The following is a 105154-nucleotide window of genomic DNA, read 5'->3' on the forward strand; positions in this document are numbered from 1 at the left end:
GGGACAAAGTCATGGTGAAAATAATGGGGGTAAACCAAAAGGGCGATTGAGCAGAGACGAGGCAAAGAAAAAGTTTCCCTGTCATGGGTGCTGAAACTTGGGGCATTGGAAAAACGAGTGTAAAAGTATACAGGATAATAATGGCCCAAATCAAAATTTAAATCCACAGACGCAGAAGGAGGTGAGGAGTCAACCGCAGCAGGTTGTAAACCTACAGAGTCAATTGCCACCTGCCCCTATGCCAAATTTTGTAAGTCAAACCAAGTACAGTACGGACACCGGATTTCAAGAAGGAAGTGGCAAGAAAATGTTTGCAACATCGCAGTTTCTTTTGCAGGACTCTTATTTTGATGACAATACCCAATGACTGAGGGGGGGGGGGCGCGGAGGAGGAAGAGGAGTGCGTACTTGGCGCATCCTTGTCTGTAGATCAGTCAGATCCATATATAGAAGGAAATGACATTACCTTCTTGTTGGGCACTGGTGCTACCCGTTCTACTGTGAGAACAGCAGACATTCCGAACCTACCCCTCTCGGTAGAAGCGATCCAAGTAGTGGGCGTTTCTAATAAACAAATTAGAACCCCTATTACAAAACCAATGGAGGTACGCATTGGCAAATTCAAAGAGATGCATACGTGTGTAGTGTGTGACTCCAGTCCTGTGAATTTATTAGGTAGAGATCTATTGTGCAAGATGAATTGCACCATATTTTGCACACCGGATGGTGTTGCAATTCAGACCCCAGACGAAGACTGAGTATACAAAATCATGCTAGCCAAACAAGGAACAGAAGTAGATGAATTATTTTCCAAAACAAGGGATGAGTTACCAAATGAGGTCAAAACAGTAGATCCTGAAGTGTGAGATTTTACAGGAAAAGAAGTGGGATTAATGAAAAATATAGATCCTGTGAAAGAAGGTGCGGTTTATCCAAATTCTCAAAAATACAAAATGAGTCCTGAACTAAAAGCTGGTGTTGCAGCAGAAATTGATTGAATGGTCGAGCAAGGCATTTTAAAAGAAATAATGAGTAGTCCCTGTAGTTCACCTATAATTGGAATTTAGAAATTAAAGGAAACTATAGGGTAGTTCAAGATTTAAGGAAGACAAACAAGATCGTCGTGCCATGTTGCCCAATAGTACCCAACCCTGCAGTGATTTTGTACCAGATACCATGGCAGGCAGGATGGTTTACCATAATTGATTTATGCCATGCCTTTTTCTCCGTTCTATTGCATCCTGATAGTCAGTTTTTATTTTCCTTCAAATTTGAGGATCGTATTTATGTTTGGAATCGCATGCCTCAAGGTTATACTGAAAGTCCTTCGATTTTTAACCAAATTTTGAAAAAGTGTCTTGAAACATTAGTCCTGGTACAGTATATTGACGACCTATTGGTCGCATCAAAAACAAGGGATGACGGTTACTGATTCCATTGCTTTATTGAACCAACTAGCCAAAGGTGGACATAAAGTGTCCCCAGAGAAATTACAGTTTTGAAGAACAGTAGTTAAATATTTGGGACATCAGATAGAACGAGGAATAAGAAGAGTGACCTCTGAAAGAATAAAAATAATGAGACAAATGCAATTACTACAAAACCAAAAGGAAATAAGGATGTTTCTTGGTGTCGTAAGACAGCGTTTCCCAAACTGGGCCGCGGACCCCCGGGGGTCCGTGACACATTCCCAGGGGGGCTGCGGACTGGATCGTATTAAATATTGAAGCGCCCATGCGCTACTACGGCTACAAGCACTGAATGACAGCGCAGGGGCGGCAGGAACAAAAAAAAAAAAAAAATCGGGCCAATCACCATTTCAGCTTTAGGGTGGAAGCTGAAGGGTGATTGGCTTATTATTTTATAGGCGCGCACGCTCGCACGGCAGTGCGTCTTCCCTCGCGTTTGCGGCCAGCCCAGGAGCATTTTGCCGCCCAACGCCCGCTTTCGGCTAAGAACGCCAGCATTCCGGCATCTCGGACCACTTGAGGAGCACGTGAGTGTTTATTTTTAATTAATTTACAATTTACAGCTAGTGGGCAAGGCCTGGGGAATTAGGACGCCGTGTTTATTGAGGCCGGGTGCCAACATTTCAGGAGAGCAAAGTGGGAGATTCTGTAAAAGAAATCGGGAGAATGGAGCCTTGAATCGGGTTACTGTCATGTATGGGCCCTGGAAGTGTGCTGCTGCAGGATCGGACATTTAAAACGCAAATGCACGTGTTTTTCTTACCTTTCAGAAGCATGGAGCGCCAGGACCGGCTTTAGGGCATTGCGACCGGTGCCACCGCACCGGGTGCTGGCTTCCTGGGGGCGCCGTGCTTGAACTAGGCCCTGGGCGTTGTGACCGGTGCCACCGCACCGGGTGCTGGCTTCCTGGGGGCGCCGTGCTTGAACGTTTATTACGCTTTTGAAGCACCTGCTGCAGCGTTTCTTTCCACCGGCAATTACCAGGCCTCACATAAATGTCACAATAACTCCTGTGATTAATTATCGTCCGAGAGAGATCAGCATTTTGCATAGTTGAGGTTTTGACTTATGTGAAGTTAGTGCAGAGGGTTAATATGCCTGCTGCAAAGAACGTGTACCAAGTGATTACAGACTGCGTATGATGTACAGATCAGCAGGTTACTGCTTTCAAAAGAAACCTCCTTTTGTTACTTGCAATTTATAACTTAAAGTCCTAATACACAATAGTGAGCTATTAACTTTCATCCCAGAACTGCATACACACTGCAAATAATACATTATTAAAACATTGATTAATGTTGCAAAAAAGATAAATTTGGCTAGAAATTGATTCTTATTATTAAGGAGAACTCCCAACTATGCTGTTTCTTTTTCGACTCTGAGTTTGTGCTTCTCCACACCAAGCACTCTTAAACTATACTGCCTACCAGTATGGATGACACTCCTACACTTTTAGTCTTTTGGCTTATGTAACATTTCCTATACACTGATTTACACACGTATGATTGATTGTCTCTGTGTAATGTGTGTGTGATGCAAAGTGCCCGAACACCCTGCACTGGTATGAGTGGCGCTATATAACTAATTCAATGCATCTGAGAGAGTGTGGTTATGGAGATTTCGTCACTGTTAAAGGGTGCTAGTGAGAGACTCCCTGGTGGAGGTGGTCATTGGGGGGGGGCGCCAACAAACATTGTCGCACAGGGCGCCGCCAGCACTAAAGCCGGCCCTGTGGAGCGCAATGGCAGGCAGAGAGAGGGTGATGCAAGTGTTCTGCACTCACTGGCCTGGCAGGTTGCTGGCAGTGCATATACCAAACCGCCCCCTCCCCCACCTGTGTGGCAGCCCAGGCACACACACACAGCTGCCCCGAGTACTTCACAGGTCTTTTAAAGACCATTTGCACGTTAATGAGGCCTTACTGTTGTTTCACCCCTTCTAAGAGCCCCTGCAGCTCCACTCTGCCTATTGCTTAAAGATTCAGGCCCCCGAAATTGTAAAAATTGCTTGGGGGTCCCCGGACTCTAGTAGTGATTCAGTGGGGGTCCTCAGGAGTCAAGAGTTTGGGAACCACTGGATTAGAGTGTTATACGTTATTTGAGAGGATTGCATCCGAGCAAGTCTCTTTTATACGAGTCCTTGCTCCATCAGCGTCACCAGTGCTTTGTGAGTTAACCATCTTGCGTGCGTTAGACACTACAAGAGAATGTAGAGGGACCTGACCTCTGATGTAGATTGGGTCATTGGGAGCTGTCTTACATTTTTTTGTCCACCCTGGTGTTGAGGATCCTGGCTCTGACTGGGTCTTTAAACACTTCTGGTGCATTTTTGAGGATGCCTTTTATCATTGGCAGGGGTGTGTAGTGTTTTGTGAGGGTGCAAATGTTTCTAATAAGAAGTCTTCTAATGGATCAGAGTGTATTTGCACCCCATGGTATTGTGCAGCCCTAATAATTAGTTGTGCAAACTCAATATAATCGTCAGGCGGTGATGGCCTAGAGCATGGGTACTCACAAACTTTCTCTCGGGGGCCAAATTTACAGTGTGGTTTCTGGCTGAGGGCCGCACCGGTGGGGGTGGGGCCAGTGGGGGAGGAGGCGGGGCTAGAGCAAAAAAAAACTATGACCATGAAGTTGATCACAGGCCCCTGCAGCGGATGCCTTCATCCACTGAGCCACCAGACCCGGTATGCACACCTATCTATCTATCTATCTATCTATCTATCTATCTATCTATCTATCTATCTATCTATCTATCTATCTATCTATCTCTCTGTTTCCCTCTCTCTCTCTCCCTCTCTCTATTACTCTCCCTCTCTCTCGCTCCGTCTCCCTCCCTCTCTCTATCTCTCTCTCCCTCCATCACTCTCTCTGTCTCCCTTTCTCTCTGTCTCCCTCCCTCTCTGTCTCACTCACTCTGTCTCACTCATTGTGTGTCTCCCTCTCGCTCCCTCTGTCTCACTCACTGTTTGTCTCCCTTTCGCTCTGTCCCCTCCCTCTCTCTCTCCGTCTCCCTCCCTCTCCCTCTGTCTCCCTCCCTCCCTATCCCTCCCTCTGTCTCCGTCTCCCTCCCTCTGTCTCCCTCCCTCCCTTTGTCCCCCCTTCCTCCCTCTGTCTCCCTGCCTCTCTCTCCCTCCCTCTCTGTCTCCCTCCCTCTCTCTCCCTCCCTCTGTCTCAGTCACTGTTTGTCTCCCTTTCTTTCTGTCCCCCTCCCTCTCTCCCTCTCTCCGTCTCCCTCCCTCTCTCTATTGCTCTCTCCCTCTGTCTCTCTCCCTCTGTCTCCCTCCCTCTGTCTGTCTCCCTCCCTCCCCCGTTCTCCCTCTGTCTCCCTCCCTCTCCCTCCCTCTGTCTCCCTCTCTCTCTCTCTCCCTCTCTCTGTCTTCCCCCCTTTCCCTGTCTTCCCCCCTTTCCCTGTCTTCCCCCCTTTCCCTGTCTTCCCCCCTTTGCCTGTCTTCCCCCCTTTGCCTGTCTTCCCCCCTTTGCCTGTCTTCCCCCCTTTGCCTGTCTTCCCCCCTTTGCCTGTCTTCCCCCCTTTCCCTGTCTTCCTCCTCTCCCTCCCTCTTCCTCCCTCTGTCGCACTCTGTCTTCCTCCCGCTGTCACCTCACCCCCTGCTCTCACTCCCTGCTGCCCTCCATCACCTCACCCTGCTGTCCTCTGTCACCTCACCCCGCGCTGAGACTGCTTCCATGGAACGGCCGCCGCACCCAAGTACTTCACAGGTCTTTTAAAGACCATTCACTTGTTAATGAGACTTTGTTGTATTTCACCTCTTCCTAGCGCCCCTGCATCTCCACTCAATCAGAGGGGAGATGCAGGGGCGCTAAGAAGAGGTGAAATACAACAAAGCCTCGTTAACAAGTAAATGGCCTTTAAAAGAATCGCCCGGCCTCACAGCTCCGTGCTGCTGTAACCGGCGGTGTTCGCTGACAAGCACAGGCACTATGTCTGCAAGGTCCGCGGGCCGCCAAGGAAGGCTTGCCGGGCCGCTGGCGGGCCGCACTATGAGTACCCGTGGCCTAGAGGAATAGATGTCCGGGTCATTGTGTGGATCTGGATCGGCATTATAGTCATCCCATGGATCTGTATCTTGTGGGATTGTATGTGTGTCATCATCCCGATCTGTGATCCCATCCCCACCTATGTCATCATCTTCAGCCCCCTGTGGTTGAGGTGAAAATGTATGTAGAGGGGAGAGTGCTGGAGAAATTAGCATATTTGGATCAGGTGAAGGAGGAGAGGAAGGTGGAGAAGTTAGTGCCTATCTCCTTCCGTTTAGTGGGTATCACAGAGTCTTCTGAATAGTCTTGTTTCCTCTTTTTAGGAGGTTTGGTGGTAACCTGACCAGTTACTGGGTCAATGTGTAAAGTATTTTTTGTTTCGGATCCGAAGAATCTGGCACAGACTGTTGTTTGGGAACACTGCCCTCCTTCGGTGCCGAAGATTTAGGGTCAGAATGTTCTTTTGGCTTGGTGTCAGAAGCTTTCTGTGGGTTCTTGGTCTCTATAACTTTGGGTGTAGGAGCTTCCGGTTCCAAGACCTTTTTTGGCTCCAAAGTCTTTGATATGTGTTTCGGCTCCGAAGGTTTGTCCTTTGACTGTTTCGATGCCGAAGACTTTGGCGCCGAGGCTGTTTTCGGTGCAGACGAAGAAGGGTGTGGCACAGGTTTGGTTTTGGGCTTCGGTGCCGAAGGTGACTTCTCGGCACCGGAATGGGGTTGGCTCGAGCCTGAGCCGGAAGGCTTCTCTTTCGGTTTCATAGCCGGACTCGAGGGCGGGGCATCTGATATGTGTTGCTGGTGCCGACCTGAGCCCGAGGGCGAAGGTGTTACCGGAGCCTTTTGTTTGGGGGTTGGTTGGGAGAGGGGTCTTGGTACTCAGACCGTTGAGCCGGGGTGACTGCCTCGTCTTCGATGTCAGAGTCGTCGGCTTCGGAGGCCTCTCCTTCACCAGCTTCCTGTTCTGTATGGACATCGGGATTTGCTTCGAAGATGTTCGGAACCAAGCTGCATCCGCGGGACATTTTGTGATGCTGAGCCCGACGGTCACGGATGGTTTTCTTCGACCTGAAAGATGAGGCGGCCTCGCAGTTCTTGTCTTCGTGCTCCGGGGAGAGGCAGAGGTTACAAACCTCATGTAAGTCCGTGTGTGGGAACTTAGCACCATACCTGTGGCATTTTTTTGAAAGGTGTCCTTTCCATTGACTGCTGGCGTAGTCGGCCTGGATATGCCCAACGGCCCGCGTTTAAGTTCGAGGTCAAGGATATTATAGTTTTTGAAGATGCGTGTCGAAAGGGAAATGCGATCGAGACAATACCGTCGAGTGGTGATGAACTGTGTGCCGAAAGGGGTTCAAAGACGACACCGACCCTGAGTGCAGCAAATCACATCCGAACCCGATGGCGGAAAAAAACAATCTGAAGATGGAGTCGATGCCCATGCACACTATCACCCAACGGAGGAGTCGCCTATCTCGTGACTACAAAGACTTCTTCCAAAGACAAAAACAAAGTGCAAACATCCGAGCCCAACACCAGATGGCGATCTATGCACAAGTATATGTTTGAGGCATATGAGCTGCAGATCATAATGTTATTGCTCCTCCTTACGCCACCCTGGGGAGGCATACAGTTTTTAATGCATTCCCAGATTTATGTTATTTATCTGGGAATGTGTCAAAACCTATAGGCGTTGTGTGGGAACACCCATTCCAACGCCCATGGCACGTCTCCCTGACTCAGTGTACGCAACGCAGCGCAAGTCGCTGCTTTGCCTCACTATATATCTACAAGGTCATGAAAAGCCACGCAGGGTGGCTTTACGTGGCCTTGCAGATATGGCTAAGCCCTGTGCACCACCGGAACGTCACAAAAAGGGGTGTTTCAGTGGTGCTCGGGGCTTGTAAATAAGCCCATACATTGTTTTTAATGCTGCTAATCAACGGTTCTACAGCTGGGGTAATGTAGGGCACAGAGGTATAACTCTGGACTTGTTCACTCTTAAGTAGGGAATGCATTGACCGCACTTTGGGTGCTGTGAACATTTTTATTACTAGTTGTACATTCTTTCAGGGTGCAAATGTTTCTTATCCAGTTCTCTGCTCCCCCCACACACCTTTTATGTATGTCCCAGACATAATGAAGACCGAACCAAAGTTATGGAGATTTAGTCGAACTGTATTTGATACAGCTGGTAGACAGTATCCCCCACAGGGTATAGGTTTGAAAAAAAACATGTCTGTGAATTAGAACAGCTCTGCCACCACATCATGTACTCTGATAAGGAGGCCATACCTACTCACTCAAAAAAAAGAGGGGAAACAACAAAGCACCATCAATGCTGTTGCACAACTGCTGAGCTCATTTAACTGAGGAAGAAAATCAGGTAGTCCAGGAAAACATTGCAGTGCGTAAGGTCAAAGCTTTAATAAATGATGCACGGGATCTATGACCTCTGGAAGTTTAGTGAAGGCTGAATTAGTAGGGCCTGATATTGGTCACTTCTGCTTCCTACCACAGACAAGATGTGTTGTGGCAGCCAAATACATGGGAGAAACCAGGCGCCCCAAAGTCAAACTGGAGACATGTCTAAATACGAGTCAGAATAACAATTTTAAAATCTTCTACATGTATTGAACTGGAAGACTTCAGAGCCTAGTGGTCGCCCCTTTGCTTCAGAAAATCTTATTTGTCTTAGCCATTGTCTTTAAAACATTTATTTTTTTATCATCTTCACTTTAGTAGGTTCTTGCCTTCCAATTTCGAATCAGCAGACTATGATGCAACAGAAGATTGGAGACTTTGGACTTGCAACAAAAAAAACATTTTAGCTGTTTGTCTTGTAATCCACAAGGGAACCAATACAAACTATTGCACATAATGTAACTATTTGGGTCTACTAATAGCCTAACCACGGCCAAAATAAGTTACAATTAGTTTATAGCATGCTGCTGTAGATGCACATGCGCCTGCCATCTTGTTTTAGGTTCTGACGTTTGCAAATTGTTTTTCTTCCAAGAAGTCTTTAGTATCACAAGGAATATGGTGACTCCTCCCTTAGTTGTCAAAGTGCATAGGCACCAAACACCATGTTAGTATTTTTTTTTCCTCTTTTCATCATCGGGTTTGAACGTGTATGGCCAGAGCTGATTTTCAATGCAATTTTCTAGCTATTGCCAGTCCCAAACAGTTTATTCAACACTGATATTTAGAAAAAACAGGCCGAGTTACTTACCTTCTCTTCTGAATCATATCTCCCAGAGACTGTTTTGCAATAGACTCCCAAACCACTTGGCTTTGTATCACTGGTCTTAAAATTGCCAGTGAAGAATATACGCAGGTTTATAGAACGGAAGCTCTTTCAGAACGGTCCTCAGTCTCGCACAAAGTTTCTGTGGACCAACCACCACCAGATGTTTACCCTTTTGCCTGCCCCTGGACCACACGCGAGGCCCATCTGACTTCCATTCAAAGAAACCGCTTCGAAATAGATGGGAGTGATGGTGGACACACAACAAAATGAAGTGACAGTCTTCCAACGACATTCAATATCTTTGGGAACGTTCTTCTACCGACACTGGAGAAGGGCAGCCCTTCAGGAAAACTGCTCCATCAGCTGTCCACTAGCATTGAGGCCATCGTATCTAACTGAGCCTGAATATCTATAGGCTTCCATTGACCCAAAACCCTCTGGACCTTGGTGAAGGAGCGCGAGTATAGTTGATGCAGAAACACATCACGCCTCCTAAAAGGAGTCGAGGTAGAGCACCGCCCGTAGGGCTGGGGGTCGAGCCCCTGAACAAAGACCCAGCCCTCTGGGGCCCTGCCACCTTCTGGCAACAGTTTGCATCAATCAAAAACCTTTGGCACCTGTACCACTCGCATCTAGGCCATTGAGCCTGAAGGTACTCCACACGCCTCTAGTCCACTTGAGGCCGAAGATCCTCTCGATGCTGAAGCCAGCCTCAACATTGAAACCACCATTGGTGCCCCAGACAGCATCTGATCCAAAAATCCCCAAGCCAGCAAAAACATTGTTGGATCCGAAGCCTCCATAGGTGCCGATGATGCTTTCCATTTACGGCTTTGACAAACTGAGCAACCAATCAATCCACAGCCTCAGGAACTGGACAGGAGACAAAAACATCTCTTCATCTATCCCCCATACAGGCAGGATTGCCATAAGATCTACTCTTGAATCTTCAGAAACTACCCTGAAAGCGGAAGCCCACCTTTGAGGAGAGTACTTACCTCAGAAACTCCCCTGTATCTCACATGCAAGGAGAGGGGCACTAGCCCTATCCCCTATGTGCATCCACCACATTTCACCACCTCCACATTTGCCAGAGGGTTTCCCCTTCCTATTGACAATGCAGTCCCCTTCACCCAGATGATACAATTTGAGCCTGTGCCTAACCGTAACCTGAGGACGTCTACAATTTCAATCCCCCAGGGTATACAGATCTGGATCATTATCCAGTTAAGTCGTCACCCCCAGACAACACACTTCCATATCACAAGGGCAGCTGCTTTTCACAAAGTGGACGCATGCCATCCATGAGGAGGATGATTTCCTCCGGGACCAGTCTAGGCCAGGGTGGTAACACCTGCGTGCATAATTACAGGGAGTTAATGCCATCAAAACATCATTTTTTGTGACATTCTGGTGGCGTTAAGTTCTTATTTGCAGAGCGGTGCTAAGCCACTTAACGTGGATTAACGCCACCTTGTAAATAATGCCCTTATTCACGCAGTATTTAGCGTGATAGGGGTGTGCAATGGGTGCTGCAGTGGGCGTTCTGCTGCATCACCCATTGCTTTTTGAAGCTGCCCCATATTTACAAGGTATGGGGCAGCGCCAAAAAGAAGACCAGGAAATACTGTGTCTTAAACAGTAGATATGAAGAGAAATGTTTTATTTCTCCTCATATATTGCTCTCTCCACTTGTGCTGCATTCTGCAGCACACATGGTTAGAGCAAATCGCCCGTCAAGATTGTTTATGTACAGGAAAGGACACCTTCCTGTACATAAACAATCTCCCCTGAAGCACAGGGGAGATTGACAAAATGACATTATGCAGCTTTTTTTTTTAGCACCAGCGGAAATGCAGGGATGTGCCGAACTTTTGTAAATACAGAGCATCCTTGCATTTTAAAACTGTCAGAGCGTGCTGTTACCAATTATGGACTAACACTGTGCTCTGCCAGTTTATCGTAAATATGCTCCGTAGAGTGCACAAAAAGTAAGCCCACCCCAATTATCCCACGAACATCGGACTCAGATTATCACAGAATCCATTGTGCGTAAAAGTAGACCAACTCTCAGGGCGTGGGTAAGGCTTCCCTGCCAGATAAGCAGAGCAACAAAAAAAATGGACATCGCTAATAAGAGTAGCAGTGGGAGCCACTACCCACTGGAAAATAGCAAACTCAGCTGGCCTGCTCTCTAGATGACAGGGCACAGTGGGATTAAATGAAGGAACTAGTGAAACACTTGCCTGAGGAGTTCAAACAGAGGTGTAACTAGAGACAGAAGGAAAGACCATCTCAAACACCACTATCGGATGTATGCTAGATGCTGCCTGAGGCGTCAACACGAGTGTCCTGATACGGTGCCACGCTCGGCATTTTAGGTTTTGAACCCTAAATCCAGTTGCATCTTCCCCACCTGCCCTTCAATATTAGGTGCACAGGATGACCCGATGCTGGGGAAAATAAACCGCGAACACTGCCAAAGCCATGGTTGCCCTCTAGACCTCAACCCATAGAGGCTCCTTTCTGAGACACCAGTACCGGCCCAGTTCCAATATCACCTACCCTGAGCCTATAGGATTTCCTTCCTGTCTGGGAGGAATTCACATCTGATCAGTGTGTCTTAGTGGAGGTCCCATGTGGCTACTGCCTAGAACTTCTCACAATCCCTTCCCAACATCTCACAAAACATCTCCACCTTCTGGAGGAAGAAGTCCAAGTCCTCCTTCAAAACAGGGCCATAGAACCAGTGCTGCTCAAACACCTGGGCAAAGGGGTTTACTTTCTTTACTTCTTCATCCCAAAGGACGGCTCCCTCTGGTCCCTCAACCGGTACATCCTCTTCGAAGTCTTCCACAGGTTAACATTAAAAGATGTCATCCCTCTGCTCCAACAAGGCGACTAATGCAACGTTGGACTTCGATGCCTACTTTCACATCCCCATGAACACTATCACTACATGTTCTTTCTGGTAAATGGCTACCATTATCTGTTCAAAATGTTACCATTTGGTGTCATCACTGTCCCAAAGGTTTTCACCAAGTGTCTGGCAGTGGTTGCCACTTAGAGAGGGGAGGCATCCACTTCTTCCCCAACTTAGAAAACTGTACAATCGTGCACACAAGCAAGTGCCAGTGCTTAGTGTATAACTAGGCTCCCTCCATCACAACCTCTGGTTCACCATCTGTACCACAAAATCCTACCTGCTACCTGTGCAGATACAACCCTTCCTAGGGGCAAAACTGAATTTAGCCCCAGGCAAGGACTACCCCCGCCCCACAGTGTTCTGGCCTAATCGCAGCTTGTGCCTCTATTTCAGCCAAACCGTCACCTCACAGTAAAACTCATGTTTCTGTTGGGCATGAAGGTCTCATGCATCACCATAGTACCCCAGGCACACTTCATATGTGCCTGCTGCAACAGTGCCTCTCAGTCTAATGGTCACAAGCAGATCTAGTGTTGGTAAAGACCAGGGTACATCGTTGTCTGCAGTGGTGGAATAGCACTAATCTGTTACAGGGCAGGCCTTTCTTAGACCCCGTTCTGCAAGTTACTATTACAACAGATGCCGCTCAAACCAGGTAGGGGAGCACTTCTGCTATTCCATAGTCCCGGGTTTGTGGGGCTTTCACCAATAGGGGCACCACAGCAACTATCTCGAGGTCTTGGCCCTAAGCATGAAACTTAAAGCCTTTCTTCCCCATATTCTGGGCAAAGTAGTCCTCATCAGAACAAAGGGACCATGGTGCATGTTTTACCTACAGAAACTGCAGCATTCACCCCCTCTTGGCACAGAACACCTAGCACTGAGCTCACAGCTACCAACATCAACCTCATGGTAGAGTATCTTCCTGGGATGGTCATCGACCTTACAGGCCTGCTCAGCAGGACACATCAAGTCCATGAGTAGGAACGCCACCCAAAAAGACCTCCATCAATACTTCAGGCATTCCTCAAATTGACCCCTTTGCTTAAACTTTGCCTCCAGATAGCCGCAGGCAATGTACTATGGATTACTGGTCAGGTATATTTGCCTATGCTTTTCTGCCTCTCCTGCCTATGTGGTTTGGGAGATGCAGCAAACATCTCAGACTCTCTTCCTCCTGGCCCTCCACCTGGCACTCCACCCCCCCCCCCCCGGCCCTCCACCCGGCCCTCCACCCCCCAAGCTTCTAGAGGTCATTCCACCCCAGCAAGATGCTCCCTAACGGGGCAAACCTCACCATGAGCCAATGTCAGATCAGGTATCCTGACCCGAAATAGCTCAATGTAGAAGTTTGGCAACTTGTGTTTTCCAAAGGAATGCATCAACATTCCTAAAGAATCTCTATGGCACACCACAAGAGCATGCTATGCAGCAATATGGAAGATAAGGAAAATGCTACTTACCAGTATGCATCTGTTCTTGGCATGTAGAGCTGCAGAGTTGTACGCTTTTGCATAGATAGCCATCTGGTATTGGGATCGGATGTTTGCATGTTGTTTTTTTCTTCAAAGAAGTCTTGTAGTCACAGGGTTGGTGACTCCTCCTTCAGTCGACAGTGCGCCTGGGCATCGGCTCCAGCCTTAGATTGTTTTTGCCATGTAGGGTTAGATGGAGTAGGTAGAAATAGAAAGATGTACATGTGTAATATATCTAAGTAAGATAATACTGGAAATGATAGAGGTATCCGGGGAGGCAGGTGGGCATGTACAACTCTGCAGCTCTACATGCCAAGAACAGATGTATACTAGTAAGTAGCATTTTCCGTTTGAGGCATATGAGCTGCAGATTGTACACTTTTGCATAGACTATACAACAGTTACCTCATTAGCAGTGGCTTCCTGTATCTGTTGCAGTAGTTTGAAATAGTGCTCTTAATAGCGCCTGGCCCACACTAGCTTGTTGTTTTGCCTGCACATCTACACAGTAGTGTTTTGTTAAGGTGTGTGGTGTAGCCCAAGTTGCTGCTTTGCATATGTCATCTAAGGGAATGTTGCCTAAGAATGCCATTGAAGCCCCTAGTTTACGTGTAGAGCGAGCTCTAGGGGGAATGGTTAATGTGCGTTTGGCTTTGATGTAGCATATTTGTATACATTTCACAATCCATCTTGCAATTGATGTTTTGGATATATGATAACCTTTATGATGTGGGGAGAAAGCCACAAAAAGTGGTTTGGTTTTTCTAAAGAATTGTGTCATTTCAATGTAGTAGAGCGTTGCTCTTTTAACATCTAAGGTGCGTAGAGCTTGTTCTGCCACGGAGTCTGGTTGAGGAAAAAACACTGGGCGTTCAACAGACTGGTTGAGATGGAAGGCAGATACTACTCTGGGTAAAAAATGTGGGTTAGTCCTAAGAAACTTTATGATGGATTTGTAAAAATGGTTCTTGTATAGTTAATGACTGGAGTTCACCAACTGGTGTGGCTCACTGGTTAGAGGCGGCAGATCCGCAAGCAGAGAATCGGCCAGGGGCCAGGGACCAGGGTTCAATTCCCGACGCGGCAGGGTCGTGGACCAGGGTCAAAACTGACTCGATAATTCTCGCCTCGGTACCTACTCTAACCAGGAACACACTCGGCAACTCTGGGCATTAGCTTGCCTCATCTCCACAACGGCCCCCCACATTCGCCGGGGATGCCTGGTTTCACCTTGGAGATACCCAGGAGGGACCATCTCACAGGGATAGCCAGGACGGGTTCCCCAGCGGTCTACAGCGCTACGAGGCCTCAGGGTAGCAGTGCGCTTTACAAGACACATACATACATACATACATACATACATTCATTCTGAGAGATGTGATAGCAATTAAAAAGGCTACTTTCCAAGCGAGGAACTGTAGTTCGCACTTGTGGAGAGGTTCAAAAGCAGGACCCATTAGTCTGGTAAGGACTAGATTAAGGTTCCACACCGGAGAGGATGGACCTCTTGGTGGAATTATTCTTTTAAGTCCTTCCATAAAAGCTTTGATAGCGGGAACTCAAAACAAAGACAAGTGTTGTCTGTTTTGTAGGTAGGCTGCTATGGCGGCTAGATGGAACCGAATAGATGTATATGCTAGGTTACATTGTTGTAGATGCAAGAGGTAACAGATGATATTCTGGATGGAAGCATCTAGTGGGTTGTGCGTGCAATAAATGGCGAATCGCTTCCATTTTGCAGCATAGCATGCCCTTGTTGTAGGGCATCTAGCTTCTTTAATAACATTCATACATTCTGTTGGGAGGTTGAGGTAGCCGAACTTCAAGATTTTAGGTGCCAGATTGTAAGGTTGAGTTGATTGGGATCTGGGTGGCTTATCTCTCCATGGTTCTGAGTAAGAAGTGGGCCAGAGGTGTAGCTTTTGATGTGGTGCTACTGATAGTTCCAATAGAGTTGATAACCATGGTTGCCTTGCCCATGTTGGAGCAACTAGGATCATTGTGAGGGGAATGTTGTTTGAGTCTCCGAACCACAACCGAATGAGTGAGAGAGGTGGAAAAACGTAGGCAAATTTGCCTGACCAATTCATCCAGATCACATTGCCTTTGGACAATGGGTGTGGATACCTGGATGCGAAGTTTGGGCATTTTGTGTTTTGATGTGTGGCAAACAGATCTATTTCTGGGTGTCCCCACATGCGAAAGAATGGAAGAAGAACTGGAGGATGAAGTTCCCATTCGTGGACCTGCTGTGCTTGACGACTGAGCAGATCTGCAATCTGATTGTGTAACCCTGGGAGATGTTCTGCAAGGAGGGACATCTTTTGCGGAATGGCCCATCTCCATATGCTTTGAGCTAGGTGTGAAAGCTGTAGGGAGTGTCCCCCCCCCTTTGCTTCTGTATGTAATACATCCACCATTGTGGAGAGTGATGGTGCAGTCGTCCACCAACACCAGATCTGTTAGCTGACCGTGAGCCTGGTTCCACTGATGTACCAAACACTCTCGTAATGGACGCATTTGTAGTCTTGCATGAGGAACAAAAAAATGCAAGAGGCCATCATCCCTATTAATTGCATGAACACTCGTGCTGGTAGCGAGTGCTGTGCCTGAAATTTTTGGACTAGCACTTGTATAGCACTTATCCTGACTGGGTTGGGCTAGGCTATGGCTGTAGAAGTGTTTATTGTAGCTCCTAGATATTGTTGTATTCTGGATGGTTGGAGGTGGGATTTTCCCAAATTTACTGTGAAGCAGTTGTATTGTGCCGCACACAGCTTTGTGGGATTTTGCTTTTATGAGCCAGTCGTCCAGATAAAGGAAGACATGAATGTGCTGTCTTAAATGGGCTGTAACCACTGCGAGGCACTTGGTGAAAACTCTGGGTGCCATGGTGACCCCCGAATGGCAGAACTTTGAATTGGTAGTGTTGACCATCTACCACAAACCTGAGATATTTCCTGTGAGCGGGATGAATGGGAATGTGGAAGTAGGCGTCCTTTAGATCTAGGGTGGAGAGAAAGTCTCCTTGCTGAAGTAGTGGAAGCACTTGTTGTAAAGTGACCATGTGGAAGTGGTCTGATTGGATGTAGAAGTTGAGTGGTCTGAGGTCCAGTATTGGCCTGAGAGAGCCGTCCTTTTTTGGAATTAGAAAATAGAGGGAATAGAGCCCTGTGCCTTGATGAGGCAAGGGAACTGGCTCTATAGCATGTTTTTGTAATAGTGCACGAACCTCTTGTTTGAGAAGCATCAGGTGTTCTGATGACATTGGACGCTGTTTAGGAGGAATGTTGGGAGGGCTAGAAGTTAGTTCCAGGCAATCACCATAGTCGATAATTTGTCTTACCCACTTGTCTGTTGTGATGGAATTCCAGACAGGCAGAAACTGTGAGAGGCGTCCCCCAACAGGAGTGGGATGATCGGGGGGGGGGGGGAAGACAGGGAATTCACTGTTTAGTGTGTGTTATTACCCCTGCCTCTCTCCTTGTTGTTGTTTCCCCTGTAACCTCCTCTAGAGTATCCTCTGGAAAAAGAGCCCTGGTTGGGACTTTTGTATGATGAGGACGTGTGTTCTGGTGTATTTGTTTTTGAGCCTGTTCTATGAAAGGAATGTCGAAAGGAGCCTCTAGTAGAGGTTGACTGCAGAACTCCCATAGACTTGGCAGTCTGTGTCCTTTTTGATCTTTTCTAAAGCTGTGTCCACTGCAGGGCCAAAGAGGTGCTCATGGTCAAAAGGTTGATTAAGGATACGGTTTTGCACTTCTTGTTAAAGCCAGATATCCTGAGCCAGGCATGTCTGCGTAGTAAAACACTAGTATTTACTGCGCGGGACGCAGAGTCTGCTGCGTCGAGCGCACATTTGATGGGTGTGTTAGTGATCAGTTTGCCTTCCTGTACAAGGTCATTGGCTTTGTCTTTATATTGTTGAAGTAGGTTTTGACTGAGCTTGTCCAGCTCATTATTGTGCGCCCTGTCATACCTTGCCACGAGGGCTTGTGTGTTGGCTATTTTCCAATAGTTTGCAGCTTGAGGCGCCATACATTTGCCTGATGTGTCTAATAATTTAGATTCTTTGTCAGGAGATGGGGTGTCGTCTAACCCCTGAGACTTTGCCCTTTTGCGTGCACTGGCTACAACCAGGGAATCTAAAAGGAAGTTGACCCTTAACGTATATGGGTCAGTGGGAGCTGCCTTGTATTTTTTACCTACTCTGGGGTTAAGCAACCGAGCTCTAACCGGGTTCTTGAACACTTCAGGAGCGTGTCTAAGAAGACCTTTTAGCATTGACAAGACATGAAATGTTTTTTGTGGCTGCTCAAACGTTTCTAAAAGAAAATACTCTTCTACAGAGTCTGAGTGTAGTTTGACTCCATGGAATGTTGCTGCCCTATTTATTAGTTGGGCAAAGCCCACATTGTCATCTGGTGGAGATGGTTTTGAGGGGTAGAAATCCGGATCATTACGTAATTCAGGATCGGTATTATAGTCATGCCATGGGTCTGGATCCTGTGGTGGCTCATCGGTATCCTCAGTGTCTGATGGGATTATATCATCATCATCTCCTTGCCCATCCCCATGTGCATCATCACTAGCCTCTGGTTGTGGGAAAATATGTTCTAGAGAACGTACTGGAGAAATCAGTAGATTAGAGTCAATTGGTGAAGGAGGTAATGAAGTATTAGAGGCCATGTGTATTTTCTTTAGAGGAACAGGTGCATGTGGTAAATGTTCTGGTTTCCTCTTTGTAGGTAGCGTAATAGCTATATGACCAGTCTTTGGATGAATAAAGATGGTGGTTTGCTTCGGATCCAGGAGAAAAAGTTCTTCGGAATCGATAGTTATCATTGGCGTGGAAAATCTATTTAGAAACTGGTTTTCACTGTTTAGCAACAGTGTCCGGTTTAGAAACCTTCCCTGGCTCTGAGTCTTTTGGTGCGGGTTGTTTCGGCTCAGAGGTCTTCGGTGCCAAAGTCTTCTCTGGCTGCTCCGGTGCCAAAGGGTCTTTTGGTGGCTTCGGCACCAACTGTTTTTTCGGTGCCGACGGAAGGGGGGCGCAGCATCTCAGGAGACTTACTTTTCAGTGTTGAAGGTGTTTTTTTGGGACCGCGTGGCTGGCTCGAGTCGGAAGGCTTGTCTTGGTCTTTCGGAGGCGGGGCGCTCGAAATGTTTCTACGATGTGGAACTGGGCCCGGAGGCTAAGGTGTCACCGGAGCCTTTGGTATGGGCTTGGGTGGGGCAGGGGTCTCGATACTCACGTCCCGTTGAGCTGGGGGTGACATCTTCAGCATCGGAGTCTTCTGCTTCAGGGACCGAGACCTCTTCCTGTTCTTGTTCTGGAAGGCTGTCGGGCCTGGATGGAAGATGTCCTGAATGGAACCGGTGCCTCTGGACATCTCGTGACGTCGAGCCAGACGATCCCAGATGTTTTTCTTGGACTTGAAGGACAGACAAGCCTCACAGTTGTCCTCTCGATGAACGGATGGGAGAAGCACAGATTACAGACGGAGTGAAGGTCCGAGAGTGGGAATTTAGCACCACACTGGGGACATTTCTTAAAGGGAGTCCGTTCCATCGACGGCTGTTGTTACCTGCACAGGCAGGCCCAGCGGCCCACGTCGAAGTAGTCAAAGGTGCGCGCCAAAGGGTACGCGAGCGAGACAATGCCGTCGGTTAGTAGTGATTGCGTGTAGAAAGGGGGTTCGATAGCAACACCGACCTGGAGCGCAGCAAGTCACATCCGAACCAGATAGCGGATAAAAACAATCTAAGGATGGAGCCGATGCCAATGTGCACTGTCGACCGAAGGAGGAGTCACCAACTTCGCGACTACAAAGACTTCTTCGAAGACAAAAACAACATACAAAAATCTGAGCCCAACACCAGATGGCGATCTATGCAAAAGTGTACAATCTGCAGCTCATATGCCTATGTAATAGTCTATTACTACAGTTCCAAACATCTGGATCTTCCCCTTAAACCAGCAGTCTAGGATACTAAATGCTACTTTCTTAAACTCTAAAAGTCTGGCCTTATGTACACTGCAATAAGTCTACACTTGTCAGCCATAGCTGCTTATAGGTGAAACAGCAGTTCTGCTGAACAGGGAAGCATATTCCCTAAGCCTTTCATGGTAGGCCTCAAAAAGGTCATCTTGCTCAGGGTTCCCCCCTGCTCCAGCATGAAACCATGACGTAGTCCTCACCAGGCTTCTGGGACCTCCCTTTGAGCCCTTAAACTCTTGATCTCCCCAGTACCTTACCTGGACAGTAACATTCCTTGAGTATAACCTCTTTTAGGAGCACTAGAGTGAATTATAGGCCCTCAGACTTCAAGAAACCTTCATTCAAGTTCACAAAGATAGGGGGTAGTACTCCGGCCTAACTCCAAGTTCCTCCTTCAGGTAACTTCTTCTCAACCATACCATAGAGCGCCAAGTCCTCTTCCCTCAACCAGACTTGGTAGCAGAAAGCACCTTACACACCTTAGACATCAAACGCGGTCTTATGTACTACACTGATCAAAAAAGATTTTTGCAAATATGACCAACTCTTCATTGCCTTTGCTAAACACAATGGTCACCCTACTTCCAAAGCCGGCATTGCCAGATGGATAGTCAGGTGTACCCAGACCTATTATCACAAAGCTTAAAGAGCCCTCTCTGTCACACCCAGGGCACAACCATGGCTTTCTTGGGAAGTATTTCCCTAGCTGACACTTTGTCAACCACACACACACCTTCACTAAACATTGTTGTGTTGACATAGTAGCCAGGCAACAGGCTATGAATGGCCAGTCTTTCCTGTGTACCCTTTTTCTGACATCTGCACCATCCACCACTTGCAGGGTGGTATTGCTTTACAGTCAATACAGAGTATGTGTATCTACAGCAACACCTACTATAAACAGAAAATGTTATTTAAGCTGTAAGCATCGGTTTGTAGCACTGTGAATTCACTTGTGCCCAGCCTCCTCCCTGAAAGCAAGTGGAGGCTCTGATTTTTTGGGAAATCCTTATGTGCACAAGACTACTCTCACCTGTTGTGGGGAAAACCATCTAACATGGAGGACTGTGCCTACTGCGCATTGCCAGCTAAGGGCGGAGTCACCATGCACACCTTGAGGCTTAAAAGACGTCTTTGAAGAAAAACTCACACCCATCCAAACCCAGCACCAGATTGCAGGAATATGCAGAGCATGTGAATCTACAGAACTATACACTATGAATAGATGCGTACAAGTAGCATTTTTTTTCTTTATACTGTACCAGAACTGATACTCCATTCTGTCCAACACTTGCTTTGCCACAAACTATGCCTGCCAACCAGAATAATTTATCACCATTAATTTTAATTGAACAGACCACCAACTGAACACGGATAATGGTTTCGGTGCTACATAAAGTCCTCTGAATGGCTTTGAAAAGTTCTTTTCTAGCGTGTGCCCCATTCTCTATTTTTTATACCCACGCTAACCCCATGCGCCTTTTGAATAAGACTGGCTACATCATCTCCGCTCTAGCTATGTTATAGCTGCCTGCAAGATTCTAATCTAGAGGCACCACTCTTTATAGCTGTACCACTGTGGTAAGGCTGCCTAGCAGCTCTCAGTTAATAAAAAAAAAAAAAAAAAGTTGTTCACCGCATAGTTGTTTTCAGACCACCCCCCGCCCCCCCCCCCCTCCCCTCCTCCTTCATCAAATCTGGCATATGTAAGAAGGTTGCCTGCTGTGCATGACTCACAAGTGGACTGGTGGATCGAAGGGCGTATTTGATCCAATATATGGGCACTGCACAAGCTGGATTATTCCTATGGGTAAAACTATGCATGTCTGCCTTGGACATCCCAGCTTCCATCTTCAGCCAATCAGTCTTCCCTGCCACTCATTTGGTGGGTGGGAAAAGAATTCCAGTTCATTGCTTTTGCTTGGCCTACGTTTTCAAGGGAGAAGCTGATCTTGTTCACATTCTTAGGATCAAGGCAGATGAGCTTGAAGATTTAATACAGAGACTCTGCAAAGCAACAAAGACTTCTCCTTGGCAACTATTAAGAGCAGCAGTATGTATAAAACGCCTCGAGGCATTTATTTCAGTCCATTATCACACAAAAATATATATAAAAAATAAAATGTCAGGAGAGTGATGGAACCACATAAGCAGTATGTGCTTTGCGAGTGGGAATATGTCCACTGCTACAAGATAGTTCAGAGTCAGAGCAAAGTCCTCCGGCTGCACAAGAGATGAAGGTGTTCAGATTCCATGTTCACAAAGGCATAGGAAGGTCACGCACCTCCTCCACACACTCGTCAAATGCCTCTTGATAATCTTCATGCGCTTTCACCAGTAACACGCATGTGGGGCGCTTGGACCCTGCAGCCATACCCAGATCCTGCAAGCAAGGAAAACTGTGTTACAATGGTGAATTAAAGTGGTGATCGTCAACAAGGTGAAAAGGGGGCTGAGCAGTCTGTGCCCCCATAGGCTGCACGAGCCACGAGGGCCTTGTGAGGTTATGCTGCCCGAGTACCGAACTTAATACTCAAAGGGGCCAATGACACTTATTTTAGCATTACTGCTACACACAAACCCACCCAAAGAGGTTCAACATCACATCCAGAGTAGCGACTTAAGGAGCAAAAAGGTGAGACACAAGAACACGGGTCAACAGCAGACATCACTGGAAAGGAATATACAGGCGGTCATGTCACATCCTAAATTATAAGGAGCACATCTCTCGGGCTGTAGGTTAACAACCAAAGAGCACTATGATCTCAGCCCAGGTTACTTCCAGGATTCGATTTTGTGTGACAGCTAAGACATACACAATCTCACAGGAATGTGTTTCGAGTCCCAAGAGCTATGCACACTAAAATTAAATAACCAACTCTCCCTTTTCTGCACAGTACTCGTGATTTTACCTCATTGGTCCATACTTGGAAGGACCTGTTTGTATCCTCAACAGCCTACATTAATTTCTTCAAGTGAAGGCAATTTAATGATTTTCACTTTTGTGAACTACATGAAAAAACTTCTGATCAACAGTCCATGTCACATTCAGAAGTCCCTTTCAGATGATCACTTTACATATAATAACCCAGAAAGTGACAAACCATTGGTGCCACTTCTTTCTGGGTACAAATGTATACAGTGATTCTATTGCTTGAGAAGTTGCCATCGAAAGACCCTCATCACCAGTAACTTAACATCTGAAGTGAGCTCCAGGATGTCTTACAACAGACCTAAACAAGCATTTGCAATGCAATAGGTCTCGCATTTGCGAGAGTTTAAGCTATTGGCATTGTAAATGACAATGCCTTTTATTTATATGTTTTGATCATTAACATAAAAGGCATTTTCATGTACAATGCCAATAGCTCATACTCTTGTAAATGCAAAACGTATGCAAAGAAGCGGCTGCCATTGTCCCGTGCTGCTTAGAAAGTGAAAGCACACATGGCGAGCTGAATGTTGCAGGAAAGCATGTCGTGCCTGCAGTAGGAGAAACTACTTAAAGAAAAGTGCTTACAGACTAAACTAGACACAAAACAAGATTAAATGAAAGCAATAAAACATTTTTTTAAAAAGCACCTACTCTTTGTAATGAATGATGTTGGAATGGCAGATACCTGGCTTTACACCCAACAGCCTCGTTGTAACCTGGTTCCATAAATGTTTTTAACAAAACATTGTGTCCATCAAGAGGGGACGGGGGAGATCAAAGAGATAAACATAGATTACAGCAAATAAAGACGACGACGCACCTGCGTGCCTGTGCGGGCACTGAGGCCCTTGACTGTTGCTTGGCAGCCCTCTCTTCCACCCCCAACTATTTTCTCTACTGAGGAGAGAAGATATCCCAAAACCCGAGCCATGTCTCGGGCGATATTTTAAAACCCGGGACATGTATCGGGTCTAGAGATTATCCGTTTAACAAGTACTTACTTGCACCCACTGGGGTGAACCACTCAAGAACTTCATGTACCAGCTTCCCATGGGGCAACCCGGAGGAGGAGCTAGCGGTGTGCCCTCCATTGCAGTTTACAGCAAATAAAGAGCCCAGAGCTAAAAGCAAAAAAAAAAAAAAAAGCCCAGTTGAACATCAGCACCGGTTCATTGGGCTAAAATGGAATGTTCACTATTATGCATTCACCTCAACTCCCGATCAATAATACGAAGGCTCCTTAGGTCCTGTGTGCCTGACAAGTCAGCTTTATCTTTTACCTGCCCTCCTAATATTGTTAATATAGCGTCTGCTATCATCGTCTTGTACCTTTACAGCGCAGCTGCTGTAACTGTGCCTGTTTTTATCTCCCAAAGAGGGTGCGAGGCAGAGTTGTCCATCCCCACATTCAAACATGTGACCATGAGGTTGCCGAGCTAGCTACAGCAGTTACCTTAACACACCCCGAGCTGCCTTCCTGCAAGGTGATGTTCCTTTCTTGCCATGCAGGTGCTCTCTGTGTACATTTCTGCAGCACCTTTCAGCCTTGCCATCTTCCTGATTAACTGGGGAAGGAGGGAAAGGAACCAGGATGTTTTCGCTGCCACCACCGGAGTATCCGACCAATGTCTACCACGGAAGGAGACAGAGCTGGGCACCAAAATGGAGCCTTGGCTTCAAAAAGCAATGAACGGATAGACAAAGACATGTGAGACTATCTCGCGAGAACACATCACCGGTGTTCTAGTAAATTACTGTGGCGAGACCCAACTCTAGAATGATTTCTAAATACTTGTAATTCCTAACACTTTCTAACTTCATATTTTCACAGTAGTAAAATTAGTGAAGTGTACTGCAGTGGTCTGGTAAATCACTGTGGAAAGAAGTAAGCAAACCTATGTGAACTGTTTAAAAGCAAAAAATATACCTACACAAGATAGTCACTTTAGAAGTGGCTACAAAGGCGTTTGTTCCAATTATAACCTAGAATGCTATAGTCTCATGGGAGGGTTGCCTCTTCAGGCATTTCGTGACTGGGATGCGGAAAACCAGAATTCGGAGTAATATTTCTGGTAATTAATCTGGACATTTCTCGTTCTCTACTTAGCCTAAACAAGCAGATCTCAAAGTTCATAATTAATCTGCACTGAATCCATCATTCTCTTCAACTAGGGGAAGGAGAGATGAGGTAAGGAAGTTCGCCCCCCCTAAAGAACAAGACCACCGGAAGTTGGTCAAGAAAAAGAGGAGGATTTAAATAAGTTAACAAGCATGAACTGGATCGAGCATCGAGTGGTAATGCAGCGAGAAAAGAACTTGGCCAGGATTACAAAAAAACATGCTTTTTGTTAGGAAAAGGAAAACGTGATACAACAATAACTGAAGTTCAAATGGCAAAAGAAAAGTTGACAGATCAGAAACAATGTCCACAAGAAAGGAAGGTGCACTCTGATAGAAGTCAGTCAGGCAACACACTTGTAGGCCAAAAAAGTTCTTCTTTTTATTTCAAGTTGTTTGTTTTAAAACCGGCACACAGCCAACTAATTTCGTTCCCTAGTGCTACGGGAACTTCGTCAGGGCTGTAACAATTATAACATGTAATGCATATAAATGAAGAATAGACAAAATTAATAATACAAAACATTGAAAATAAAAACGGCCCAAGACAAATACAAAAATGATAACAGGCAAGAGACAACAGTAATACACCAAAATACACATAATACATCAAAAAATAAAGACTTGTCACCATACAATTAGCCCAAAGAGGGAGGAGTGGTGATAATATAGCTGTTCAAAAGGTGGGAAAACCTGAAGTCAGCACAGGAATGGTTTGACATTAGCAACACTAGAATATTGGCTCCACTCAGTAGCCTTTGGCAAGGTCATTAATCTATGTTCGGTCTCTATTTTTCCTACCTCACTCTTTAAGGGGGTGTAAGAAGCAGGGTACATTGGTCTCTTGTGTCTAGACTTTGTTACTGTATCATATATACCTTTTTCTAAACTTTTTTTCTGACTTCATTTTTCCCCACATTTGAACCCTATATTATCACCACTCCTCCCTCTTTGAGCTTATTGTATGGTGACAGGTCTTCATTTTTTGATGGATTGTGTATTTTGCTGTATTACTGCTGTCTCTTGCCAACTTGCCTGTTTTAATTTTTGTATTGGTCTTGGGCCGTTTCATTTTCAATGTTTTCTATTGTTTACAATTTTGTCCATAGTATATTCTTTATTTATATGCATTACAAGTATATTTGTTATTTTTTGTTATAATTGTTACAGCCCTGACGAAGTTCCAGTGGCACTAGGGAACGAAACACGTTGGCTGTGTGCCGGTTGTAAAACAAACAACTTCAAATAAAAAAGAAGAAGAACTTTTTTGGACTACAATTGTGTTGCCTGACTTCCATCAGAGTGCACCTTCCTTTCTTGTGGACTTTCTTACTAAATTGGTATTTAACGGCGGATGCCGGGAGTCGTTGCACTCATTTGTTGATATACGAAACTAGTGGAATTGAAGTGCTTGACCTTGGTCAGCTGTTGTGTGCTTTGTCTTATGTAAATCAGAAACAATGTAAATGGATTCTAAATAAGTTTCCGAATATAAACAGATCTTGTGAGCCACAAGTGAGTGCTGTTATCAAGTGTTGTTTAAGTCATGGTGCAGTACGTTTTTTAATCTATTATTTCCTATTCTCTGGGGAGTGCTCCATTAGAAACGGGTGCTGTCACAGAGCCAGTCAGAAAGGAAGAGAAGGCTCCTTGGCATTTTGTTTAAGCAACGGAAACCACCGCAATCCTTGGCCTTTTTAATTTTTACAGGTGGTCATGTTTGAAGAGGTATTTATTTCATTTCATTTGTGTAATAGAATGAATATAGCGCCAACCCGCCATGTAGCTGCGGGGCGCTTTCCACACTCGCCAAGATGGAAGAATGTATCCTCCAGGACAGCACACGAACAAACAACCGACAGACAAGTCCGCGCCTTTTCTAACAGATGCGGCGGATTAGGCGATGAGGACATTCTTCGCTTCTTCTGAAAACACTGAAAATGTTTTCCCTTTTGTGTGTTTACAGTTTCAACAATGGTTTTAAATGTGTTTCCATGCTTTTACTGCACCCTGGGGCCATGCTTCTATGCACTTCACCTTTGAATTTTCTTACCTTACCGCATAAAGCAGAACCATTATACTCTTGGAAGAGTATTTGATGGAAAAAAAAAAAAAAAAAAAAAAGTGATTATCGCGCGCCCCCTCGCTGTTATGTTTGCTACAAACCTGGCATGCTAACCTCAGCCAGAGAGAACTCTTTAAAGGGACGCTCCATTGCAAAAACAGGCTCTGTAACAGGAACGGGAATCAAGACAAATCACACCCTGTTCTGTGCAATTGCAATTGAAACCAGGGTTAACCTTACACAACTAATAGATGGCAAATAGTTTTTAGATGTTCAAGTGACATGCTACGGTGACCAATGTGGTTTAACTACTGGGAAAACAAGCGCTCGCCATTGTGGAAAGGCAGCCGCTTGTTAATATTTACATTGCTCTTTCACTTTAAGTGAAAGCGCGATGCAAAAATAAACACGCGGTTGTCTTTAACAAAGACGAGTGAAAGAGAAAAAAACAAAAAAAAAAAAGTGCCCACCAGATAAAGCCCACCGTGTTGTTTCCGCGAGTACATAAAAAGCCTCACTTTCAATCGGAGGCCAGCATTTACCATAAAGTAGGACGCCAGCCAATGAAAGCATCTCGATTACAATAAGCCTCGCAGAGCGAGGAGCGCATGCGCGATCCAGCGCTAGGTCTGCAAGACCTAAAAAAAAAAAAGTCTTGTATTCAGTAATTTGTATATATTTTTGCTCCATCAGCGGTATTATTTAATCAAAAGTGACTGCAAATATTGCCACTCTAAATAAACTGAGGCTGATCCTCCTTTTATAGGCTCTTCGCTGTACTGAGCCAATAAAATTAGGTTAGGCAACATGTTAGCAGGTGGCAGAGGTGGTAAGTACTACTGTCGCCTGCCTTTAAAATGCACAGGGCCCTCCTCCAGTGCAGACAGCCCTCCCCCATGGTTTCCTGGGACCTGCTGCACGGAAACCATTGTTTGTTGTTATAGTTCTGTGTATCTTGGAGCGCTTTACATGTGCTCCAGTTACATTACAAAAGTCGTTTTTCGGAGGTGGTGCGGATTCCTAATTTGCCCAGAATCACAGGATTTTGAGCCAGCGCCGGGACTAAAACCTTGGTTTCGTAGTTGAAAAGTCAATCGCTTTGTCCCAAACACAACATCCTCTCCTCTAAAATGCCCCACCCAAACGATCCCAGGCCTCTCATGGGCCCCCGCTGCTCACCCTCATAGCTCTCCCATTCTCAAGTCACCAGTATACCCGACACTCCATTTGCCCCCTTGCTGCACCTGTCAGAGGCCAGAGAGCGCAGTTTTCAAAGCAGACACCCTCTTTTTGCTCAGAGGTGGAGCGCGCTCTTGGGCACTCTGCCAGGTCACAGATAGGGACTCAGAATCTCCAGCTATTGCCGAGCGGTATTTTTGTGACAAGAACTTTAGTGAACGCCAAAATACCGCAAATTTTGCAGTTTGGGATCGCGAAATGTGCCTGTGTGCCACAAAACTTGCCCTCCCAGGACACAAAATCCTGGGGGGATGGGGTCTTTATTATAATCACAAACCAGCTATGATGTGCCTTATAGAGTTTATGAAGGCAGCCCCGGGTATTCTAACTTCTAAAAAGGAAGACCATTTTAGTTTTCTTTAAAAGTGAGCTCTGAGAACTGGACCCCACAATGAGAAACTGTAGGGGGCAAGAATGATAGAGTATCCTCTTATAAAAGTACTGAAAATACAAAGCAAAATCCATAACAAACAAGGAAGATGAAAAATAGTAACAATTCAAAATGGTCTGAACTAAGCACATTAAGACTCTGTACAATGAAATAAAGGGTAAACATGGAGACTGCGCCAACAGCCTCTGTGCTTTGGGTGAATACAGCAACTCTTCACATCAACCCAAAATTAATGTAATATGAACACTAGTAATACATACCAATTTGGATGGTATGTAGACATATGGAATACTCCGGTCCTCGCACATCACAGGGAAGTGGCAGTAAACTTCAATGGGCTGAGTGTCGCCAGCAAGGATCACAATCCTGAAATGGACAGATGAAGAGGGAGGAATGTTTTGGTTTTCCCTTTAACCCCAACAACAATAAATGCTTTCCGAAAGGGCACCCAAGAGGCAATACAAACTGGAAGGCTTCATGATCGCATTAAAGGTACGAAAAGCTATACAACGCTGGCAATACTGCAATATTGAGGAGTTCAACATACACAGAACTACTGCACTTATTAATCCACACAATGCAGTGCTTGAAATCAGGGCCATGACAGTTTGAAGGCAAGGAGGGAATGGTATGCCTTTGAAATGTAGCCCTGTGCTGTCTTTACAGGCACGAGCCATACTTTGCATACCAAAGATTCATTCCTGCCCAAGACACAATGATGCAGTTACTCACCAACCACTCCCCCCCGCACCTTTTTTTTTAAGCAGTCCCAGATCCTGTAAACGTTTCACAGACCAATTCACACACACTCTATGATACTCTCTTGGATAATACACAGAATTCTCAATGGATAACACAAAAAACAGACATTAAAACAAAAATAATGCTTACATCACCCATAGACACTCCCATGACACTAGTCAATCAACCTCGCTCTCCTAGATACAGTGTACATATTAAATAACTCACTTTACCACCCACAGCAGTCTCTCCTAATACCAGCAAAGTCCCATATAAAGAACCAGCATCACAGTCCATCTGTCTTGCCCCGTTTTGCTTGGTCCACCATACTGCCCTCTTCTAGCCGCCTGACTATCAACAGCAGATGAAGTTATATAGACAGAACCAACTATGCAAAGGTGCCATGTGTAATTTGGCAGATTTCATAGTGATGGCAGATTGTGCACAGATGGTCTGCAACTTGCCCATCATTTTGCTATGCGACTGACGAACAAGTTACTTACCTTCGGTAACGCTTTTTCGGGTAGAAACTCCATCTAGTTACTGACTCCTCACCTTAGAATATCCCCAGGCATCAGAGTGGATCCGGAAGATTTATCAGCAGTTTGCGTCATCAGCACCGGAAAAGAAGTGTGCACTACCTATATAAGCACCACCTCTGCGTGCTGACATCAGGTACTTTTACGACTTTCCACACCAGGAGAGCGGAGCCACGATAAGCACGGACCACTGGTTTGACAAACTAAGTCCCTGAAAAGGGTCTTAAGTACTGCATAATCTGTTTGCAGAGTAGGAAGGATTGGTGAGGAATCTGTGGCTAGAGTCTACCAGATAAAGCGTTACTGAAGTAACTTATCTGATAAGAGACTCCTAGCCACCGATTCCTTACCATTGAATAAATATCCAAGAAATACCTCCCCCAGAGGTGAGACTGCAATTCCAATTAAATAAGAATCCCCCGCAGGACCGAGCGGGGAAGCGCCAGTCACGACACACTAACTTTCCAGGAAGTAGTGTTTAGTGAATATGAGCAGCGTAGTCCATGTTGCTGCTTGACAGATGTCCAGGTGCAATAGGTCAATAAACAACGAAGCCAGTGTATAATAAGGGGGCACTCAAATCAATGTGGTACATCAATCAATCGAGCCACAAGCCTCAGATTCCCTGTGAACCGTTATGTTCATTTGGAATATGCTTGGCAACAACAGAATAATACCCAGTGGGTATGAAAAGCCCTCACTCACCAACCTGGTCGGTGACATGCTTCATCATCGGGCTTCCACTGGGACGACCGAATGTCATCCCAGTGTGCTGCGACGCCAGGTTACTGCGGAGCTGGGTTGGTTGTGTGGGGAAAGTGAATTTAAAATAACCAATTAAGTCAAAAAGGAAACTTTATTAATTTTGCTTAAAAGGCAAGGAATAAAAAGGAGTGAGGGTCAAAAAAATTAAATAAAGGACCTGGTTCACTCCGTGGCGGTCAACATGTTTCTGCCTCAGAGATTGTTAATCGGGCATTCGTCAGGACCAGGGGGGGATGTGCGTAGACCCGGTGGTGTGCACGCTCTAAGGTACACCCAACCGTGGGCTAATGTGTGAAAAATCAAAAAAAGCACACTAAATAGTGTGACCTCCGCCAGATAAGTTAATATGGGGAGAGGAACGAGTTTACTCTGATGGTTACAATTGACAAACAAACACAAAGACAAAACATAAAAGAATTATTAATGTCTGTCACACAAAACGGGCTCAATGGATCAGCACAATAAAACTGATGTGCTCAAAGGACAAGTGAGTGCCTTTAGGTCTACCACAGGTGCAGTAAATTGTGAGAAATTGTGCACCTAGGTATAGTAGAATATCGGTGTAAGGACAACGGTTCGTCGTCCTCTCAGTAGTGACTAGTAGTCAATGATCGGAACGCAGGTGAAATGTAGTGGTGACACTCAATGCGTAAAATCGCGCTAGGGATAGAGTTGACTGCACGCGATGCTTATATGCAGAAGAAAAGGGGACGGGTCTTACAACGAGGCCTGTCCGTTGGAAGCCTCATGGGTCCCGGTAGGGGGGTAGGAGCAAAATGGCACACCCTGCATCAAAGAGGAGAAGGAAGAAAGACAGAGTTCGTGTCAGTATCACGAACGAGTGAGAAAGCGGAAAATCGCTTACCTTGTTGGTTGAGGAGCGGTTTAGTATTACTTACGCCCTTGCTGCTCTCAACCCGCGTTATGCCTAAACAGCCTCTTGCTGCCGGGCCCGGAGAGTAATGCACCCTGAGCGGGCGTGTTCTTAAAAGGGACCTCGAGGTGAATCCCCGGTGAAGTGGAGAGATGAGAGCTTGACCCTGATAGGGTGAATAGCTCAGGCTCGCTAGCTGATTGGCCCATAGGGAGCCAATCAGAGCGGCGAAAACGAAAAAGGCAAGAGAGTTCGTTGCGCTTAGTAGCGATGGCAACGAAGGGATCGGAGTGTGAAGTACCGTCAAACTTTATTGACACCAGCGCTATGGGGGTCTGAACAGACCGAGAGCAAAACCCCGTGCGTGTGCAGCTTAGCTTAAGTAAAGAAACGGATACCATAGACCGTTATTGGCACAGGAACTGGGGAGTCTAAACGGACCAGAAACAAAGCCCCGTGTGTGTGCAACTCAGCTAAAGTACAGAAACGGAGGTGAAATTGACTGGAGTGATGTTATGGGCACGCGCAGGAATTCAGAGATATCTAGTAATGCGTGCATGGACAACCAGTGGTGAATCATATTTAGCAATGGAACAAAAAGATTACCAATTCGTAATCAATTAAGAAGTCATCAATTAAGACGACATATACCCCTAGGCCAAATGGTGTTGGCAGATGGTGGAGAAAGTTGGTAAAAATAGGGGGTATTTTTTATAGTGAGTGGTGATAAACAAGAAAGTGGGGGACATTAAAGGATATTACCCCAAGGGACATTGTCATTGAGTCCGTGGAGGCTAGTCCCCAAACGGTACACCCACCTCTGTTCCCTTTCAAACAGCACTTTGGGGATATTATAACCGCTTGATATCTCTTCTATCACTGTCCATCTCAGATCGTTGGTAGTGTGGTTTGCAGAGAGAAAATGTTCGCTCATTCTGGTTGTGGTGCGTTTGCAAACGCACCACAACCAGAATGAGCGAACATTTTCTCTCTGCAAACCACACTACCAACGATCTGAGATGGACAGTGATAGAAGAGATATCAAGCGGTTATAATATCCCCAAAGTGCTGTTTGAAAGGGAACAGAGGTGGGTGTACCGTTTGGGGACTAGCCTCCACGGACTCAATGACAATGTCCCTTGGGGTAATATCCTTTAATGTCCCCCACTTTCTTGTTTATCACCACTCACTATAAAAAATACCCCCTATTTTTACCAACTTTCTCCACCATCTGCCAACACCATTTGGCCTAGGGGTATATGTCGTCTTAATTGATGACTTCTTAATTGATTACGAATTGGTAATCTTTTTGTTCCATTGCTAAATATGATTCACCACTGGTTGTCCATGCACGCATTACTAGATATCTCTGAATTCCTGCGCGTGCCCATAACATCACTCCAGTCAATTTCACCTCCGTTTCTGTACTTTAGCTGAGTTGCACACACACGGGGCTTTGTTTCTGGTCCGTTTAGACTCCCCAGTTCCTGTGCCAATAACGGTCTATGGTATCCGTTTCTTTACTTAAGCTAAGCTGCACACGCACGGGGTTTTGCTCTCGGTCTGTTCAGACCCCCATAGCGCTGGTGTCAATAAAGTTTGACGGTACTTCACACTCCGATCCCTTCGTTGCCATCGCTACTAAGCGCAACGAACTCTCTTGCCTTTTTCGTTTTCGCCGCTCTGATTGGCTCCCTATGGGCCAATCAGCTAGCGAGCCTGAGCTATTCACCCTATCAGGGTCAAGCTCTCATCTCTCCACTTCACCGGGGATTCACCTCGAGGTCCCTTTTAAGAACACGCCCGCTCAGGGTGCATTACTCTCCGGGCCCGGCAGCAAGAGGCTGTTTAGGCATAACGCGGGTTGAGAGCAGCAAGGGCGTAAGTAATACTAAACCGCTCCTCAACCAACAAGGTAAGCGATTTTCCGCTTTCTCACTCGTTCGTGATACTGACACGAACTCTGTCTTTCTTCCTTCTCCTCTTTGATGCAGGGTGTGCCATTTTGCTCCTACCCCCCTACCGGGACCCATGAGGCTTCCAACGGACAGGCCTCGTTGTAAGACCCGTCCCCTTTTCTTCTGCATATAAGCATCGCGTGCAGTCAACTCTATCCCTAGCGCGATTTTACGCATTGAGTGTCACCACTACATTTCACCTGCGTTCCGATCATTGACTACTAGTCACTACTGAGAGGACGACGAACCGTTGTCCTTACACCGATATTCTACTATACCTAGGTGCACAATTTCTCACAATTTACTGCACCTGTGGTAGACCTAAAGGCACTCACTTGTCCTTTGAGCACATCAGTTTTATTGTGCTGATCCATTGAGCCCGTTTTGTGTGACAGACATTAATAATTCTTTTATGTTTTGTCTTTGTGTTTGTTTGTCAATTGTAACCATCAGAGTAAACTCGTTCCTCTCCCCATATTAACTTATCTGGCGGAGGTCACACTATTTAGTGTGCTTTTTTTGATTTTTCACACATTAGCCCACGGTTGGGTGTACCTTAGAGCGTGCACACCACCGGGTCTACGCACATCCCCCCCTGGTCCTGACGAATGCCCGATTAACAATCTCTGAGGCAGAAACATGTTGACCGCCACGGAGTGAACCAGGTCCTTTATTTTTTTGACCCTCACTCCTTTTTATTCCTTGCCTTTTAAGCAAAATTAATAAAGTTTCCTTTTTGACTTAATTGGTTATTTTAAATTCACTTTCCCCACACAACCAACCCAGCTCCGCAGTAACCTGGCGTCGCAGCACACTGGGATGACATTCGGTCGTCCCAGTGGAAGCCCGATGATGAAGCATGTCACCGACCAGGTTGGTGAGTGAGGGCTTTTCATACCCACTGGGTATTATTCTGTTGTTGCCAAGCATATTCCAAATGAACATAACGGTTCACAGGGAATCTGAGGCTTGTGGCTCGATTGATTGATGTACCACATTGATTTGAGTGCCCCCTTATTATACACTGGCTTCGTTGTTTATTGATATTTAACCGAGGGGACTAGCCGTGTTGATCCCTTCCTCTCCTGTTGTTTTTGATTGACAGGTGCAATAGGTCTCACATTTACCCAAGTTTGAGTAATTGTCATTGTAAAAGGCAACGCCTTTAATTTATGTTTTGGTTTTTAAAACATAAATAAAAGACATTGCCATTTACAATGCCAATAGCTTCAACTCGCGTAAATGAGAGACCTATTGCAAGATGACAACTTACATACGTGATGCCACTGATTTTCTCAATAAAATCAGTACTATCGAACTGAGTGATGAAGATCCAATTACCTTATGCACCATTGATGTGTGCGCTCTATTACACATCCATTCCACATTTGCAAGGAATTGAAGCAGTTGAATCATTTTTTTTTTTTTTTTGAAACCGTTTATTACAAGTCTTAAAAGTAAACAAGTATGGGCCCACAACCTTCCGGCCGGCCGCTAGCAATGGTAGGAACATACGACATACATTTATGGAGCACGTGGTATTGCAGGAGGAGCATTTCTCAGTAGGTAATGTCAAAAGCCACATCATCCAGGCCCCATTATGCGGTTTCATTTTAAATTAAGAACAACAAAAATAAAAACCACACCCACAAGGCAACCCACAATCAAAAATAGCAGCACGTGCTCCCCTAGAGGGGGGATCCCAACTATACACAGAAGTATAAAGAGGGGGAAGAGAACAGAGCGAGGACTGGGGGAACCCAATGCCCGGCAGCGGGGGAATGAGTCGGCTAAGGGGACGGGGCTGGCGAGGCATCAGGCAGCAGCGGAGGTGCACAGATACCCCCTCGGTAGGCGTTCCAGGGGCCCCATACTTTCACCCACGTCCCAGGCTTACCCCTAGCCACATACACCACCTTTTCTCGAAACATGCACCAGTCCATGTGTTCTTTCCAGGCCGAGACCGTCGGGGGCCTCTGGGACCCCCACAGTTGAGCAATATCACGCTTGGCTATCATGTATCCCAGAGTCACCCACCACGTCTGCGGCGCCGAGTAATCAGTCGGTTCCCACACATTCAACAGGCATCTTCTCGCTTCAGGCAACAGCGCCACATGCGTAACCAGTCGCAGCACCTCATGTACACCACGCCAGAACCCTTCCACCTCCGGGCACTCCCACAAAATATGCAGAAAGGTCCCCAAAGCACCACACCCACGCTTACACAACCCATCTCCAGCATAGCCCATACGCAGAAGCTTTGGCCCCGTCATGTAGACCCGGTGGAGTATCTTGAGCTGGACGAAGCGAAGGCGAGCCGGTATGGCCACCTCCTTCGGGGAGGCCACCGCGGAGGTCCAGTCCTCGTCGTCCAACTCCAGCCCGTCGGCAACCCAAGCCGCACGAAGGGCAGTCAACAGGCCCGAGCGGTCGTTTATGAGCTTTTTGTATATAAGTGAGATCGTGCTGTCCGGGACGTGCCCATCCAGCATTCTATCCTCCAGGGGGGAATATTCCGGGATGGAGGCAACGTCCGAGAAGACGGAGCCCAGCGCATGACGGACCTGCAAATACCGAAAGTATTCACTGCCCTGCAACTGAAATTCCGTCTGCAGCATATCGAACGTTTTAAATCCTCCCCTCGTCCAAAGATCCCCCACTTTACTGATACCTATTATGTCCCACTTCTCGAAGCCCTTAGAGGTCCACAGGGAACCTAACCGCTCAGACGCGTATAGTGGTGATGCCCGGGTCAAACGATCCTTCCACCCCATAGCTGCATTGGCCGCGTGCCAGACTTGCACCATGACACGCGTGGGGCCCGTCAGACGAGCGTCTGGCGCGCTAGAGTAGAGCGCTCGATTGTAGTCGCCACCTGGCAGGAGCATCTTGTCCATTTCAAATGCCGGGTTTAAGGCGGGCCCGTAGAGGCCATGGTTAATGGCAGCGAGCTGGGAGGCCCAATAGTACCGTTTAATATCCGGGAGGGCAATCCCCCCGTCAAACCATGGGAGCGTCAGCTTAGCCAGAGCAATGCGCGGCCTCCCGTCCCAGAACAGGCGGCGTTGCAGACTCTCCACCTCACGGAAGTAGCGCGCCGGGACCAAGTCCATAGTGTTCTGCAAAGCGTACAGAAAACGCGGCAGAGACATCATCTTGAACAATGCCGCCCGGCCGAGCGGCGAAAGCGGCAGGCGCCGCCAGCGTGCGACATCTACCCGCAGACGCTGGAGGGGGGGGGAAGCAGATTCCGTTCATACCGGGCCTCCGGGTCCAGAGTAATGAAGACACCCAGGTACAGAAATCCCTGCGGGGCGATCTGGATCGGACAGCCCCGCGGGAGAATAGGAGCCTCCCCAGAGAGAACATACACACACGATTTAGCCCAGTTGATGACGAGACCGGAGTTACGACCAAACGAGTGTAAAACATCAACTAGCACTATAAGTGATTTACGTGGGGAGGCTAGGTACAGAAGGATGTCATCAGCGTATAGGGATACGCGGTCCTCATACTCGGGGGTCCAACGGAGACCACGGATGGAAGGCTCCCACCGCAGCCACTCCGCCAGGGGCTCCAAGGCAAGCGCAAAAAGGAGCGGCGACAAGGGACAGCCCTGTCGCGTGCCCCGGCCCAGCTCAAACGGGGCCGATACTCTTCCGTTCACGACCACCTGCGCCAATGGGCCCACATACAACAATTTGACCCAACTGATGAATCCTGGGCCAAATCCGAACTTCGCAAGCATCGCCCAGATGTATGGCCACTCAAGCGTGTCAAACGCCATGGTGGCGTCTAAGGACGCCAAAATGGCCGGTTCCCGTATAAATGGGACGCGCGCAAGCACCCCATGCAAACGCCGCAGATCAAGGGCTGTATTGCGATGGGGAATAAAGCCAGACTGGTCCTGATGAACCAGATCTCCCACCACACCGACCAGCCGATTGGCGAGTACCTTAGCGAGAATTTTAGGCTCCGCATTCAGTAATGAGATAGGCCGATAAGAAGTAACCCGATCCAGAGGTCTCCCCTCCTTGTGGATCACCACGATTGTAGCCAGACGCTGGTCAAGCGGGAGGGAGCCCAGCGAGTGGGCCGCAAGGAACATTGCGCGGAGGTGAGGCGCCAATGTATCCGGTCGCAGCTTATACAGCTCGATAGGGATACCGTTCGGGCCCATGGCCTTGCCAGAAGCGACCGAGCGTATGGCGAGGGCGATTTCGTCGGAGGTGGGAGCGGCGTCCAGCGACGCCCTGTCCTCCCCGGACAGGGAAGGCAGCGCGATATCCCTGAGCAGGGCACGGGAATCCTCTTCCGAGCAAGAAGAGACCGGGGAATACACCTCGCGGAAATACTCCGCGAAACAGGAGACAATTTCTTCTGGCTCAGTTACACACACACCATTCGTTTTCTCAATCAGCGGGACCACACGATTCGCTCTCTCCTTTTTATCCAACCACGCTATCAGTTTACCAGCCTTATCACCCACATCATACAGTCGCCCCTGTTGCTCTCTACTAAGGCCCCTGGCCGCCTCCGTAACGAGGGCCCTATAAGCCGCCTGTTTGAGCTGGAGGACATGTAGTGCAGCATCCGTCACCCCGTCTTCTAGATTACCCTCCAGAGCTCCGCTATTTCAGCCTCCACCCGGGTCACCTCCTCCCGCTCGCGCCTCCGGGCGTGGGAAATAAGGGATAGGGCCTCCCCTCTAAGTACTGTTTTGAAGGCCTCCCACAGGGAGATAGCTGAAGGCACTGACCCCACATTCTCCTCAAAATAGCGCTGGAGGGATTTAATCAAGTCAGCGCGAATGGTGGGGTCGCGCAGGTACCAGGAATTGATTGGGACCACCCTGCTCTCAGCCCTCGGAAAGACATCAAAATGCAACAATAGCGGGGAGTGGTCCGAGATACCCCGTGCCAAATGGCGCACCTCCCCCACCCTCCCGACATGGGCCGCCGGGACAAGGACATAATCAAGCCGTGAGAGACTACCATGGGCCCCCGAGTGGAAAGTGTATTGCAGCTGCGTGGGATGTTTTAAGCGCCAGCAGTCCACCAATCCCAGTGTATCCAAGAGGCCGGATAGCCACGCCTGTGCCCGGGGGAGGTCCCTAGGGGGGGTGACGATCCACAGTCCCAGAAACCACCGCGTTGAAATCCCCCCCCACCACCAGAAGCCCCCCCGGAAGGCCAAGGAGGAGGCGCCCCAGATCTGCAAAGGTGGTCGACTGCAACCCCGGTGGGACGTACACTGACACAAAGACAACCACTTTGCCCTCCATTCTCCCCACCAAGACAGTGTAACGTCCCCTGTCATCGTGGAGCACCTCATCAATTTCTAACGGGAGCGAGTTCTTCACCATGATACCCACACCCCTCGAGCCTGACGTGAAGCCCGAGTGGGCCACGAGGCGGTAGCCACGCCGATTCATGGCGCGGAAGGAATTGCCAATAAGGTGTGTCTCCTGCAGGAAGACCACATCAGGCGAGAGTCGCTTCAGATACTGTAGGACCACACCTCGTTTGATCCTGTCCCCCAGTCCATTGACGTTCCAAGACAACAAAGTTAATTCCCTACCCCCCATCATACACAGAAACCATCATTCGTCCCCCCGAGAGCACAGTAGAACCAACACAAAAAAAGGGTTGCCTTGTGATAATAACGAACAACACCCCATCCCTGCCCACCCACCCCAACAAAACTCCCCCCTCCCTGCACCCCTGCATGAGCCCAGACAGCCCCCCCAACGTGCAGTGTGCCTGTCGCCCCAGAGATAGTTAAACTAACTAGACCCCCAGAGGAGGAGGGAGAACCCCCAAGAGACCCCACACAACCTCCATAGGAGGGGAACTTAAGCAATCCGACGTATAGTCAAAAGTGGCATCATTTTTGTCCCGAGCGAGGCCTAATATTAGTCCCTCAGTCTTGATCCGGCGAGCCCTCTCCCCCGGCCGCTCCCCCCCCGCCACCCCGATCCCGATCTCCAGACAGAGTATCCAGCCAGTCTCCGGCCGCTTCGGGACGATCAAAAAAGTGTGTGCGACCTTCCACCTCCACTCGCAGCTTAGCTGGGAAAAGCATGGCGTATTTGAGATTTAGGTCCCGAAGACGGCGCTTGACACCAAGGAAGCTCAGTCTCTGCTTCTGGACCGCAGGGGTGAAATCAGGATAGAAATTAATGTCCATATTGTCAAGTCTAATCGGTCCCTGTATGAATAATTATAGCTATTACAGCACAACCATAAATAGTATAAATGAAGTAGAACTGAATAACCAATAATATACTCATGCGTTACTCAGAAATTGAAACAGATATACATATATATCTCGGAAAGTTCATATGTAGAAATCATCTGATGTGAAAAATTAGGATGAAAGGTCCAAGTTCTTTATGATGCAAAACTTGCTTTTATTTGATAGTAGTGTTAGAATAAAAACTCCAAAGGCGAAAACAGCCAACACGTGTTTCGTCAGTACAATGTAAGTACCAAAGACTTTCTCAAGGCTGTAAACAAACAGATAAAAAGAAAGCAAGGGAGTCGAATTAATAAAATACCGGCTCCTGGAGAGATATATGTATAAGTCACATACCTATGAAGGAATACAGTATGCAATGAAGTCCAGATGTAATCATTCTCGCATTTGAGACGTTTGAACATCGTATCAGCACGTCTTGGGGGTACTCCGTCCGCAGTATACTTTTGGTGAGTTACTGTCAAGTATTTAATGGTACTGACAGCATTATTAATAGTATTATTGGGAATTCCCGTCCTTTTGTTTACTTACCACTCATTTCTACTCAGTTCTACTTCATTTATACTATTTATGGTTGTGCTGTAATAGCTATAATTATTCATATTATATAGGTTGATTTTCTATCTACCTTACTGGCACTTTTGGGTAGTGAGTGCCCATAGCTAGCCAAGCACCCAAATCCATTTTCATATTATCAAACGTTATACGCCTTTTTGACTGTTTTAAATATATTTGTGTGTTCTTTGATGTGCAGGTTTTTTTCTTTTAGGAACACCACTACCCTCCCTAGTTTGTAATCGGTCCCTGTAGTCTGGAGGATTGCAGGATAGCGTCTCTGTCCCGAAAATTAAAAATCCGGGCGATGAGAGGTCTCGGAGCGGCTCCGACCTTAGGCCTTCCCCCGGGAACCCTGTGGGCCCTCTCCACAGCAAAGAATTAACTCAGCCCCCGTGGCTGGAGATGGGTAACAATCAGGTCTTCCACGAAAAGGTCCGCCGCCGCTTCCTCACGTCCCTCAGGCACCCCGATGATACGGATGTTGTTCCTCCGGGCCCGACTCTCGGAGTCCTCCAGGCGACGATCCATCAGCGCACTCGCCCGAGCAAGCCGGCGCACTTCCGTTTGCAGGGCCGCCACATCTGTCGTAAGGCCCGATGCGGTGTGGGCCAAAGAATCGACTCGGTCGTTGGTCTTGGAGAGATCGGCCCTTATCAGGCCAACATCTACTAGGACCGAGTCGATCATCTGCGCCAGTGTGTCAAAACGCTGGCCCACAGAGGCCTTCATCTCGGCGATGGCGCCGTGGGCAGATCGGGGGCATCAGCAGGGCCCTCAGGGGACCTGCGTGGCACCTCAGGAGATCCCTTCTGGAGGGTATAGCGATCCATGCTGTTGGACTGATGGGCTGCGCCACGCCGGGTCGATTTTACCTTTGCCCGATCGCCATCTTGTTTCGTGGCCATGGTCCCAGTCTCCCGATCGCACCAGTCACGTCGTGAAAGGCGGGCAAGCCGGTCCACGGGCTCCGGGGGGGTGCCACCCCAGATCAGCGGGGCGGATCACAGCCGGCGGGCAGGCAGGGTCCCCCAGCGAGGCCACACCAACACACGAAGCCCCGCGACCCAACCTCGCATAGACAGCAAGGAGGGTGCGAAAGCGAAAGTGTGGGTTACGCGAGCCACCAAGCCTTGTCCGCTGCTGTTATTCACTTCGTCACTGGATCGCCCCACAACGCAAATCCGGGGTTCGGCTAGGAGAAGGCCGCAAACCTCAATCGGTGCTAAAGTCGGTGTCCGAGGTCAGATTTGAAAGCGGAAAACAGGCGCCACCTCAGCTCGGGCTCACCAACACAGTCCCCTCATCTGGGACAGGATATGTGCAGGATGGTCATAGGAGGTCGCGGAGGTCCTCGGGAGCCTCGCACCTACGCGGCCATCTTGGTTGCGCGCTAGGCTCCTCCCCTCCAGTTGAATCATTTTTAATCGAGCAACCTCTTGAAGAAATCTTTAAAGTGTTCATACTTGAATTGCTACAATTCACCTTACACCATGGCTATTTCCGATGGAATACTTAATTTTTCCAACAACTATCTGGCACTTCAATGGGCAATTGTGCATCTCCATGCTATGCTAATCTCTATATGCACAAACTAGAACGTGATCACATCTTATCCAACTCAGAGTGGAGCGATAAGATCTTACAGTTCTGGAGATATATAGACGATATTTTTTAGATATGGCAGGGAGAAATTGCGGATCATCAATTCCTAGAATATTTGAATACCATCTATGATAGAATTCAGTTTACTCACAACATCAACTCCAATCAGATACCGTTTCTGGATGTACTGGTTATGAAACAAGGTAAAAAAAATTGACGACAAGACCTTTATAAGAAAGATACGGACAGAAACAAAACCCTACATTACAACAGTTGCCATCAGACCTCAGTGAAAAAACATTACCTTACTCACAAATCTTAAGGATTAAACAAATTTCATTGAACAAAGAAATTTTCGGGAAAAAAAAACAGAATTCTTAATTACCAAATTCAAGGAAAGAAAATATCCTACCCCAGTCAGACACAATGCCATTGAGAAAGCGGAGGCTATTGAACGAACACAACTCAAACAGCCAAAAGAAATCGGATACCATTAACAGACCAGTTTTCATGTCCAAATACTCAAAGTCTACAAATCAAAAAAGTTATGTTGAAATATTGGCCTATGATCCTAAATGAAAGTGACTTCAATGGGATTTTCAACTCACAACCACTATTCGCATACCAACGCACAAAAAATCTGAAGGAACTTCTATCTCAATCTTCTAAACCGACAATTACCATTCACAGAGGAACAATCCCTTGCTTAAATTGTAGTCATTGTAATATCATTAAAGGTACCAGCATTCCACATCTCACTAAAGGAACACCAATTCGGCTACACACCACTGCTACATGTGATTCAACTGATTTAATCTATTTATTAAAATGTCCCTGTGGACTATCATATGTGGGAAAGACCGAACGAAAAATTAAGGTGAGACCAACAGAACATAAGAGTAATATCAGAACCAAATCTGAAAAATCACCGATTGCGGTACATTTCAACAAGGAGAGACATAACATCAGTCAACTGAGATTTCTGGTACTTGAAGTCGTGAACATGATACAAGGAGTTGACAACAAAAAAAGACTTACAAAAAGAACTAATCTGGATAAAAAAAAATTAAAAAAAATTGATTCTTGCCACCCTAAAGGGCTCAATGACCGTTTAGAATACAGCTGCTTTTTGTGAGCCATGTATCTGGGTACTGCACATCACTGTACTATGTCTCTGGTAACATTTGTCTTTATATTTTCTTCATGTTGAACTTTACCCAGCCTTTACTTTCTCTTTCATTTCTCATCGTCCTCTTCCCCCCCCCCCATTTCATTCGTCTTTTCACCATCTCAACATGGCACCCATTCAACTTCTTCTATATAGAATTGTCCGTCTTCCCTTTCCGCACATCTTCGCACCGTATCCGTCCTGTGTTCTCTTTTCCTATTTCACTCGGTTTTACACCATCTCAATATGGCACCCATTCTACTTCATTTATTCAGTCTTGTCAGTTTTTCCTTTTTACACTCCTTCGCATCGTATCCTTTGAAGTATCTTTGGACGCGCCCGTAACTTCATAGTTACTGAGAATCACCAGTCTAACATGGCGCGCACTTCACATTTTTCCCTTTTATAAGTACTTTTTCTTTGTCATACCACCTAGACGGATTTAAAAATCGGCGCGTTTACAAACCTTCCGATACTTCCTTGTGCTGTGGATTAAATATTGGGAGATCCCAATCTATAGGTAAGCGTTCTCTTTTGACGCTCTGTTTCTCTGAGCGATTTGCTTGTAGTGCAGCATGCTCTTCACTTTTCTGCATTTATTTGTAGATTCAACGCTACGTTAAAACCCCGATTACTGTTATGTATTCGCAGTACTGTGTCTGACTTTCAATAACGTAATCTCACTGTCCTTTCAGCCGCAGAGTGGTTTGTACTCTCTGGTATGATGCACTATGATTTGCTCTGTTTTCTGAACTCCTATGGTGTTCTCGTTCATCGTTCTGTATCTAGTTCATTCTCTCACTATGAACTATCGGTGTACACCACTTTCTCCATTTCACCTTTTTCGCCACGAACTCCGTGCACCCTCCACCACTCTCCTTATTCTCGCAATTTTTTATAATGTTTATACTTGTACCTCATGCACCCTTTCTATCACGTAACATTTCACCACCCCCTGCACTCTTGTAATGGTATCCAGTTGCCCATTTAATACGTTTTCCATTTGCTTTCCATGAGTTTAATATTACGTCATGACATTGTGAAGTATGGTATTATTTTTTAATTGCTCTTAACCTTAGGTCCTGTGTCTTGAAAGTGACCGTAACTCATTTATTCATTAACAGGATTACCATCCCCTGATGAAGAGTCTTTCGACTCGAAATGCATTGGTATTATTTAAAGGACATTCGCATACAACCTTGTTATTCAATATGCATTGAATCTCATTTATCTGTATACATGAAGAGCATCATGATTTTCAATTACGATGATTAATTAAAACGTTTTGGGAGATCAAACATTACACAAAGATTGTGGAACTGATTTAACATTCGTTAGGTCCTTTGCGGACCACTGACGGAGGGCATCTGAGGGACACCAAGTACTTTATCTTGGTGCTATATACCAGTTTGGATTTACTCCCCTCAGGTCAGAGGGAGATACCTCACGTGCACCCAAGCTACATTATTGTTTGAAAATGTGTTACTTACCTAATTTACTAGTGTGCCTCACTATTGATTTTTCTTAGCAGCTCAGGATACTAGGCTCTCTGTGCCCAATCTGGAGCCACAAGAATGACTTGGGCCAGATGGTTCATGATCTTTGAGAACTCTGGGCAGCAGTGGTATCGGCAGACAAGTATATAGGAGGCCAGAGCTCCATTCAAGACAAAACGGGTCTTTAAGCAAGAGTAGCCCTGGCTTCCCCAGCAGGCAAAACTGCTGACATTTCGAGTTCTTGGCCGTGGCGAACAGATCTAACCAAGGCTCTCCCTATTGCTGAAAGAGACCTAGCACCACTTCCAGATGGAGGCGACATTTGTAAAGCACTAGGCATCTACGGTGGAGTTTGTCCGCTCTAGCGTTCAGAGAGCCCACCAGGTGTTGAACTACCAGGGTAATGTCTTGCTGTCCCAGCCATGTCCAGAGACCAGGCTTAGGTTCTGCCTACTTCGACGGATGCAGCAAACAGCAAAACTTCTTGTGCTTTACCCGACGACTAAGAGGGCGACCACGACTGCCGCAAAGGGCTCCACAAAGGGTCCTGGGACCTTTTGCACGAATGGGCCTTAGAGCGTCGCCAAATCTACTGACGCTGAGACGAGGAGCATGAGAGTGCGCTCCCTCAGCACCTTGGGATTCATGGTGAAGCAGCCCACGCAAGTCTTGGAGTTGTGATCTCACTCCAAGTACCACAAATGCACCGGGAAGGAGGGCGGTGGGCTGTCACTGACATTTGCCTAAGACAGGCCCCACATGGTTTGAAAACGAAAAGTTTCTTACCTGTCGGTGTAGTTTTGCAGCTTGAAGATCTTTCTGGATTCACTATGCTGTGCATTATTCCGCGATCTTGTGGTTGGGTCCGGATTCGTAGTCTTTCCTTTGTTTTTTTTTTTGTTTTTTTGTAGCCCAGGTGGGCGTCGACGTCCACCATTTGGTGCACCTCCCGTGACGTCGTCGTGCTTCCTGCGGAAGTCCCACCTTTGGGGCGCCATCTTCGGGTTCTTTTTTCCCTGTTTTTTCCTTTTTTTTTTTTAACCCTAGGCGGTTGATTAATCCTTTTGTCCATATTTCTGTACGTTTCCACTTCTTTGATCCTATCCATTTCACCCCCTCTTCCTCCAGCCTCATCTTCCTGGCGGAGGTGGGTGGGTTCGCTAGTGAATCCAGAAAGATCTTCAAGCTGCAAAACTACACCGACAGGTAAGAAACTTTTCGTTTTGCAGCGTGAATCTTTCTGGATTCACTATGCTGTGCATAGATTTTGTAGCGGTTTTCCTATTTCTGTGGTGGCTGGGTGGAAGATGATCGCTGGTCGTTGAAAATGTGTTGTAGCACCTTCTGTCCGACCTGTGCTTCCTTATTCATTGAATGTCCACGCAGTAGTGCTTCGTGAACGTGTGCACAGATGCCCAAGTTGCTGCGAGACAAATGTCTTGGATGGGCGTGTTTGCCAGGAAGGCAACTGTGGCCCCCTTCTTCCTTGTGGAGTGGGCTTGGGCCCCCTCCGTTAGCTCCTGTCCAGCCTGTTTGTGACAGAATTGAATAGTGAGGGCAATCCACCTAGCGATGGTGCCCTTGGTCACTGGTCTACCCATGAAGCTGGTAGCAAAGGACACAAACAGCTGCTTCGACTTCCTGAGTTCCTTGGTTCTTTCAATGTAGTGCATCACCGCTCTTCTGGCGTCGAGGGTGTGCAGGGCCTTCTCTGCGTTTGTAGTCGGGTTCTGGAAGAAACTCGGTATCTGGATAGTCTGGTTCATGTGGAACGCCGACACTACCTTGGGCATGAAGTGGGGGTCCGTCCTGAGGACCACCCTGTCTTTGTGAATTTGAAGCTCGCTCACCCTGCGTAGTGAGGTAATGGCCACTAGAAAGGCAGTTTTCATCGTCAACATTTGTAGAGTGGCTTTGTGAATGGGTTCAAACGGCGCCTTCATGAGCTCCGTCAGAACCACGTTTAAATTCCATGCCGGCGGCGGCAACCTTTTCGGGGGTGCCATTCTTTTGGCTCCCTCCATGAATCTCTTCACCACCTGCGAGGTGAAGAAACTTCCACCTTTCTCACCTCTGGTGTAGGCAACGATCGCTGCTAGGTGTACCCTTAGGGAGCTCGAGCAGAGGTTACTCTTTAGAAGGTGTGTGAGGTACCTCAGCACAGTTGAGTCTCTTGTCATCCTGTTTTGCAGTCCCTTTTTCCTGCACCACACCGTGAATCTCTTCCACTTTGCGCTGTAGCACTTTCTTGTAGTAGGTTTCCTTGCCTCCCGTAGCACTCGCATGGTGCTCTGAGGCAACTTTAGGTGTGCGAACTCTAGGTCTTCAGGAGCCATGCTGCCAGGTTGAGGCTCTCTGGCTCTGGGTGCAGGACCTCTCCGTTTTGCATTGAGAGCAGGTCCTTTCTCCTCTCGAACCTGTACGGATTGCCTTGCGCCATTTCTTGAATCTGTGAGAACCATGTCTGCTTCGCCCACTGTGGAGCCACCAGGATCAGAGTCATGTTGCTGGTTCTGCACTTCTCTAGCACTCTGTGCAACAGGGGTATCGGTGGAAAGGCGTAGGCAAATGTCTTCCACCAGCTTATCCATAGGGCATTTCCCCTGGATTGCTGATCTGGTTGCCTGGACGCGAAGCTTCGGCATTTTGCATTGTGGCGTGTTGCAAACAGGTCTATTGTGGGAGTCCCCCATTTCTGGAAGATTTTCTCCGTTTCCTGGCCATTGAGCTCCCACTCGTGCGATGCTGAGGTCTGCCTGCTCAGCCAGTCTGCCTCCACATTGTCCTTCCCTGGCAGGTGAATTGCCAGTAGATCTATCTTGAGAGGTATGGCCCATCTCCAAATCTCCTGAGCTAGGGATGAGAGGGGGAACGACTGTGTCCCCCCTTGTTTGTTGATGTAGAACATCGCCGTGGTGTTGTCTGTCTGTATCAACACTCTCTGGCCGAACAGGTGTTTCTGGAATGCCTTCAGGGCTAGCAGTATCGTTTTCAACTCGAGGTAGTTGATGTGGCGGACCGCGTCCGCTGGAGCCCATAGACCCCTCACCCTGAGGTTGTCCATGTGCGCTCCCCATCCCTTCTGTGATGCGTCCGTGGTAATGGTCACTGTTGGGCTTGGTGGTGTCAGGCTTCTCCCCGTTGTTATGTGGTCTCTGTTCCACCAAGTTATCTCCTCCTGCACTGCGTGCGTAACAACCACTAGATCCTCCCAACTTCCGTTTGCTTGTGACCATTGCTGTTGCAGCCATTCCTGGAATGGTCTCATGTGCAGGCGTACATTCGGCACCAGCTTGATACAGGACGCCATCATTCCCATCATCTTGCTCACCGCCCTCACTGTCAGAGCTCGCCCCTTCTGGTAGAGCTGCGTCTCCTTCAGTAGAGCATCTGTCCTCCTGTCGCTGGGCACTACCGTATTGTGTAGGGAGTTGATCTTTGCCCCCAGGAAAATCTTTACCTGCTCCGGTTCTAGCGACGATTTTCCCCAGTGGATGGAAAACCCCAGATTTGTGAGGGTGTCTGTTACGCGTTTTGCGTGCCTCTCGCACTTCTCGCGTGAGTTTGCCTTGACCAGCCAGTCGTCCAAGTAGGGGTATACGTGTATTCCCTGCTTTCGTAGGTGTGCCGCTACCGCCGACAGGCATTTTGTAAAGACCCTTGGCGCTGATTTTAATCCGAAGGCCAGGGTTGTGAACTGGTAGTGTTCCTGTTCGATGTCGAATCTTAGAAGGCCCTTGTGCCTTCTGTTTATTGGGATGTGAAGGTAGGCATCTTTGAGGTCCACGGTGACCATGAAGTCCCCTTCTCTTATCTGTGGCAGTACCTCCTGCAGTGAAGTCATTTTGAACCTTTGTGTTTTGACGAACTTGTTTAGGTACCGGAGGTCCAGAATGGGTCTGAGGTCTCCGTCTACCTTCGGAACCACGAAGTAGTTTGAGTAGACCCCTTTGTTGCGTTCCCTGAACGGCACTGTCTCTATGGCTCCCTTTTGCAGGAGTTTCCGTGTTTCTTCTCGGAGTATTGCCAGTTCTTGGGCCGATCTCTGTCTTCCCTTCGGCTTTCTGTTTGGAGGTCTTTTCTCCAAGTCTACGCAGTATCCGTACTGCACGATGTTCCGTATCCACTTGTCTGTGGTTATGCGCCGCCACTCCTGAAGGTAGAACCTCAGCCTTCCGCCTACCGGTGACGTATGCTCGTAGGCTCTTGAATCTTCTCTTCCCCCTGATGACACCTTTTTGCGCCTCACCCTTGGGGGCCTGACGAGGGTGGGCGTCTTCTTGCGTGTTGAGTCACTTCGAGGAGGGCTGATCGCCCCCTCTCCTCCTTTGGCCACGTCCGTTCCCTCTCCCTCGAAAGGACTGGCCCCGAGGTTGATATTGCCAGCTTTGCTTCTGCTGACTTTGTCCGTGACCTTCGCCCTGCTGACCTTGTTGGAACGCCTGGTGCGACGTCCCCTGTTGGCTTCCACCCCTACCGTAGGGTCTCCTCGAGGGATTTCCTCGTCTCATTCCCCTCAGCTGCAGGGCCCCCATGGACCTCGCTGTCTCGTTTTCCTTCTTGAGCTGGGTGAGCTTTTCGTCCACCGTTGCTCCGAACAGTGTCTCTCCGTTGAAGGGGGTGCCAAGGATGTTGTTCTGCACTTCCGGTTTGAATCCCGAGATTCTTAGCCATGCATGCCTCCTTTCTGTGACCCCTATGGCCATGAGTCTTGCTGAAGTCTCTGCCCCATCCAACGCCGTCTTTATACAGGAGTTGGCGATGTTCTTGCCTTCATCTACCAGGTGAGAGGCTCTCTGGCGGTATTCTTCGGGGAGGTGCTTTACTAGCTCCCCCATTTCATCCCAGTGTTGGTACTGGTGTCTATTTAGGAGTGCATTTGAATTCGCCATGCGCCAGTGCATTGCGGCGTTCCTCTCGACCTTTCTGCCTGTGAGGTCGATTCTCCTGCTCTCTTTATCTGGAGGTGGGCCCGAGGTTGCTGGCACGTTGGCCCTTCTCCTGGCCGTGGAGGCAATGATGGAGTCTGCGGTGACGCTACCCTTGATGTAAGGTGGGTCCAGGGAGGAGTGTTTATACTTTTTCTCTGTCCTGGGCGTGATCGACCGACAGGTGGCAGGCTCCTTGAAGGCTTCTCTCCCCTGGTTCATCACGCTTTGTAGCATGGGGAGGAACTGGCTCCTAGTCTGGATGGGGAGCAGTGTTTCGACGAGAAAATCTGCTTTCGGCCTCTCCTCGTCGAGCTTGACGCCGAAGGCCATTGCTGCGCTCTTCACCACCATATTGTACACCCCGATGTCGTCGGGTGGCGAAGGCCTCGAGGGGTACGTGTCCACGGCCTCCTCCGGGTTTTCGGTGTCGAGATCTTGCCATTCGACGTCGTTGCCGGTAGATGTCGCCGATTCGAAGAACGATTGTTGGTCTTCTTCCTCGGCTTCTTCCTCATAATAGGGCTCCTCTTCCTCTTCGAGGTCCCTTGTCAGCCCTTCTGCGTCGAACTCATCCTCGACTTAGACGACGTCCGCCGATGAAACCGTTGGAATCTTGAATTCCTTCATCCTGGCGTCGAACTCCTCCTTCCTTTGAAGGATGTTCTCCATTTCGGCCTCGAGCCGCCTCTTCTTTTTCTCCATTTCGGAGATGCTTTCGGCGTCGACCGCGGGTCTTTGATGAAACTTGCGTCGACGTCGAACGTTCTTTCTGCGTCGATCGGCCCGTTTCATGGGATGATTTCGACGACCCTTGCCTTTCGGCGTCTTTCTGCGCCAGGGAGTCCTTTTGTAAGGATCCGCTGGGCCTTTTGTCCGAAGTTCCCCCTTTGGACGTCGAAGTTTTCGGCGCCGGGGCTCCCTTCGTGGACCTTGACTCAGTTTTTCTCGAGTCACCCTCGTGTTTGAGGTGTTTTTTGATTTGCGCTCGACGATTCTCTTACCTCGTCTTCTTTTTTCTTGTCGGTCTCTACGACCGTGAAGTTTTTGGCTGTCTCGGCGACGTTGTCCTCGTCGTCCGTGTCGAGGCCCAGCGCGTAGAGTGTCGGGGGTTTTCCTTGGCCCTCCATGTTGGCGTTGGCTCTCCTCTGCCTCTCTCTCACCCTGAGTGTCTTCGGCGCGAAGACTGAGCAGGCGTTGCAGTCGATACTCTGATGATCCACCGGTAGGCAGAGGTTGCAGACCGGATGCAGGTCTTTCTGCGCGAACTTGTGGTGGCAGTTTGGGCAGAACTTGAATGGCGTCTTGTCCATTTCGCTCAGGGTCTCTGAGCGTGCATTCTCCAAGGTTGTCGAAGAAAAAGGCTCGCTGGTCTTCTTTCTTCGCGTTCCTGTCGAAATCTGTTCTTTCCTGATGTCTTCTCTTGATTCTATCGATGAAACTCGCTTTTCTTCCTTCTTCCTCCGAGTGAACTTCTGGAGCTTCCCGATGACGATCCAGACCCAACGGCGGAAAAAAGAATCTGAAGATGGCGCCCCAAAGGTGGGACTTCCGCAGGAAGCACAACGACGTCACGGGAGGTGCACCAAATGGTGGACGTCGACGCCCACCTGGGCTACAAAAAAAAAAAAAAAAAAAAAAAACAAAGGAAAGACTACGAATCCGGACCCAACCACAAGATCGCGGAATAATGCACAGCATAGTGAATCCAGAAAGATTCACGCTGCAAAACAGACAGTTTCCTGGGTGACATGACCTCACACCAGGAGAAAGTTCTCAAAAAAAGTTTAACAAAATGCCGTATAAAATAAAAAGTGGCTAAGCGGTAGCTCAGGCGAGATCTGTGCGATCAGTTGCGGAAAGTTAACAACAGACGTCAGTGCGTTGAGGTGGCGCCTGTATAGGCAACGCGCACGTCACTACCGGCGCGGAAGCGACTGAACTGAGCGCTTCCAACTGGCGCGCAGAGGTACTGCTCAAAAATATTACAGATCCAGTCGAACGCCTGGGGATATTTTAAGGTAAGACTTCTAGCCACTAATATCCATCAGATGTTGTAGATAGTTGTATTGCAAAATACTGTTCATAGATGGTCATACAAATTCCTGCCCCATTCATATTAATTGGGCAGGTTGCATTTTTCAACCCTGTACAAATGTCTCCGAACACAGGGATTGAGGCCTTTGAGGGAGACTATTTCTACATCCCTGCATTCGCATTTCCAGAACGTCAACATTTATAAAGCAGCTTCTTTCCCCTAAAGAAACAGGTACTGCTGGGAAGACATGGGAGCAAGTGTTTAGTAATCCTTAAGACAACAGTCTGCCTGCTGTCTCTGACAACCCCATACACCGCCTAAAAGGATTTTCAGAGAGATTACTGCAGAACACGTACCACTCCAGCAACCCTGTTTTAGCCAAATGTTTTTCTATAACAGGCCCATCATTGCAGCTTTCCTACCCCAGCCTCATGGTAGTAGCATGTCTACAATTCTCGGATGCACCATTTCGACTGTCCTACGCCCCTCAACATTGAACAAATGCTCTTACACCACTCGATGGGGTATTCTCTTAACTTTCTTACATTGTTGCCCCTAAACAAAATCGTGTGGATTCAGCGCCCTGCACCCTCTACTAGTTTATAACGTGCACAGAATGAGTCAATGCCCTAGTTAGGTATGCCAAGTGCATATGGGCTTCGGCATGGCAGCCATCTAGGCAATCTAGGATGAGACACTTCAGAAAGCATTAATGAGTGCTATGGAATGGCGTTCATGACATAAGAACAAAAAAGTATTGAACTTTGTGGTCTCCATCCTCCCACAATCAGGGGAAAATGAAGTACAGTTTGCCTATTAGCCCCCAGCCCTTCTCGCCAAGCTCATCTTCAACCTGTAAACCTACAGATTACTATATCAATTAGTGAAAAGCACCATGCAAAATCTGCCTGCAGGTACTATCTGCCCCACCACCAATAGTCATTACCACCACCAACGCCTTTCAAGCCTGATCTGAGCATCACCTAACAACCAAATACTGACGCGGAGTTTCAGCTATTTGAGTACATTACTGTAATAGAAAATCATTCTTCAGTTCGCCGGACTACCAGTGCTTTGAAGCTGCCTTACTACCCCACAAAGTCCTTTACAAGCATTTAACAAGCCAGGATACAAGAGATAGTTGCATTCTCACCACACCATCATAATACAGCAAGCTCTCCAGTCTACTCGTAGAGGACAGGAAACCAGATGGGTGGACTCCCCTCACTACCAGAGCAGGATCTGAAAGCCGCGCATTCAACATGTCACAGTGGGAAGGGAAGCTTGCTTCGTTCCCTCTCGCACACTGGTAGGGGACGGCTCTTTCAACACTTTGGGTGACAGGGCTGTTTTACCTACACAAGGGGCGAGATACAACATTTAAATCTCTTACCCCTTCTCTCCTTTGTTGATAAATTTCTGCACCTCCTTGACTCCCCTCCTGATCTGCTTCTGTTTAGAAGCTAAAAGAGAAAATACAAATTTAGATGCAGCAAAAACCTTCCCTTCGACCAACACGCAGTAGGTGGTCCTCTAGCGCCCCTCACCCTCCCTCGGATTGGTTGCAATCAATAACAAAAAAGTCGTAAATTTATGAAAATCGGTATTTCACTTTGTCCAACTTAGATATCTGTAACATTTAACTATGGGGTGTAAAAATAAAGACACGTAAATACTATTTGGTTAATGATGCACTGTTACCTGTTCTTAGCTCCCCAATCAAATAAATACATTACACACTGGTCTTTAATTTGGATTCACAAGTCCGCAGCCGCCCCCCCCCCCAAAGACTTTTTTCGTTAATTCGGCGCCCGTTGCTCCATATACGCTTGTAGAAGAGTCCCCATTCGTAACACCGCCTCGAACTTGCATTCTCGTTAACTGGTTTGCCCACTGTCTTGTGAATTGCCCAGAGATCGAGCAGTCTTCTCCTCACCTTTCTTGACGAGCTTGTACACTCTTTTGCATAGTTTACGGGGCGCCAGGGGCTTCGCGATCGGATTCAGATGGACCACCAACTCGTAGTAGTTTCTAGAGGGCGTCTCCGGAGCAGCTTCCTCCGCTCCGGGTTCCACCTTCACCTTCACCATGGCGCAAAGAAGGGGTTGCAGAGAGCAAGGAACGACGGCAACGGATAGCAGCAATCACCACAGATCAGAATAGCACGTTTACATACCGGAAGAACAACTCAAGTTCGCTTCCGGGGCGTGACCGCCCACAGATTTGATATACAGAAAAACACGCGCTATGTTATTTAGAAATAACGCCAATACTAGGACAACCTACACAGCGACATAACGGAGTTGCAGAATACAACGCGCAAACTGTGTTCCTAAAAGATCTAGCAGTCCTCCTTGAAAATAGAAAGATGCAAATACAATCAATACAACAATTATGTAAAGGGTGCGCTCTGACAGATCTGAAGAGCCAAACAGGTGAGGAGTCTGAGAGTGCCCAACTGAGATTTCGTTTAGAGCAGAGAGGGTGGCTGAAAGGGATGTAGATTTGGGGACCACTAAACATGCCATTCACCCTTGGAGTCTGGACACAAAACTGTCATTTGAAAGAACATTTTTAATAAGTGGAAAATCCGTTTTTTTAACCATATAAGGCGTAGAGTACAGGCACCCAACAGTGCTTCTTCCAACCGCCCAGCCGTCACTTCTGTAGGAGTGCAGCTCGCAATAAAGAGGACACCTCAGTATATTTGAGATTACTTTATTTAACTCCATACCGAGCGCCGGGACGCGTCCGCCCGCTCGCTCTGCTCCGGCACACTGGCGCGAACTCGCGCCTCTACCCAGAATGCCCCGTGGCACTCGGGAAAGACTAGAGCGCAACGCTACATATCTCCCCCTTTTAACCTTAACAAACACAACTTTATGAGGGAACAACATTACACAGTCTTACTTGCTCTGCGTGTCAACGTCTTCAAACCTTCTAGGCATCTTGATCACTCTGCCTGACCTCGTGTGGTATTGTCCTTGCTCTGGAGCCTCTCTTGTCCCTCCCGCAGGGGACTCTCTTCTGGCTCCCACCTCTCCTGTCCAACCTTCGTCCTTGCCTTGGACCATTGATTTAGTCTGTCTGTTAACTTCCTCTTCAGCGTTCCCCCTCAGAACCTTATGACTCTCTCCCATCCTTCTAGGCGAGACTGGCCCTTGTACCCCGACCTCGGGGCCTTCTCTTCCTTCCATCTCACCTCCGTCGTCCCCACCAGGCGTTCCTCCATCTTCAGGATCTTCCCATTTCATGATTCTGTTGCATTTCGCCATTCTGTCCTGCGACCACACCTTACCATCGCTCAGCAGGGCCGACCTGGCATATGACTCTACCACTTGAAGGGGGGGGCTGAACTTGCTCTCTCCTTTCTTCTTTAGGGTAGCATGTTTCACTCTTACCCATTCCCCTTTCTCTAGATTTACCTCCTTGGTGTTGTGTCGTTTGTTGTTATATTCTGTATACACGGCTTGTGCCTTGTACAAGTTGCGCCTCACCACCGCGGGCGACCATTTACTTTGCACCAGTAGATGTTTCCATGTCACATTGTCTTTTGTGAACGGTTCTCTCCCTCGCAGGATCTTGAACGGGCTGTACCCTGTGCTGGTCGGGGTGATGCGGTACGCCCACAGCATGCGTTGGAGTTCCTTCTCCCAGTTTAACCCCGCGCTTATTGCGGCTTGTATGGATCCCATTATCACCCGGTTGAACCTTTCTACTTGTCCGTTCCCCGCTGGGTGATAGATTGGGGTGTGTTTCACTTCAATCCCGTTCCTAGCCATAAAGGCGTTCCACTTCTCCGACACAAATTGTGGGCCATTGTCACACGTCAGCACTTTAGGTATTCCTTCCCTCACGAATGTGGCTGTGAGAAACGCTAACACAGTCTCCGTGTCAGCTGTGTCCTTTTCCACCACTTCCGGCCATTTGGAGTATCTGTCCACCACCGCTATGACGTACTTGGGTGTACCTTCCCCGTTCAGAACTGGGCCTAATATGTCCACTGACAGCATTTCCCACGGGTTGGACGGGCTTGGAAATTTTCCCAGTGGTGGTCGTAGCACTGATTGTGACTTGTCCGCCCTGTTGCATTGCTCACACATCCTGACGTGCCGTTCCACTTGCCCATCCAGTGCTGGCCACCAATATGCCTGCTTCACTCTTGCCTTAGTTTTCGTGATGCCCAGATGACCCTCATGCAGGAGAGTGAGTAGTCGCTCCACTAGGGTCGACGGCGGGATCACCTTGTCTCCTCTCAACAAGAACACTGGGTTGTCTCCAACTGACAGCTCTTCTCGTACTTCCCAGTACTTCCTTAGCTCGCTGTCTAGGTGCCTTTTCTCCGGCCATCCTCTCGTTACGTAGGTTTTCACTGTGCTCAAGGTCTCATCTGCTGTGTATGCCTGCTCCCACTCCTGGGCGCTGACCGCTCCTTCGTGATCTTGTGTGACAGCTACCATGTACTCCTACCATTCCGAGGCCTTACTGTTGTCTGCGGGTTCCATGGCCGCTGCTCTGCTCAGGAAGTCCGCTACTCTATTCTTGGATCCCGGGATGTACTCTACGTCATATACATAGTCTAAAAGCCTTAAGCTCATCCTCGCGATCCGAGGAGTCGCATGCGCGTGTCCACTTGATGTCAAAACCTTTACCAACGGTTTGTGGTCGGTACGGAGTAGGAATTTCGAGCCCCATATGAACTGCCTGAACCGTTCCATCGCCCAGACTGTCGCCAGCATTTCTTTTTCTATAACACTGAATTTTTCTTCGCTTGCCACCAAGGATCGCGAGGCGAAGCTGACTGTGTTGACCTCTCCTCCTCCGGCTCTTTGCATCAAGACCGCCCCTAGGCCTTTGTCACTTGCGTCCGTGGTTAAGATGGTTAAGGCCTCCTGATCAAATCCTACCAGGGGGATCGCTGAGCAGATGTCGTGCTTGATGCTTTCGAATTCGGTTTGTTCCTCTCGTGTCCACCTGAACACTGTCTTCTCTTTCAGGAGTTGCCTCAAGTGGTGCGTTTTCGTCGAGAAGTGCGGGACGAACTTGCTGTAAAACTCCGCCATCCCGAGGAAGGATCGGACATCTTCTTTCCTTGACGGCGTGGGCGCGTCTTTGATGGCCGCCATGTTGGCTCTCTTTGGTTCGATTCCTCTCCCGCTGATTTCGTGGCCCAGGTAGGTCACCGAGTCCACTCCGAATCGGCACTTCTGCCATTCCGCCATGAGCCCGTTCTGGCCCAGAATCGTCAACACCGTGTGCAGCTTCTTGTCGTGGTCTTCCGTTGACTTCCCCATGATGAGGATGTCTTCCTGAAAGTATTGCACTCCTTCCACCTTCTGGAATAACCTGTGCATTAGCTTTTGGAACACCGCTGCTGCTGACGCCAGGCCGAACGGCATCCTGAGGAATTTGTAGCACCCGAAGGGGGTGATGAAGGACGTTAGGTGGTTGCAGGAAGTGTGTAGCGCGATTTGGTGGTACGCCGAGGTGAGGTCTACGGTTGAGAACCACGTTACCCCCTTCGTTTTCGCCAACATTTCGTTGATCCGGGGCAAGGGGAACTGATCGACCAGGATGTTCTTGTTGAGCTCCCTCAAATCCACGCAGAGGCGTACCTTCCCACTCGGTTTCTGCGCTACCACCAGCGGAGCGAGCCATTCCGCGCTCTCGATCGCCTCTATGACTCCGTCTTTCTCCAGCCGCTGCAACTCTTCCTGGACAGCCTCCCTGCTCCTGAACGGGATGTTGCGGGCCTTGTGGCTGACTGGCTTTGCCCCCTCTTTGAGGCGAATTTTGTGGGTGAATTTCGTCAGTCTCCCGATGGTTCCTTTAAACACCTCTGGGTATGCTGTCTTCCACCTGCACCCTCTATGTGCTTGGCTGGCGTCGATCGACATCACCTGCGTGGATGCTCCCGGGTTGAGTTGTATGCCCAAGTTCCCTTGGTCCATCCATCCTAACACCGACGGCCCCTTCTCCGCTACGTACAGCTTTCCTTCCGCTCTGCGCCCCTTGAATTCGAACATCAACCTCCGGTACCCTACCATGGGTATGGGTTCGCATGTGAACGTGACTGGGTGGATGTCGGTCGGCAAGAGGTCGTCCCCTACTTTGGGCGTGAAGTCCGTCTCCCACACCGTCCGTTGGATGATCGTGTACGGGGAGCCTGAGTCTGCCACGATGTCCACCTCTACCCCGCCGATCTCCATTTGTAGCGCCGGCTTCTTGGAGCGCGTGCAGTTCACCCCTAACACCTGGTCGTCGATGCACAGGACTTCCTCGTCTTCCTCTTCCTCGTCCTGGTGTTCTCCGTCATCTCCCGGGTCTTGCGCCACATACTTCACTTCCTTCCTGTTGGTTTTGCGTCGGCACACCTTCTCGTAGTGCCCCATTATGCCGCAGTATGCGCACCTGGCTCGAAATGCGGGGCAGGCTCTGTCGTTGCTTTGGTGTGCTTGGCTGCCGCACCTGTAGCACGAGGTCTTGCTGTCCCCCGGAGGTCTAGGGTTCCTCGTGGGTCTTTGCTGGTATCTTCTCTGGAACCTTGCGTTGGCCGTCGTGCTCTGCGTTGCGCTTTCGGGTTTGTTCCTGTCTGTCACCTTGCAGACCGGTGTTTTGTCGCCGCTCTCCCACTTGGCTGCTTCCGCGCAGCGTTTGGATAGTTCCGCTTTCTTGACCAGTGCTACCACCTCCTTCAGCGGTGCATCCCCGTTGACCCATAGTTTCTCTTGTATGGCTGTGTGGGTGGTGTGCATGATGATCTGGTCCCTGATTAGTTCATCGTGTAGTGCGCCGAATTTGCAGGTCAGCGCCAGCTTCTGCAGTGCTGATACGTACTCATCAACCGATTCCTCCTTGCGCTGTTTCCGCTGGAAGAAATTGCACCGATCTATGGCTGTGCACACCACCGGCCGGTAGTGGGCATCTAGGTCGTCCAGCGCGTGTTGGAACACTTCTGCGTCGCCCACTGGTCTGGTTGGTTTCACTAAGCTGTCGTAAACTCTGATGCCCTCCGGGCCAAGGTTGTGTAAAAGTATTTTCTTCCTCCTTGCGCTCGAGAACTCCCCTTCACCTTCTTCTTCCAAGGCTTCCCGGTAGTTCAGGAAGTATCGCTTCCAGTCCTCCCATGGCATCGCTGGGTCTCCCCTTTTTGGCAAGAAGGGCACCAGGTTGGTGAGGGACGTCGCTTGTGCACACATCCTGTCTCCTCTGCGCTGCGCTGGGCTTCGCCCGTCACCTGTGTCCGGTGGGCTCCCTGGGGCTCGCCTTCCTCCTCTCCGTCTGAGTGTGTGGGTGAGGGACTGCCTTGCCGTCCCCTCGCTGCCCCTTGGGTCGCCAGTTCGGTCGTTACCTCGGTTGATGGGCTGCGCGTCGCCCTCCTTGGCGCGGTCTGCCACGTGGCCCCACTTGTCGCGCTTTCCCGCTTACTCGTGTTCTCCAGGGCGCTGTGGTGAGTCTTCCCGCTTCTGCCCGGTCAGGCGTGGTCACTGCTGGGTCGGTGTCCCCTCGCCTGTGCCCCTTTCCGTGCGGTCGCTGGGCTGTGCTCACCCCGGGCTGGCTGGTCTCGCCTGGAGGCTCTTCCGTGGTCCTTTTGCTCTGCCCGTGCGTTTGGCGCCTTTCTTGTCGCTCCTGCCTCCTTGGGCCTCCTGCCCTGGGCCCCTGCAGTGTGGACGCACCTCTGCCACGCATGGTAGTGTCCTGGTCCGGCTGCTCGTGCTCCTCGCTGCTTCTATCCCACCCTCGTCGCCATTTTGTAGGAGTGCAGCTCGCAATAAAGAGGACACCTCAGTATATTTGAGATTACTTTATTTAACTCTATACCGAGCGCCGGGACGCGTCCGCCCGCTCGCTCTTCTCCGGCACACTGGCGTGAACTCGGGCCTCTACCCAGAATGCCCCGCGGCGCTCGGGAAAGACTAGAGCGCAACGCTACAACTTCCTGTTCACATCATAACATTCTCCAATTCTTCGCCCCAAATTCTAAATTTAAAGAGGCTTTGCTTTTTACACATTACTATTTACCTCGAACACCGCACATCCCTCCCAATAACAAGAAATTGTGCAGTTCTACTTAAATGTATACATTCTATTAGTATTTGACCTAAACAGAACAACACATTCAGGGTAAATTCGGTGTATTGAATAGTCCTCCAATAACACAGGGTCTTTCCTTTCTCTTTGTGGATATAATGTTTTTTTCTTTTCCTCCTCACCAGGAATTTTAGAATTCAGTACTGCAAATCCGACACCAGCTCCCGTAACACAATCATCCCCTCCTTTCATGCTGCGATCATGCACCAATCTCTCCTCACATTCCATTTCGCCACACCTTCCAGCAACACAGTGCTACCCCATATTTTGCTATTTTTTTCCAGAAAATTCAGATTCACCTTTTCTCACATTAGTACTTAAATTGACTCGCACCCAATCACGCACACCAAATATGCACACATTTTAATTTATCATTCTGCATTTGCTAATATATACTCTGCTTAGTAGCTTACTCTCTTATTTACCTGTTAAACATCATATCCCCTCTTCATCTCTATCCACACCCACCAAGGACATGTCACTGTTGTAGACTTCCTGCCACGTAAAAGCATAAAAGGTGACTAATTAGTAACCGAATGAGGCGTGGATCTATAATTCCACAACATGTTTCTTTTTCCAGTCCAAATTACTTCTAGTAGCCAATTGCAAACACTCCATCAACACTTTGTTGAATCTCTTGACTAAACCATTTGCCCTTGGATGATACAACGCTGTCCTGTAACGTTGTATGTTGTAAAATCCCCAAAATGCGGACATTTTTTTCATGTACTACTGACAATTCTGACCAAATCAATTACATTTTCCAAGTAAATCATCTTTACCACATTCCCTTCTCCATCCAACTGCCAAATTTTGTTTTACTTCAATAAACTTTCATGACAAGCCAAAGCAGTTTGCCACTCTTCTGGAGTAATCACGCCATCCAGTGGCATCACCATGTTAGTTACTGCCCATTCATCTGTATCACAGTCATCCATACAAGGCAATGGTAACAGTGATAGACAATCAGCCTTGATATTCCTCTTACCGGGTACATATTTCATATCAAAAGAATATTTTTGAAGTCTAAATAACATTTTGCTATACGAGGCTTTGCCTTTGCTCCACCTTTGGTTGTGAAAATATCCACCAAAAATGTGTGATCTGTTCTTAATTCAAACCTCGATTCCCATAAACAGGTCCTAAAGTATTGTATCCCCCACCAACATGGCAACGCCTCCTTCTCAATTCCTGAGTAACCACTTTAAGCTCCTTTTAATGTTCTTGACGCAAACTCGGACTCATTTTCCTCCTTTGTGTTATTGCATCAAAACCTTGCCCTGGCCATAGGCACTTGCATCTGTTACCAAAATAGTTTTAAAAATTGGACTGTACAATAGTAATCTATGGGGATTTAGCTATACTTTGCTAGACACACATAAAAGATCTCTCACTATCTTTACTCCACTCTAATTTCTTCCCCTTTTTCAGCAACATTCTCATTTGTGTAATAATGTCAGCAAAGTGATTCACAAACTTCGCATGATTTTCTGCTAAACCCAGAAATGTCTTCGGTTGTTCTTTGTTAACCAGGCTAGGTGCACAGTCTGTTGCTTCCAAAAGTTTAAGTTTTGGTATAATACTCTCAGCTTTCAATAACATGATCTAAATATTCAACTTCAGGCACTGCACATTTACATTTCTCCACAGCAATCTTTAATCCAGCATCTTGCAATCTTTCAACAACTAACTTTAAAGTTGTATAATGATCAATCATATTCTTGCTGTAAACCAGAATGTCATCTTGGAATACCATGACACTTTTTACCCAAGATAACAATTTTTGGATTAACCCTTTGTACAACAGGAGAGGCTGACATTGGTCTTAAAGGCATTCTTACATTTCTTAAATCCCCATATGTAGTTACAAACAATGATAAGTGTCTACGGTTTGGATGCAATACAATTTGATGAGATAAGCCTTAGATAGATCTAATGTTGTAAAACATTTGCCTTTCTTTAGAATACTTAACACTTGTTTTATATTTAGTAATGGATAGCAATCTATCCATATATATTCAGATTGTGTACACACATATACATTTCCATTCTGTTTCTGTGCCAAACCACTGGACTAAACCATTCTGGTTATCTGATGGGTTCAAGAACCATTTCTGCATATAGTTTATCTAACTCAGTCTTCAATGCTTCTTTCGTAGGCAAATGCACAGTCCTTACTTTATGAACCATGGGTCTAGCTCGTTGGCTGAGACTGATACGATGTGAAAACCCTTACATTTCCCTAACTTATTCTGGAATCCTTCTGTGGATTCAGCTTTCCACTTGTCAGTTTCCATAATACTCATACTTACAACTTGATCTAGGTAATTAGGATTTAAGGCAATACCTAATTTATTTTGCTAATTTCAGCCCAACATTAAGCTACACTTTTTCACTACATATATTTCCCTGTAGTTGATTTTCCTATGAATTCAATGGCGGCACTAAAACATCCCAAAATGGCTAATTTGTTCTATAATAACCCACCGTATTAGCACTGGTGTCTTCTAGATATACACCTGGAAGTTTTCTGGATGACCCTTTATCGATTAATCTATATGGGGAACATGAGTTTGCCCACATGTCAACATGAACTCCTGCTCTGTTAACCCTGAATTTAGAAGGGTTATATGATTCATCAATAAGCATTGTGTATTCTTCAACAGTATCAGTACTTGAATTATTTTCCATCTTAAAGTCACTCACCAGCAACACTTACTTCATCATCTGCAAATGAATCTTCTTCCGTCATCTGTACATCAGATGTTTCGCTAAATTTCTTCTTCTCTTCATCTGTTACTGTTTTATATATCCTTGAAAAATGTCCTAATTTTTTACATTATAAAATCTGACCTTCACAGCAGGGCAAGTATTAGATGTTTTCAATGTGTTTAAAATGTCCACATCTAAATCACTGGCTTTTCTATTTTTCCTCAGTCCCTTCACATTTTTGTCTTTATGCACATTTTTCTTGTTGGTAATTACATTTACCTCTTCTGACTTAGATTGATTACTATCCCCTTCATTGATTACTATCCCCTTCATTTTTTCCCATCTGGATTCAAAGCCTTTACAAACAATGACGTTTTCTCCATTTTTTTCCAACGGCCGTAGCCTTTTCTGAATGTGCCTCACCAATACTTAACAGTTTCTCTTGAATTTTCAAATTGCTAGTGCGATTAATTAACTGATCCCTTATAATTTCATCATGCAATTCTTTGAACTTATATGTAGCAGCCAGTACATGTAAACAACCAACATACTGCTCAATTGCCTCCCTGGGTAACTGTTGTCTTGAAACAAATGTATCCCTTTCCTCTACTGCAATACATTTTTTGCTATTATGTTCATGAAGTGCCTTAATCACTTTTTCATATATCCATTTCCATATCATCTTCCTCAAGATCCTCCATAATAGGTAAACTTCTTTTTTTTTTTTTTTTTTTAAAGATTTTATTGTGCATAAAAAAGGGTTACAAACACGGGCCTACAACCACCAGGGCCGGCCGCTAGTAGTCGAAGTGTTCCAGCATATCAGAAAACAATGACTGGCCCACAGGGGCTCCACACTATCACAGTAGATCAGACTGCACATAAGGGAAATCAGAATACACACTTTTAGCATAAATAACAACAAAAAGAAAAATACAAAAATACAACAAACAAGGCGAAACGACTTATGAAGGGCGGCGAACACCAGCCGGGGGAGTCAACACCCAACCACCCGAGGGCGGTCAATAAAAGAAGACCTGAGAGGGAGGGGGGGGCCACGAGAGAACCAAGTCTGTACTCCAAAGTACGAGATACACAAGGAACCCTCAAGGATCAGGGGGACGAGGCAACCCCGGACGTATCCACCAAAGGGGGAGCACAGATAGACCCACGATACGCGTTTCACTGCCCCCAAATTTTACCCCAAGCCCCCGGTTTACCACGAGCCACATACACCGTTTTCTCCCTGAACATGCACCAGTCCATGTTCTCCTTCCAGACGGACACGGTGGGAGGCCGCTGGGAACCCCAAAGCTGTGCAATATCTCTCTTTGCAATCATGTTCCCCAAGGCCGCCCACCGAGCCTGAGCCGCATTGCAGTCATTGGGCTCCCATACATTCAGCACACAACGACGCACCTCCGGCAGCAGAAAGACCCCGGTGACTCGTCTCATAATATCATGCACCCGGCGCCAGTATTCCGCCACCTCGCGGCATTCCCATAGGATATGGAGAAAGGTAGCACTGAGCCCGCAGCCACGCTTACAGAGTCCGTCGTCTGAAAACCCCATCGAGACCAGGCGGGGGCCCGTCACATATACACGATGGAGAATCTTAAGCTGGACCAGGCGGAGACGGGCCGGGATGGCCACCTCCTTAGGGCATGACAGTGCAGTCTGCCAGTCCTCATCGTCCAGCTCCACCCCATCTCCCGTCCATGCCTCCCGAAGACGCACCAAGAGGTCAGCCCGATTGTTTATCAGTTTTTTGTAAATCAGGGAGATAGTACTGTCGGGGACGTGACCATCGAGTATGCGGTCCTCGAGAGGCGAAGAAGAAGGGACCGTGGTCCCCTCCCCAAAGACCGAAAGCAGGGCGTGCCGAACCTGTGCATAACGGAAGAACTCTCTGTCACTAAGCTCATACTCGCGCTGAAGCGCCGCGAAGGATTTAACCGCACCTTTAACCCACAGGTCCCCCACTCTGCTGATGCCGATCGTATCCCAGCGCTCGAAGCCTTTCGTTGTCCAGAGGCTTCCCAAGCGGTCTGAGTCGAATAGAGGAGTGGCGCACGTTAAACGCTCACTCCAGCCCATAGCAACGTTAGCCGCCTTCCAAACACGGACCGCAATCCTGGTAGGGCCCGTAAGGGCCCTACCAGCAGACCGCGAGTAAAGCGCTCTGTTATAGTTGCCGCCGGGGAGCAGGAATTTATCCATCTCATACGCCGGGTTCGAACCAGGAGCGTACGTAGCATGATTAATGGCAGACAGCTGGGAGGCCCAATAGTACCGTCTAATATCAGGAAGCGCGATGCCCCCGTCATACCAGGAAAGAGTCAGCTTGGCCAAAGCGATACGCGATCGCCCGTCCCAAACCAGTCTCCTCTGCAAACTCTCCACCTCCCTAAAGTAGGTCGCAGGAATGACATCGAAGGAGTTCTGGAGTGCATAAAGGAATCTGGGAAGGGACATCATTTTAAACAGCGCCGCGCGACCAAGCGTAGACAAGGGCAGCTTACACCACCGAGCCGTATCTGCCCTCAAACGCCGGAGTGGAGACAGGAGATTCTGCTCATAGCGGACCGCCGGATCCAACGAAACGTACACCCCCAGGTATTTAAAGCCGGACTGAGATATTTGGAGCGGAAGCCGAGGCGGCAAGAGAGGAAGACCACCAGAGATAGGATACACACAAGATTTGGACCAGTTGATTATCAGACCCGAGTTTTTCCCGAAGGAAGTAAGGACATCAAAGAGAACATTGAGCGACTTCCGCGGTGAGGTGAGATACAAGAGAATATCATCCGCGTACAATGAAACCCGATCCTCGAAGCCCGGGGCCCACCGGAGCCCTCTAATCGAGGGCTCCCAACGGAGCCAGGCAGCGAGCGGTTCCAGGGCGAGAGCAAAGAGCAGCGGGGACAACGGGCATCCCTGCCTAGTTCCCCTCCCGAGAGCGAAAGGCAGAGAAACCCGCCCATTGACAACCACCTGAGCCATTGGTCCAGCATAGAGGAGCTTCACCCAGCTAAGGAACCCCTCCCCAAAACCAAACTTCGCCAAGACGGCCCAAAGAAATGGCCATTCAATGGTATCAAAGGCCATCGTGGCGTCTAGGGAAACCAATATGGCAGGTTCAGCGAAGTACTCAGCCCTAGCGAGGACGCCGTGCAGACGCCGTAAGTTGAGAGCGGTATTACGATGTGGGATGAAGCCACATTGATCCGGATGTATCAAGTCACATATAACGCTCAGCAAGCGATTGGCGAGGACCTTAGCAAGGATTTTGGGTTCGGCATTTAGCAGGGAAATAGGCCTATAGGAGGCACAGCGGTCACGTGGCTTACCCTCATTGGGAATCACCACTATAGTAGCCAGACGCTGGTCGTCAGGAAGGGAACCCCTCTCGAGCGATTCCTGAAACATATGACGGAGGAAAGGCGCGATTTTATCCGGGCGCAACTTATATAGTTCAATCGGCAGACCGTTGGGGCCCATAGCCTTGCCCGAGCGGAGGGAGCGAATCGCAGTAGCTATCTCTTCGACAGACAAAGGGGCATCCATCAGCTCGCGGTCCTCGACGGATAAGCCGGGCAGGGCAATATCCCGAAGCAGAAGACGAGAGTCGTCCTCATCTCTATCAGACACCGGGGAGTACACTGCACGGAGGTGGTCAGCAAAACACTCAACAAGCTCACCAGGCTCAGTCACACACACTCCGTCCGACACCCGAAGCTCCGGGACCACACGATTCACTCTCTCCTTCTTGTCCAACCAGGCAATCAGCTTACCCGCCTTGTCTCCGGCGTCATACAACCTACCCTGCTGCTCCCTATACATAGTCTTGGCAGCATTAGTGATGCGAGACTTATATTCAAACTGCTTCAGGCTGAGGGCATGCAGCCCATCCGGGGTGACACCCGCCTCCAACGCTGCCTCCAGCCCCGATATTTCAGTCTCCAGCGTCACAACCGCCTCTCTCTTAACCCTCTTGGCCTCCACTATCTGGGACAGGGCATGCCCGCGGAGCACTGCTTTGAAAGCTTCCCACAGGGACACCGAGGACAACACCGACCCCTCATTCTCAGAAAAATATTGATCAATCGACTTAATCAGGCTATCACGGATCTTGGGGTCTCGCAGGTACCAAGGGTTAATAGGAGCGATCCGCCCAGCGGACCGCGACCCGGTGTCAAAAAGCAACCACAGTGGGGAATGATCAGAAATACCCCTGGCCAGGTGTTTGACCTCTCGAATCCGAGTAGCCTGGGCCGCGGGCATAAGGAAATAATCCAGTCTGGAGAGACTCCCATGGTCCCCAGAGTGAAAGGTGTACTGACACTGTGTCGGATGCATTAACCTCCAACAGTCCACCAGACCGAAGGTCTCCAGGAGCCCGCCCAGCCACGCCTGGGCAGCAGGGAGGGCCCTGGGCGGATGACGGTCCAGGTCACCCGAGACAACCGAATTAAAGTCCCCACCCATAAGCAAAAGACTGTCAGGAAGCCCAAGCAACATACGACCCAAGTCTGAGAAGGTGGAGTTCTGGAGGCCCGGGGGAACATATACCGAGATCAAGGAAAGGGACTGCCCCTCCCACCTCCCAGTCAGAGCCACATAGCGCCCTCTATCGTCTGGGACCACCCTGGTGATCTCCAACGGAAGTGAAGCTCGCAAGAGATTGCCCACCCCTCTCGAACCAGTGGTGAAACCAGAGTGGGCCACAAGTCGATATCCCCCCCTGTTCATAGCCCGACAAACATTGCCAACCAGATGCGTCTCCTGTAAGAACACCACATCAGGAGTCAGACGACGCAGATATTGCAGCACAACACCCCGTTTGATACGGTCCCCCAATCCATTGACGTTCCAAGACATCAATCTCAACCCGTCCCCCCCCATCCCCTCCAGTAGATCAAGGGCCCCCTAGCAAAGAGCTCAACACCCAAGGATGAACCATAGCCAATACTGCGCCTTGAAAACAAAAAACACAAATGCAAACAACCCCACCCACCCACCAACCCCCCCCCCAACTCCAACACCCCCCACCCTGCACCCCTGCGGTCCAAAAAACCACCCCAACTTGCAGTGTGCCTGTCGCCCTACAAACCCCATTCTACGAAAAGACCCCGGAGGAGGGAAGGGACCCGTCCCCGCCCGCTCCCCACACACAACATAGTGAAACAAAATGCACAAAAGAAGTAGAACCCAGCCGAACAGTACAACATGGCAGAGTCCGGGACCATAAGTCACTCCAAAGGAGACCCGCCACCCTCGGTACCGTCAGAGGGCCCAGTCCGGTCACCCCGGTCCGGCAGCGAATCCAGCCAGTCACTCACAGTCGCAGGAGAGTCAAAAAAGGTAGTCCGATCTTCATGTTCCACTCGGAGCCTTGCAGGATAAAGCATAGAGTACTTGAGACCGAGGTCCCGGAGACGCCGCTTCACCCCCTGGAAGCCCATCCGCTGTTTCTGGACAAGTTGGGTGAAGTCCGGGAAAAAGTTAATGGACGAGTTCTCATGTCGGACCGGGCCATGGACCCGTGAGGCCTGCAGAATCGCGTCTCGGTCTCTGTAATGGAAAAGTCTCGCAACGATAGGCCTCGGGAGGGCACCCGGTCGCGGCCGGCCACCTGGGACTCGATGGGCCCGCTCCACAGCGAAAAACTTACTCAGGCCAGCGGGAGCAAGATGTTCGAGGATGAGCTCCTCGACCAGGAGATCAACCGGGCGGTTATCGGAGGTCTCCGGAACGCCTATGACGCGGATGTTATTGCGGCGGGCCCGTCCCTCGAAGTCTTCCAGCCGCCGGGCCATCAGATCATTGGCTGACTTGAGATCGCCGAGAGTGGCCTGCAGGTCCGACACGTCCGTACCAAGGGAGGACGTCCGCACATCCAGCGATTGAACCCTCTCGTTGGTCTTAGAGAGATCCGCCCGGATTAGCGTAATGTCAATGGCCACCGTGTCGATTTTACGGGCCAAGGCCTCGTACTGCATAGCGATGGTCTCTCTGATGCCCTTAATGGCGCCCATGATGTCCTGCAGGGACAGATCCGGAGAAACGGACAGGCCACCACTGGTGTCCTCCGGGGGGACATTGGCCGTCCCGGGGGATCCTTTACCCTGAGTGTAGCGGTCCATGTTGTTCGTCTGGACCGGTCCCCCACGTAGGGATGTTTTGGTCTTACGCCTCTCGGGGTCTCCCTTGCCTCCCATGAGAACCTCGATCGCCGAAGGGGACCACCGAGGAAGCGTCGAGGTGGCACAGGCCAGGCAGACGCGTGTCGCACCACAGGCCGCAATATGGCGGAGCAAAGGGACCACCGTCAATGAGCACACTGGCAGCAGACGATGCCACCGGCATCAAGCGAAGGCAAAATGAAAGCCCAGTCGCACCAAGCAAGTCCACAGTCCAGCCCCTCAAAGACCAAAAGTGAAACCGAAAGTGATGTGACGGCCACTGGCACAGCCCCGCTGCCGTTGTTGTTCAACTACGCCCCAGCTCCACAGATCACCCTCACATCGGGCACAGCCGTCGGGTGGGCCTCAAAAGTTCAAACCACCATAACTCCGGATTGCCAGGTCCGATTTGATTTCCGAAAGGAGTTTAGTGTTCAGCCAGCATTCGTCTCCCAGATTCCATCAACCAAGTCAGGATAGAGTCAGGATAAATTCCGAGGAGCAGCGAGGGTCCGGGGAGCCCTGTGCTCACGCGACCATCTTGGATGCGCGCTAGGCTCCTCCTAATATAGGTAAACTTCTTAACATTTTTCTTCCCTTTGTTCCTAAGTTGTGCTTCAACAATGCTAGTCTCCTCTTCGGAATAAAAACATCACCTCTAATAGCATCCAAGTAATTTTTAAATGCTTCCTTCCAATCCTTCCATGGCATGGAATGTTGTCCAGGTTGCTGTAAAAACTTTGCTGATGCTGTTATTGATTCCATGGCTCATATATACTATATATAAATGTATATAATGAGATTACAGTTTTTAATAATTAAATAATATAACAAAAGTAGTCACCGATGTCTTGTAAGCTGCAATGTTTTCGTTTTGGATTGGCGTTGTTGAATGTGAAACTCCTTGTTACAGTCCTACCTCTATTTTCAGGAAAAACTTGATTCTAATGTTGGAAATCACTTCCTACTTCCATTAATTTAGTTACACAATGACCATGTGCAGTGTGCTGAAACATCAGGTAAGTCAATCCTAATGCATTTTCTTTTCTTTTTTTCCTGATCATTTGTTGTAGTCAGATCCCTTAATTGCGCTAATGAAAGGGTCACGCACGAGCGTCCACTCCTGAACACACACAGATTATGCCTTCACTCCCACAGTGCCTTTACATTCGTGCACACACATCAGATAATTGTCTCAAGCACCCACAAGCCTCCGACAAGAATTCTCACACTTGTAACTGTGCTTTTTCAAATAACGTATGCTTCCCAAAATAATTTTTGCACCATACAGCTTTTAAATTAAATGCATGTCTTCACCACAGATCCAACATTATATTGGGATGACAGTTTCCACTTCAGATAAATCTCAATAAACGCACTGAGCCGTCTGCCAGCTGAGCCACTCTTTGGTATGCAAATGCTGTTTCACTACTGAAGATAAGCTTTTTAATTCTGTGTGCATTGCTGCTCTGGGTCTGGGAACTTTAAGCCCCAGCTTGCATAGCCATAAGGAGGAGGGACCAGGACTGCCACTTTCTGCCGCTGTAGCGCTATATAGTACCTGAGGCACGGGCCGAATCCCGGGCATAGCTCGGGCCAAGGGCAGGGTCATCCTGCACCCTTCAGCGACCCGAGGAGGCCATGATGGGCCACCCCTCTTGGCTGTGTTCCCAGGAACTGTATGGTAAGACTATTTTAATTTCGGGGTGTCTGGTCTGGGGGAAAGGACACTGATGCCCTGATTCTTTTATCTTTGCCATTGCACAAGCTTAATCCTTCTGGCATAACACTGGTCATAACATGAGCAAGCGGAAGATGCACGCGGATAAGGATAATGTTAATAAGCCTCCGAATGGGAATGCATTGGACTCTTACCTAGCCCGCATGATTAGAGCTATCACAAAATAAATTTACCTTGTTGAGCGACAGCTATCCCTGGATGGGGGGGGGAAGGCCCTCACCCTTTTGTGCCCACTGAGTCAAGAATACCACCAAGGAGAGACAGCCTGGGCCCAGCTAGTACATCTAATCTGCAATTGCCTGCTGATGTGTTTCCAACAGAGATGAGTGGAACAGATGTTCTAAATGACAATGATAACACCCCTTCAGCAAAAAGAAAATAAAAAAACACGTGACCTGCTGCAGGGAGACCTCTTACCCGACATTTGAAGGAACGGGATTCATCTGGGGCCAAGGAAGGTGCCGGGGACAGGGCATCATTAAACTGGGACGTTATTTTGGATAAACATAAACCCATTATAGCCCAGTGTGCTGCCCCTCTGGTGGATAAACTGCAAAGTTTGGAGACAGCGGTTTCAAATTTATTGAAGAAATTTGATACAGCTAAGGGTCATTCTCCTGCTAATATAGCCCAACTAGCTGCTTTGGGAAATAACAATATAGTTGTGGGGCAAAACCTGCTCAAAGATACTGCCTGTCTACCTCTTTGTTCCACCCTCTATTGACAGCAATATAATAGTAGGTCCCCCAATACCCAATAACAATGAAGTAGCCATAACATCAAGTTTGGGGAAGGAAAATGGGATACACAGGGGACATACTGGGAGGAAAAGAGGAATTATCCAGTATGCTAAAGCTATGTCCATCCTGAATTTACCACCTGCTGTTCATACACTGCCATAATGACACAGGTTCCAGAACTAATCCCTAATACTGAGGAGACCACCTCCCAGCTGCAAAATAAAGTCTGCCATTGGTTGTATAGTAACACCAACTTTAACATTAGGGAGTTTAATGATATATTGTTTGTTAGGAGGGTTGGGTGGGGGAGGGCTACTATTTAACATCTGAGGGGGGATTGTGGGGTGATTTACTGTAAATACACTGCATTAGCAAGGCGATTGTTTCAAAGCTTTAATACACAGCTTTCATTGGAGGAGGGCATAAGTATTGTACCGCTAGGGTTTCTTTATAGGCACCTGCACCTGAGTTCCTGGTTAGGATCCACTCTGTCTGCAAGAATAGTAGAGAAACCATCTATCCCTATCTACAATAGATGTATTCCCCTGACTAGTTTGGACAATAATGATTGACTTCCTGGTCTTTCCCATGCCCGCATATGTAAGGAACAGCCCTCACTGGTATACCCACCCACATATAATGGGCGTCTAAATCAGTATCCTACATTACGATTTGTTAGCTGGTACATAGCGTTATCAGTTCCAAGATATCAAACCCAGAGTGGCTCAATTTTGTAACACAGAATTATGCGATAATGCTGCAGGAAACATGGGTGCTGGACTTTGTTTTCCAGGATGAGTTTGAATGTTTCTGTGTGCCAGCCAAAGCCATTCTAGGACAGAGAGCACAGGTTGGGTTAGTTATCATGATCCTCATATCCATTCTATTCAGGGTCCTTCCTGTACCTTTAAAACATTGGGGGATCCAGTTCTTGTGGATAGTGGTGTCTAGTAATTTTAGTTTTTTGGGTAAAATTTGTCAAATTCTGTGTATGACCCTGGCTGTCTTGATTGAGACTCTATTTGAAGTGTTGTACGTTCTTGAGGCTAGATTCCTCTCTAAACTAAAATGTTTTAACATGGTATTGGGAGGGAATTTTAAAGCCAAGTTGGGCCGGAACTCTCTTAATCTTGACCCTTTTCTGCGAGTAGATACCTTTCTTTGTCCACCAAAAGAAGTAGGAGGTTGATTAATGCCCTTGGCCAGACTGATCTCATCAATGTAGGAGCAATTATGAGGCAACCATTTCATCTAAAACCAACGTTTGTGGGCTGTGGTAAAGAGTCAGTTATTGACTATGCCTTCATCTTAAGGTCTCTGGAAAAAACTGTACAAGCAGGGGGTGTTTTGGATACCTGCTACAGTGACCATAATCCCATTGAAGTTGATATGATAATACCTACCAGTGAAGTGGTAAAATGAACCCTGGTTTAACCAGTTTGACCACCAAAGGTAAAGATCTAAGAATTAATTGTAGTTCTATCCCCATCCTGTTTAACTCTCTTATTGGAACCAATCTGGATTTACTACCCCCCAGATGGTGTTTTGGAGACTCTTTCAATAGTTAAACAACGACCAGATGTTAAGCTGATCATGCATAGTGTATCGGGTACCAAAGGAACCAAGATAACCGGATGGTTTGATGATAAATGCAGGGCTGCTAATAGGCAATTTTAAGAGAGGTTTTAAACACCCCGCCAAGAAATCAAAAACATATTTTCCTAGCTAGAACAATTTTTAGTGTGGCCATTAGGGATAGGACGTAAACTTTGAAAGAGGAAGCTTGGGATTGATTGATACATACCTGCAATTCTGGTGATGCAAAATTATTTTGGGGAATAGTTAAAGGAAAACAGTTGTCTCTAAGTTTGTCTGATGATATCGATACAAACATAACCCCTTAACAATGGGTGAAACATTTTAAAATTATTTATTCAGTGGAAACAGTGAAACATTTGGATTGTACTGAGTTAGTACCAAAGTTCCCATTAGGTATTACCTTTGAGCTGGAGAAAGTAAACCTTACCATTCAGGCAAGCCCTTCTAACAAGGCCCCCAGGCCCTATGGGGTCCCTGTGGACCTCTAAAAAGCGAATATTCCCTTTTGGGTCCCCTTATTAACCAATGTTTTAAATACAGAAGTCAAGGAGGGTATCCCTATGTCTTGAAAAGATGCTACTATTGTACCTGTCTTCAAGAAGCTAAACAGGCAGGATCCATGTTGCTATAGACCCATTTACCTATTAATCTCAATAATCCCGTCCAGTATGGGTTTCAGAGAAGGTAGGAGAACACTGGAGCAGTGTTTAAATCTCAACCTGTTGATAGGGAAATATGTTGGGGTGAAAAAAGGGTCCATTTATTTAGCGTTCATGGACTTGAGTGGCGCCTTAATAGGTCACAGTTGTGGAACTTACTGGTTGATTTAGAAATGCCCCTGGCATGATTTGATTTCTTATGGGCTCATCACATTGATATCGCTGTTTCTGTTAGGTATGGTCTGGATGGGGAATGTACAGACTATCTTCCTCCCTTGAGGTGTCAGGTAGGGTTGTGTCCTGGTGACTCTTTTTCAACTATACATAAATGGTTTGAACAAAAGTATATGCCAAAAGGTAAATCTTTATTCAGTCCCTGTAATAAGCAGATGATGCGGTATTGCTCTCTCATACCTCGAACGGTCTCAGGAGTTTAGTGGACCTGTTTGTTAAATTTATGGACGAGACTGGTCTCGATACGAACATTACCAAAACCCATTAATCCTCACCCACGCCTACAAATGCCTACACAACACCGGACCCAAATACCTCAACGACAGAGTGAATCTCCACGTACCGAAAAGAAACCTCCTAAAGCCAACCTCGTACTCGCAGAAACCCTGCGCATCCACAAAGCCAAAGCAGGCGGAAGATCCTTCACTTACATCGCAGCCAAGACCTGGAACAAGCTCCCAGCAGACATCAGACGCGCCCCCTCCCTGAACACCTTCAGGAAAACTCTCAAGACCTGGCTCTTCGGCTGAATAGTTTCTGCAGAACCCCCCCATTCCACCCCCCAGCGCCTTGAGACCCTCACTGGTGAGTAGCGAGCTTAAAATTCCCCTGATTGATTGATTATATCGTCTGTGGGAGGCAGATTGCTAAAGCCAGACCAATACCCATCAAAGGGAAGGTAATTTCAAGGGTGAGTTATTTCTCTTATTTGGGCATCACCTTTGATCAACAAAATAATTGGACCCTCTTGTATGGCCAATAAAAGTCAGCATTTTGTTCAAGCATGTGGTGCTCTCTTTCGGTTCTCCTCAATGATAGGCAGCAAACAAATTGTTCCATTGTTGCAAATTTATAGAATGAAATGTTTACCGGTTCTCACATAAGGTGCTGCTGTTTGGGGGTATCAAAATTGTATGAGAATATAACTTGAGTAGAATAGATTCTGTAGGAAACTACTTGGAGTGGGTCCTGCTAGCCCCAGGTTTTTTGTACACGACAAGCCTAACTTGGGGTATGCTGAAGATCATGTAAAACTAGCCCCATTGCTTATGTGGATAACAGTCTGGAACAGGGAACATACAGCTTTCAACAGGGAATTGATTAAAGATTGTTGGGACTGTGAATATGGTCACAAAATCCCATGGCTAGCTTACATTAAAACTCTTTCTGTAGTGTTAGGATCTCCAGAATTGTACCATGCTCCCCAGTTGATAAATAAAAGCGATGGAATAAAGGTAAAAAGCTATTTCTTACATGGGCTGGAGAGGAGAGGGAGAATGCTGACTTTGGCAAGCTAATTTTGAGAGCTTGCATGATTCGTGCATACCAACCCTCTCGATTCAGGCTGAAGACTTCTGATTTCGAGGCTTGTTGCCTGCCTCCCGATTCCTGCATGCAAAAACCCGATTCTTCTGCGGTCTTCAGCTGACAGGGCATGGAATTGTGTAACTCAGTGTATGCACTGCTAGTTACCAGCAGGCCAGTGCACAACACTTGCATCGCACTCTCTCTGCCTGCCATAGCACTTTCTCAGTGCTTCTGACAGGTAAGAAAAAAACATACATTTGCGTTTCAAATATGCAATCCTCCAACAGTAGACTTGGAAAGCCCATACATGACAGTAGTCCAATTCAGGCCTCAATAGAAGTCAATGGGGGAAATACATTCTCGCAATTTTTTTTAGAAATCTTCCACTTTTCGCTTCTAAAATGTTGGCATATATGATGATTGTCCAAACCAATGTTGGCCCAAGAATTATCTCTTCCTAGTTAGAAGCCCGTGGGAGAGATCTTTGTTTACCAAGTTTCGACTAGGTGCAATTCGGTAACGGGTTATTGTTTCCTCTTGCACAATATGACCCCACCTCTTTATTTTGATTTGCCCCTGTGAAGGGAGATCGCTACAGACTTTGGAACATTTCATTTTATTCTGTTAGGCTTATGACTTTCTTCGGCGCAGATACTTGTTGCTTACCCTTGGATCCAGGAGTTTCTATCAGCGTTGACCAGCCTTTTACTATTTGCAGATGCTTGCCGAACCTGTTGTTATAACTGCTGCTGGGTTCTTCTTGAAAAATGCTTTACATATGAATGCAGCACAGAATATATAAATTGCATTTTATTTAAGCTGAAAATTGTTGATATGAGCTGCATGAACTAGCTATTTTAGATGCTCCTTCTTGTTTGAAATGATAATAACTTATCTTTTTATGACATTTATTTTTCATTTATCTCGATACTTGTTTTAAGGTTGGTGATTTTATCTTGTACTTCGGACTTTTATGAATATTGAATAATAATTGAATAAAGATTTTCATCATCATCATGCTTTTCAACCTCGCCTAGATATTATTCACAAGTTCAAAGTTTGTTGTCAATACAAACGAAGAAATCTCACAACACAAAACAATGCAGTAGCTAACAACTTACTATTGTGAATAACACACCATCCAACACATCCACCGGGACTGCCCATGATATAATGGCATGATGTGGACCTGCTGGTCCTGTTAATCCTCGCCGCCAGTGAAAGAACACTTCTTATCAGTGAAAATAGGTTTATTTAGGCATATAAGGTATACAGTACAGGAACCCAACAGTGCATCTTCCAACCGCCCAGCTGTCACTCCCCATTCACATCATAACACTCTAATCTCCAATTCTTTCCCTATATTCTACATTGCTTTTTAGGTCTCGCCTGAGCGAGCGCATGCACTGCTGTGGCGAGACTTTTAGTAAGTGAGCTTCAGAAAATGCTCCCACACGCTTTTGCTGGCCTTAAGCTTGCGGTTACGCGCACGGGCGCGTGCTTACGAGCAGAGGCGCCATCTGGCTTTCCTCGTCATGCTCATTAAGCGCAGCGCGCGATAGCGATCACTTTCACTTTTGGCCGCGCGGCACTTTCACGGCCGTGCAGCCAATGCTTGTTTCTTTAGGCTGGCCCATCCTCCTCAGTTTTGCCCTACCACTGCCTCCATCATGCTCCTCTTTTGGTGGCCGCTCTCGGCACAGCACCGCGGATCTTCCTCATTACCAGACCCACCATAAGCCGACCACAATTCCCTAGTTTTTGGAAGGCACAGTTTTACCAACGCCGAGACTCGAATTCGGCTCCCCAGGTCCAAAGTCGTCTGCTTTAGACGTTACGCTACAGCCTCTCTCCTGCCAAATATATCCAAATGTATATGAATGCAAATGAATCATATCTAATCATTACTAAATCACCTTACTTTAACTGTTTACTCATGGCGCTGACAACGGCTTTCAGAAACTAAGTAAGGAAGTCGTCCATCCTTTATGTTCATGCCACTTATCTTCCTTTATAATTGCTAGCACAATGGCTGCAGTCATGAACACCAGCGCAGATGCTGAAAATAAACAACAGTCAATATCGTCATTGTGAGCGAGTCTTTTCGGGTCTCCTTGTTACCTTTGGATTCTCTTTGCAAGTTGTGGGGAGCACCATTTATCCTTGCTCACAAACGGCAACAGAAACAAAAGCGCTCTTCTACACTCCTTGTACCAGCACTTTTAGGTATCTGTAGCACGGTTCTTTAAACGCCCACAGTCTTTGAAGCAGGGAAGCACAGAAATATTTGAGTGGGTGCCGTCGCTCACTGCCCTTCAGTCTGTGTTCCGGAGGCCTCTCTCAGGCGCCTGCTTTTTGTGTCTTGATGTGGAGGGAGCCTGGCCTGTCTTTTGGCTGCAGGGAGCCTGACCACTCTCAATGGTTTTTAAAGCTGTCGCAGCCTGGGATTGTGCACAGGCAGTCGTTGGCACAGCCTGAATCAGCCTGCACTCTAGAGTGAGCTGGTGCTGTACCTACAACAACGCACCCACCCCGCCGTGTGCAAAAACGATCCCCTTTACACACCATCCGCTAAATAAGGGAGAAAAAACACATTGCACAAGTTGTGGATCCAGAGCGCAGGGTGGAGGTACATGGCTCTCTCAGCACACTGTGCCTGCTTAGACTGAGGACCAGTCTAACCTTCCTGTGATGTATTGCTTGTGAAGAGTGTGCACTATTGAGCACCTGTACGGAAAAGTCGTGCACCATACTCTACCTTGGGATGTACAACAATACGTTTTCACGTTTGCATACAAAGGCGCATACTACATTGTCATATGTATATACAATTCTGTCTACACATACCAGTCGCACAAATCTACAAAATAGTACTTACAGAAAGTAAACATGCACAAAATCATAACCAATCTAGTACAATTATGCATGCAATTGCACACACGCATTTACCACACTGTCACGCAACAACTGTCACACACACCCACCTCCGCCATTAATTATACACAGCACATAAAACGACAGGCAGCAATCTCCGACCTAACACAATCGAACAACATGCATCCCCTAGCTACTGACTAAATATGCACCAACACGGTCACCACCTGGATAACATCTGTTTTTGAGCAAAATGCACAATAATATGATTATTTTGATTATTGTTATGGAACTGCACCCTGCTCTAATTTGTTGCGCTGTGCAGCACCTATGGCACTCCCAACCTCTCCTCGCCCTAGGTGCTTTCAGATGCAGTACAGCTCCCCTTGGTGTACAGGAAGTGGCGAAGAACAAGAAAGCTATAAGTGTACCACTTCCAGAAAACTCTGATCTAGTTAAAACCTGTGACGCTATTATTCTTTTGGTTGAGTATGCATCTTAAGGGGAGTTACATTGCCATGTACCGTATGTTAACGTACGGGCACACTCATGCATGCAGTCATATATTCAAGGCAGGATTAGGGCAGGATTCAAAAAGATACCGCTATGTCTTACTCTTATAGTATTCCAGGCTTACTCCTGAATTTCAAAAGTTAGACAATACTTAGCGTGTGACGGCTAAACACTTATAAGGTCCCAAAGGCGAGACCTACTGGCTATGTCAATGCTTGTTAGACATTACTATTTACTCAGAATTCAACATCATACAAATACATATGTTTAGCAATCCTAGGACGTGAACCCCCCCCCCCCCCCCTCTATTGATGGGACAATATCTGCTTATCTGCTTACATCCTTGGTGGACATGGGTGCTGCTGTGGGTTATCAATGCGACAGACGGAGCGGCTTGGACTGTTCACTGTCCCCTCTCCCCTAGGACTGTCCCCTAGGCTTACACTTTCTATTTTTTGTCCCCTTTGCGGAAGACATCAAACCCATCTTCTCTGTCAGTAGAAGAAGATTGCATTTCAAAAGGCTGTGGGATTTATGTGGCCCTCTCACAGCTCCGTACAAAGGCAGCAATGGCCTGTGAAGGAGGCATATTCATTGTCATTGCGTCGAATGGAGGTTCCCTTAGGGTTTAAGGCACCTGGAACAAAGCTCCCTTTACTGCTGGTTAACAGCTCAAACCCTCACGAATGAGCTCTAATTATCATATTGATGAAATTATAGAAATGCTCAACCCAAGTGTATCAACAAAACAACACCAACACCTGGGAATAGACAAACAAATTAAAAGTGCACTAGATAGTATGTGCAAGTGTACAAATGACATGTAAAAATATTATTTCTAGGGTGTTGTGGGCAGAGCTTGTAATAGGAGTGCTTCCTCATTGTGGGGATCCTCTTCAGCTTTCTGAGGTAGTTCTTCATGTGACAGAGCACTGATCAAAGTTACATTTTAATTATGGTTCCAGACTTTCTCCCCAGGAGTGACATTTAACCTGTTGTAAGAGAGGCCTTAATCTGATTGCTAAATGTGTGAGTCTCACTCATGATGAGTGTGACTTGAGGCCTCAGCTGGAATCTCTCGTTTCCGTACAATCCTACACATGCGCCTGCCTCTACTTTGCTTCTAGCTCTCCAATATACAAAAACGAGGCAAGGAAGTGATTCCACACAAAGATACTGTGCCAAACAGCCCAAAATAATCTCAGGTGAGATGTGAATGGATTACACAATTTTTGGACATTTTCTTTGCTTTATGCTAACTGAGGTTTTCCCTCATTCATTGCTATAAATCTAGGATTGCATTTACCTGAATAGAAACATTCAGATGCACATAAGGACATCACCTGTCAGTTTCGTACATAAACCGTTGGCCATATGTAGTCCAGTATCCAAATACTTCTCATGTCCTGCTGCATTAATGGAATACTTGATCGCTATCCGGACTGTTGATCAGGCCTTGCTGTCCGGCCTTGCATCAAAGTAGGGTAGGGAAGCTGAGGTCATCACCAACCCCGGGTGAAGGAAAAGGATTCTCCTTCACAAACAACATACTATAATTGTACTACTAGAAACTGTCCAAGGTTTCAGAATAGATTTTGTCAGTACCCCCACACAAACATCTCTCCCGAGAGTACTAACCCTCTCAGAGGATCAACAAAAAATTGTAGAAGAGGAGATTACCTCCATGCTTCAAAAAGGCGCAATCATAGAGGTTCCCTGGAGTTTAAAGAGGTTTGTAAGCACACTTTTTCTCGTTCAAAAAAAAAGAGAAAGGTAGGAGACCCGTCATAAGTCTGCAGGAATTAAACAAGTATGTGGTCTACAGACATTTCAAAATGGAGGGTAATCACCTCCTGAGAGACCTTCTTCTAGAAGCAGACTGGTTGGTCAAACTGGACTTAAAGGATGCTGACTTTACCATCCCAATGGCCAAAGAACACCAACCCTTCCTTCAGTTTGTTTGGAACAACCGTCTTTTTCAATTTCAGGTCCTACCTTTCGGTCTTTCCTCTGCCCCCTGGTGTTTCACCAAAATTATGAGAACTATCACCTCGCTTCTGATGGAAAGAGGTATTCGCTTAATTATATATTTAGACAACATTATCATCATGTCTCAACACCACTCTCAGATCTTGAAAGACCTGAAGATTGCAATGGATCTCATAGAGAGTCTAGGCTTTATTATAAACCGGTAAAAGTTGATCCTTACCCCCTCCAGATCCCTGGAGTTTCTCGGTTTTACTGTAGATACCTCAAAGTGTCTTCTCTTACTTCCCCACAAGAAAATATGCAAAATTCGCAAAGAGATCAGGTTTGTTCTAAAACAAGATTCCTTAACTCTAAGGGAGTTAGCCAGACTCTTAGGCCTCCTTTCGTCTTGTATTCAGGCCATCTTCCCCGGACCTCTCAACTACTGGGCTCTTCAAAGGATAAAAGCGAAAGTTCTGAGATCCCTACTGTGGTACGGAGATCTTGTGTACCTAGATCAGGAAGCCAGATCGGAACTCTCCTGGTGGCTGGAGAATTTTGATGCCTGGAATGGCAAAGTGATCTTTGGCTCAACCCCAGAGTTCGTTTTGGAATCAGATGCGAGCCTTCATGGTTGGGGCGCTCGCCTCCTCAATCAGAACACTGTTGGTGTTTGGTCTCTAGTGGAGTCCTCTCACCACATAAACTACTTAGAACTTACGGCAGGTCTATACGCTCTAATGAGCTTCAGATACTCTCTTCAAGGGAGATCAGTTATCCTGAAGATGGACAACATCTCCGCTGTATCCTATATCAACCGTCTAGGTGGGACCACATCTGCAGACCTCTCCAATTTAGCAAAGAGGCTCTGGATGTTTTCCTAGAACACAAGATTGCTCTAAGGGCGGAATATCTCCCTGGGAAATCAAACATTTCCGCGGATTGGAACTCAAGATTCCTCTTAGACTTCAGCGATTGGAATTTTGACGTGAACGTCTTCAACGCTCTGAATCGAATCTGGGGTCCCCTGGACGCGGATTTATTTGCCAGCAGGCTGACTTACCAGTTAGAGAACTACTTCAGCTGGATGCCAGATCCGGGCGCTCTTGCAGTCAACGCCTTTCTCCAGTGCTGGTCAGACCTTCGCGGTTACGCATTCCCACCCTTTGCCATGATCCAAAGGGTTCTGCAGAAGGTGAGACAAGATCAATGTTCTTTAATCCTAATAACCCCCGTTTGGCCTTCTCAGGCCTGTTTCCCGACCACCCTAGAGTTAGCTTGCAGCATCCCTTACTTTTTTCCAGCAGTCAGGGGTCTGGTTTCAAACGCAGCTGGGGAAGATCACCACCTGGTTCATTCCGGGATTTTGAACCTTCTTGCCTGGAAAGTGTCAGGAGATCCAACAAATTGTCTGGTCTTTCGTCATTAGCTGCAACTCTCCTAGGAGAATCTTGGTCCCCTGGAACACACTATAGGTACTACAACATTTGGAGATAATGGTTTCGTTGGTGCCTGGAGAGGAACTTGGATCCCGTGGAGGCTCCTATCCTACACGTAGTTAATTTTCTTGTCGAACAATTCAATATAGGCCTTTCTTATAGATCTATCAATTGTTATAGATGAGCCATTTCTTCTGGTCACTCTCTTATCAACGGTAAGACGGTAGGTAAAAATATTATTGTTTGTAGAGTCATGAAGAGTATTAGGTTGAAGAGACCTCCTAGACCTAAATACCAATCCATGTGGGACGTTAAGGCCATTTTAGACCTTTTTTCAAGTTGGCCTGATAACTCTTTACTTAATAGGAAATGTCTTTCTATTAAACTTTCAACTCTCTTGTGCTTAATTTCCTGCCATAGAGTCTCTGATATCAAACGTCTTGATATATATCCTATAGATCCTATATATGTTTGGTGTTAAATTTGATATTGTTAGAAGAACCAAAACTATGTCAGATTCTTTTTTTATCCTCGTTTCGACCTGTGTAAGAAACTGTGTTGTAGAATGTTTGAAGGAATATGATAGTAGAATGAGTGACCTTCACCCTTATGATGCTAATCAACTGCTTGTTTCCTTTGTCAAACCATTCAAACCCATTAGCGCTTCCTCCATTGCCAGATGGGTCAAGTCCGCTATGAGCCTAGCCGGCGATGACTTATCTAAATTCCAAGCCCACTCTCTTAGAGGTGCTATGGCCAGTAAATCATTCTGGTCTGGTGGTAAGTTGGATGATATCCTCAAAGCAACGGACTGGTCTAATGCATCTACCTTTGCTCGACATTACTGTAAACCTATTGAGCACATGTCTGATGTTGTCCTACACGGCCACCAACATGCATAATGTAGCCTCCGGTCTTGTAATGAAATTGCGATTTTCCTATTAACATGACTAGCGAATCTGGGGCGGCGTGGCTAAGCGAGCCACGATGGCGGTGCAGCTTTGCTGAGGCTCCGCGTCTGGGCGCCTCTCGGCAACCACATGGAGTGTGTCACCGGGAGCTGATCGAAGCCCAGGGCATCGGGAGGTGGCAACATCACGGCGGGGGAGACGGCGGACCCCTGGGCGCATCCCTAGCCCTCCGGATGAGACTTGGTCCGGCTGATTCTGCTGGCGCCGCACCCCGAGCCGTTAAATGGCGGCGGAGCGCTCCTGCGCGATATGAGCGATGCAGTGAGAGGAGACGGGGCAGTTGGCAACGTGTCTCACCCTGGTCGCGCTGACACTCGGAGGGTGTAAGCGGGCGGCGGACCCCCGGAGAGAGACGCGAGGCACCAGAGAACGGAGGGGCATTGCTGGCCCGGGCGCACCCGCCATTTTGAATCTACCGAGGCGCGGAGACCCGGAGTCGGACCCCTGGGCGGCCCCTGTGTGTTCCAGGTACTCCGGGTGACTGGCGCTGAAGGGGGCTAAGGGGGAGCTGGATATGGATGCGGATGGCAGGACCTGGAGGCATTCAACCGACCCGACCCGACCAGCGCTTGCCTGACCTTAACATGGCCGCCTGCGGGACATCGCATCCCTCTCAATACAGCCGGTGAGGCCCTGCTCCTTGAACCTACCGAAGTGACGTCCTTCTGGGTGTAACCCGCGGGAGCTGCTGTGCCCTTGCCAGACCTGCGGACCACCTACTCGCCACGGGACTTTGATGGTCTCGCCTCGACAGTAGACCCTGGGAGAGACTTGGGCTTACACGGGGGCCACGAGGACGGTGCATGCGCTTCCCCCCCCCCTGACCTTGGGGCGGCCACGGAGGATCCCCAGTGGCACCAGCCGCCGATGGAGACCCCGCGGGAGGCGGACTAGTGTTGGGAAGCGCCCTGAGTCTGGTGGCTGGTGCGGACGATTCCTACGCCTGGTTCACGGAGGGGACCTTGGTGGACCGGCTCGGGCGGCGGATTCCCTGGGCGACTTCACCCGTGAGACGGCTCGGCTGCGCCTCCCACCCTTCCGTGGACTCCTTGCGTCACTGAGGCTACTACGACCCGGCGGACATTGCCGACTCGACCGGACCACGTGGACTCACGATGGGGAAGTCAAAACCCGCACAGCATCAGGTGATCCCGGAGACGGCCCCGGAGAACATGCCTCGGACCTCGACGTGGTCCCCCAGCACGGTGGCCTCCACAGACTTATCGATCTCGGACAAGTTGGATAAGGTCCTCGCCGCCATTGAACTATCCCGTCTGTCCATGGAAGAACGCCTTGGTACCCTGGCGACGGATGTAAATCTCCTTCGCGATGACCACCGAAAGTTGGCGGACCGGGTGCGTACGGAAGAGCGGACACTCACGGAAATACAACCCATATTAAAAGAGCAACAACAGATGCTCCAGGGGGTCCTTACTCGCCTAGCTGCGGTGGAAGAGCACGCTCAGGATTTGGAGGGCCGCTCAAGACGCTGCAACATCCGAGTGCTGGGACTACCGGAGGGAATCGAGGGTGCCGACCCCATTGCATATATGGACACGTGGCTGAAGTCGTTTACCCCACCTGCAGACCGCACACCATTCTCTCCATAGAACGGGCTCACCGTGTGCCGGCCCGTAAGCCCCCGCCCGGCACGTCCCCCGACCATTTCTCGCTAAGTTCCTGCACTTCCGGGATAGGGACGCGGTGCTCCGGGCGGCGCGGCTAGCTGCACCGTTGCGATTGGAAAACAGCCACATTATGATCTTCCCGAACTATGCTCGAGCGGTGCAACAACAGAGATCTTCCTTTCTGGACGTAAAACGGAGGCTACGGGACAATAAGATCCAGTGCGCATTGCTCTTCCCGGCCCGCCTCAAGATTATCTATAAAGGATCCTCCCTCTTCTTCGCATCCGCGGAGGCCGCGCAAGACTGGACAGATCAACACTGCTCGCGGGCATCCGATCCTCGTCCCCAGAGGAGCTCCCCTCTCAAAACCTTCCACGCCCGGAAGCGGCCCAAGAAGCTCCGTAACATCGAGTCCCGACCAACGCAAGGCACCCACGACTCGCCGGATCTCGAACAGATTATGCGAGAGAGACGGGAAGTTCTACAAGCGGTGATTGACCTACGCGCCACACAACCTTCAGACTCTATAGATCGACCTCCGCACCTGTTCTCGTCCGATGGTGACAACGACAGCACTGTCTCGGGGGCGGACCGAGCGGCACCCCCCCACGCCACTCCGCAAACTGCGGATGGACTATTGGATGGATCGCCCTCCCCTCCCCTCCCCTGAGGCAACTCGGACACACGGACTCTTGGTATCCTTTTCTACGATGCACACCTAACACCCATGATATTGCACCCACAGAGACAGTCACTCTGCTCCAGATACATGGTGATCCTATTACATGCCCACTCAGCGTGCGGCCTCGCACTAGCGCATCGTCACCGCCTATCACATAAAGCAGTTCTCCCCCCTATAGTGTTACGGGAGGTAGTTTGGACACATTGTTACCCACACGATGAGTCCTAAGTATTGGGACAGTTTCCCGCATCCCCATACGTTGTTCACACCCCGGTTTGCATATGTCCCACTTCGCCATGGAGTTTCACACCACAATACATCCTTTTACCAGGCTTCCAGTCCGCCTGCCCCCCTCCAACGCAGCACGTCCCTGAGGGTCTACTATGCGATTTCTCTAAGGGGCACCACACCCCGCCCCCACACAGAACCGACCACCTATGGCACGACTGACAACTAGCGCAGACATTAATATACTCACACTCAACAAACGTGGTCTGCATACCCCACGTAAGCGCTACGCGATATACGCCTATGCGAAAAGACAGAAGGCATCTATTCTCTGCTTACAAGAAACCCACCTTAATGCATCCGAAGCCGGCAAACTGCGAGCAAAATGGCGCGGACTTATCTGCGCCACGACCTATTCCTCGTTTGCCAGAGGGGCACTGATATGGATCCGCCCGGGAACCCCTTTTCGGGAACTAAGACGGGTGGTGGATGACAAAGGCAGATACGTCCTACTAGAGGGTCTCTTAGACGGGAGGGCTGTTCTCTTAGGCAGTATATACGCCCCAAATGTCGACCAGGACAAATTCTGGGACCGACTCACAATATCGTTGGCTCAATTCACACAGGTGCCTTGGCTCTTAGGAGGGGACTACAACTGTATCCTGGACCCGGTGCTGGACCGCTCACACCCTCCACTCCCACACTCTCCCACCTATAGACAAATAGACCGCTTTAGAGCGTGGGCCGCACACTGGTCCCTTACGGACGCATGGAGGCTGCACCATCCCCAGACCCGCATTTACTCTTTCCACTCCATCCCTCATAATTTACGAGTTCGGCTGGACCGATTCTTATGCACGACAGCGCTTCTCCCGCAAATATGTCACTCGGACTATCTGGGTAGAGTCGTTTCCGACCATGATGCGCACCTCCTCGGCCTACAGTGGAGACCCCCGCACCCCCCTGTTCCTACGTGGCGGCTGTCACGGGAGTGTCTCACGGACCAGACCTTTACACATGACCACCAATGTAGCATCCAAGACTACTGTACACATAATGCGGGGACCGCGTCGTCAACCCTGGTCGAGTGGGATGGTTTCAAGGTAGTTGCCAGGGGAAAATGCATTCGATACAGAGCCGGGGTGCGTCACACCCTGGAGCAAGCCCTAGAGAAGGCAGAGCAGCAACTGGCTGAGGCCACTAAGGCCGCAGATCAATCAGTGGCGACAGTAACTCAGGTCGCCCACACCAAATCGGAGTACCAAGTGGCGTGCGTGGACCTGCGTCGTCACAATTTTCGAGCCTACGCAAACCGAATGCATCGGGAACGTGATAGGTCGGGCACACTCTTGGCATGGCTTGCGAAGCAAGATACCGAAGTCCGGCCTATCACTGCCATCATAAACCCCCAGGGTACTCTGGTGCAGTCTCAAGATGAGATCCTCCAGGCGTTCTATCACCACTACTCGGCAGTCTACACCGCTCCCACGTCTCTCGATCCCGGGGCCATCGACCACTTCCTCGACCCTCTCCCCCTTCCCCGAATTGCCTCTGCAGACCGGAAGGGGTTGGACACGAAGATAAAAACGACTGAGATTACAAGTGCGGTACGAGCAATGGCCCGCGGCAAGGCCCCTGGCCTTGATGGGCTCCCACTTGAATATTACGCCACCTTTGCCCCACAGTTGACCTCTCGGCTATCGGCGGTATTAGACTCGGCGCTTAGACTTGGCGAACTGCCCGGCTCTATGAGAACGTCGGTGATTGTGACATTTCCGAAACCCGACCGTGACCCTCAACTCCTCGCCTCCTACCGTCCCATTACACTGCTCACAGCTGACTGTAAAATCTTGGGAAAAATTTTGGCGGATAGATACTCTCAAATCATATGCCCGTTAGTACACCCGGACCAATGCGGTTTCGTCCCAGGGAGGAATACCTCTCATAACATTCGGCGCCTCTTTCACATTCAGGATCAGATTGGGGATCGCTTCCCGCACGCAGCGTGTCTGATCTTGGACCTTGAAAAGGCGTTCGACACCCTAACATGGCAATTCCTCTTTTCAGTCCTCGGGCGGACGGGCCTCGGCCCCACACTCATAGCCTATACTCGCCTACTCTACACCAATCTCACGTCCCGGATCCGCCTTGGTCGCTATATCTCCCCGGAATTCGCGATACACCGGGGCACGCGACAGGGATGCCCCCTCTCGCCCCTCTTATTCGCACTCGCGGTAGAACCCTTGGCCATCCGGCTCCGCGGGGATGGGCAGACCTTGGGTATCCCACTGGCGGATGTCACGCACTGTGTATCCATGTATGCAGACGATCTTCTCATATATTTACGGGATGTGACGGCGGATCTCACCGCTGTTGAGACCGCCCTGTCGGAGTTTGCGGAGGCCTCTGGGTTGAGGGTGAACTGGGACAAATCGATGGTCTATCCCCTCCACCCGGACGCCCCCTCTCGGGAGGTCTGGATCGGCGACCGGAAGCTGCACTGGGTGACGGAGGGTCCCCGATACCTCGGGATTCGATTATATCACTCCCCAATCGACATTTTTGAGGGGAACCATCGGAGGGCACTAGCAGGGATACGGTCCTCCATTGGGTTCTGGCGGAGTCTACCGTTAGCGCCGATTGGCCGGGTAGCCCTGGCAAAGATGATACTGGTCCCGCGGCTTTTGTACTACTTCACCAACCTCCCAGTGATTCCCCCCCGCTCCTTCTTCAAAGATTTAGATACGCTCCTCAGCTCTCTGATATGGGGGCAGGGACGGCGCAGAATCGCGTTGGCCAAGCTAAGACTGCCCACGACGCAAGGGGGGCTTGGGGCGCCCTCATTCGAAGCCTACTTCCTGGCGTCGCAGCTCCAATGGCTCTCATATTGGACGGCGGAGCGATGCCTGCTTGAGACATGCACTGTCGCGGGATTTGTGCCCCTGCCCGAGTTGCGACGCCTGCTTCTGCCGGGTTCCCGTCCCACGCGAACCTACCCCCTGCAGGTGGACATTGCCCAGAAATGCGTGCAGCGTATCCACCGCATGGCACCGCGCTGCCCTCCGTACACACCATCGTTACCGCTGGTCGGCTGGCCCAGAAATAACGGATTCTTCACACCCGCCATGCTTCGGGAATGGACGGCGAGAGACATTGTCGAAGCGGAAATGTTATTTGACGAGGGACAGCTCAGGCCATACCGACAGCTCATGGAGGAATACGATTTGCCCCCAGGCCAGTTCCTGCTTCACCGTCAACTCCTCAGCCACTTTCGACCATATGCTGACCTCACGCACGGGGAACCTCCCACACACCCAGTCCTACATACACTCTTACAAATGGGACGGGGTCGACACCTTATTACGTGGTTGTATAATTCAATCGGGAACCTAACACCCCCACTGCTGGTGCATCTCAGAGCCCTATGGGAGGAGGAGACGGGACGACCATTTCACGACAGCGAATGGGACAGAGCGATAGAATTCCCCAAAAAAGTATCCAGGAATGCCCGTTTTAAGAATATACAGTTTCACATTCTCCATAGGGCCTATCCGACGCCAGCGCGCCTTCAACGTTTTTATCCCGACACTACATTTCTATGCCCCCGCTGTCAGACGCAGGATGCTGCCTTCTTTCATATGTTCTGGACCTGTCCGGGCATCCAGAACTATTGGACTTCTATCCACTCAACACTCAGGGACCTCACTGGGCTGACCCATTTGACTACCTGGGAGGGTTGCGCGCTGGGTATCCTAGGGCGAAGAAAACGACACAAGGTGTCGATACGCTTCGTCTTCCTGGCCCACTTATTGGCCAAACGCTGTATAGCAATGCAATGGCGATCCCCTACTGGTCCTCCGCTTGCAGCCTGGGTGGGGGCGGTCCTTAAATGGGCTGCTGCGGAGGAGGACGCAATACGAGAGGAGGAGGCTAAAGGCATCCGTAAAACCCCAGTCTCTTTAGAGTGAGCGCTCCTACTACACCAATTTAGACAGTCTCAGACCCCAGCTGCATTGGTGGCCGACATGAATACCCCGACGCCACACCGCCTCACACGGTCCGAGTCTCCGCAGCGGGGGATCCCCCCCAGTGTCCCCCCGCACCACCCCCGGGCCAGCTGAGTTCCCCCCTCTGCTCACCTGATGCACCCCACGGCTCCTCATCCCGGATGGTGCACACACTCACCCCCCCGTAGATGGGCGGCAGCTATATGGCCGGACGGGCAATGGCAGACTTGGGACATAGCCTAGAACTCATCACCTGGAACTCCATGGCATTCCCCAGTTTGGTCCTCCTCCCCAGTTTTCTTTACAGGCACTGCTTTGCAACCATACAGACCACTTCCGCACGGAACAAGGCATATATGTACCCTCTATATGGACGTTGGTCTATTTATCCGCTAATGTGAAGTACCCATTTTCACGGCAAGTGATGTATGTATGCTCATATTCTTAAATGCCAATAAAAAGAATGTTAAAAAAAAAAAAAACATGACTAGCGAATCTGGATTTCATCAAAGACACGGAGGCTAACATTATCCCATCCGTCCCTCCCCTTTACGGATTATTCTTTAATTTAATTTATTATTTAATGGCTTATATTGATTGTTTGTTCTTATTCTACTGCCTGTACTTATTTTTTATTGCTGTATTATTCTTATTCAATGTATTGATTATTGCTGTATTTTTTTCTGATTTGATTTATTGTTTATTTCAACGATACTCTCATTTTCCTGCCTCTCTTTCAGACAACTCCTCTTAATGGACTCTTCGTCTCATCCTTGTCTCCTCCTCACTTCTCTTCGTTATCCTCTTCCAGATTTTCAAGATGAAGATTAACTTGTTTTTTCTTTGGACTTATCGTTATTTCTCCACATTTAAAAGAGGCAGTCTGATTGGTGCTCATGCCTCTTATACTATCTGACTATTCCATTCTAGAACTGTTTTACTTTGTGATGTAGTGCGGCTGCTTGTGACTGCATTAAAAGATAATGCATAATGTTAGCCTCCGTGTCTTTAATGAAATCTAGATTCTCTAGTCATGTTAATAGGAGAATCGCAATTCTCCTTCACAAACAACATACTAGAATTTTAGTGTGTTTTTGAAGCACGATTAGGTTATAAACCTTAGATGCACCCACTATAAGGCACAAAGTCACTATATTTTGTACAAGCATTCCAGCATCTCTCGTGCCAAGTAAGTGCTATATTAAATGTATTTATTAACCATGAGCTGGGAATATTGAATAATAATGTGTTGCTAGAATGAATAAAAAGTGTACAGCTGTATGTTTGGGATATTATCATACACTTTACTCGGTTAAAGAGAGAGGCAATACTTTTTCCAAACCCAATGAACACACCAAGAGGTAAGGGATGGCCCTTACCACTAAAAAAACGATAGCAAATTCAAACGAAAAGCAAGAACATGACACTCAATTGGTTGTTATCTGACAGCTTCCGGGCACACACCACAATACCACATGGGGGCTGACTTGTGCAGATAAATAGCAGGAAGTTGATCGCCTCTGGTGGGTGGAAGTATTCTCATTGGATCCACCTCAGGTGGATGTCATCATATTTAAATGTTCAAAGTTTGCTCTGCTTCTCCTATAGTATACCAGCATGCTCTGAATTCATGCCTTTCTCCTGCCCTCCATTGAATGCACTGGCTTCTTGCCCCTCTCCATGCAACCTCCTAATGACCTTTCAACACCAGCCTCCTTACCTGACAATCCATGCTCCACCTTCAAGATCCCACATCATGCACTGATGTCAAGACCCTACTCCAAGCACCAGTCTCCTGGTTCCCACTCCATGCACCTGCCTCCTGACCCTACCCTGGCCGCCTGGTTCAACAGCATGAACCAGCGTCTTATCCAATTCTTAGACAGATACTCACATTCAGGGCCATATGTAGGAAGCCTAATACCGGTCGGTAACGGACGATTTTCGGTAAATATCCCGTTACCGACCGGTATTTAGGCTTCTGCTATGTAGGGGGCACATTTCAGGATTCGGTAATTTACCGGATCGGTAAAATTACCGAATCGGTAATTTTACCGATTCGGTAAATACCGAATCCTGAAATGATATGTAGGTGACACTCAAATGAGTGATGTGTAGGGAAAAAAATTCGGTATTTAGCACCAAATATATGTTGGTGCTAAATACCGAATACATTGCAAAAAGCAATATTTTGCTGGACTAAGAGTGCCATGTGGCAGACATACATGCCCTTAGGGCATGTATGTGCGCCACATGTGCACACATGCAGGAATCAGGGGTGCAACAGGGTGTCACTGTGACACCCTGCCACCCTTGATTGTGCTCCCCCCATTACTGATTCGGTATTTACCGATTCGGTAATGGTAACTGGCTTCCCATTGATTCCTATGGGCCTCCTGGCCCATAGGAATCAATGAGAAGGTATGCATCATTACCGAATCGGTAAATACCGATTCTAAATTACCGACCCATACCGAATCGGTAAATATTACCGATAGATTACCTACATATCATTTACCGATTCATAAATACCGAATCGGTAAAATTCGGTATTTATGAATCGGTAAATGTTAGGCTACCTACATATGGCCCTCAGTGTGCTGTGGGGTTTATCTGCTGCTAGTGGGGGAAGCAGGCACGTTTTAATACTGTATGCAGAGCACTGACAGGATATATGTGGTTGAAATAATCTGTATCACAACTGCAAGCAGAACTGGGCTGATTTTCAATGTGTCAGACCCCTTCTGCAATGGTAACACTGAGTTAAAACAATGGTATGAAGTGCGCCCAGAGCAACTACCAGCAGTTCACATTAATTCAAGCATATGTATCTCTCAGTTGTTTTGCTAACACCACAGATCATGGACAAGGCACCAGTGGCGGCTACTTACACTTGAAAGTGGTGAGGCGTATGGGCAGTAGGACGCTGTCAGAGTACTGGCACAGGTGCATTGGGGAGCCATCAGTACTGGCGGTTATGTGTGAAGTGGTGGACAGGTGCATGGGTGAGCGCCAAGGCCAAGGCAGGCAAACTTCTTACAACAGGTGCGTGGGTGGCACAAGCACTGCAGTGAGGAGTGCCAGCCCCGGCAAAGCGTATGGTCCGCTGCTGGATTGGGTGCACAGGTGAACTCAAAGCTGGACTCATGCCCAGGGCAAGGAAAGCCATCTGTAGCAGGAGTTCACTGTGCATGTGAGTGTAGCTGTGATCGGGGAATCAATCTAATCACTGGCATTAAAGCTCGGAGGGGATTATCAGTTCACCCCTGGGACTCTCTGGCACCCGGTGAAGTGCCCGCCTCGACTGTGCCCAATAATAGCATCAGTGATTGAACCATTAGCAGCACTGAGCTAAGCGCAGACTGCATCCCCCAGCGCTCCTCCCCTCTCTCTGCTCTGATTGTGCACTGGTTGTACATTAGCTGCGCTGGTGCCCCTCACCTTGCCCCAACACTTCCCGATAAGGACTCATATCAGTCCTACATAAGCTGGACACCTTCCCCCGGGGCTTGGCCCACACCCTCTCATGCATAGTCGGGCACTTGGCATCTAGGCGCCAGTGGCAGTTGATGACATATTGAATAAGTAAAAGATTCACTTACCTTACACTGCATGTCCTCGATGTACCTGGCTCCAGTCCAAGCGCGAGGTCACACAGCAACTCTCTTAGCCAATCAAGACGCTTCGCTCATGCTGTTAGATTGAAGCATATTGTTTGGCTGGGTCGGGCATGCTCTACGCCCTTAAAGACACTGTAGGTCTGTGCCTGCTCTCCAACCCAGCTGTCTAAGACAGCTGGGATGAAGAGGTTTAAGTTGCATATGTCTGTTTGACCGTAGCAAGGTAGCCGGCCAACACAAGCATGTGCAATGCAAACTTAAGTGCCACTCTTCACTGCTGTCAATCAGCAGCAGTGATGCACTGGCCCTGCCCTCACACTGCGTTTGCAGGCAGCGAGTAAAACAAAAAATGATAATAAAATAATTTTATTACCATTCTATTTTTCACTTTCTGCGAAGAAGTGTGTTGGGGCGACCCTGCTTTGCTGATATGGAGGAACTGCTGCTGACTGCAGTTAATGAGTACTTGAGAAGATTTATTTCTCTATATATGCCATTGTAGAGAAAAAAGATTTCACTCCTGGTATGTAAAGGGAGGAGGAATTGAGGACGGATGCAGGCTGGTTGCACCAAAATGAGGGATCACTTTACTAAATGCAAGATCAAGGACTTCGAGCAGATTAAAACTTTGCAGTCTTGGAAAAGAAGGAAAATTTGCTTACCAGTAATCCTAGTTGTTTTCCAGGGGAATCAAAGTCATAAGTACTGAATAGTCTCGCCCATGCTCAGGGACCCCAGAGCACATATTGAATATAATGTATATGTATGTTTAGCCTCATTAAAGTACGTAGTACCCCACAAAAAGACACACACACACATGTATATATACATATGCAACCTATAGAAAAAGCTAAAAAGACCCAAATAAAACATAGCCTTTATTTGTAAGGTACAAGCAAACAAGCAATGGTATAAAAAGCATTGTTAGCCAAGAGGCTGCATTGAAAACATAACAGAGAAAACTGGCACAGTGTCTTTAAGAGCTCACCGGTCCTCCTGCAACCCATCATGCCCCATAGGTGACAGTTTGGTCAGGTTTTTTTTACAGTGACATGAACATTCAGAGTAATAACAATATAACTGCTGCCATTGCAAAGTATTCATCCGGGGAGGAAGGGTTGCTTATGACTTCGATGAGTATTCCCCTGGAAGAGAACTAGGATTACAGGTAAGCAATGTATCCTTCTCTTCCAGGGGATCATTTAACAGCAGCTGAAAATAAATCAACCAAAGAGGTTTCTCAAAGGAGACTGCACTCCTTAAGCCCTTGCCTGAGTGTCTGACTCAAGTCAATAATGCTTAATAAAAGTATGTACCAATCTCCATGTTGCATTCTTGCAAATTTCCACGATGGGTACATTTCTGAGCAGAGCAGCAGTAGCCACCTTACCCCTCGTAGAGAGAGCTTTGGGTCTAGAAGGCAGGCGCTTATTGGCTAACTGGTAGGAAAGCATTATACAATAGACTTTCTACCTAGAGATGGTTTGCTCAGAAGAAGCTATACCAGTTCTCATTGGACCATAGTTGATAAACAGATGGTCAGATTGTCTGATATCTTTTGTTTTGTCTAAGTAGAACTTAAAGACTTGCTTAAGATCTAACAAGTGCAAAACCCCTTCCGCTGGCGTGGAAGGGTTAGGGAAAAATGTTGGAAGAGAAATGGGGTTAATGTGGAAATCGGAAATCACCTTGGGAAAGAAATCTTGGATGTGTTCTCATGACCACCCTGTTGCATGAAATACCATATAGGGTTCTTTAGCACATAGAGCCTGGATTTCACTGACTCTATATGCTGAAGTAATAGCTCCTAGAAAAGCTGTTATCCGAGTAAGGTGTTGTTAGGAAGCTTTGTGTATCGGTTTGAATGGCGAGCCCATTAGTTTGGAGAGCTCAACATTGAGTTCTCATGGAGGGGAAAGTGATCTTACCGGGGTGAATACCTTCTTTAAGCCTTCTAGGAAATCTTTGACCACAGGCATTTGAAAGAAGGAAACCAGCGTGGGAAAGTTTCTGTAGGCATTACTGGCTGCAAGGTGTACCTTTATAGATGAAAACTGAAGGCCAGACCTCGCTAAATGTAGAAGATAAAGTAAGATCTACATTCACTTAAGATTACCGTAAGATTTCTTGGCCCCAAATCGGATGATGACCATTCTGGGCAGACCACAAATAGAACTGTTTCCACTTGAATGCATATGATTTTCTGGTCGAGGGCCTCATGGACTCTCTCAGAATATCCATACAGTCCTGTGAAAGACATAAGTGTCCATACTGGAGGAACTCAGGAGTCATGTTGTCAAGCTCAGCGAGAGCAGGTTGGGATGGAAAATCTAACTTCCAAACTTGTACAGGAGATCCTGTCTGCATGGCAAGCTCTTGTGTGGTCTTTCTGATAGGTGTAGCCAGTCCGGGAACCACCACCGGCGAGGCCATTCCGGTGTTATGCTATGAGAATCATTTTTGGCTTGGATCTTTAGAGCTTGTTGATCACTGTTGGAATTAATGGAATTGGGGGAAACGCGTAGAGAAAACTCCTTGACCAGTTTACCAAAAGGGCATTCACTTTTGATCCTGGTCGGGAGAAAACAGATGTGCAGTCTTGGGATTTTCTGTTGTTTTCGTCTGCAAACGTGGATTTGTGGTTGCCCCCATTCCTGAAAGATGTCTTGTGCAAGAACTTTGTTTAGAATCAAGTCATGAGGTTCGGCAAAGTTGCGTCTAAGAGGGTCTGCTTGGGTGTTTAGTGTCTTTGGCAGGTGGATGGCGGAGATTGTCAGGCCCTGACAATTAGCCACTTCCAGAGGGCTTGTGCTTCAGAGACAGGGGGCAGGACAGAGTTCCTCCTTGTTTGTTCAAGTAATGCATTGTGGTCGTGTTGTCTATTTGTATAAGGAGAGAGCTTGGCTTTATGGATGAAAAAAAAAACTTACGGGCTAGAGGACTGCCCTCAGCTCCAGCATGTTGATGTAAATGTAAATGTAAAAATGTACTTCTATAGCGCTACTACCACTCCAGGGAGTATCTTGGCGCTCACCCAACCAGATGGAACAGTTGGAGGAAGGGGACACATTTCACGCTAGACACTCAATATCTACACCATTGCTGAGCAAGCTGCATCGGTAAGGGAAAATATCCATGTTTTTAAAGCTTTCCTAAACTGAGTTTCCTGAGACAAAGATCGTATGGAGAGAGGGAGCTTGTTCCAGGCCTTGGCACCCAACACAAAAAGGGATTTGCCACCTTTAGTTGTTAACTTGAATCTGGGAATTATAAGCAGATTCTGACCCGCAGATCTTAGACAACGTGCCGGATGGTATCGTCTAAAGCCATTGCAAAGATATTTAGGTCCTTGATGGTGGAAAGCCCTAAAGGTGATTAAAAGGATCTTAAAAAGAATCCTTTTGCCAATTGGAAGCCAGTGAAGCGCATTCAATGCTGCTGAAGCTGATGACTTACGGGGCCAGCGTAGTACTAGACGGGCCGCTGCATGTTGGACCATTTGTAATCTGTGAAGTACCAATTTATTGGCACCAGCATATAGACTATTACAATAGTCCATCCTGGAGGCAATTAAAGCCACTGCGACCGTTTTCCTGGCTGGCAGCGGAAGAAGATCAAAAAACTTCCTTAAAGCTTTTATTATGTGGAAGCATGAGCCAGCTACGGTAAGCGCTTGTTGTTTAAAGGACAATTGGCTGTCGAATTTGATGCCCAAATTTCGGGCAGATGTAATGGTATTAGGGGGGGCTTCTGCATCATCAGGCCAACAGATTGTCGGGGAAAACAAATTTTGCTTTCCAAATGGGAGGCTTTCAGTTTTGCCAGCATTACATTTAAGGTGATTATCAGTCATCCAATGTGGTACAGCTGCTTATTGTCCGACCACATGCCTTGAGTTCGTCGAGAGCCCATGTGAGCTCCCCAACCCTGGAGGGAGGCATCCGTAATTAGAGTCTACGTGGGAAGTTCCTGGTGAAAGGGAACTCCTGACCTTAGTTGTTGACTCTGCATCCACCACGCGAGTGACTGTCTGGCATCTTGTGAGAGAACCACTTTGTTCTCCTAGAGTTCTAAAAACGGAGACCACTGATCTTCCAGAGCTTGCTGTAGCGGCGTCATGTGTAACTTGGCATTGTGGACAATGAACACGCAAGAGGCCATCAACCCCAGCAAAGACGACACTAGCCTAGCTGATGAATGAAGAGTGTGGAGGAGAGAGTAATATTTTGTACTGATTGAGGATAATCTCTCCTCCGAAGGATACACTCTTGCATCTTTTGTATCTAGAGTCTCTCCCAGGTAGTGCATTTTTTGAGTTGGTACTTGCATAGACTTTTGGAAGTTGACTTGTAAGCCCAGATCTTGTAGGGTTTCGAGGCTGATCCGAAAATGTTCCTGAATTAGCAATGGGGTGAAGCTTTTGATCAGCCAGTCGTCTAAGTATGGGTAAAAGAATATTTTCTTCCTCCGCAGGTATGCTGCGACTACTGCCATATATTTTGAGAATGTGCAAGGTACTGATTTGAGCCTGAAGGGCAGTACTGTGTACTGGTAGTACTTGGATGCCACTCTGAAGAGCAGAAACATTCGATGTTTCCTGGCTAATGGCATGTGGCTGGACTGTTCCCATGGGGCACAGGGTCAAGACTGATTTGCATATGGCTGGGTTCAAACTGGAATGGCATGGTGAGCAAAAAAACGATGGATTTAGGCCCAGATCTCTGTACTGGGGTGAATGTATGACATTGTTCTGCATTCTGTCCATCAATTGTTGTTTTTGCATTTGTCACCCCGAGTGGGAAGGGTATGCTCAGACGTGAGTCCCGTGCTCTCCATGCCACTGGAATCAAGCTATCCTGGCTGACGAGGGCTGAAAGCCCGAAACCGGTCCTAGGATGCTTGTTTCCAGTCCAGGGAGGACCTGGCTTGGCAGTTCGGGCTGGACTGTTCCCATGGGGCACAGGGTCAAGACTGATTTGCATATGGCTGGGTTCAAACTGGAATGGCATGGTGAGCAAAAAAACGATGGATTTAGGCCCAGATCTCTGTACTGGGGTGAATGTATGACATTGTTCTGCATTCTGTCCATCAATTGTTGTTTTTGCATTTGTCACCCCGAGTGGGAAGGGTATGCTCAGACGTGAGTCCCGTGCTCTCCATGCCACTGGAATCAAGCTATCCTGGCTGACGAGGGCTGAAAGCCCGAAACCGGTCCTAGGATGCTTGTTTCCAGTCCAGGGAGGACCTGGCTTGGCAGTTCGGGCTGGACTGTTCCCATGGGGCACAGGGTCAAGACTGATTTGCATATGGCTGGGTTCAAACTGGAATGGCATGGTGAGCAAAAAAACGATGGATTTAGGCCCAGATCTCTGTACTGGGGTGAATGTATGACATTGTTCTGCATTCTGTCCATCAATTGTTGTTTTTGCATAATGGCATGTGGAAGCAGGCATCCTGAGGACCCTTGATGTCAGTCTCCTACCTGTTGACTGCAATGGGTAATGGCATTTTTCATGTTGTTTTTCCATTCTTCCTCTGTGGGCAGATTTTGCTCAAAGGAGATCTCTTTGAAGGAGTTTTTGAGACCCCCCAAGGGCACCTGAAGGTCCTATCTTTCCTCTCTCTTGAAGGGAATGCAGTCTGAACTTCTCCCTGTCCTTCAATGTCCTATTAGAAAACTTCTGGTTAAGATAACATGCCTCTGGATGATCAGAGGAAGGCAAACAAACAATGCAGACCGAGTTTGGATCGACTTTTCACTTTCAATACTGTCTACAACACCATTAAGTGGGCAGATATGAAGCACTAGGAGAAGGGTATGTACATGAGTCATGGGTGTTGCCTTTGAAGTTTGTTGTTGGAATAGGGAGACTGAGGTATTTCTCAGCAGTTCTGACTGTAAGAACACTTTAAGTCAGGACGTTTCGCTTCATGGGGCTTCTAAAGCGTCCATGCCAAACTTATCTTGCTACTTGAAAGGTTCCCCAGTGGCTGTGATCCATCGGGCTTTCAGATTACTCTCTAGAATGAGTTATTTGATGTTGCATGATCAAGGTTGCTGTGGCATGAAATCGGGCACATCCTATCTTGTTACGGTTTCTTCCATTGTGACCTGCTGTACACAAGTACTGTTTCCACATGCCAGTACACCTAAGGAGGCGATGCTTTGACCTTCGATAAAGCTTTCAAACATACGCTTTGACATCTTGAGCAGACGGAAAGCCTTACTGTTTCAGAAAGGTGTGGCCTTAACATCTGCAAGGGAGACATTTGATGTTTGAGTTACAAGGTCATCTTTAGACATACAGTCGCTACTAATTTCCCTCTATATTTTAGAGAACTGGTGCACAGCATTTTTAATATGTCTAATACTGAGGGGGTAGCGCAGCTTTTCAAAAGCATGGGCTCTGGATTGGTTAGCCTCTTTCAGACAATTGTCGGAGTCTTCCTTCCGGCAGGACAGACACGCAAGGAATCCGACGCCTTCACACAGGCGGGGGTAGCATTTGTACCTTTGGCTAAATAGCCCCGGACAGATGCGGTAACTATTCAGACCACATTTGGTTGCAGTGGTGGACCCTACTGAACATACTAATTTCTGGTTCAGTATACAAAAGTTGTTGCCTTTTTTAGATTTCACACACATTGCAGTAGCTGTTATAATTCTTTGGATCCTGATGAAGGCCAAGACACTTTTACAGGTCACCGATGGCCGAAACATGTTGATCTCCTTGATGTACCTGTCTTGTATCTTGACAGCCTCATCATCCAGCTCATTGTTGTTTTTAATCCTGTCATAGGGTAGCTAAATAAAGCTTTGCCGGCTAACTCTATAGGCAGTTTTATCTCACATTGACCAGCACTGCACTTTGCATCCATTCACACACCACGCTCACATAGGGTTTTTAGTTCAACCCATGTGTTCAAATTGAAAACATCCCTGAGCTCCTCCCTCGCAGAGAGGGGGTTGTAGCACGCATTAGGACTAGGTTCCTTACGCGAGGAGGCACCCCTATGATGAAGCATGACACCTTTGGTGTGTGAGGGGTGTCTTCCTTAAAAGGGATACCTTCCCCTGATTGGTCGGCTTTTTCTCTGGTGTCAATTTTTGCATTTGGATATTTTCACAAAATCCGGACCCGTGGGCTCTTATGTTAGTTGATTCTTAAGAGTGGGGAGTGGGCCCACGCTGGTCCTTAAACCTCCTCCTGGCCCTCCTTGTGTGTTGTAAGTCTTCGGAGTCATGCCATCATTCATACAGTCTGTGCTGGGAAGCGTTTTTGGAGGTCTTCCGCTAGCCCTGCTCCTGATTGTCTGGAGTGTGTTTTTACATTTCTTTTTAAACAATTTTTATTGACAACAATAAAGTATCAGCATACATCGTGAGTCAGTACATTGATTATGAACCCCCCACTGTGTATCTAGAACTCCATGTCTTTACACTTCCAAGCACTATCTCGAGCACTGCAATACCTCTGGTCGCTGGTCAGCCTTCCTCTGGGCACATTACAAGGGGTGGACACATGAACAAACACAGCAAATAATGTAGATTTACTCATGTTATACTTCCCTATTCGGGGAGGGGAGAGGCTAAAACCTCAGACGCTAACTGGTCCAACACTACTTGTCGTTCAGGTCGCAACTCTATCGTAGGGGAGATACAAATGTAGGCTCGGTATCTGTTCCACTTCCCCCACTTGTGGTCCCACTTCAAAGTGGAAAAAAGTACCTACTAGGTTACAGTGTCGGAGACAGAGCGTGTCAGGACGCCTACCCAGTTGAAATAGGAGTTTGGCATCGAAGTAGACTCAATGGAGAATCTTCAACTTGATTAACCGTAACCGCATGGGAATGGCTACTTCCCTGGGGGAGGCCAAAGCGTCACACCAATCCTCGTCCTCTATAATACCAAGATCTGTTTCCCAGCTCCCTTTCATTTTCTGCATTGGATCAGGACGGTTATTGACAAGCTTTTTGTACGTGAACGAGATTGCCCTGTGGTCCATGGGGTCTAGTAGCAACCTGTCCTCAGGGAGGAGGACTCGGGAAGAGGGGTCCCCTTAGGTAAGGCTGTCAAAATAGCATGTCGAATCTGTAGGTACTTAAAGGCCTCCGATGGTGCAAGTTGGAAATTTGTCCGAAGGTCACTAAATGAGGCCGTCCTCCCCTTCACCCACATGTCTCCCACTGTGGAAATCCCTATTATATCCCATTTAACAAACCCAGGGCATTGACTGCGTCAACCCAACTGTTCAGGCTCCCATAACGGTGTCGCCGTTTTTACTTTTCTTGCTCCACAATGGATGTTCCATCTCGAGGCCAAACTGACATAGCACTAACACATGTGCTCCTGTGTCGTAAACACATGATACAGTGTATTGGTGTGCCTTTGCTTCAGGAGCTGAATGAACATTGGTTCCTATTCTTCTGGCCTGTTTTCCTACACTGCCTGCAGCCAGTATTCTGCTGTCTGCAGTGCACTATTGAGTGTGCCTTGGATATCTGCCTTGGAACTCAACAGGTTCAACATCTGGATATCCCGTGATTCTGGGCAAATCACTTAATCTCCCGGTGCCCATGAACAGCACCTGGATAACCTCACGGGTGATAAGCAGCGCTATATAAATCTACAAACAGACTACGAAGTCGCTGTTTGTCGGAATTCCAGCCAGCTGTTCCTGTTTCCCTCTGCGAGGAAGGATGTCCAACTTGTGACCAAGAGTGGACCCTGAAGACAATTCCCCTCAGGTAATGGGGAGTCATCCAGTAGGGGATTTTGGCAGATTGCCCACCCTAGGCAACTGGGTTAGGGAGCGCAAAGTAGGAGTACAGTATTCACCAGTACTTATATGCCAGCATATATACACACGTCTTTAGCACAATGGTGGAATTGTATATCCTTTTCACTGTTCTCGTGATGCTAATAACTCCTGTTTGTTTCTGTCTAATATCCATTGCAGCACACATATTTTATACAAGAATTACAATGCTTCAATAAATATTGAAACACCTTCTTGTGTACTTCTTGTATATCTCTTTGGGTATGTATGACTGATTGAGTCAAAGTGTTTTAGATCTGTTACCACTATTCCCTGGGTTGTCATGTTCTGAGGTTGCACAATCCATTCGCTATCTTCCTAGATACAGGGATTCTTATGGTTGCACTGTGAGTTAGCATGATAATAGGTCAACATATTCTGAGAGGGGTGATTAGAATCAGTCTGGCACCATCCCAAAGTTTATGTTGCCCAACAAACGCACAATTCCTACTGAGAAAGTAGAAGCTGTACAACAGCTCCGTTGGTAGGCAAACTCCATCATTTCTCTCTGATCTCTGGCCTTCAGTTGGTGATTCCGCTCAGTCTACTTTTCCCTCGGGTCTGAATTTTGGAGTCCATATAGATAAGGATATATCATGTTAACAGATTGTCTGTAATATGTTTCTCTTTATTGGAGGTACTTTAGAAAATTGAGCTTTTTCTACCAAGCCACACTCAACCACTGGTAGTGCAGTCTTTTATTACAAGCAGACTGGATCACTACAGTGCAGGGTTCCTGTGCTCTGCAATTAACCTAATCAAACACCTTTATCTTTTCCAGGCAGGAGTTGCTAGATTGGCATAGTCTCCCTTGCATTCATCTGCTTTGGAAGCATTGGGTATGCCTCACTAGTTACCTTTACTGTAAAGATGCAGTTTAAATTCTTGTGCATTGCCAGATATTCACCATAAAGGCCCTCGGTTTCTACAATACAAGTTTGTATGCTATTGCTCCTCACATTTTCGGCAATCTGACAATGCCACCCTGCTAGTTCACCCAAAATTGTAGGAGTTCAGAGCTGGGGGCAGAGCCTTCATCGTCCAGGTCTCATGTCTCTGGAATGTACTCCATTACTTCCTTACTTGATCAATAATCTTACAACTTTTAGGAAAGCCTTAAAAACGTAATTATACACAATTTAATGGTTGTTTTAGACCTCTCTTCTTTTTTCTTCACTTATTCTGCATCTGCCCCACCACCACCGCAGCAGGATGCTATATTAGGTAACAGCTGCACTTAATACATGTAATAATAATAATAATTTAGAGATCCTGCCAAGGGGTTGGCAGCCAAAAAAGATGTCCCGGTAGTTCAGCCACCTCGAGAGAAGCAAAGCTTCTTGACACAAGACTCAGGCCCCCATACTGCCCTGCTTGTTGCAGAATAAAAAATCAATGGTGTTTGTCAGTGAAAACAAGCAGCCTCGCCCTGATAGACAGCAGCAAATCTTTCATAGCCAGACGAATGGTGTGTAGCTTTAATAGGCTGAAGTGGAGACAGCCCGCCACTGGAGACCAGAAGCCTCTGATTTCCACCTTACTCTGAAGACCACTTCAACCCAGTAGCAAGAGGTTTATCCCCACTGTCAACTCTGGGTGGAGGAGAGAGCATGGCCTGCAGCAGGACAGATTGAGATCGGTCAGCCACCACTGCAGATCATTGGTCATCCTCTCTGAGACCTGGATGGTGCCTGAAAGGCAGTTGCTCTGTTAGGCACACTTAGATTTTAAGTTCCACTGTACAGCATGCACTTAGCACCTGGTGTGGTTGTTGAGGGGAAGCAAGAGGTTAAGAAACCAAAAAGCCTCAGAGTCTCCCTCATGTTAATCCAGGATCAAGTCCACAACATAGGGATCGTAGTCTAAATGTCCCAAACTGTTGAACGCCACCTTGTCCAGCATTGCCGTAATAAAATGAAACCTTCTACTTGAATACAGGAACTGGTGACCTCTGAAAATGGGCAGTAACAACAGCAATCACTTTTTTGAACACCCAAGAGGCACAGGTGAGGCCGAATGGGAGCACAGCAAAATGAAAATGCTCCTGACATACTCTGAACAATCACAAGTATTACCTGTAGAATTGGTGTATTAAAATGCATCCTTCAACGTCAAGGAGTCCATCCAGTCTCCCACGTCTAGGCCAGAAAGGATCTGAGCCAGTGTGAGGATTTTGAATTTATTCTTCAGTGAGAAGACATTCAGGGGTCAGAGGTTCAAGATAGGCCTGAGGCCACCATCCTGTTTCAGGATGAAGTAGTGGGAATAACAGCTTCTTTCTCTGAGTCTCGTACCCTCTCTATAGCACCCTTGGAGAGCAACATATAACTCCTGTAGCAGGATGGACAGTTCGAAATTCGTTTTGGTGTAGGAGGGATATTGGCACCAGGGTACGTGGATAGGAGGCAGCCTTTACGAACAATTTGCTAGACCGATTTGCTGGACGTAATGTATTGCCAACCCAGAAGGAACTGCTGACTTTTGTCCCTTTCTGGTTTGGCATGCACCACTGAGTCCAAATTAAAGTGGTTTGCTGGCCGTTGTAGCAGGGGAAGAGGAGTTGGGGGGCTGGTGACCTTGCTGACTGCCTGCACGCGTCTGCAGCCCCAAAAGGGCTGGTCTATTTGCTGCATCACTGACTGGCAAGTCTGTTCCTGGCTATATGCCGGCCCTCAGAATAGCCCCTACCTTTCTGGAACTAGTAGGGAAATTATCGTTCACAGGCAACAGGCTCAAGAGACCTGCTGTAGCTCTGCTGCCTTTAAAGCAGTCCAAAGTATATTCCTCGCAGAGGAGGTAAGATCCTACAAAAGGCATAGCCATTACTCATCAATGAAATTTTCATTTGATCTCATTCAAGCATGTCTATGAAGTAACACACTGGTGTAGACTAACTTGCCAAGGCAGTCCTTGGTTTCCAAGCCTGCACAGATAACATACTTGGCTGCGTCTTGCCCACAATGGATCATCTTAGCCAGAGAGGCTCTATGGTTCTCTGTCACTGCAAGCCAGATCTTGCTGGATATGTCTCAAAGGGCATGTGTAGGCTTTCCTGTTTTCAGTTTCTATTTTTGGTCAATTCTGGTGGTGTTTTTTCAGTGTTTTCAGGTGATTTCAATACCTTTAAAAAACAGTGGTTATCAGTGGTTACACATTTTCGCGCCATTAAAAACTACAGAAACTGTGTTTTTCCAGTATTTATGGAAAATGTTGCCTTTATTATTGCTTGCTTTCTGCACTGATAGCACAGAGTATATAGACAGTGTAAGTATAGTGTATATGAGGTCCAAATAGATTTTTGCAAATTAAACTTATTGTAGTACACCATACAATACTTCTTCAGTGAGTCTTTGGTCATGGGTGCGCGCTCTTTCCTTCCTATGTAAACTTCTGTGAAAAGGCCCTCTCAACATTGGCACTTGAGATGGGCAACGCCAAAACAGCCAGTACACAATTTGTTAACTTTGGCCACTGACATAGCTTTCCATGCCAATACTGGTTCACTTGAAGATTGCAATTCTCAGGGCAGGTTCTGCAGCATTTCGCTGATCTGGGCCTTATGCTCTCAGAGTTAATGAAGGGGTCAAAAATGAAGCAGCACCTTTGAAACTACTGAGGAAATTCCCCTTTACAGAAGGGATCTAGAACAGAGTACCACAGTGAGGTTTCATTGACTTCAAATGCCATTGGTGGTGAAGAACATTTCTATGCATCATTGCAAGCCATTTCTCATACATTGCAAAATAAAAGTTCCTGAATTGCTCTTCATCATTGCTTTGCTTACCAAGTGGCAAGCACTCTAACACGAACATGTTGCAGTGCCAAAGTCCCTAAAGGTGTCGCCCAGCCTACTCTCAAGGAGATGTTTCACATCTACATCAATTATGCTGAACACTTGGCAGACAAGGGTGTTTTCAGACTCTAGTTTGTATTATGTCCACTACTGCAGTTATGTTTTCCTGTAAAAATCTAAGAATGCAGTAGAGTGTAGTTTTTTTCACATCACTATCAATATGTGACGTGACCAAAAATCCTCACATTTCTTGCCTTTGGCATCATCACTCAGCAAAAATTCTGTAAACGGTTGCCACATGGATAATGTAGGATTCATAGCCCCTTGGACTGAGAACCATCAGCTAAGGGAGACAGATGGGATGACTCTTTTGTTGATGCCACACAAAGCACAAAATAATAAATATTTGCATTTTAGTTCCTGTGCATAAGAAAACAGTGCACCAGAATGGACTAAAAAGTCATTAGAATTCCTCATTAACTCTGAAGATTGTTAAGATGCTTTCAACATACCATCTAACAAGTGGCAAGGATCTCTTACAGAGAAGCACT

The 105154-nt window shown here is 47.7% G+C and overlaps 1 protein-coding gene and 1 long non-coding RNA gene across 2 annotated transcripts; one reads left to right on the forward strand and one right to left on the reverse strand.

Annotated features, from left to right (window-relative positions):
• Positions 1 to 21173: 21173 nt before the first annotated feature.
• On the reverse strand, positions 21174 to 52989 carry NHP2 (NHP2 ribonucleoprotein). Its single transcript, XM_085618371.1, has 4 exons — positions 52729 to 52989; positions 52186 to 52255; positions 28128 to 28233; positions 21174 to 21502 (listed from the first exon to the last, which is right to left on the reverse strand). The coding sequence occupies exons 1-4, from the start codon at positions 52880 to 52882 to the stop codon at positions 21377 to 21379; spliced, it is 456 nt and encodes a 151-aa protein (XP_085474497.1). The 5' UTR covers positions 52883 to 52989; the 3' UTR covers positions 21174 to 21376.
• Positions 52990 to 53072: 83 nt separating this feature from the next.
• LOC146811294 (uncharacterized) lies at positions 53073 to 89367 on the forward strand. Its single transcript, XR_014966710.1, has 2 exons — positions 53073 to 53227; positions 89112 to 89367. It is a non-coding gene; the product is annotated as an uncharacterized LOC146811294 (long non-coding RNA).
• Positions 89368 to 105154: the final 15787 nt, after the last annotated feature.

This window comes from Triturus cristatus, chromosome 7, assembly GCF_964204655.1.
Source record: "Triturus cristatus chromosome 7, aTriCri1.1, whole genome shotgun sequence".
In the NCBI taxonomy this organism is placed as follows: domain Eukaryota; kingdom Metazoa; phylum Chordata; class Amphibia; order Caudata; family Salamandridae; genus Triturus; species Triturus cristatus.

What these genes read in the sequence shown, in the direction of transcription:
- NHP2 (XM_085618371.1), bottom strand. Translation starts at nt 52,882, where the DNA reads ATGGTGAAGGTGAAGGTGGAACCCGGAGCGGAGGAAGCTGCTCCGGAG. An exon ending in GTACAAGCTCGTCAAGAAAG is followed by an intron (nt 52,256 to 52,728) that starts GTGAGGAGAAGA and finishes TTTCTCTTTTAG; the next exon opens with CTTCTAAACAGAAGCAGATC. An exon ending in TCTACATACCATCCAAATTG is followed by an intron (nt 21,503 to 28,127) that starts GTATGTATTACT and finishes CCTTGCTTGCAG; the next exon opens with GATCTGGGTATGGCTGCAGG.